Source organism: Ictalurus punctatus, chromosome 12, assembly GCF_001660625.3.
Source record: "Ictalurus punctatus breed USDA103 chromosome 12, Coco_2.0, whole genome shotgun sequence".
In the NCBI taxonomy this organism is placed as follows: Eukaryota; Metazoa; Chordata; class Actinopteri; order Siluriformes; family Ictaluridae; genus Ictalurus; species Ictalurus punctatus.
Window position 1 is genome coordinate 7597543 of NC_030427.2, and position 123797 is coordinate 7721339.

The 123797-nt window shown below is 41.4% G+C and overlaps 4 protein-coding genes and 1 long non-coding RNA gene across 19 annotated transcripts; 2 read left to right on the top strand and 3 right to left on the bottom strand.

Annotated features, from left to right (window-relative positions):
- The first annotated feature begins 2718 nt into the window (after positions 1 to 2718).
- On the top strand, positions 2719 to 63171 carry lrrfip1b (leucine rich repeat (in FLII) interacting protein 1b). 12 transcript variants are annotated; one of them, XM_047159016.2, is made up of 19 exons: positions 2743 to 3381; positions 34317 to 34403; positions 39085 to 39102; positions 39430 to 39477; positions 39919 to 39963; positions 40298 to 40348; positions 45346 to 45423; positions 45782 to 45811; positions 45930 to 46055; positions 46458 to 46628; positions 48864 to 48956; positions 50118 to 50210; positions 50607 to 50699; positions 50788 to 50914; positions 56281 to 56330; positions 56422 to 56539; positions 57866 to 57945; positions 58073 to 58177; positions 59499 to 63171. In XM_047159016.2, the coding sequence occupies exons 1-19, from the start codon at positions 3292 to 3294 to the stop codon at positions 59607 to 59609; spliced, it is 1614 nt and encodes a 537-aa protein (XP_047014972.1). In that variant the 5' UTR covers positions 2743 to 3291; the 3' UTR covers positions 59610 to 63171. The 12 variants fall into 12 exon arrangements, with proteins under 12 accessions (XP_047014961.1, XP_047014962.1, XP_047014965.1 ...); XM_047159017.2 differs by lacking the exons at positions 50118 to 50210; positions 50607 to 50699 and having other exon boundaries at positions 2744 to 3381; XM_047159005.2 differs by lacking the exons at positions 56281 to 56330; positions 56422 to 56539; positions 57866 to 57945; positions 58073 to 58177; positions 59499 to 63171 and adding an exon at positions 51392 to 56272 and having other exon boundaries at positions 2719 to 3381.
- A 10712-nt stretch (positions 63172 to 73883) lies between these two features.
- On the top strand, positions 73884 to 89732 carry st6gal2b (ST6 beta-galactosamide alpha-2,6-sialyltranferase 2b). Of its 4 annotated transcripts, XM_017482512.3 has the most exons (7): positions 73885 to 74102; positions 76249 to 76366; positions 81287 to 81925; positions 85057 to 85154; positions 85299 to 85400; positions 85714 to 85888; positions 87684 to 89732. In XM_017482512.3, the coding sequence occupies exons 3-7, from the start codon at positions 81325 to 81327 to the stop codon at positions 87938 to 87940; spliced, it is 1233 nt and encodes a 410-aa protein (XP_017338001.1). In that variant the 5' UTR covers positions 73885 to 74102; positions 76249 to 76366; positions 81287 to 81324; the 3' UTR covers positions 87941 to 89732. The 4 variants fall into 4 exon arrangements, with proteins under 4 accessions (XP_017338004.1, XP_017338001.1, XP_053540266.1 ...); XM_017482515.3 differs by lacking the exon at positions 76249 to 76366 and having other exon boundaries at positions 73884 to 74102; XM_053684291.1 differs by lacking the exon at positions 73885 to 74102 and having other exon boundaries at positions 76242 to 76366.
- LOC128634105 (uncharacterized) lies at positions 75171 to 77920 on the bottom strand. Its single transcript, XR_008397309.1, has 2 exons — positions 77388 to 77920; positions 75171 to 76801 (listed from the first exon to the last, which is right to left on the bottom strand). It is a non-coding gene; the product is annotated as an uncharacterized LOC128634105 (long non-coding RNA).
- A 325-nt stretch (positions 89733 to 90057) lies between the features above and the next one.
- On the bottom strand, positions 90058 to 94668 carry ecrg4b (ECRG4 augurin precursor b). The gene is made up of 4 exons (XM_017482516.3): positions 94440 to 94668; positions 93349 to 93396; positions 91971 to 92128; positions 90058 to 90427 (listed from the first exon to the last, which is right to left on the bottom strand). The coding sequence occupies exons 1-4, from the start codon at positions 94519 to 94521 to the stop codon at positions 90278 to 90280; spliced, it is 438 nt and encodes a 145-aa protein (XP_017338005.1). The 5' UTR covers positions 94522 to 94668; the 3' UTR covers positions 90058 to 90277.
- Positions 94669 to 95668: 1000 nt separating this feature from the next.
- On the bottom strand, positions 95669 to 119997 carry otos2 (otospiralin 2). Its single transcript, XM_017480832.3, has 5 exons — positions 119748 to 119997; positions 97934 to 98210; positions 97585 to 97647; positions 96906 to 96923; positions 95669 to 96099 (listed from the first exon to the last, which is right to left on the bottom strand). Exons 3-5 carry the CDS (start codon positions 97640 to 97642, stop codon positions 95915 to 95917), a joined length of 261 nt encoding a protein of 86 aa, XP_017336321.1. The 5' UTR covers positions 97643 to 97647; positions 97934 to 98210; positions 119748 to 119997; the 3' UTR covers positions 95669 to 95914.
- Between the last annotated feature and the right edge of the window lie 3800 nt (positions 119998 to 123797).

The following is a 123797-nucleotide window of genomic DNA, read 5'->3' on the forward strand; positions in this document are numbered from 1 at the left end:
ATCACTTTAGTACCATTTGGTGAGAAGGTTCATGTATCAGGCAGTCATGGGGACCCCCTTGTGATGTGAAAAGAATAGATACCACAATTTATGTTACAAAATTGGGTAAGTAACGCCAGTCGAAGTGGTGAGTATGAAGTGATCTATCCAAAACAATGAATCAATTAATACAAACTAATTACATTTAATCAGTTTGTCTGCTATTTTGTTTTTGTTTGTTGATGTGATTGACACGGAAAAATGTAGTGGCTAAATATTTATGTAAGAAGCATTAGGCTAACACACCTTAAGTTAGCACACTAATGGTGTAGTGGCCATTTGTCAGGTAATATAAGGAAATATTCTAGAGCATGTAAATATGCATGTATGTATGTATGTATGTATGTATGTATGCATGTTTGTATGTACAGTATGTATATACGTATGTATATATGTATGTACAGTGTGTATGTATGTTTGTATATACAGTATGTATGTATGTATGTACAGTATGTATGTACGTATGTACAGTATGTATATATGTATGTATGTACAGTATGTATGTATGTATGTATGTATATACATACCGTATGTATGTACAGTATGTATGTATGTTTGTATGTACGTATGTACAGTATGTATGTACAGTATGTATATATGTATGTATGTAAGCACAGTATGTATGTATGTTTGTATGTACGTATGTACAGTATGTATGCATGTATGTATGTATGTATGTACAGTATGTATGTATGTATGTATGTATGTATGTATGTATGTACAGTATGTTTGTACAGTATGTATGTATGTATGTACAGTATGTATGTATATTTGTATGTACGTATGTATATATGTATGTATGTATGTATGTATGTATGTATGTACATATGTATGTATGTTTGTATGTATATACATACTGTATGTATGTACAGTATGTATGTATGTATGTACGTATGTACAGTATGTATGTATGTATGTTTGTATGTATATACATACCGTATGTATGTACAGTATGTATGTATGTTTGTATGTACGTATGTACAGTATGTATGAACAGTATGTATATATGTATGTATATTTGTATGTACGTATGTACAGTATGTATGTACAGTATGTATATATGTATGTATGTACGCACAGTATGTATGTATGTTTGTATGTACGTATGTACAGTATGTATATATGTATGTATGTATGTACAGTATGTATGTATGTTTGTATGTAAGTATGTATATATGTATGTATGTATGTACATATGTACAGTATGTATGTACAGTATGTATATATGTATGTATTTATGTACGCACAGTATGTATGTATGTTTGTATGTACGTATGTACAGTATGTATGTATGTTTGTATGTACGTATGTACAGTATGTAAGTACAGTATGAATGTACAGTATGTATATATGTATGTATGTACGCACAGTATGTATGTTTGTATGTACGTATGTACAGTATTTATGTACATTATGTATATATGTATGTATGTACGCACAGTATGTATGTATGTATGTATGTATGTACATATGTACAGTATGTATGTATGTATGTTTGTATGTATATACATACCGTATGTATGTACAGTATGTATATGTTTGTATGTACGTATGTACAGTATGTATGTTTGTATGTATGTACAGTATGAATGTACAGTATGTATATATGTATGTATGTACGCACAGTATGTATGTTTGTCTGTACGTATGTACAGTATTTTTGTACAGTATGTATGTATGTATATATGTATGTATGTACAGTATGTTTGTACAGTAAGTATGTATGTATGTACAGTATGTATGTATGTATGTATATATGTAAGTATGTACAGTATGTTTGTACAGTATGTATGTATGTACGTATGTACAGTATGTATGTATGTATGTATGTATGCATGTACGTTTGTATGTACGTATGTACAATGTGTATGTATGCATATATGTATGTATGTATGTATGTACAGTATGTATGTATGTATGTATTCAATATAATTTACTTCTTTAAATTCCTTGGGCACAAAAAATATCTTAAAATATCTTGAATATAGGCAAATAATATTTCTCTTCATCTGATTTTATTAAATGATTTTTTATTCGATCCGGTCATACCGAATTTTAGAAAATATTAGTTATGAATTTGGAAAACATTGAAGATTTTCCTATACCCTGTAATTTTTTTTTTTATTGCTGTAAGAAATTCATCATGGAATGTTACTCGGGCCAACATTTTAACATAGTCAATTTAGTCGACTCTGTTTCCAAACTCTGCTATTAAAATGTCATTAATTCAAAATGAATTCATTCTTCACTGCCTATTAATTAATTCCTTCTTGACTGCCAGTCCTTTTCTTTGACTGCCTATTAAAGTGTTTTCCATCATCCAAGATAATTCAGCACTAATTCTCTTCATTGTCAATTTGTGGCTTAGGAAATGGTCCTGGGAGCAGGTTTGGGCCTCTATAGTGAAGGGAAATGGTAAAGCTATCACATCTAAAAACATCTTTGACAGTTGAGTGCTTTGTGGTGACAGTTTGGGGGGGAATGCCTACATATTGAGGTGTGATGGTCAGGTGTCCGAAAACTTTTGGCCATATAGTGTGACGTTTAACTGCACTGTCATATTCAACAGCAGTGTAATCATGGTTTCTGGATCAGTAAGTTATCCGGAGGAAAGGCAGTGGCTGGGTTCTTTATAGCTCCGCCCACATCCAGCAGTACTAACTGAAACGCCATTGGTTCAGTAAAAATCCAGCCGCTGTGCCTGAAACGCGATTGGTTCCGAATCCCGGAACGAACGGATCCTCATCATCGTCTCGCTTGTCCTTCGGGTTTTTGGCGTGCCGTAAAAATAAATGAAAACTTTTTTTGTTTGTTTGTTTGTTTTTCACGTGTCCTTATTTCTCTGCATCTGGACGCCACCGAGAGGTTTACAGCAGGACTACATTTACATGAAAGTTCCGGTTCTGTTTGGAGCAGTGTCAGAAGCGTGTTGTTATTGCAGTGGATTAGCGAGGTGTCATTATCCTGTGTGATTTCTCTGACACAACCGAGCGGTGTTTGGAGGAGCAACAAGCTCCTGTAGGACTGATAGACTCGCTGTGCGGCGGCGATGTGGAATCAGCTAGAAGATCCAGCATCACACTGCTTTGTTCTCGCTACATGGAAATGGATACAATGTATCCGGACACTTCTGTTTAAATAGCTACAGGAGATTACATTTGCGGGGTTTTTTATTTATATATATCTAGTATTTTCTGGACTGTATTCCGTTTTTAGTTTAGCTGGGGATAATATTGTAGTTTAGAATAAAACATGGGAACTCAGGTGACGGGGAGGAAAAGAATCCCGAACCGGGAGAAAGTGTCGGCGGAGGATGATGCTCTGAGCCAAATAGCTCGAGAGGTAAGTGTTGATCATGTTTAGAAATGACACGTAGGCTGCTCTGGTGATGTGATGTGATGTGATGTTGGCCAGCGTCATACTGCGCAAAATCTCCGAACCAGGCCGAGCTTTTTCGGTACACACAGCTCTACTGAACACATTGCTGATGACTTGCTGTTGCCTTAGAAACCCGCAAGCCTCCACAGCGCACGTTAAACCCAGCTCAGTGGCGAGGGAGAGACGAATGCTCTGACGCGAACGCGCTTTTTTCTTTTCTTTTCTTTTCTTTTAATAGTCCTCTAAGGACGATGAGTGAGCATGGCGATAAAACACACTGCTATTCGCAATTTGAATCAAAGGGCGCTGTTGTTGTTGGCGTGACCCACGTGACGTGTGCGCGCGCGCGCGTTTCAGGGAGATTTCCCTTATTAAATCCGATGAAACGGTTGAGTTTGTCGGTCTCCTCGAGGAAACGACACGCGGCACATCGTAAAGTTCCTGTCGTGTTCACGAGGCTCGCTGAAAACGTCTATATGGAAAACAATCCAGCAAAAATCGAAGAGAAACTGCGAGACCGCTGACCTCAGACGCCTGTGCGTCACACCCGGTCTGTGACGTCATCGGCTCGCTACCGTATAAAAGGCGCGTTTGTGTCGGCTTATTAGGCCTGGTATGTGTCTGTGCAGGTCGGACGTACGGGCGTGGCAATAGTTACGGGCTTTAGGACACGTAAAAGCGTAACAAAACTACGAGTGGGGTTTTTTACTGATGTATTTTATGTTGTAGAATAAAATGTGAGAATATCTTGAGCTTGTGTTCACCACAGACCTTATTTCAGACCCATTAGAAACCCATTTGTAAGCTTGCTAACAAGTCACTTATTGTTTTGAAGGTGTGGGTGGCACGAAATGTCTGATCTCTTCTAGAATAAGGAGAGCTTCTCTCATTTAATGACCTTTTTACTCTGAAGGGTGCTACGTTTTTTTTTTTTTGGTTTTTTTTTTTTTTTTTTTTAAAAAGAGACCGCAATAAGGTGATTAAAAGTATCCCTCCTAGCCTAAAATCTTTAATTAGTGCGCACCTTTAGTGGTTAGCACGTTCGCCTCACACCTCCAGGGTCGGGCGTTCGATTCCCACCGTGGCCCTGTGTGTGCGGAGTTCGCATGTTCTCCCCGTGCTGCGGGGGTTTCCTCCGGGTACTCCGGTTTCCTCCCCCAGTCCAAATACATGCACGGTAGTCTGATTGGCGTGTCCAAAGTGTCCGTAGTGTATGAATGGGTGTGTGAGTGTGTGTGTGATTGTGCCCTGCGATGGACTGGCACCCTGTCCAGGGTGTACCCCGCCTTGTGCCCCATGCTCCCTGGGATAGGCTCCAGGTTCCCCGTGACCCTGAAGGAAGGATAAGCGGTATAGAAGATGGATGGATGGATAGAGCGCACCTAAGTTATGCTAGCTTGTCTAATCACATTCCTATACTTTCAATTAATGGTACTCCTATTCTAAACAAGAAAAGTAATCAATTTTTAGGTAGAAATGCTCTCGTCTCAGATCGAGTAATTCTCTCTAAAGCGTGCTCAAAATGGAGTACTTATTACCCAAACTGTAATCTGAGTAATTTAAGGATTTCTCCTTCTTATCCCAAAATAAAATTAGAGAACTTCATTTCAAAATTACTTATAAATATTACCCTTGCAGTAAGCTTTTAAACAGTTAAAAAAAAAAAGCAAAGTTCTCCTTTTGTAAAATAGAAGAAGAATCAGTTTTACATTTGTTTTATCAGTGTCCTTTCCCTGAATCCTTTTGGACAGAAATGACCTTGTTATTATTTTTGTTTTAACACATTGGTGTAGATTACAGAAACTATGACTTTTCTTTCAGATATTCATTCTGCTGATGCTAAAGTTGACTATACTCTATTGTTACTTTGTCTTCTAGGTAAATCTCATCAAAGCCAGAGCAATACAATCTAAACCATAATTTTAGAATGTTTTCTGCTGATGAAAAATCCCTTTTTTGCCTCCTTTAATATGTCTAAACCACTGAATACCAAGGCATCCAGAACATCTCACGTTCTTAAGGCTATCACATTGAAAATGTAATTCTTTTGCTGTGATATTTTATGTGTAGCTTTTGTTTGTAACTGTCCCTTTGTTGCAAATGTCCCCATTGTTGTCATTTGTTGTATGTATGTGATGCAATAATAAAAAAAAAACACACACACACAAGTGGTTACGTGGTACTGCAGAGGTTGTCAGGGATATTAAACATCATCACACCAAACAGGAAAACTCATCTACTACAGCCTCGTTGTGTTTCTACTCACACTCTTGCAAACTATTCCAACTCAAACTTTCCAACTTGTAGATTTATCAGTTAATAGTATTTTCCAAGTCTAGTGTTGTTGTTTTTTTCTTTTCTCTTTCTTTCAAATTGTAGTGCTGTAAATGCTGTCGGAAGCATAGCGGTGATGACGTTGAAGTCATGCGACCGTGGTTTAGTTCGTTTATAGCCTACGTTTAGCTTTTTTACTTCTGGCAATTGTATTTAGACATCAACATTCATAAAAGTTGTGTTCATAAACTTTAGTTGGTGACGGAGCATATTTTCTCAAGAATCCAAAATCCAATGGAAAAAAATTCTATCGTCTTTTCGTCGAGGGAGCCAGGGTGACGCTAACTTTCGGGTTGGCCTACAGAAATATGTCATCCATGCAGCACTGCAGTTTCTCTACTATGTCTCTACTAGGCTACAGTGTACAAGTTCTACTGTGTATTGTTGTGGAAATGAAAAATAATTCGTTGTAATGGATGTTACACAGATAAAGACAGACTTCTAAAATATTAATATCTCACTTGAAACTTTGGGTCCTATCCGCCAAATTTTCATTGTTTTTTTTTGTTTTTTTTTGGACTAAAGCAGTGGTCACCAGCCATTTTCCTTGGGATCTACTTTCCTGCAGGTTTCACTTCCAACCAAAATCTAACACGCCTGTTTTAGTTGATCAAGAACTTGGCAATTATTAGATGGTCAGGTGGACACAATTGTGGTTGGAGCTAAAGTCTTCAGGAAGGTAGATGTCCAGGAACAGGGTTGGTGACCACTGGACTAAAGTATGTGCCCAGTAGTTACTTCCTAGAACTTTCTTACTTCTTTCTGTGGTACTGTGATAATATATTAGAGTTTATATATCACAGCTCTAGGATCCACCGGTCAGAACGTGAGTGAATTGCTTTCCGTGTGTCTGTGAGTTCCACATGTTCCCCCGTATCTGTCGAGTCTCAGGAGTTCCATGCAATATTCAACTTTACAGTTTCGGTGAGCCTGTGCCCATTGTAGCCTCAGATTCGTCTTCTTGGCTGACATGAGTGAAACCTGATGTGGTCCGCTATTGCGCTGTTATAGCCCATCTGTCTCAAGGTTCAACATGTTGTGCATTCTGAGATGGTTTTTTTTTTCTTGCTGAATGGTCATTTGAGTTACCGTAGCCTTCCTGTCAGCTCGAAGCACTGTGGCCATTCTCCTCTGACCTCTCTCATCGACAAGGCGTTTCCGCCTGCAACGCTGCTGCTGAATGTTTTGTGCTTTTCGCACAAGGTGAAAATCCCAGGAGATCAGCAGTTTCTGAAATATTCAAACAAGCCTGTTTGGCAAAAACAACCATGCCATGGTCAATGTCGATGAGATCCCATTTATTCCCCATTCCGATATTTGATGTGAACATTAAATAAATCTCTAGAGGAGTATCTACATGATATTATCCATTGCACTGCTGCCACATGATTGGCTGATTTTGATAACTGCATGAATGAGTAGGGTACAGTTGGCTGGTGAGTGTAAATAAAATCACTAGTGACTATGGGATGCAACAGTCTGGCCTCTCCTAAAGTTTTAACGTCTCTGTTTTTACAGAACACATCAAACGAAAATACTACCATGCAAGTAAATGGTATGAACGAAAGTATTCTTTTGATTATTGGCTTCTTTCATGTATGGTATCTAACATCAGATAGCTTTCTCTAACATGGGAACATGCTGATGCTGCCCATGAGTCTTCTGTCATGCTGTGACCTTTAAAGTTAATGGACTACATCTGGAAATCATTTCCTCGGTGCCAAACCCACACAGGGATTTTTTTTTTTGCCTTAGACAACACTGTCCTGCAACTTGTCGACTATATTCTGTCTTAGTTGACATTCACGTATCTTTAACAGTGTAGCTAACTATGGGTCCTCTTACAGTGTCAATGGAAAAACTTCAGCATAGAAGAAAATACAAGAACACTATAAAAAGACAGAATTTACAGTGGCTTGAGGGTCTCTGGTGTTGTGTGTCCTCATAAAACTTTAGATCTCAGTCTCCGCTCCTCGTGACCATTCCCAGAGGAAAAGTTAGGATGAAGAATGCCTTAAGGTATTCCGCGAAGCTGCGCAAAAATCAGTGTTACTCCCTCCATGATACTTAGTGTACAGAATTATAAGTGCTGAGCTGTACTACAGGTTCCAATATGAACTTTTGGAAATGGAGTCCATGACCGATTAGCAGAGAGGCGTTTTTTGTTTCGATGAAACATGTTAACAATGGTAATAACTGGTATAACTGGTATCATGACAACAATAGTAATATGTTTATTTCAAGAGTGTATCAGAATTAATTTTGTTTGTGCTCACTGTGGGGATTCCCAAATGTTTACACACCCTTCTTTGAATTACGCTACATTACTTTGAATTCCTTTATTACCTACAATTCCTTTCAACTACCCGCTGATAGTGGTGCTCATGGGAGTTAGCTGTTCATCTCTACTTCATTAGTCCTTTATTTTGTCTAGCTCTCTGACTCTCACACTTTGCTCAAACAGTCCTTAAGCGTTAACTTTCATGTTAAAACCACCGTCGACACCATATACCATATTCATCATCTCGTAGATCACTAACTAGCCAAGACGATTCTCAGCGGTAATTCAGCACGACTGCGTCGTATAGCTGCATTACAGTCTGGAATTCTGAGTCCAACGTTTGCTGTCTGCACATTGAATTTCTCATTACTATGATGTTGAACGTCACTGGTGCAAAAAAAAAAGAAAAAAGAAGAAGCTCTTGCTCTTTTTAGGAGATAACCGTGAAAAAAGGTGAACCTTACTGCTTATGTGTTTCAGGGTGAAGTATTTCTTTAGTTAATGACACACCAACTTTAGTAGTTTAGGAGCAGGGTCAGTGTGCTGTAATCTATAACCAGAAACAAACCGTGACTCTGTAGCTGAATGCTGTAGCATTATTGCGGGGTGAACAATCTTTGAGAGTCTCATCTTTCCTTTGAAGTCTTTCCCAGTCTCCCAAAGATTTAAGTCAGAATTGTAGTAGAAAGTTGGAAAGAGTTTCACATCTGGATGTATGTACTATATGTACTATGTACATGACGTATCTTTTAACTTAATTATTTATATAAAAATGATAGACTACTGTATATGAATATGTGGATATGTATTTCTGGAAAGATTTTGGTGACATAGACATTGTTAGATCCAGTGCAAAATGAAAGAAGCAGTCCGCACAGGATTATGCGGAGCTTTATTGTGAGGGACTACGTTTACATGGACAGCAGTAATGTAATTATTGAGCTTACTCTGAGAAAGATAATAATGTGATTAAGGTGTGTACATGAGTCGCTTTTAGAATACTCCCGTCATGTACCTGTTTTACATGTTATAGAACATGATTAGATTAACAGCACACGTCATTACGTCATCGCGCCACGCCGTCCGACGTCCCTCCAGAATTTCACGTATCAACATACAGTTGGTCTTCGTTATGGTACCGTATACAGTTTCGGGTGTTTTTATTTGAAAAACGTTTACGAACGCTTTAAGTGCGGTTAATTATTAGTCGTACTGTACGTGCTAATAGACGACTGCTTGAAGCCGTGGGTGTGTCCCAAACCGCGTACTTACCGTCTATATAGTAGCCGAGATACATGTATTTTTCCCCACTACAGGCCTATAGTAGGCAAGTACACGGTTTGGGACGCAGCCGAACTCTCTTTTTCGCTGTAAAATGTTGCGCACTGCCGTGTGTGATCGTGTCCTGTCGCAAAATGCGGTGAAAACTCTCACACGGCGTTAACAGTGTGATTAAGGTGTCTACATGTCTGTAATACACGTCCATAATACGACTAAAACAGGAATACTGCACACGTCTTAATTCAATTTGTGTTTACTTCGAGTATGACTTTAATCGGATTAATAGTGGATTATCGTTGTCCACGTAAACGCACTGACTGTTGCGGCCAAAAATGCTTGATTTGTGATGCAGCTTGCAGAGTTTTTGTGGGGGTTTTTTTGCGGAAAACTACTCGAATTGCATGGAATTGTTTTGCCCTTTCTTTTGCAGTTATGTTTGTTTGGTAAACGAGACCTTTCAGCTGTACTCGTGTACAACGCACGTGAAAATCTGCGCTAATTTTGGAAAAAATTTCAAGCCCGTCTGAATATTGCAGAGTTGGCTTGATTTCGCGTTCATTTCTGTGATCACGAAATCGCGTAATCCTGGAGGGACTGAAGAAGGAAATAGACGTCAAACATGACTTTGGCATTTGAGACAATTGGATAATTTTTTAAAATGTACTTTTATTTTATTATTTTTTTTCTCAAAATTATTGCTTACCCACTGAGATTCACATGAAAGCTTTAAATTGCTATAACATGTCCAAATCAATTCTACAACAACATTCTTTTTATAATGTTGGGGGACCATTAAGTCTTTATTTATTTGATTTGATTCATGCTTTCAGATGTGTTGTACTTTGTATTTAAAGGTTAGTACAGGTGAGTGGTGGGTGCAGGAGACATGGAGTGGACAGTTATTAAGATGGAACGGTAGACAAGACAAGACAGTAGATGCGATTGGGTAATGGTACTTATCAAAGCGATGGGTTGTGGGGGTATGCGACGAAAGTATGAGAAGGGTGAGCAAAGAGTAATATTGGAAATGTCGGTTGAGTTAATTAATATGTTAAACACCGACTTTGGATTCTGTGAATGTCGCATGTGTGTGTGAGCATCCTGTTTGAGATATGTGGTATGGCTTTGATTATGTGGTTGGTCTTTTGAAGCTGTATTGTTGGCTATTTCCAGATGATTCCCTGGTGTATGTAGGTGATCAGTGGTGTCCAAATAGAGTCAGAAGTAATTATAAATGGATAAATAGTACCACTTTGTAATCGTTGGGAAATCGCTGTGGAATAAGAGGAATAAAACACTTCAGGGTGGACTGTTTTAGGTGTGATGCAACCGGACACTAATCAAACTGTTAAGTAACCTCAAATTGTAATATTTAATCATGAAGTAGGAAAGGAACTGAAATGGGTTTGTTAGGCTAAAGCAGGGGAAATACTAAACACTTCATTGGTGTAGCTGGTGTCCTTGAGCCACATCTGGTTTCCTTTTTGTCATCTTCAGTTATTTCATTACCCCAACTATGTAAAGCTGATATATTTCAATTTCAATTGAAAGGATTCCCGTATGTTCCTGCTAGGCGTGCGTCTTGGTTAGGATCTTGCAGCCACCGGGATTTGCAGTGATTGAAGTTATAACACACACTAATTATATTTCTCTCTTTCACCCTGTTCTGTCTTTAACCCAGTCTGGTCATTAAGAAATGGTCTGAAGTGTAAACAAGAGAGACTTTCACTCTACTGTGTTTATACTGAACTTGGCGTCTTGGCTTATGCAGCAGATTCAAAAACATGGCTGGAGGTAGTAGGAACTTTTCAGTAGTTTATAACCCCCTTCAGCCATGTTTACTGCATTGCAGATGGATGAGACCAGCTGCAGGATCTCTTCCAAATGTTTGTGATTAGTTTGAAGAGAGAAGCAATGCATGTGGAAACAGTTTACAAGCGACCAAATATTTAAACCCCCCCCCCCCCCCCATCCCCCCCCCATAGTTACAGAGTTATAGTTATTGATTTATAGCCTGGTAATCGTTATGCATTTTGCTTCAGAACGTTACATATTAACATGTAAGTACACAGCTACATATCATTCAAAAATACACAAAATGAGCAGTCTTCTTTTATCCCCAACAAAGATGAGCCTATCGATATGTGAATGTGGAATGAGTGACAATCGCGCAGGTATTGTGAACTCTTAAGATATTAACTGATACCCTGGTTCCAAGTCCCACCCCCTTCCCTTCATCAGGAATCTCGCGTTTCTCGGTTTTACTGTCAAGGTAAATGGAGACTGTTCTTTAATGGGAAATAAAATCTATCAGTGTATGCTTGATGTAACTAACACTAGAAGAGTATGTCATGAATTGTATTTATTAGGGATGCCAGATTTTGTACAATTCATATGATTTGATTTGCAATTTCCGGCCTGATTTCGCGGTCACAATCACACAAATCGCATATCGTAAAAAGTTCCTTTGGTGACAAGTTAAAATCAGTGGTTTTAGAACGTTCTGGCAGTGTCAACGAGTTTTGAGTAAAATCATGGTGTGATCTCTGCTACAACACTAATGTAAAAGTCACCCATAGGACTATGTTGGGGATCCTATACACAGGATTATGTGAAATGCATGGGACAGAAAAATATACAGTAGTGGCAATGGCAAACGGAAACATTCCATCCATCCATCCATCCATTTTCTGCACCACTTTTCCTGCACAGCGTCGCAGGGAGCCTGGAGCCTATCCCAGGGGACTCGGGGCACAAGGCGGGGGCACACATCAAGGCCTAAGCCATCACAGGGCACAATCACACCAACACTCACACACCCATTCACACACCACGGACAATTTGGAAATGCTAGTCAGCCTACAACACATGTCTTCGGACTGAGGGAGGAAACCGGAGTACCCGGAGGAAACCCCCTGAAGCACGGGGAGAACATGCAAACGAGGCGGGAGGCGGGAATCAAACCCCCGACCCTGGAGGTGTGAGGCGAACGTGCTAACCACTAAGCCTGCTGAAATTACACAGTCAAAAATGTGCTTCATGCACCCTGTTTTCATTTTGACATATTACTTACAGTAGTTGCATATAAGGCTAGAGAAGTAATAGCTTTTTGAAACTACTCTCCTTATATTAATGTTGAGGCTCCTGAAATCAGGGTCAGCATTATTATTATCCATTTTGTTTATATTTTAATCCATATAAACCACTTATTACCTTTGCTTGAATTTATTTTCCAGTCTCTCTTTCTCCCTTAAACAGGCTGTTGTTTATATCATTGTGCTTATGCCTGTATGACTGATCTGTGTAAATGACCTCTGCTTGTTCTCTTTACATGTAAAATGAGACACACGAAGCCCCTGTCTGGCGTATGTGTAGAATGGTAAAGAGTAATACCGATGCAAAAAGAGCAAGATGAGCAGTACAGTACAGTCCAAATTGATGGGACTTTAGCTGCAAATGGGTTCAGAACTCTAACATTTCAGTATTTGCCTGAGCTTTTAACCCATTACACCACAAAACATGATCTCCACTTCTCTAATTCAGGTCGCTTAACTGTCTCTCAGGCTCTGTATGACTTATGCTCCAAATCTGTGGAACTCACTACCATCTGATCAGTCTTTTAGTGTATTTAAATCTTCTCGTAAAATGTATTTCTTTAGGATTGCTTTCATTTGATGACTGTGGGTTTTTTTGTGTGTGGTTATTTTACTATTATTATCGCCATTATTGTTATTAATAATTGAAACTGTATTTTATTAGGAATTTTTTTTTTTTTTTTTTTTTTTTTTTTTTTTTTTACACACATGCCTATGTACTCTTATGTAAAGCCCCTTGAGAGGCCTTTTTAAAGGTGCTATTTAAAATAAAGATAATGATGATGATTATTATTATTATTATTATTCCAGCCATGTTCATTTGATTCTCCTTGGTTCCTACAGTGATAGTCATTATTAAATTAAAGACCTCCTACTTGGAAGTCCCCAGATTCTCTCCTTCTGTTTAGTGGAGATACATACTTGTGCGTCTAGAATTGTATAGAAAGCTAGAAATAATGGCATCTGCTGAGCTGTAGTAGAACCACACTTCACGTGCTTCGTGTCCATTGAAAATCAGAGAGCTGTTGATCAGTCTGATAATTGAATGTTTAGTGGAATGGTTTTTTGGGCTGGAAAAAAAAGTACAGAGAAACTGCGTAAGTAAGTGTTTTAGGTACTGTGTCAAAATCATACTTCATTTAAAGTAGAATTATGGAGCCCTATATCTATATGAGCGTAAGGCAAAAAAGTATCAACATTTAAACATGCTTAAAGTATTCAAGAGTAAAAGTAAATAAAAGTAAACCTTTCATGAATTAATATTTCAGCAGGGAATGAACGTTAAAGTGGCTATAACAACCAAATAAAACTAGCTCAGTAAAGTTACCAAACTTAAAGATAACTTCCCTCAACATGCTTCTTTCGATTTGATGGCACAAATTCTCAAAGTCAAATTCGTGCAGTTGCATTTGGCATGGACGTGAATTTGATTTTAAACAGATTTCAAAAAGTGATCGCAGCTGGGCAACAGAAAAATAGATTTTGAGATTTGTAGCAAGCAGTTTCAGGTCAAAGTAGGTGAAAAATGAAAATGTAAGGAGTAAAAAAGTATGTTTTTTTTACTCGAGTAAGAGTACGAGTATTGATCTTTAATAATACTTGAGTAAAATACAAATCTTCCAGAATAGTACTCAAGTACAGTAATGAAGTGCATTTACGCTAGCATTTTTCATTCCTGCTAAAAAAATAAATAAATATTCGGTTATGCTAACTACATCTGAGCATGGCCTCTATGTGACACTGAGTCTGTGTAACTTGTCAGGGTTTCTACTCACCATGAAGATCCTGTGTGAACTAATTTAACCATTTCGGTTTGGGAATTATAAGTGAAGTGTATGAGAGTGTACGTTTTCAAACAAGCTGGTCATGTGAATTGCAGCTTTGCAGTTGTGGGGACATAATGTGGTTTTACAAAAACAGAAGTAGGAGTGTGTCATTTTCTAAATTTAACATTTGTCGTATTCACACATGTTGAGCTCAGTGGAACATCTGACCAAATTCACATTCATCACTTGTTCCGCCTCTTGGCTCTCTCATTTTCTGACTTGTGACCAAAAGTGGTGTGTTTCTGATCGAGCAAGGCATTATGGGGTATATATATATTTTTTTCCTTTAAATAGGGAGAGACTCAGGGGAGAGACTCGGGCTCGAGACAGAGGAATAGGCGTGGTGGCTTTGGCTGGCAAATGGGAAGAGGTCAGGCAGGTCTGCATTGGGCAGAGAATAAATGCCAGAGGGAGAGGAGGAAAATGCACATAAGCCTGGCCCCACTGCAGCAGAAATAGTTTGCCAAGTCTCTACCCACTGACCTGGATCATTAAGCCTCTGGACAGCGTTAACATCCTGTTCTGACTGCCAGTCCAGTAAACACTTCATGTCCAGGGTACAGCATTAATCTGACACATTATATGCTCCTAATGTATTTCTCTATTAGACTGTCACAGAGTTTTCTTATTAGTATTAGAAGGTCGTGTATCCATCTGTATGGTCACATAGAGTAATTTCGTGGTCCTTGTGTGGGTGTGTGTGTGTGTGTGTGTATAAATGGGGGTTGGTCGGATAAGCTTTAAGCCGCTGCTTAGTACTTGGTAAATGGGTGCGGAAAAAAGGAAGTGATGCATTATGGGACCTTACAGCATTTTAAGAGTGGATTACACTGGATCTCTCGTGTGGGTGGGGTTTGGGATGTGTGTGTGCCTCAGTGTGTGTGATCTCCTAGTCTTCTCCCCACCAAGCAGAAACTTTTCGCAGCCTTAGTGTATGCTACATTTGTTCTGACCTAATTATCACACACACTCAGTTTATTATTTACAGCTAGCTACATTCATTGCCCTAGTTATTATATATACTTACCATTCAGGTCACTTTGTAGATATACAATTACTGTTTGTAGGCAAAACTTGCATATAATGCGGATGACGTAAGAAGGGATTAAAAGGGAAGTTATGTGTAGAATGTGTCCGAGGCCCTCTATTGGCTGGCTGTAGTACAGTTTTAAACACAGCCCCTTCCCATCCTGGAAAATGGACAATTTTACAATATGAGCAAAATGTAACACAAATTATTTTTGCCAGTAGCGTTCTGTTTGTTGTTTGTAAATGCAGTTGACCTTTTCTATCTCCCCTAATATTATCCTGTATGATAAATGCATTTAATATGAGTTATGTGATGATTCTTTGAAGGCTGTGGCATTTCTGGGGTTGAGCTGAAATGACCGTCTAGTCTCATGAATGCACCCACACTTTCCGACATGCACCTCAAGCTCTTACCGAGACCGTAGCTTCATTTGAAAGGTTTTTCATTTCAAACGTTGTACCAAAGTTACAGTGCTGACAACTTTGACAGTTCAGTTGCAAAGCCAGGTCTTGTTCTGTTGTAGACTGTTCTAACAGACCCTCAGAAGATGGGAAAAATTTCTTCACTAGCTAGATTCGGTTTGGATGATAAAAGTGTCCAGGTCATGTCATATTGAAATAAATGATGGAAACATCCTGTTGATGTAGGTAGCTAGGTTAGCCAGTGACTCCTTTTTAAACCTACTTCACCAACTTAACGAGCACAGCATAAAGGAGCGCACTTCGATACTGTTCAGACGCAGGTGTCGGAGCTAGATGAAAATCAGAAAAGTCAGGGATTTATTATACTTGTATGTTGTGTCGACTATAAATGTTGTTTGCTGTTTCCCACTATATTTTCAGTTATATTAGTTACTTAAACAGTCATGGGAAAGTGAGAAGGACTGCTTATAGATGGAGAGCCTTCAAGACAGTTGCTAATCTTCCCAAGAGTGGGTGTTCTTGTAAATTCAGTCCAAGGTCAGACCGTTTAATGCTCAGAGATGTGATGGAAAAACCCAAGAGCTGCCTCATGTGACCTACATGCCTGTGTAGGTCCAAGGCCCTTCTCTCCAAGAAAGGAAAATATGTCAGCATGACTTGCATTTGAAATTCCCCAAAGTTCTGGAACAATATGCTTTGGACTGATGAGACCAAAGTGGAGATGTTTGGTCATTATGTACAGTGCAATGCTGTGGCAAAAAACAAACACAGTGTATCACCACAAACACCCCAGACCAACTATCAAGCATGGTGGTGGCTGATGATTTGAGGTCATGGGTCATGCAACAAGACAGTAATCCCAAGCACACCAGCAAATCAACATCTGAAAATCTAGACCTCAACCCCATTGAGATGTTGTGGCAGGATCTTAAGAGAGCTGTGCACAAACAAAGGCCCTCAAACATCAATGAACTTTAGCAATGTTGTAAAGAAGAGTAGGCCAGAATTTCTCCAAAATTATATGAGACTGATAAACTCCTACAGAAAATGTTTACTTCTTGCTAAAGGTGGTTCTACAGTGCTGTGAAGAAAGTAATATGATTTATTCTGTTTTTGTGTATATCTCATACTAAATAGTTTCAGAAATTAAAAAAAAAAATCTAACATAAAACAAAGGCAATGTGAGTAAACACAAAATACGTTTTGTAAATGCTAATGTTATTTATTGAAGCAAAAAAGTTATCCAATACCAACTGGGCCTGTGTGAAAATGTATTTGCCCCTGTTGTTACTAATACATTCATGATGGGGTTCAGCTAGACGAGACACAACCAGGCCTGATTACTGCAAACCCTGTTCAATCACATCAACACTTAAATAGAACTTTTTCAACAGCATGAAGTTGGTTAAAAGGTCTTACCCAGTAACACACTATGACAAAGCTGAAAGAAATTCCAGAAATGATGAGGAAGAAGGTGATTGAAACGCATCAGTCTGGGAAGGGTTACAAAGCTATTTCAAAGGCTCTGGGACTCTAAAGGACGACAGCGAGAGCCGTTATCTCCAAATGGAAAAGCTCGGAACAGTAGTGAACCTTCCCAGAAGTGGCCGACCTTCCAAAAGTCCTCCAAGAGCACAGCAAGGACACATTCAGCAAGTCACAAAAGAGCCAAGGACAACATCAAAGGAACTACAGGCCTGTCTTGCATCAATAAAGGTCAATGTTCATGTGTCCACTATCAGAAAGACACTGGGGGAAAATGGCGTCCATGGAAGAGTAGCGAGGTGAAAACCACTGCTAACCCAGAAGAACATTAAGACTCGTCTGAATTTTTCCAAAACACACCTTGATGATCCTCAAAACTTTTGGGAGAATGTTCTGTGGCTTGAGGAGTTGAAAGTGGAACTGTATGGAGGACAGGTGTCTCATTACATCTAGCGTAAACCAAACACAGAATTCAACAAAAAGAACATCACACCTACAGTAAAGCATGGTGGAGGCAGTGTGATGGTGTGGGGATGATTTGCTGCTTCTGGGCCTGGGCAACTTGCAGTAATTGAGGGAAACATGAATTCTCTCTACCAGAAAATCCTAAAGGAGAATGTCTGGTCTTCAGTCCGTAAGTTGAAACTCAAGGGCAACTGGATTATGCAGCAAGACAACGATCCAAAGCGTAGGAGCAAATCCACCTCTGAATCGCTCAGAAAATGTCAAATTAAAGTTTTCACTCACACCTGCACCCACACCTGCACGCTGCACTCTCACCTCTCTCTGCGTCTGCTCTGTTCAGTGAGGGTCCGAGAGCAGGAGATTTAACACCGTCGTGGATAACGAGACGCGCCCTTCCTCCCAATCTACATCACACAATTTTATGCGAATGTTTTTAGAATGCAACACGAATACAATGCAACATGTTAAATAGTACATGTTATTACAGCCTAGTTCTCTTGTTCAAAGTATCTATCTATCTATCTATCAAAACTGAATATAGATTAGGTTATATATAAATAGATTTTATATAGAATAGATAATCATTATACCTGGTCTCCTCCAATATGGGGGGGGGGGGGGGGGGGGGGGGGGGGCACATGATAGGGGAGGCTTGGGGGGGGGCTTTAGTTACAAAAGATTGAGAACCTCTGTTATATAGTACTGAACTAATACTATGAACAAAATGACTCCATCTTTGATGTTCCATGATCAGTACATATAGTTATGTACTATTTGAAATACTGCTACAGAAATCATATTACTCTGGTAGTATGTATTTTTGAATATTGCCAAACAAGCAAGACTGGATGACATTTTTACTCCACTGATGATAAATGAATACTAGTCTGCTGTGAATCTGGAATGATTTTTTTCTGATGTGCTTTTCCATTTTGTTGCACACGTGTAGCTAGCTACAGCTGCTGAAAAGAATTCGTATGAATAAATAATAAGCATATGAGCAGAAGTTAAAAATTAGCTGGGGAGGGGTGCATTGCCGCCTCATAGCTCCAGGTTCGGCTGTTTGATCCTGAGCTGGGGTTACTGTCTGTGCAGAGTTTCACATGTTTTTGCTTCCATGTGTTTTTCTTCTGGGTTCTCTGGTTTCTTTCCTCCTCTCAAAAACATGCTGGTATGTGGACTGGCTATACTAAATTGCCCCTAGGTGTGAATGAGTGTGTGAATGTGGTGTCCAATACCGGGTATGTTCCTGCCTCACGGCAAATGTTCCCTGGATAGGCTCTGGATCCATCTGACGAGCATTAAGCAGTTACTGAAGATGAATGAATAAATGAATGAATGAAAATTAGGTACCCTGTTTGTATCTAGTGTACTGGAATAGTGCATTGGGACTGTGACAGCAAAAAAGTTGGATGTTGGATGTGTCATAGTTGCTGTGGTTTAAATATTTTTTTTATATTTTGGGAAAACCAACTAAACCACATACCACCACTAATATATCGCTGGCAGGCACATATATAATAACTGTGAGAGCAAAAATAATAACTGTGAGAGCTGGTGGAATTGGTCGAACGTTCTGTGGAAGAGGGCAGGATTTGGTCAGAATTCCTTCAAGAGCAGGTGGGAATGGGGAAAAAAAAAGTCCTAGTGTGTACCCTCTTAATAGTGTCATTTTTATGCTTGGTTCACTTTGGTTTCTCTTCTGCTAGGCCGAATCACACTTTATCGAATGTTCTGATAGCTGGGTTCCATTATATGAACCCTTAAAAATATCCAGATTGTATTTGAGTGCATATGAGGGTTCATCACCGTTGGAAGAGCGAAATGGATTTTGTTTCCAGCACTATGCTAATGTCAACAGGCCTCACTATCTTTGAGATAATTTACTGCAGTTTGAAAGGCAATTTGTGTCAGGAAAGGATGAAAACAATGATCAAGTTTGCCAAAAATTGCGATGAACTCAAAGTTTCCGTGGTATAAACTGTATTCTGCAGGCTAGTTCTTCCTGGATAAACATTAGCTCACCAACATCAACATGGTGAAGTGGTCGCTGTATGTGAACTAGAGTCACAAAGATGTTTGGTGTCTCTGGAGAGTGACAGAGCTCGTTATTTATATGGTTGATCATTGTACTAACGCTTTAGTGAAATGGTTTGGAGAGCAGGACACTGAGAAGGCTGTCATACTCTGATGATCTCTTTGTTGCGTGTTATTATATAGTATGTAGTGTGCGGAGTGTAACATAGCCAACACAATAACTAGCTACCATTTTTACTCCAATGTAACCTGGGTGGTGCAGCAGGTACCATTGAGGCCTCACAGCTACAGGGTTCCTGGTTCAATCCCGAGTTTGTCTTGAGTAGGTCATCCAGATTCTCCAGTTTCCTCCCAGCTCCCAAAATATGATTGTAGGTGGATTGGGTATGCTAAATTGTCCCTGAATGGTGCCCTTCGATGGACTAGTGATCCATGGTATATATCCCATCTCATGTCCAGTGTTCTCCACAGGTGATCACTTTAAGACTACACTGGAAGCCTGGCTTCCACTAAAATTTAATTAAAATGCAGCAATGCAATGTTTATCAAAGAGTCTATATTATGTAATCTACCGATTATATATAATTGGTGGAATTCAATGTTTTGGTGAATCAAGTGATCAAATATCTCACTGGAATATTGCGCTGTTCACTTATTTAAGTCAAACTGTTTTGGTGAACAGCACAGCCTGGGTGAAAATCTTCTTTGAAGCCTCCGACAGAGAAAGAATAGACATTCAGAGAAGCTGTGAGCCCATTAGTGTCTATTGGGCGTTTGTAGACTCACTTTTTTAATGGGACGAAAGATTAACGCTCATTGGACAACAGGCTTTTAACGCATCATTTTGAGGTTCACTCGGCCGCATGGCTTCACTGGGAGTGAACGGCGTGTGGGCGTTTTGCACAGAAAATTGGACAGTGTGCTCTGTGTTTGTCCCGCCTGGTCGCACGGCTTCTCCTTATGATGACTGGTTCTGTTTGATTGTTCGCATTCATTTCTGAAAGGTGTTGTTTATGTCTAGATAGCTAGCTGTCACTTCCTTTTTCAGCTAGCAGCTTAGCCACTTTTTGGCATGAAATGGCACATACTACTACTACTGCTACTGCTACTCCTCCTACTACTACTACTACTCCTACTACTCCTCCTACTACTACTGCTACTGCTACTCCTCCTACTACTACTACTACTCCTACTACTCCTCCTACTACTACTGCTACTGCTACTCCTCCTACTACTGCTACTACTCCTACTACTACTACTACTGCTACTGCTACTCCTACTACTACTACTACTACTACTACTCCTACTACTACTCCTCCTACTACTACTACTACTACTACTACTACTACTACTGCTACTCCTCCTACTATTACTCCTCCTCCTCCTCCTCCTACTACTACTACTACTACTACTACTACTCCTACTATTCCTGCTACTACTACTCCTACTACTACCACTGCTGCTACTACTACTACTATTACTCCTCCTACTACTGCTACTCCTACTACTACTACTACTCCTACTACTCCTCCTACTACTACTGCTACTGCTACTCCTCCTCCTACTACTACTACTCCTACTACTACTGCTACTGCTACTGCTACTCCTACTACTACTACTACTACTGCTACTGCTACTCCTCCTCCTACTACTACTACTACTACTACTACTCCTACTACTCCTCCTACTACTACTGCTACTGCTACTCCTCCTCCTACTACTACTACTCCTACTACTACTGCTACTGCTACTACTACTACTACTACTACTACTACTACTACTGCTACTGCTACTCCTCCTACTACTACTGCTACTGCTACTCCTCCTACTACTGCTACTACTCCTACTACTACTACTACTGCTACTGCTACTCCTCCTACTACTGCTACTACTCCTACTACTACTACTACTGCTACTGCTACTCCTACTACTACTACTACTACTCCTACTACTCCTCCTACTACTACTGCTACTGCTACTCCTACTACTACTACTACTACTCCTACTACTACTACTACTGCTACTCCTCCTACTACTACTACTACTCCTACTCCTCCTCCTCCTCCTCCTCCTACTACTACTACTACTCCTACTATTCCTGCTACTACTACTCCTACTACTACTACTGCTACTACTACTACTATTACTCCTCCTCCTACTACTACTACTGCTACTCCTACTACTACTACTACTACTACTACTCCTACTACTACTACTGCTACTACTCCTACTACTACTCCTCCTACTACTACTCCTCCTACTACTACTCCTCCTACTACTACTACTCCTACTACTATTACTGCTACTACTACTACTATTACTCCTCCTACTACTACTACTACTACTACTGCTACTACTACTACTACTGCTGCTACTCCTCCTACTATTACTCCTCCTCCTCCTCCTCCTACTACTACTACTACTGCTACTACTACTACTATTAGTCCTCCTCCTCCTCCTACTACTACTACTGCTACTACTCCTACTACTACTACTACTACTACTCCTACTATTCCTGCTACTACTACTGCTACTCCTCCTAGTACTACTACTACTACTCCTACTATACCTGCTACTACTACTGCTACTACTACTACTATTACTCCTCCTACTACTACTACTGCTACTCCTACTACTACTCCTACTACTACTATTACTCCTCCTCCTCCTCCTACTACTACTACTGCTACTCCTACTACTACTATTACTCCTCCTACTACTACTACTGCTACTCCTACTACTACTCCTACTACTACTATTACTCCTCCTCCTCCTACTACTACTACTGCTACTCCTACTACTACTACTACTGCTACTACTACTACTATTACTCCTCCTCCTCCTCCTACTACTACTATTACTCCTCCTACTACTACTACTGCTACTACTCCTACTACTACTACTACTACTACTCCTACTATTCCTGCTACTACTACTGCTACTCCTCCTAGTACTACTACTACTACTCCTACTATACCTGCTACTACTACTGCTACTACTACTACTATTACTCCTCCTACTACTACTACTGCTACTCCTACTACTACTCCTACTACTACTATTACTCCTCCTCCTCCTACTACTACTACTACTACTACCACTACTACTACTGCTACTACTACTGCTACTCCTCCTAGTACTACTACTACTACTCCTACTATTCCTGCTACTGCTACTACTACTGCTATTACTCCTCCTCCTCCTACTACTGCTACTCCTACTACTACTACTACTATTACTACTACTCCTCCTACTACTACTACTACTGCTACTACTACTCCTACTATTCCTGCTACTACTACTGCTACTCCTCCTAGTACTACTACTACTACTCCTACTATTCCTGCTACTACTACTACTACTACTACTATTACTCCTCCTACTACTACTACTACTACTACTACTGCTACTCCTACTACTACTACTACTATCACTACTACTCCTCCTACTCCTACTACTACTCCTACTACTATTACTCCTACTATTCCTGCTACTACTACTGCTACTCCTCCTAGTACTACTACTACTACTCCTACTATTCCTACTACTCCTACTACTGCTCCTAGTACTACTACTGCTACTACAACTACTACTAATGTTCACCTGAGTTCTGATGAATCAAATCTTTTGATGCTCATACTTAAGAGGAGAGACCTTTGGGCAAGATTTCAATTCAAAAGTTGAGCAGCACCTTTTAGCGTTCTTGGTACAGTAAATTGATTGACTGTTTACTATTAGTCTTAAGCTGTTTCTCAAATTAAAAGGACGCAAAGAACGGACTTGTGTTCTCGTGAAGACCGGGTCTTGCCAGGCAAACCTGGAAGGACAGGAGGACATAGAACGCATCTTTGTGAGAATTGAGATGTGCTGCGATGTTCCTGTTGCGCACTAACCCATCCCAGCACATTTCTAATAGAAGGACAGGGCCCTCATCCCTCATACAGTGCATCCTAAGTAATATGTTTCAGCTGGTTAATAGATTTACTGTTAACTGGCTGATTAACCAAAGTTAATTAAGCACGTTTAAATGTAGTAAGCTCTCTGTTTGCAACTGCGACCTCATGGTAACTAAAAACTAAGCTCACAAGTTTACCGTTACCTCAGGATGGAAACTAACCTAGTTTATTAAAATACTCATGATAAATTCGGGTTTTCACCAACCTCATATATATCTCAATCTGCATATTTCGATTTATTTAGATTACTGTCATTAAAAAGATGTTAAAACTACGAATGTATGGGTCAGGCTTCAGTCCTCTACTATTGTTTTGCCTCAGTGAATTCTGGGACTTCAAGCGGGTTCGGTGCACCCAGTCTTCAATATCAAGAACACATCCGCGTAATTGAACTACGGCGGATGATGATGATGACGCAGAACGAGTTCACAAGGATGCAAGATCGCATAAAAACGCATATTGAGAAACGGCTTTATATCCCAAATTCAACAAACGTGTTCGAATGAGCACATTAATATAAACATGTATACATTAAATATAGCCACCACCCGTGTACTCGGGAACGGCGGTGGATCCACTATCACCCTGAACAGGAGGAAATGGTTACTGAAGATGAATTTGTTTGAGCAGCTTAGCAAAAGTTAAAAAAGGAGACTCTTAAGCACTTTGCTTGCTTGCTTTGCTAACTTTTCTCCTGCACAGCTAATCAGAGAGCTTTCTCTAATTTAGCATGCTTATACTGATGAGTGATAATGAGGACCAACTAGTGCCACACTGTTTAAAAAAAAAAAAAAAAGGTTATGCTCAACCGCAGACACTCAGTGATTGGCCAACACTTGGCTGGATGTGCTTCAAAACTGGTCAAAGAGAAAGAGATTTTATTGTTTAATCCAGACAGTATGTTTGTCCATTTACCCATCAGTGCAGTTCTGCTACGCTAGCATTTAAGAGTGGATGTTCCCAGCTACACTGTGAGTGTTTGCTTTACCACTCTGATTGTGTGTTTTACTTTGTGAGGCTGGAATAACAATCAGCTCCCAGTGCATGGCTAAAAATAGTTCACTATCATTTACAAACTGCTATCGGTGGGCTTACCATGCTCAACCATTAGCTGCTATCAGGCTATGCTTTTTTTTTTTGCTTTTTTTTTTTTTTAGGTAAGCTGTACAGTATAAAACAAGCAAAACTGGATCCGACTACAACTACAGACTTGTTTCCTTTGGAATGTTTCAGTGCTCTAAGTCTGAGCTGAGAGTTTCCATAACCAGCCTGAGCACAGAGAGCTGCTAGAAAACAAGCGTGTGCTGGGCTCACTCTGCTTTGTACCTTAATTTGTCCCTGTGGAACATGGAGCGTGGATCTTATTAAGAATTTCCATGGTAAAAAAAAAATTCCTTCACGGAGATGTTATCTAGGCTATTTGAAGGTAGAGATGTGGCCTCATTACTGAATTTCCTAATTAGGAGGAGTGTATTTTGAGCTATGGCAAACGCTTAAGAAGGACAGAGGGAAGGAAAGAGAATACATACGTTGCTCTTATGCTTCCCAAAGAGTTCGTTTTGTTTCAGAATTTGCTGAGCTTTCGATTAGTCTAACCACCTGAACCACCTAGACTTCTGCTAATGTTGGAAACACTTTGATACATGCACAGTATTATCACTACCAGACATTAGATTAAAATTTATTATGTATTGCTGTCTAATTATGAGTTCACATCCCATGTCAACATTTAAAGGGACGGTTCACCCAAAAATGAAAATTCTGTCATCAATTCCTCACCCTCATGTCGTTCCAAACCCGTAAGACTTTCGTTCATCTTCGGAACACAAATGAAGATATTTTGAATGAAACCTGGGAGATTTCTGTCCCTCCGTTTACAGTCCATGTAACCAAAACTTTCAAGCTCCAAAAAGTCCATAAAGGCACCGTAATAGTAATCCATATGACTCTAGTGGTTTAATCCCAATTATATGAAGCGATACGAATGCTTTGTGTGCGCAAAAAAACTAAAATGAAGTGTTTATTCACTGAATATCTTCCGATATTCCGATACGTTCACGAGAGAACCACAACACGTGCGTGTCGTGTTGATGCAAGAATTGACATAAAAATGCCCAAGAGGGCAGACAAAAAAAAAGCAAGTCCTTTTCTGTGAAAGTCGAAATCTGCAGACATCTTTGTTACAAAGATTGTTCTACAGTATGCGACTCAGTTCGTGTACAGCGTCCCTCTTCCTCTGCTGTAAACAGTGCAGTGCTTCCAGGTCCCGTTGTATCGCGAGCGCGGATGATATTTTGTGAATAAAGACTTAATTTTTGGGGTTTTTTCACGCACACAAAGCATTCATATCACTTCATATAATTGGGATTAAACCACTGGAGTCACGTGGAATACTTTTACAATACCTTTATGAACTTTTTGGAGCTTGAAAGTTTTGGTTACATGGACTGTAAACGGAGGGACAGAAATCTCCCAGGTTTCATTCAAAATATCTTCATTTGTGTTCCGAAGATGAACGAAAGCCTTACGGGTTTGGAACGACACGAGAGTGAGGAATTGATGACAGAATTTTCATTTTCGGGTGAACCGTCCCTTTAAATACAGGTTTTCATTAACATGTTCCTTATGAATGGAACATGCTCTTTTACATCTATATTGTATTAACACACCCTTTAATCTGTGTTATACTGGCTGTGCCATTCTGCATATGTAGCTAGTTTCAGTTTGACTCTTTTGGGAGTTAGGAGATATCTGAATTTGCCTATTAAGAACAAATAGCACATGCAAAAAACTATTTATGTATCGGTTTCTCTCCTGTCTTTGCATACGATGTCATTCATGTAACTACTCCACCGCACAAACCTTGCACACAAAAATTAGTGTCTGTTACTTTAGTACGTCATTGCCAAAGTGTTCAAAGCATGGCTTAATCAGTGTATAGATTAACGACATTGTTAAATATATATAGACTGCACATCATTAAATGTTCCTTGTATCTTGTATGTGAATGATCTTGCAGTTCTGACATTTTCTACTTGTAGCACTAATACGTTCCTGTAGTTCTTGAATTGGACTTGCAATACCAAAACTGTTTTGGATACCAAGCTCATAAATGCCCATCCTTAATAAACCACATGACACCTTTCAGATACTCTGAGAGGTCCCCAGTCCCTGTGACCACAATGAGTGCCAGCCTGTAATTAGAGCAGTTCTTTTAGAAAACAATGCACATAAATGACTGTATCTCTGAACAGAAAAAAGTGATCCTTGACAGCTTAAAGCATCTGCGTGGTCTGGATACCATTACAAGTATGGACATAAAAAATATGTCAGTATAATTTGTGGCAGTTCTTTTTTTGTGGTATTGTTAAGTGTACTGGGAAGGAGCCTAAGCAGTAACTATCAAAGTACACATATAGTTGCCTATAATGTTAAACAGACACACACACACACTCTTGTAATGCTATGTATACATCCATGCTAACTAATTTTAGCGTTAGCAACTTAAAAATTTTGTCTCTCTTAGGATTTAAAAAAAAAAAAGAAAGGTCTAGTTTCTGTAAATTAAAAAAAAAGGCCTTTTGTCCCTACAAAGATATAAAAACATGCCTCCCAAACACACACACACACACACACACACACACACACACACACACACACAGTTCTTGTAGTTTTGCTCCGGACTCTCGGAGAACTGCACACTCATGTGGTTGTGTTTATGCTGAAAAAGGGCTTCACTACATGGAGACTCGTGCAATTATCACATATTTTCTGACCCTGTGATTATGCTCTGACCTCATTTAACCTTTTGGTTCCGTTATTTGTAATCATCTTGTAAAGTCTTCTAAGATTTTTAACACTTCCACGTGAGCATGCTCAGTTTCAAAAATGAGTTTCAAGTCTATGCTGAAACAGTGGGCTCATTTGAGCCAAAAGGCGTGTAAGGCCTTCCGTGGAAAAACAAGGGCTCAAGCATTTAAACCATAAATAGGCCATCCTGGCGTTCACATGCTTTTGTCTTATGATTTATAGTCTGCTTTCCTACTCTTGTGCTTGTGTTTTTTCTGCCTTAGACAAGCACAGAGTTCTTGCTGCATGAGGGACTGCCATTGCTACAGTGCCTAGTGGGGGGGGGGGGAGAAGCAGGCCTACCTTGACGTGCTCTTGACAGGATGATCAGCAGATGTGACTGAAAGAAGATTCTGCATGCCAATACACTTATAAAACTTCTCTTCCCATTTCCCTTTGACAGAAACTCCATCACCATTGTAGGGAGATTACAATGCTTTACTTGCTGCCAGTGTTGGGCCCTTGAGCAAGGCCCTTAACCCTCAACTGCTCAGATGTATAAATGAGATAAATGTAAGTTGCTCTGAATAAGGGCGTCTGCCAAATGCCATCGATGTAAACGTTATTTTCAGAAACACAGCTCATTAGGTCATGTAGGCCTGTTGGGTTAACATGGACGTGCATTCGGAGACAGACCTTTCCCAGAATTGCATGCGTTGCATTTTGATTCAGTTTTCCTTTTCACATCAGAGAAACCATTAATAAAACTGTTTGCACATCTGAACAGAACCAGACAATACTTTTTTTTGTAAATGTCGGGTTACATATGTAATCGTGGTTCTAGGACTAAATGGAAGCTTTCCCTTCAGAAGAGTATTCCCATTTGCACGTTTCCTAATAGCAAAGTCATCATTTCATGACTGTGACCTCACATGTGCAGCCTATAAAAGGCCCCTGCTATGGCCATTCTCGTCAACCCAAATGACCAAGGTGGCCTTGGCAGACCTCCACTCAGTGGTAGAACTTCCTTTTCATCCGGACCACCAGGGCGATTTCCTTCTGGGTTTTTTTTTTTTTTTTTTTTTTCTGGACCTTTTGTATATCAAAGGTCACAAGGGATTGTAATACATCCTGATGCCGCACCTCACCAGACAATAACAGACAGCACTCGTATACAAATACTATATTTTATTGCGACATTCAGTCTGTAATATCTAACCGTGAACTCCATGTCACTTCCTCAAAAATCTCAACATAGACACTCGTCTAAGTGGCACGCAGAAATTAGCCATAGTCCGCATCGAATGGTATTTAATTGAAGAAGGCACCTTTTGACCAATAGATTAATCTGTCTTTAGACAGTGGAACCCCCTTATGCTGTTTGCCAAAGCACATAAACAGTTTGTAAGCGACCCACCGGCAGGCAATTATTTCCACATAATGCGTGAGAGCCCTCACTGGACCGACTAAGGCACGTTCTGACCTCCAAGAGCTGATTGATTGATACTTTTATTGACATAGTGCAGCATCATCATCTTTGAATGCTGGATTTGGCTACAGTGTAACATTTTTGAAATCCCAATGCAGATCCATGCAAAGTGAAAGCTTCTGGTAAGTTGCACAATCTGCTTCGGACCAATTCCATGTCCCATCGTGGAATCACTGTTTTGCGTGAGGATGAGAGACCTTTCAAAGCGTTTCGACTAGTTTAGCCAATGCTGACGTACACTTTTAGGGAAGGCCAGAAAGAGATTCTTCTAGTTTCATTGTTTTTCAGACCCTTTGTGTATATCCCGGTATGCTGTGGTTATATTCAGGGGCCATCATTTCAAGGTGTGTGGTCTGTTGTGCAACATGACCCTGTTCCTCTGGGACAGTAGGTCTGGTCTGATGGGTAGCAGGTATTGAGGGCCGGTCAGTAACATCGATGGCAGGTGGATCCATGATCTGTCCAGACAGAATGGGGCTATCAGAATCACTGGTTGCATATAGTGTCAGTGATAGCATTGGGAAGGCATACAGCCATCGATTTATCCTAGTCATGCAGCAGTACATCCTGCCCCAAAGCTTCTGTCTCTACTCAGTGCATAAACCAAATTGGGCTGTCTAAAACTGGGCTGTCTCCAACAGAGATGTCTCTTTGTTTGCACACAGATCAATTTCTGTTTTGGTATACATGTTGGAAATGAACAGAACCACTTTTCCATCCATCCATCCATCTTCTATACCGCTTATCCTTTCCGGGGTCACGGCGAACCTGGAGCCTAAACCCAGGGAACATCGGGCACAAGGCGGGGTACACCCTGGACAGCGTGCCAATCCATCACAGGGCACAATCACATACACACTCACACACCCATTCATACACTACGGACACTTTGGACCAGAACCACTTTTTTTGTGGATTTTCCAACCCCCATGTACTGTATAGGCCTGCTGCAAAGCAGTCATCCATGAAGTAGGCATCCGTTAAATCTATAGTACAAAACAATCATGTTGGTTTATCAGATTTAATCGAATTGATTGCCAGGCAAAAGAATGTTTAAGTTATGATCTCTGACGTATAAATAAAAATGTAAGGAATGTCTGGATTGCTGCAAGTTTTCATTCCAAGCATGCAAAAGCCACGCCTGACCCTACGAGTGTAATTTTTGTCTTCGGTGTGGGTAGGTGTCGTTCAAATTTGGATGTAATGAACACCTGTGTGGCTGGCATGGTGCTGCAGCAGGTAGAGTTGCTGCCTCATAGCGACGGGGTACTACGTTTGATCCTCATCTCGGGCAACTCTGTGTGTGAAGTTTCATGTTTTTTCCATGTTTGTATGGGTTTCCTCTAGGTTCTCCGGTTTCCTTCCATCTCCCAAAAACATTCTGGTAGGTGGATTGTCTATTCTGCATTGCCCCTGGTTGTGAATGTTCGTGCGCACGGTATACACAGTTCTCCAGGAACCTGACCAAGACAGCACGTTTATTGAAGAATGAATAAAAAACCTTTGTGAGAAAGATGGAGAACCTACTGTCTTCGATAGTAAGTCTGATCACTTAAATTATCGCAGATTGTGCTTCGAGAAAAAGATAAAGCAACCCTAATCTGAAACAGAATCACTGTTAGGATCTTTTAGAGCAGTGTTGTTTTTGGTTGTTGTCGATAGACTGCATGGATGTTTAAGGAAAACACACATCTGTAATTTGTCCAGTTTGCATAAACTGTTATTTAAGCTCAAGCTGTATTTTACATACATCATCGATCATTTCCCTGCTCGAAAATATGAGTGAGTTCATCAGTTATTTACCTTGTTTAATAAGCTCATTTAAAGTCCAAGATAACAGGGAACGCAAATTGATGGACCATGGTTCTCCAAGACTGGAGTTAGGGCTCTTTGTTGTAGTCCCAGTACAGTCCTCTAGGGTGCCCTCATTTGAAGAAATTTAGCTTGTTGATTTTTCGAGCACAGCTTTATTGAAATTAAATGTTAGTTGTATAAGCAATTGATGCAGTTACGATGGTTTCTGGTTTGTGATCATTGCAGCTCAAAGACACCAGTAACCACCTAGCTAGTTGTGTAGCTAGTTAACTAGCAGTGTTGATGATGAACATGAACAAGATCGAACATGCTAATCGCATCCTTTCTTCATCAGGGAAAGAACTGGATACTGTGGACTAAAAAGATTATTCGTTTTAATTGTGGATTTTTCAGTTGCGTTTGATAAAGCAGGTCTGTCCCGATGACAACAGAATATGTAGTCACTACCTATCACTAACTGTACTTCCTGCTGCTTCTCCTCCACTCAAATCAAACATTCAGTGCGTGAGCATGAGGCAGCGTGATTCATGCCCCAATGGGCCTCTATTAGCACTTTCTGCAGTTCTCATGTTTGACCACTAGGCACAATAATAACTCTACTGAGCTAAATAGTGTGCCGAACGTGCTTCCCTATGAGTGCACAACATCCCGAATAATGAACATGCCTGTGCAATATGTTTTTTGTTTTTCTTTTCAAATGTTGATCACTTGAAAGATGTAATTAGTATTTTTAAAGAATTTAAAATGTATAGAGTTGTAAATATATGACTTGTAGTACTTTAGGTCTCTCCGGCCATTGTAGTTTCTAAACATTTGCCTCATTGTATTCTGAGGTTACATAAGCGCTGTTAAATTAGGACTCTGGTCCAGTATTGTTCAGGAGGTTGTTGACTTCCCAATAAAAGTTCTCTCAATCGTGTATTTAACAAGAATGTGGAAAAATCACACCAACACTGTTACAAAACAAAAACCTGAAGTAACATTAAAATATAATATACAAGATGAAAGAGCTATAGTGGCCAACAGGCGTTGGACGTTTCACTGTACAACTGTATAGTAAGTTTAATGGTCAAAATGCCTCTCTCCGGTGTTACCCCGAAGAGGGGAGTTTCCATGTTGAGACTGGTTTCTCGACAGGTTTTTCATCATTCCATCTCAGTGACTTTTTGTTTGCTACTGTCGCCTCTGGCTTGCTAATTTGGGCAGAGTCTGTGTAAAGCTGTTTCCTCAAGGTTGTGTTGTATTCCTTATATACTATGCTATTATAGGGCTCTGGCTATCATCTGAATAGAACCTGATTATAACAGATTTCCTCTAAGAAACAAGCCAACTTTCTGTAAGCTTCTGTTGCCAAGTAGCCATATCTACATCTGCATCTGGATGTCTACAAAGCTGCCCTGTGACCGTGTCTGTTGTTCAAAGCGCTATATAATTACCATTTAATCAAAGTGCTTTAAGATGACATAAAACACCTAAGTGGATCAGAATGCATGGCACATCTGATCTGATCTGACACCAGTCCAATGGAAATAGAAAAGGTGGTGAGGTAGTATTCGTGCGGCATAATCACCTATCCATTAGGACTGTCGAGCTAATTGTTATCGACTTATCGTACAATATATGGACATGAACTCGATATCGCCCTTTAAGCTGCGTGAGCTGAATGAATGAACGAACGCCGGTAAACTGAAGCGCTTTACTAGCGGGTGAATTAACTCATCAAGACACATACTATACGATCAGATATATATACACAACATAAACGCAGTATTACAACTTGCTTCTGCACAACGTGACGCGAACGCACAAGTGAACGTAAGTAAGGCGCTAAGTAGAATGGTAGTAGAACATTGTGAATACGCTCTTTCCGTAACTATGAGCTAAAACACCGAGTAAAGCATGAAGAAGTTATAATATTGTATTACGGTATTGTACTCACTGTAATGTTGTTGTTATTATTATCTCAGTAGATCAGGTTTTCACAAGGGCAGTTTTCAGTGTTCACAGTGTTTGGATAATTCGTTTAACTTCTGTAGTTTCTCACCAACTAAAATGCAGTTGGCTAATATTCAGTGCCGTTTTAGTCAGAGTAAAATTGACTACAGTTTTAAAATATGACATGAAATACTGACTGAAAGGATATTTTCAGAAGACAAAAGCAGTGACGGAAATCTGTGTGGAAATTAACACCGGAACTGGCTTGAGAGCCTAGGTTAAATCTTTTAGATTTTGATCATTTTATGCACTTTAGTTTAAAAATATACACACTTTGTTTACAGTCAGGTTTGTTCTATGCAGTTAACAATGTAACACAGTGCTGTTTGGTTTGTATTTATTCTTTGCGCCCTCTTGTGGACTGTTGAGGTAGTATTTTCCCCCTCACTGGAACGATGTATTTAAAATTCAAAACCAATTCGAATATAATTAAAATTATTCTAATATAATTAGAATTTTGGAAATATTTCCGTGAAAAATATCATTATAATCAGTGGCATGAAATGGTCTGAAATTGACAAAAATATTGTATATCTCAATTATTCCTGGAACAATAGATCGTCCAACAAAAGTAGTTATCGTGATAGGCGTATTGTCGGAATGACGTAGAAAATTCAAATAAAATTATATATGGGGAATGTAAAAATGACCTTCATTCTTCCGTTAAATAATTTTCAGTAAGCACTTTATCCGTATCTGGGTGGTTGTGGATCCGGGACTATCCTGAAACTGGGTGTGATGTGGGAAAACACCCTGGATGGGACACAAATGACATTGTTGTTCTAACTCTGTTCATTAAATCAGTTCATAACCTGACAATCTATCTGTAATATTAATATATTGTATTTCTGTTACCCAGTAATGGTTTTACTCTGATTTCTGTATGCGATAAAGTGTGTTAAGGGCTTTACCAGTTTGTTTCATCTATCAGACTGGTATTCATGCAGCACAGTGAGCACCTTGATGAGATTAAGGAAATGTTTAATCACTGAAAACCTGTGAATGGTCTGGGCAACGGATTGGATTAAAGTATATAAAAAAACAGCATCTTCTAAACGCAAGCTCACAAGTTACTTTTCTTTGCTGTCACAAATCAGACCTGCTTCTGAACTAGCTGTATATTCGCCTGCTGCTTTGTGTTTCTCATCTACAATGGTACAAATCTGGTTGATTCATCTTGATGCATATGATTTAATTGCTACGAACTATTTAGTAGCTAGTGAAAATAAGTGGAAATGGTATGCGGTTAGAAGAGTCAGGATTGTACGTAGAGATTCACTGGCTATTGTTTTTTCTTTCTATTTTTATATATGATTTATTTGTTTAATGTACATTTCTCTTATTCCTCTCTTCTTAATTGTTGAGGGTTATAATGTTGATGGTCTGTTAATGTGAGCAACTTCATAGTCAAATTCCTCAAAAGTGAATCATGCTTAGGCAATAAAACGGATTCTGGTATTGATTTATTTATTTATTTATTTATTTATTCTGCTTTAGTTGTTAATTCGCTGAGGATTACTTGGGTACATTTTGTTTTTTAGGGTAGGATTTTCAACTGGTCCTGATTCCGCATGCAATTTATTTCTATTTCTTTGCTAGGCGGAGGCAAGACTGGCGGCCAAGCGGGCGGCCCGGGCGGAAGCTCGAGAGATCCGCTTAAAGGAACTGGAGAGGCAGCAGAAAGAGGTGAGACTGTTGTGGTCAATCATACTAAAATAAAAATGCTATTACAGTTACTACTACTACTATTCCTACTACTACTGCTACTACTACTGCTACTCCTCCTACTCCTCCTCCTCCTCCTCCTCCTCCTACTACTCCTACTACTCCTACTACTACTACTACTACTACTACTACTACTACTACTACTACTACTACTCCTACTTCTACTACTACTACTCCTACTGCTACTACTACTGCTATTACTACTACTACTATTACTACTACTACTCCTACTACTACTACTACTACTGCTACTATTACTGCTACTACTACTCCTACTACTACTACTACTGCTACTACTACTACTCCTACTACTCCTACTGCTCCTACTGCTACTACTACTCCTACTGCTACTACTACTCCGACTACTACTGCTACTACTACTCCTACTGCTACTACTACTCCTGCTACTACTACTACTACTACTACTGCTACTACTGCTCCTACTACTCCGACTACTACTACTACTACTATTACTCCTCCTCCTCCTCCTCCTACTACTACTACTACTACTCCTACTGCTACTACTACTCCTACTGCTACTACTACTCCTACTGCTACTACTACTCCTACTACTACTACTCCTACTCCTCCTACTGCTCCTACTACTCCTACTGCTACTACTACTCCGACTACTACTCCTACTACTCCTACTCCTACTACTACTACTCCTACTACTACTACTAATACTACTACTACTACTACTACTACTGTTCCTACTACTACTACTCCTACTCCTACTACTACTACTACTACTACTACTACTACTCCTCCTACTACTACTGTTCCTACTACTACTACTCCTACTCCTACTACTACTACTACTACTACTCCTACTACTACTACTACTACTACTACTCCTACTCCTACTACTCCTACTACTACTACTACTCCTACTCCTACTACTACTACTGCTACTACTACTCCTACTCCTACTACTCCTACTCCTACTCCTACTACTCCTACTCCTACTACTCCTACTACTACTACTCCTACTGCTACTACTACTCCGACTACTACTACTACTACTACTACTACTACTCCTACTACTACTACTCCTACTCCTACTACTACTCCGACTACTACTACTACTACTACTACTACTCCTACTACTACTACTACTACTACTACTACTCCTGCTACTACTACTCCTACTCCTACTACTCCTACTCCTACTACTCCTACTACTCCTACTACTACTACTACTACTCCTACTGCTACTACTACTCCTACTGCTGCTACTACTACTACTACTCCTCCTACTACTACTCCGACTACTACTACTACTACTCCTACTACTATTACTCCTACTACTACTACTACTACTACTACTCCTACTGCTACTACTACTCCGACTACTGCTACTACTACTACTGTTCCTACTATTACTCCTACTACTACTAGTCCTCCTACTACTACTGATACTACTCCTACTGCTGCTACTGATAGTACTAGTAGTACTACTACTACTACTACTACTATTATTGTTATTATTATTATTATTAGTAGTAGTAGTAGTAGTATTTATTAGTTATTTGTATTTTTTATATTGTGTTATATTTTTTGTACATTTTTTTTTTTCTGCACTGGAAGCTACTGTCGCCAAGACAAATTCCTTGTGTGTGTAAACATACTTGGCAATAAAGCTCATTCTGAATAATAATAATAATAAGAAGAAGAAGAAGAAGAAGAAGAAGAGGAAGAAGAAGAATTTATATAGCTGTTTTTCAGTGAAGTCCAATGAAGTGTCACAAGGAAAGGTTACAAATAATACAAGCAACTAGAACCATATATATTACAACACTAAGAAACAAACCAATGGTTAGTTTCCAGTGAAGAATTTACATCTAGATTAACCTCATTCCTGCTGAGATTCTTAGACAAAAGAGTTCCTCAAGAGTTCCTGGCATCCTGAAGGGTTCTGTCTGAAACCTTCACTGATCTTCACACAACACTTATTTGTATGATTTCACATGATTAGAAGTTTTAAGCATTTCCCCAGACGGACAAACTGAAGATATTTTTCCTCTTATGGAGCATGCGCTGTGTAAAGTAGAACATACAACTATAAGACGTGCGCAACCCTGTTATATTCTTTACAAACAGCCTCAAGATTACAGGAACATTCTCTGAGCTGAAGTACCATGAACCATGTACAGTCATGTCTGGTTTAAAGCCCATTAAAAGGTCCCAAAGTAGATTAGTAGGTCGTGGTGCTTGGGAGTGCGAGTGTGAACTTTCGCCGGTTAGCATTACAGACTTGTGAATAAGGGGCTCTGTGTTTGCAGTCGTTTTTTCAGGGTTTCAGGTTTTTGTCCAAGGGGTAGATTTCGTCAGTGGGATCAGTATATGTGCAGCACCTGGTGTGATTTTTCTCAGGTAAGTAAAATAATGACTCAGCACTGTACTATATATCTCCTCTGTAGGTCTGTTGGAAGAAAACGATCACTCAAAATCATTACGATGTTACTTTGGTTTAATTTCTTGGAAAATTTAGAGTTAAGGAAGTCTGATCTTACTTAAGTCTGGCACAGTTAGACATATAGTTGGTACTGATATTAGATGAGCGGCTAATATGTATTACCTATCGGCAGCTTGACAATGAATCTAACAGGGATTCCTCTTATTAATGCATTATATCACAAGCTCTGATCAATGGCATACTAAGAATGACGTGGGACAAAAACTATTACGTACATGCTTGCAATTAAAGGCAGATAGACAGCTGCATTCATGGTTCCTTTGAAATTTTAAAGCGTTTCAAGTTTGTTCTACTGGCTCAAGCCATGTTTACTGTGAATAACAAACACGATAAACAGATTGGTTGTAACCCTTTCGTTCAAACTAACAAAACAAAGGTTCAACTTACGGTCCTGACATCTGTCCTTGTAGGGTTGTCACTCTACCATAAACATATCTCACGATACCATTCCCACTGACGTATCACGATACCATGCAATATTGTATTCGTTCGTAATTCAAATCTAGAAAATGAGCCAAATTTACAGAAATATATAGCTATAAATGAAAACAATCAATCCAAATTCTCCTCTGAATACTTTATTAATGACAATGAATAACTGGAAATCTTTAAAGATATTAAGGTAAAGAATTTAGGTTAAATGAAGTGTCACTAACCTTTGTGTATTCTGCAGTGAGATGTGTCGTTTTAGAGAAAACAGTATTAGCTGCCGCACATACAACGTTACTTACGGTTCTACTGTACTGACGATACTACAGTTTAAAATTACAGTGGAATCTGCGGTATTTTAAAGCTTTAGTATCGCAATACTACTATATTACCAGTATACCGTGCATACCTAATGTCATGTGTAAAAATAAGTACACCCCATGGAAATTGTTGGCTTTTTTTTTTATATATTTGGACGAGCAGACATTTGGTCGTCTTTGAAACAGTGCCCGATAAGGAAGATGATACACTTGAACAAAACCACAAGGAAAATTTTCGATCATTTATTCAACAGGCATATCAATAGATGTGATATTCTTCCGTGGGAAAAGTAAGTACACCCTTTGCCTCAGAAGCTAGTATTCCCCCCTTTAGCAGAAATAAATTATTGTAGGCGTTTTCCATAATCGTCCGCCAGTCTCTGACATCTTTGACTTGAATTTGTGACCACTCTTTCATGCAATATTCTTTCAGTTGCAAGATGTTTGAGGGTTTTCGTGCATGTACTGCCCGTTTCAAATCCCCCCCACAACATTTAATTGGGATTCAAGTCCAGGCTTTGACTAGGCCATTCCATAACCATTCATTTCTTGTTTTTGACCCATTCCTTGGTGGATTTTTATTAGTGTGCTTAGGAGCGTTATCCTGTTGAAAGGTCCACTTTCGGTTCAATTGCAACTTTCGGACAAATAGCCTCACATTATCTTCAAGCACTCTTTGACATGATACAGAATTTATACTGGAATGAATGAATGCGAGCTGTCCAGTTCCTGAGGCAGTGAAGCAACCCCAAACCATAACATTTCCACCACTGTGCTTCACAGTTGGTATGAGGTGCTTCTCCTGAAAAGCTGTTGTCGGTCTGCACCAAACTGGTCTGCTGTTACTTTGGCCAAACAACTCTATATTTGATTCGTCTGTCCAGAGCACGTTATTCCAAAAGGTCCGGTCTTTGCCTATATGCTCATTGGCAAACTGTAGTCTTGCAAAGTCTTTTTCCTGGCACGCCTCTAATGCAAAAATCTGCCTTCTGTTAACAACAAATAATCTGATATGAATGTCAAAAGTGAACTATATTGATGTCACTTTATTTTATTTTATATTTAAAAGACAGGAAAGGCTTAACCCTGCTGGCTCATTTATACCAGCTGCCCCTACATACAGTACACATGAGGCACATAGTTTAGCTGTAAATTAGCTGTTTGTTCCAGCTGAGAGACTTCCTTTCCAAGCTTTAAAACGGACAAAAGCTAATAGGTTTACAGCAGGAACAAAACCCTGCCAATGGCTTGTTCTTAAGGGCTAAACATAATACAATTACGCAGCTTTTTTTTTTTTCTTTTTTTTTTTTCCACTGACTCCTATGTTGTTTTTGGACATATACTAACACACATCACCTTCTTTTTTTCTCTCTGCATAACCGTTTCTGCTTCTGCATCCTGGTTTTCCTTTTAGATTTATCAAGCTCAAAGGGTAAGTTCTGTTCTCCAGCTCACTTTCTCCTCCTTTCCTCTTACACATGTTTACCAGTTAATCCAATATCAGTGATTGTGCTTGATGCTTGAAATATCATGGGTTGGAAAGGTATGATTTTGAGGATGCAAAAAGAAACGAAAGAAAGCCAGCTCGTGCAATTTTGCATACGTGATGAATACATACAGGAAAACGCATTAAACATGATGTTTCACTTTCACAAGCTGGATTTGTTTGTATGATAATTCCACACCCATGATGCTTCATCTTTCACCATCTTCTCCTGTGTTCTCTTCCGATTTCTCCTCTCTTCCTGTGTGCAAACAGAAATATTATGGGCTGGACAGCAAATGGGGCCATATTGAGCAGTGGATGGTATGGCATGTAAAAAAGTGTCATGCAACATCGACATTAGTTGTAGCAGAGATGTTAAATAATAAACACGGAATGAAATGTACTCTGCAATAGATATATAAACGACATTGCATGTACATGATTACAATATAATTTGATGTATTTGACTAATGCTGCATGTGTTTAATATCTAAAGGAAGAAGTAGGAAACAATATCTTATCACGCTTAACTGAGATGTCATTAACAAGCAGCAGTCACATGACTCCGTATAAAACGTTTATAGCTATTGTAGTTCTTAACATGCTCTAAACCTTGTGTATGACAGATTAAGCGCTTAAGGCATGCCCAGTATAGTCATCGTGTGCCGTGATTCTATTTTTTATCTGAAAGTTCTTTCATCTTTGCCCTTTGACCTGCAACTTTGCTGCTGCCTTTATCTCTTTTCCTGCTGCATTTGTCAGGAGGACAGCGAGCGCTACTCCCGCCACTCAAGGAGACACACGTCGGTCTGTACCATTTCCCTTTGCTTTGCTTTGCTTTGCTTTCATCTTCCAATTCAAGAGCAAATGCAGTAACTTGTGGTTTATCTTCTGACAAAGTGACCATGTTCTAACTTAAGGTGTATAAATGTACTCGAAACTCCTTTTACAGACGTTAGGTCAGGAATTAAACATGACGGGGCATGCTGTTATAGGAAAATAAGCAGGGTGGTAAGCTCAGTCTGGCTCCACGCTCCAAAGACTTGAAGCTGTTCAGTGCTGCTTGTTCATGAAGCCAAAGGTCTACATGTTGTATACTAGCAAAGCATTACAAATTTGTGTTGTTCTCTCCCTTGCTTAGATCTCAGATGACGAGGAGCGGATGTCTGTTGGAAGTCGGGGCAGTTTGAGGGTTAGTATCAGTGAAAACCTCTGCTATCGCTCAGCATGACAGATTTCTCGTCATGATTATAGCATATGCTTTTGTTTAGAGCTGCAACAACTAATCTATAAAATGGATAATGATCGATTATGAAAATCGTTGTCATTGAATCTCATTATCGAGTATCGGGGTACATTTACTCATCGCGTTACCTCTGTTCCGAAAGCAATCATCGGAGAGTACAGGCCAAAGTTGATGTACTGTACACTTACACTATGCACTATGTACTCTACCATCTAGTGTATGAATTTTAGAAGTGTAGTATTGTATCAATTGTTGTTGTGGTTTTTTTTTTTTTTTACTAAACAGAAGTATAAGCCATTTCCCAGTCGAAGGCACACGACGTCATATGCATGCAAAGTACCGCTGCTAGCTTTAGCAGATACCCATAGTCAACGACAATGACTTTCTTCAGTTTACTGTTTGTCAACGTTACCTTTATATTAATGAAATTGTGCACAACACATGAGCTACAAAGTAAGCTGGAGGTATCCATTACCTTCCCTCTGCCTTTTCTGTACCCAAAATCATTTAGATATGACAGTAATCGAGCCATTATTAATTACAAAAAAAACAAATTTTGATTGAAATACAATAAATGACAATATATCATGCGGCCTAAAGTATAGTAGCTTTACAGAGTAGATATTCATTGACTTAATAAATAAATAAAAATGTTCATACCATTTATTTAAATCCTATCCTGCATATCTCAAATTGACAACACACATGTGCAGCAGTGTCACTTCACCGATTAACTACTAGATGGCGCATCACAGGTGTCAGTTCAAGAGGTTTTTACGGACCTGCTGGCTGTTTAGATATCAATGCCACTAAAATACGTGTAATCAATTTTATACACACAGAGATTTAGGCTTAACCTCCGCCTGAACTGGACACTTTCTTCTGATGTACTTCTAGTTCATCGTGTGTAAGAAGGATGTCCTGGATCAAGTGCTAGTAGACAAGTTGCTAATTCTGAATATGGCCCAGTAAGAGGAAGAGGTCACTGTTTCTTAATAGTAATTATTTCACTTTTTTTTTTTTTTTTTTTTTTTTTGCATGCGCACGTATGCTTTTGTCTTTACGTTTCCTCCTTATCACCAATGATAAAGATCTTAAAAATCATAAAGATCATATGATCATAAACCTCATTCATCTAATCTGCTTCTGTCTCACAGAATAACTTGCACTCATAATCTTCCTCTCTCTCGCACGGGGACACGGATTTCTTATTCCAGTAAAACAGCAGATATTCATTTAACGAAACGCTCCAATAATAGGCAAAGGTTCAGCTCGTAATTTCTTATTCGAGCTAAAGCATGAACTCCAAAATGGACTTACAGTGTGAAAGTAAAAATACTGGTACTACTGAACCTAACCAGTGACAGGTAATCTCTTAAACGTTAGCTAGCATAATAAAAATGCTGTTGATACAAACTAGCTTGCTAATGCTAATACTTAACTGGTGAGAAGCAGTAGGTATTATGGCACTTTATTTATTTATTTATTTTTAGAAACGTTAATGATTATGTTAATCCGTACATTCGTGTAAGACGCTGTACTTGTGTGTAGGTGGACAAACAGCAAATCAAACCTAAAATGTAGAAAACATGGACATATTTGCATATGTTGGACTCTGTTGAGAGACTATTCGATTCAGTTCAATTTTATTGGCATAGAACTTTTAACAATGGACAGTTTTAATAATGGACAAAGCAACTTTATGAAAATATAGAAATTCAGTATATACATTTTTAAATGTATCTCACATGAGCAAGCCTGAGGTGACGGTGGCAAGGGGAAAACTCCCCGAGACGATGTAAGGAAGAAACCTTGAGAGGAACCAGATTCAAAAGGGAACCCGTCCTCATCTGGGTGATGAACGGACTTCATTATAGTTTTCACCAGAAGTCTATTTTGTTGACGTTATCACCCGCTCACTGGTGGAAAACTTGAGTGCTAAACTGTTCGTGGCAATTGTAGTCCTAAGCCATCATAGCATTTACTAGATTATACAATTATATAATGATGTGTTCTGATATAGTATGTAAAAGTAAAAAAAAGAGATCTTAATCGAAAGAAAAACTTCCTACCTTGGCATGTTTATATCTATACAAGAGGGTTTTTTTTTTTTACTTTATTTTCTGTGCTTTCATGTTTTTCATTTGAATATCTTCTCCCACTTGCTTGCCATAGAGAACTTGCCTTCATCCAGACTTCAGAATGGCCGGATCTGTGTCTGTCGTTGCCTTTTCTGTTCCTTTTGCCACATGCACATCTGTCTTACACACTCCATACTTGTTGGTTCCTCCTTTCTTTTCTGCACACAGCATGTGTTTTCTCACTCATTCTGTAATTCCATTTCATTCTGCTTCCCCCTCTTCTCCAAGTCGTTTTCACTTCGGTTCAGTATATCAGAGGACAAGCAAATACTACATATATCTTTAATACTACATTCTGGGATTCTGCATTATCATACACTGAAATCTTGAACGTACCTTTCTTATTAGTTTCACTGTAGGTATTGAAAATTAATAGAAGTTACTGAATAATGTGCCTTAAGACAGTCTGTACAGGATTTCACCGAGTTTTTTTTATTTTTTTTATTTTATGAGTGTTGCGGCCAAAACTGTTTGATATTGCTGCGGATTTTTTCGAAATTTGTGATGCAATTTGCAGATTTTTATTTATTTATTTATTTGTTTGTTTTGAAGAAAAATCCTTAAAATAGTGAAATTGCAGTTGCACCAAATTGTTTTGCGTGGGCTTTCACAGTGATGCTTGTCAGTAAATGAGACCTTTTTGGCTGTATTTGTGTCGTTGCACATGAATCAAAGAGGGCTTTAACTAAATGCGCATTGTGATGATGTCATATGACGCATCTTGATGTAATGAGGGACTCCTTAAGATAAGTGGTGGTTTAGCGGTTAAGGCTTTGGGTAACTGATCGGAAGGTCGGGGGTTCAAGCCCCAGCACTGCCAAGCTGCCACTGTTGGGCCCTTGAGCAAGGCCCTTAACCCTCTGTGCTCCAGGGGGCGCTGTATCATGGCTGACCCTGCACTCTGACCCTAGCTTCCTGACATGCTGGGGTATGTGAAGAAAAGAATTTCACTGTGCTTCTACTGTATATGTGACCAATAAAGACTCATATATAATCAGAGCCATGATACAGCGCCCATGGAGCAGAGAGGGTTAAGGGCCTTGCTCAAGGTCCCAATAGTGGCAGCTTGGCAGCGCCGGGGCTTAAACCCCCAACCTCACGATCAGTAACCCAGAGCCTTAACCGCCAAGCCAAATTAAATCTTCTGCAACAGTCAAGATGAAATGGGATGTATTGTCCTCTTCTGGTTGTTGAACAAAACAAACAAACACACACAAAAAAAACCTAATAGCCCTGACACAAAATCTGCTTGTCCTGCTTACCTGGGCTTTTGATTTGTCCACCCCTGTACTATAAGTTATTTATCCATGTCCCTTTTAGTTTATCTCTCTGTATCCGCTTTAAGCCACTCTGACCCATATCCTAGACAGATCATCACAGTATACAGTCTGATCTTGTTTTTGGATTAGCGTGATTACACATGGCCACCAGATACTTCACTGAAAATACTGCTGCTTAGTACCCCTGGCCACCTAAGCATTTATTTTATAATCCTTGCTTTTTATCCTTGCCTAAGAGTAACACGGTTGACACAAATAGCATTATATGGGTGAATTGGAAGATGATCTTGGCTTAACACATTTGCAAATTAAATTTGCAAAGATCCTCGGATGCTGGTGTTATTGCTTCCAGACGCATCATGACAACCGCCTACATTGCATTAGTCTCCATTGAAATAGAGTGTAACGGCTAGCAATTGCATGTGTATGTGTGGCTATGGTTTTGAAGTGGATAACATTATACCACATCTTTTCTTTTAAATCTTCTCATTCAGTCACTTCCTCTTGGGGATGTCCACTAATCTAGACAGCTAACTTCCTGATATGTATTACCCACGTTTTATTCAGGATTTGTTGTGAACTAGGTTCTGTCACTCCTTTCCTTCTGCTACACTGAGTTGCCTGTTTATCAGTTATGCCTACCTTATACCATAAAGAGATGTGTTGCAAGCAGTGGCAGCTTGTCTATAGGGCAGAACTCAACCATATACTGTATATATCACTTGTTCAACAAATGTTTCACAGATACAAATCAGTGTTCTGTTCACTTGCTCCCCTTTCTAGATATTGCACCAGGGTAGTGAGGTGCAATGGGGCAGTCGCAAAGTTTTTTGCATTTGGTTTGTAAGATACGTATACTGTATTGGGAGAGGGGAAATCCTGGTATGCAGTGGATAATGTCCGTCCATCAGAAATGCATGCGCAACATGGTGACCGTGTCTCCCATGCAAAGGCTGAGAAGATGAAATGTGTGTCTCCCTCTTCTGGGATTTTGTGGCTAGGTTTTCGAGATGTACCTGGAATGGAAACGTTGATGAAACTAGCAACCAATCAAAATGAGCTGCTAGACTGTATGCTGGAGGATTGCATGTTGTCTACTCTGATAATTCATTAGATAGTATACTATAGCATAAGGCAAGTGTGGCAGCCTCTCAGCTTAATATAGTTTGAGGCGATGTCATTTATGTCGTCCTGCCCCACAGAAATCTAGTGTCATGTGCTGCTGCTGGTTGTAGGTTGTTAAATGTTGCAACATGGCTACTGAGTGTAAGCAGAAGGTAGGTGGGACTAATAAACTGGTGACCCAGTGTATCCCTGTTATGTTATACACATTCTATATAATAATAAATTCTTTTTCAATAATCTCAGTTCTAACTTCCTTTCTCATAATATCTGTATATCTAGACGTATATCCATATGCTAATAGAATCATTCTTCCTTTCTGAGGTCTTCTGTTACCGTTTGGTAACATCTGCTTTTCTGTCCCTCTTCTTTATCTGCTTTCTCTTTTCTGGCTGTCCAGCCTACGGACTATGGGGGGTTTTTGGGCTCCAGTTCCAGAACCTCTTCACGGGCCAGTTCAGCTCGGGCCAGCCCAGTGGTGAGCATCCATCTGCAGTCACTTTCCTTAAAGTTGGCTATAGTCCCAGTCTCTCTTTTTATCCAAATAACCTGGCTGTTTTTCAGTTACATTTGTTCATTAGTCAGACACTTTTATCCATGTGACTAAGCTTGCACAAGATGGCGGCAAGAAGAGCAAGAGTGGCAAATGGACATAAAGCTTGGAAGCTACAAAAAAAACTATTCACAAAATATCAAGGAATTTGGCAGCGCTTGGAGACCTTCTACAACTTCAGACACCATTTTGCTACAGTCCCACATGTACATGTGGAGCTGAAACTGGGTTTCTGTTTTTAATCTTTAAAGCTAATGATCTTCCACTCTGACTTTCCCTTTAGGTGGAAGAGAGGTCGGACTTCCTGGAAAAGGTTAGTCGACTTTATAAGCTACTTTCAGGCAGTGTAAGAGTAAATGCTTCTCACTCTAATGTATTGTTTCTTTTTTGTTACATTTTACCTGATTTGTATCCGTGTATATCTTTTGTAGGGATCAAGGACGGCATCTACTCTCTCTGCTGCCACTTTGGCCTCACTAGGTGGGGGCTTTTCTCGGAGAGGTAGCTGTGATACCTCCATATCGGTTGACACAGAGGCCTCCATACGAGATATAAAGGTAATTTTCAAGATTACTCTTCAAATAAGTGGCATTATTTGTTGCGAGTTTTTGTACACGGGAACATTTTGTCTTGTTTCCACTGTCCGCAGAGTTTTGAGTCCATTTCCTGACTCTAGACACTCTTTTGGGGACATTTTGTCCTTTGCACATGTCCCTGAAAGTTTGGACTCTGTTTGCATGGCTGATGAATATATCTGTGCTAACGAAGAAAAAAAAAAATTGTGTGCGCACTGTATTATGTCTGTCTATGTCTGTCTGTTTCTTGCTTTTAACACTTTGTGGACATTTTGTCCATTACATGCACACTACCTCTTAATAATGTTGAGCTGATCCACAACGTGTCTGAATGTGTGTCCAAAAGTAAACAAAGCCAACAATCTTTGGATGGTGAACTTACAGGACTCTTTGGTTGAGGCTGAGGAGAAGTATCGAAAGGCCATGGTGTCCAACGCTCAGCTGGATAATGAAAAGTCCAACCTGATGTACCAGGTGGACACACTGCGAGACACACTAATGGAGCTGGAGGAGCTGCTTTATGAGACACGCAGGGAGTGTGAAGTGAAAACAAAGGTATGCCACATCGAGCGGGATTTTTCAAAATAATACAATGAATTTGGACTCTGCATGTATTATTTATTTATTTATTTATTTATTTGTTTTTTTATTTTGCATGAAGAGTTTCACAGCCAGTGATTCCCAGTCAGAGTTCTGGAGTCATTTTTGGTGTTTTTCCGAAGTACTACAGAGGCAGGGAAATCATTAAATTCATTAACCCCACCAGGAAAGTCAAAGCACCAATGTGCTGCCCAGTGCCATGCTTTTGTGCCATGTTTGGAAACCTAATTCACTAGGCTACAAAATGGCAGCTAACATTTAGAAAGTATGGCGAGCTAGTTAGCTAGTTAAGTGCATTAATACAGACACAGACAATGTTATCATTTCGAGTGTAGGTGCCATGTCTTGGCTATGAGCTTTGGTATCCTGTGCTCGCATTGCACGTAAAAGATATTATTATTTGTGCATGGCTTGTACTTTTATTCATTCTCAACATAAATTTAACTTTTAGTTTAAGCTCTGTGATGAATATTCTTCCTGCATATCTTTTGAATGAGGATTTTGAAACTGTCAGTCCAGTTGTGACAACCATTTATGAATGGTTTCCCGGAGTTGTACCAGCCAGCCTCAAACATGCAATTATGCAGCCTTTGCTTAAAAAACCTTATCTTAATCCAACTCTACACAACAACTATAAGCCTATTTCCAAATTGCCTGTTATCTCAAAGTTGCTGGAAAAAGTTTTTTTTTTTTTTATGCACAGTTATATTCTCATTTGAATTTTTCACATTTTTTAGTTCCAGTCAGGTTTTAGATCTTTACACAGCATTAACCCTAGGTTACTAATGATATTTTAATGTCACTTGACTCTGGCACTTGTGCTGTGTTGGTCTTATTGGATCTTAGCGCTGCCTTTGATACTATTGACCGCAGTATTCTTTTAAATCGCTTAGAGTCTGTGGTTGGTATCAAGGGTCTGGCTCTGCAGTGGTTTGCGTCTTATCTGAAAGATAGGACTTTCGCAGTAAACATAAGGAATTTCTCTTTTTCATCAGCCCTCTTATCATGTGGTGTTCCTCAGGGCTCCATATTGGGTCCTCTGTTGCTTTCCCTTTATATAAGCATATAAACCCCTGGGTTATATTTTTCGGGAATGTGATATCACCTTTCACTGCTATACCGATGATACCCAATTATATTTGCCAGTTAGGGCAAATGACATCAGTCATTTTGGGTCCCTTTTTAAATAGACATTAAATGTTGGATGGCTAACAATTGTCTACAGTTAAATGAAAGCAAAACTGAAGTCATTATTTTGGGCTCCCTTACTGTTTCTTCTGCTCTTGAGGTTATTGTTATTTTTGACTCAAACTTGCACTTTGATAAACAAATCAGTGCTGTCGTTAAGGGGAGCTTCTTTCATTGAAGAGCTATTGCAAAGGTAAAACAGTTTCCAACTAGAAAAAAACTTCATGCTCTTGTTACGTCACAGTTGGACTACTGTAATTCGTTGTAGGTTGGCATTCCTCAATCCGCCTTATCTCGTCTGCAGCTTGTGCAAAACGCAACAGCTAGATTTTTAACAGGGACCAAAAAGAGGGACCATATTCCTCCTATTCTGGCATCTCTTCCTGTCAAGTTTAGAATTGATTTTAAAATAACAATTTATGTATGCAAAGCTCTTCCTGGTTCTGACCTTCTTTGCCTTTACTCTTCTACTAGAGCATTGAGATCATGTAATAAACTTCTTTTGTCTATCACCCTAAGACAAAGGGTATTCGAACCTTGTCTGTGGTCGGTCCCAAACTTTGGAACAGTCTCCCTTTTCACGTAAGGTCCGCCCGAATCCTTAGCTATTTTTAAATCTTCTCTTAAAACTTGTTTTTATTCTTTGTGTTATAATGTTATTTAATGTGATGAATTTTAATGTTTTGTACAGCACTTTGGATCAACTTCTGTTGTCGTTAAATTTGACTTGACTTGATTTATGCTGCACTTTATCTTGCTCAGCTTTGTCAGTGTTTTCATATACAGTACCCGCATGTTCCTGATTCTAGAAAGATCAGCGAGATCTTGGGAAAACATTTGTTATCTTGAGATCACAACAACAACAACAACAACAACAAAAAACCTCATAGCTTTTATGGACTTACTGGGCTACTGATTTTGTCCTTTTCTGAAGTGGCTCCCTTAAGCCAGGGTCCACTGTTAACATTTAACATTCAGGTTTGGACTTCTCTTTTGTGTTAGGAGTGTGATCGAGAGCGGCATGCTCACAATGTCCTGCAGTTCCAGTTCGATGAGATGAAGGAGGTGTTAAAACAGAACGAGGAATTACTAAAGGTAATCCTTTCATTTCAGTCATTCTCTCTGAAAGCAAAGGCGACTATTTTGAATTGTATGTGGGAAATTGGGGGGGGGGGGGGGGGGGGACTCAAGTTATTGTCTTCTCAAAGTTCTTAGACTTTGATTGGACCAATATGCCATGAAAAAGTATTTGCTGTAATTCAGCCACATTGTAGGGCTTGTTGAGGCCACTCCAAAACCTTAATTGTGTTTCTTTTAAGCCACTCAGAGGTGGGCTTACGGTTGTGCATCGGATAGTTGACTTGCTGCATAACCCAATTGGACTCGAGCTTTAGATAACGGTCTGATGACCAGACTACTCTTTTTCTGGTAGAATTCATGGTTCCATTAATTTTGGTAAGTCGCATAGGCCGTGAACCAGCAAAGCATCTCCACACTATCACATCACCACCACCATGTTTGACTGTTGGTGTAATGTTGTATTTTTTATTATTATTATTATTGTGGGACACTGTGTTAAATATACATCAGATATAACAGGGCCCATCTCTCCAAAAAGTTTCACTTCCATCTCATCAGTCCACAGAACATCTTTCAACAGAGCATATCCCAAAAGGCTACGCTGGTCATTGAGGTGTTCTCTGGAAAATGTGAGATGAGCCTTCATGTTCTTTTTGGTTAGCAGTGGTTTTCACCTTGCAACTCTCCCATGGGTAATGTTGGAATTACGAAAGCTATCTTTATCTGAGGTGAGCAAGGCCTCTGGTTCCTTAGATGTTTGTCTGGGATCTTTTGCAGCTTCCTGAATTAGTCAGTGGTGCACTCCGGAGAGATTATTGGTAGGTCGGCCAATTCTAGGAAGACTCACCACCGTTCAAGTTTTATTCCTTTTGGAGATAATGCTTCTCACTGTGGTTCCATAGATGTGACAAATATGCACAAATAGAAGAAATCAGGAATAGGGGGACAAATACTTTTTCACAGCATTGCAGAACAACTGACGATGTCAATTTGAGCCACACCATGCGTAGGGTCTTTCTTCTTTAAAACTTAACCGTTCCAATATCCGTGTTTGTAGCTCTGGCCTGTAGTCATTATTTTCCTCTTCTGCACTCGTTGTTTTGCTTTTCCTCGTTTGTCCCTTTTTCTTAATCTCACTTTTTCTTTTTTGCACCTCTTTTCCTGGCTGCTGTTCAGGATACACAACAGTTGCGCTCAAAGCAAGTGAGCTATGTTAGCGAGATCTCTGATCTACAGGAAACTCTGGAATGGAAGGAGAAAAAAATCGGGGTACTCTCGACTTTTCTGACTGATCTTTACCACTGACTGTTACAAAGCTCTGACTCTTGAGACTCCTGTTAAAAATGCTACATGAAATTCTCCTCACAGAACATTTTAACGATAGATACACAATTTCACGTATTTTTAAAATATGCTTCTCACACACAATTTGCCTGTGTAAGTTGCAGCTGGAACTTCTGTCTGGGTCATGCTGTTAGACATTAATATTTAATGTTATTATTTAGCAACACCTTCTGACCAATCGGAATTCTGTGTGTCTTGTTCTCCTTTATAGACTTTAACCTCTGCGTGAATTCTGTTCTCTCAGTATTTCTTCTTCCTACTCCACCTTACTTTCTTTTCATCTTCTCTTCCTGCTCACTTCCCGCTGCTGGAATTGCATAGGCCTTAGAGAGGCAGAAGGAATATTCGGACATAATCCGAGATGAACGTGATGCACTGAGGGATGAGGTTTTCCGGCTCAGGGATGCTCTAAAGGTAGAGCAATTCTGAATATGGGAACAGCTGTTAGGCCTGCGGCCGTGTGACGAATTGGGAAAATAAACAAATCTGTCGACTTTCACAGAAACACGGCATATCTCTTGGATCTGAGGTGACAACAAATGGCGAGACAGGGAGCAACATGACTAATGGACCTGAACGCGTAGAATCAGCTCAGGATACACCAGCTGTGAGTTCTGACAGTGTTTTAGGTAAGTCCGTGTTATTTCAGTTATTGATTTTGTGCAATATTAAATAAAATGAAACTAACTGCTTTGCAATGACCCAAACCATTCAAATGGTTAAAATGCTTAACGCTTAATTTCTATTTAGGGCTCAGTGTATTGCAGAATTAAATGTGATTTGATGTGTTTCAGTCAACTGATTTTTGTCTACAGAGTAAGAATCCTGCAATGAGTTGAATCAGTTCCTTCATGTTTGCTCCACGGTGTTGATTAACCAGTCAAATTAGTGTCTCTTTTAGCTTTTCTTACTGTATTTAATCTGAAATGTTTTCTAAATTCCTCCAAAATGATTCATTTACTTGAAGAAAGCTGGCATCTCTACTTTTCCTTTTTACTGACCTCAGCCCGGTGATTGTCTTCACTCTTTGTCCACACCAATCAGTCCTTCCCGTTTAAAACCTAGAGTTCTGTGCACTCCTTCATATTTTGCTAATGATGTTCCAGAGAGATCTCCAGAGGATCGAGTGCCTGAAATGGACAGCACTTCATGCACGGAAGAAGAATCCAAGATAGAAAGAGATGAAGATACAGCTTCTGGTGCAAGGGCATCATGCAGTGTACAGCTTCAAGAGGACTGCAGAGTTCCTGAAGCAAATGAACTTAAAAGGGGTCATTCAGTTTGTGTTGAAAATGTATCGGACGAAACAGTTCAAGAAAGTGTGGTAGCACAAAATGAAGGCATGATCAAAGTGGGAAAACATGTGAAGAAACAAAACAAGCAAGTGGAAGAACCTTGGATAGAGCAGGACACAAGAGCCACGGAAGTCCCGGAAAGTCCTTTGATTCAAGATGTAAATGAAACACTTGCACCATCCCGATTTATTAAAACTAACAATCAGCTCGATCCTACAACTAGTCATACAAACCAAGCAGATGAAGAAACGTTGGAGAAAATGGAGCTACCTGGAACCACCAAAAGCTATCAAGATCTCAGAAAACCCATTCCCCGCACGGATGTCGAGATGACCAGCACCAGAAGAGGGGATCGTTCTTCCAGTAGTGGGCAGGACTCTGAAACAGAGCTGGAACTTGAATCAGGGGATGTTCACAGTGGTTTGTTTACCATCCCTGTGGAGGAGAAAGGCATTGCTTCATTTTTAGACAGTTGCCAAGAAGCTTTGGCACTGGACTTTGAAGTCATACGGCTAAATAAAGCAGATAAGGCCAGAATTGTGCATCAGGAAGAGACAAGCCCTACTTCAGATGACACGAAACACAACAGGATGAGGCTTAGTAACAAGAGAGGACAGGAGTGTAATGTGTCCTAAATTTACTTTTATACAACCAAGCAAATAAAAAATAGTGTTCAAAACAAAAATAGTACACCACCAATAAGTTTGGGATTAATTAATCATTAAGTGTCAGTTTCTCAGATCTAATAGTACTCTATCTGACATATATCGACTTAAACCACTAAACCATGCAGTATTAACGTGTATTAACTTGTATGTAATCAATAGTACCTAATTATGCCTTTCCCATATATTTACAGACTCCTCCTAAAGTATTAGAACAACAAGGCCAATCAAAGTATGTATAGGAGATGATGGATATAGATATTTACATCTAAATGTGTTAACTAACTTGGAACATGGCACCTTTTTTTAACCCACTCATTTTCTAAGTGATAAAAATACTGGAACACGTGACTGACGGATGTTACTTGTTGCCCAACTGTGCCCTGTTAGATTGTTTAAGCAATTAATAGCTCGGAATGTTTGCTCTTGGTTTGAGCCCTGGGTTTCACCTGCGAAGACTGCATTTGTCGTTAAAAAGTATAAACCAACTTTGGTTTAGAGCTGTCTAAGGGAGAAAACCAAGCCATTTTGAAGCTGAAAAAATCAGTCAATGCATAAGCATCGGGCATAGCCAGTACAACCAGTTGGAATGTCCTGAAAAAGAAGTAAACCATTAGTGTATTAACAACCATACATTGAACAAGTCGGCCAAGGGAAACAACAGCAATTGATGAGAGAAACATTGTGAGAGTCGTGAAGAAAAACTCAACAACACTCAGTGACATCACCAGCAACCTCCACAGGGCAGGAGTGAAGGTATCACAATCTACTGTTTGAAGAAGACTTTAAGAGCAGAAATATAGAGGACACACCACAAGATGCAAACCATTCAAGAATCAGAAAGCCAGATTGGATTCATAAAGAAATACAGAGATGAGCCACAAAAGTTCTGGAACCAAGATTCACCTCTACAAAAGTGAAGGAAAGTCCAAAGTGTGGAGAAAGAAACGATCTTCTCATAATCCCAAACATAACAAGCTCATTGGTCAAGCACGGTGGAGATATTGTCACGGCTTTGGCTTGAATGGCTGGTTAAAGGCTCAGTAATCTTTACTGATGATGTAACTCATGATGGCAGCAGCAGAATGAATTCAGAAGTTTACAGGACCATTCTGTCTTCCAATTTACAGAGAAATGCATCCACATTAATTGGGAGGTACTTTGTCATGCAGCAAGACAATGACCCAAAACACTCTGCCAACTCAACAAGGGACTTCATCAAGGGGGAAAATGGAAGCATGCACTGAGCAGCATTTCACCTACTGAAGAACAAACAGTTGAAAGAAGCTGTGGTAAAATCCTGAAAAAGCATCACAAAAGAAGAATGTTTGGTGATGTCAGTGGGCCGTCGGCTGGATGCCGTTAGTGCAAGCAAAGGATATGCAACCAAATATTGTTTGCAACCAAGTGTCGTTTACTTTAAATTACTTTAAGACTGTCTGTACCTATACTGTTACTCACTTAAAAATTGGGCCGTCTGCCACCAAAGGCGCCATGTTCTAAGTTGCTTAACACATGTACATGTAAATATCAGGAAATAAAGCTGAAATTCTAATTTATCGTCTCATATTCATCTTTTCATCTCACACCCACATCTTCCTTGTACGGCGAAAAAATTTTTTTGCTGTTCCAGTACTTTTGGAGGGGACTGTATAAATGACTTATACTAAAATAATTTCTCAGTTCATTTATACTGCGCCTTTTTCTAACTTTGATTTTCTAGAGCATGTAAAATTAGCCCATTTCTTTCAATAAAAATATGAAAATATCGTCTATTTAAAAACCTGACTGGCAGCGTATGTTATTTTTAATACTGTATGTTATATCTTTAGAAAACGTTAATTCATAGTAGGCTGTCTGATACTGAATTAACGTTTCGAAAGTAAATCAGTCTAATGACTTTCAATAACGATTTTTAAAGTCCAATTTGGATCGTTTTACTATGAATAGCTCGAGTGTCAGTATCAGTGTTTTCACGAACAAAAACAGCAGCTCCACACTGGAAAGGATATTGGAACAAACAAAAATTAAGTGTTTCCCTAAGATTATATTTGTATATATACAGTATCTCACAAAAGTGAGTACACTTCCAGTGACCAGTATGAGGGAGTGTGAGAGCGATGACACAGAATTTAACACACCTGCTCCCCATTCACACCTGAGACCTTGTAACACTAACAAGTCACATGACACCGCGGAGGGAAAATGGCTAAGTCGGCCCAATTTGGACATTTTCACTTAGGGGTGTACTCACTTTTGTTGCCAGCGGTTTAGACATTAATGTCTGTGTGTTGAGTTATTTTGAGGGGACGGCAAATTTACACTGTTACACAAGCTGTACACTCACTACTTTACACTGTAGCACAGTGTCATTTCTTCAGTGCTGTCACATGAAAAGATATAATCACATATTTACAACAATGTGAGGGGCGTACTCACTTTTGTGAGATACTGTATTATGTCATGCAAGAAAACCTTTAAAAATGTCCTAAGGTGTTAACCTGGTTCAGTCTGGCTGACAATTAATGGTACCCCATGAGCAAACATTAAATATCCACTAGTTCAGAAGGAAACAATGACACTGAAAGAAAAGGATGTAACCAATATCCAAACAAAGATTTCAGAAGTATTTTTGTAATGTTATGTATTGAGGTTTGCTGACAAATAAAATCTTCCCTTTATTTATATCCTTGTTTTTCACCTTACTCTGCAAGGCTTCCATACTAAGGCTGCTGAATCTTTTGGGCATAAACTTGATTTTATTTTATTTATTTATTTTTTTTTTAGGTTATAGATGCACCCTCAGTCGAGGCTCAAATGAGTGAATACAAAAAAAAAAAAGAAAGAAAAATTGCACTAAACACACATTTCCAGGGAAATTACTGAGAATTATTAAATTATTTCCCTACAGTGGTTCTCTGCGTTGTAGTGCGCTGCTGATGTAGCATACCAGTTTATTTTTTACAAAACAGCTATTAACTGGAGCCTATAACAAAGATATGAAGTGAATGGGCATCATGTATAAAAGCATAAGTTATAATTGGATCATACTGAATATTTCCTGAAAATATTTTATCCTGAGAATTTGCATGCAATGGCATGAAACTTGATATTCTTGGTATTTAAAAGACTTTTTTTAAATGATAAAATCAATGTAAGTATTTTCTCGTACAAAATTCTCATAGCCTATTCTATACCTTCTTGTGTGTGTGTGTGTGTGTGTGTGTGTGTGTGTGTGGTTAAAATTGTCTACACTCACCATACACTTTATTAGGAACATCTACCCAGTATTAATACTTGGTAGGACCCTCCTTTGCTTAGAACAGCCTGAATCCTTCATGACATGGATTCCACAAGGTGTTGGAAACATTGCTTTGAGATTCTGGATTGTGTTGACGTTATTGCATCACATCATTGCTACAGATTTGTTGAGCTGCACATTCATGCTGTGACGCTCTTGTTCGACCAATGCTCTATAAAGGGAAGCCCATAGTCAGCAACAACACTCAGATAGGCTGTGGAATTCGTACCCTGCACGACTGGTATTAAGCGGCCCAGTGTGCGCCAAAAAAACATTCCCCACACTGTTATACCACCACCACCAGCCTGAACTGTGAACTGACACAACATAGCTTGGATCCATAGATTCATGCTGTTGACAGTTCTGACCCTACCATCTACATGTTGCAGCAGAAAATACCCCCCCCATTCTAATGTTTGCTGTGAACATTAACTGAAGCTCTGAATTTTATGCATTGCGCTGCTGCAATATGATTGGCTGATTAGACTGCATGATTGCTCAGGTGTTCTTAATAAAGCAGACAGTGAGTGTGTCGTGTTTTTCTGCGTTATTCCTACTTGGCTATACAATTTAACATTTCTCTCTACTGCTATCGATGTACTGTATATTCTCTAAAGGAGTATATGTAATACGTTGATGGAGGTGACTGCTTTGAATGAGAATTTAGCTTTTACACACAAATATCCATCGTGCATCATGGTTCAGATCGTCATTTGTATGTTTCATTTTTTTAGAGATCAGACTGAGGAAGCTGGTTGATGAGAGGGAGAGTTTGCTTGAACAGGTAAGTTGCATCTCTACCCACACATACAGGGTCATGTTGTGGTCATTTAGCTAATACTGGTGTGTGTGTGTGTGTGTGTGTGTGTGTGTAGGTAAGGAAGCTGAAAGCAGTCGTGGAACAAAAGCAGAGGAATGGCACAAATGAAGCAGTAAGTCCACATGAAGAAGACCTCCAGAACAGCCTAGACTCACATATCATCGACTTGCAGAGTAAGATACATGTTTATTATCCCTGCTTTCATTTTTTTTTTTTTTTTAACTAGCCTTTTATTCTTTGCTTGCTCTACATACATCCAGTGAATCTATGTTTTTGTACGTTACATGGAATATTAAACAGACTCTACTGTCACACACATCGCATATGAGAATGCACCGCCAGCTTTTGAAATATAAATCACTTCAAACTGATTTACCTTCAGTGTAGATTAAACAGCATGATATGAGCAAATAACTTTCTCTCTGAAGTGTAAGATTCTCTGTATTGGCTGAAGGGCAGTAGGGAGATATTTGTCACTTGAGCATAGGAAGCTGATCAAATAATCTTTTCTGAGGGTCCGGCTACAAGGATCCGGATAAGCAACTAACATGACTGAATGAGGAGAGCAGTGAACTTAGAATGCTTAACCATTAGTTCATGGCTGTAAATAAGACTGTAAATTCATGGCTGTGGCATTTTACATTACAATCCTTGACTGATGCCATTGACCATGAACAGATGAAATGTCTGTTTTGAAATTGAATTGAAGAATAAACGCATATTGCCATATCATCACTTCACTTAATCAGACCGTAGAGGGTAAATTAAATGTTTAAAATAGACATACTGTATGAAATTCTGTGAAAACTCTTTCCTTTCTCAGTACGCTTCCTTTATTTCCATTTTATGATCTTCACAAATTTGACTCCAGTATTGTTTGAGTGCTTAGTTTGACCTCCTGAATACTTTGCTAACTCCTGCATTAAGACCATGGGTATGGGTTGATGACCATGCTATAGCAGAAATGTAACAGAAGTGTTTCCGCCATTCTTTTCTCCCTAAACATAAACATTAATAAATATGGACCCAGTTTTTGGTCATTCTCAGTATTTATTTTTTTTAATAATAAATACAATTGGGCACAAAAAATTAACAAGGGTATAACTGCAAATTTGTATTGTATATCCAAAGTATACCAAGATGACATCCATGTTCCTCGAAGGATCTTTTCATCATCAGCTATAATCATTGGAGACATTTGGACATAAAAAAACAAATGAATCACTGTACTCGACCACTGTACCGAAAAGATACAGTATGAGTGGTTCTCTTGGGGGAGGTGTGGTTATTTCACGTGTACATCACCCCTAAATGAGCAAATGTTGGAGTATAGATTTGTCACTATAGAGGTGTCTCATATTCACTAAAAGACCAGAGTACATTGTAGAAAAACCTTAAGGCTAGAACAAGAGCTTGTACTGAATATTCAGTTATGCTGTTTTTGTGTCATGTTTCATTTGGCGTTCATGAAATATTATTGTCTTCCTTCATCGATGCAGGAGATGCTAACAGGCAAATCAGCGACTTGAAATTTAAGCTGGTGAAGTCCGAGCAGGAGGTTGCAGCTCTTGAACAAAATGTGGGTAGCAGAAATGAGTAGATGAGAACCTCAGCAATCAGAGATTGCTGAATTATTCATTGTGGCAGATGCCGCAAATAGAATTTTACAGTCGTTTCATGATTTATTTATTTATCTTTCTCCTCAGATCATTCGACTGGAGGGGCAGGTGACACGCTACAAAACAGCCTCCGAAGCAGCTGAGAAAGTGGAGGACGAGCTGAAAGTGGAGAAACGTAAATTGCAGAGAGAGGTACTGTGTGGAAAAAGAGCACACTGACCATCAATAAACCCATTACTAATTTGTCAGCATAGCACTTTAGTCATGCGTCGACAGTTCACGATAATGTGTACAGTTAGGTGGCTCAGTCAGTCATGTGTAAAGGACAGAAGACATATTTTCCCACTGGGAATTCTGTGAACTCAATATTACGCATCAAAGCCAGCATGACCATAAGCATAAAAGCTAGGAGATCTTAGCTGGGTTTGTCAGAGATGTGAGTTACAGAATCTTATGAGTGTAAGTTGTTCTACGCTTATCTGGATTGTCTTAAAAATGTATTCAAAAGCATGTATGTATAAATGTAGTCCTGTTGTTGCTGGCTGGAAGCACGTGTTAGCCTTCATGAGGGTGAAGCGTGTGGGTAGCTGTCGTGTGATAGGGTAGACCTAACTGAAGGGTGGGATTGGCCAAGACTAAATTAGGGAGAAAATTAGCGGGTTGTCTTGAAGGAAGCACATTACTCTTTCCCCTCCCTGGTTGTTAGCGGTCATTGTGTACACAATACACAATATCAACACCAGACAGGGATGATACCTCATAATTGACTGCTCTGTGCTCACTACAGAGCTCTACTTTACCGCGCAAACTTTAGAGTACTTGGTTGTTATATCAAGTATAAAACAGACGATGGTACCAAAACTGTCACATGTAATTGATACACTATTGATACATTTATGGCATTTGTCCGACACCCTTATCCAGAGCAATTTACATATTTATACACCTGAGCAGTTGTGGGTTAAGGGCCCTGCTTAACCCACAGTGACGGTCACGAGTTCAAGTTCCAGCACTGCCAACGTACCACTGCTGGGATTTGAACTCATGACCTTTCAATCAGAAGTCCAAGGTCATAACCGTTGAGCTACCACTATTCCACGTCCCCACTACCCTGATACCAGGCATCATGTGTGCTGATATGCAAATGTGTCAGTTTCCTGAGTATTTCTCAGACAGTTGCGAATATGGATAACACTTTTCTTAATGTATACATTTCCAGACACAGTAGTTATTATGAGGAAGCAAGTACTAAATAAATCACTAAAGCACTAAATAAATCACTAATACATTTTAGGTTTGTCTGAAATATACAGAAATCTACAGCATTTCCGGTATATATGTGTGTATGTGTTTGTTTGTGTGTGTGTGTGTGTGTGTGTGTTTATTCATCCAGCTGACAAAGGAAAATTGGATTAGTGGTCAAATGTCTTAAAGATTAAACTATCGGTTGCAGACTCAATAATAGTTAGATGTCAGACTGATTTGTTTTTGCATGTTGTCTTCCCATTTCCAGCTGAGATCTGCTCTGGACCGTATCGATGAATTAGAGGCCAGCAATTGCCACCTGTCCAAAAGAGTGGAGAAGATGAAGGCCAACCGTAATGCGATGCTTTCCCAGCAGTGATGTCGGCGCAAGCTTCAATGGCCGACCTGGAAACCACTTTCATTGGCATCAGTAGCATCTGCGCCTGTTATCCTCATTTCAGATTACAGATCAACCCGATTTTGTCCACACTACGTCACACACGATGCTGAATAACCCAATCTACGAGCCATACAAATTCACTCCGATAAGGGAAAATGATGGCCTACAGATCTTCTGACTACAGTATATGAATAGAAATTCAGGAAAGGATCCAAATTAATACTGACATTCTAATGAACAGAAAAGGAATTTTCACGTGAAATCCTGATGTGCATTGGACATTTAAAAAAAAAAAAAAAAAAATCTTACCGGGGTGTAAGAGACTTTTGGCTGTGTTGTAGTGTCCCCAGTGTTGACCAGAGTGGAGTGATCATAATGCGCATTTACAGGTGGTCAGCATATCAGTTTTTGGCTCCACCTATCGGAATATGCACTTTATCACAGATGGTGCCATCTAGTGGTGTCAAGAATCCATTGCGAGGCAAGGAGGATTGAAACAGGTCCACAGACATTTGCGTTCTCAGTGATTAACCCTCATGTTCTGTTCACTATATACTAAGTAAAATATGCTGATAGGATTTTTTTTCCATGGTTAAATGCTCTAACAATCTAAAGACACAGTAACTTTTCTGAAAGGGAAACCGCCTGTTGTAGAACCTCTAAGGGTTCCCCAAAGGGACAAACCAACCAACTGATTTTTTTTTTTTTTTTTCACTGATTGTGGTGATGGTCTGCACTTATATAGTGCTTTTTTTTTAAATCTTGGCAGTTCTACAAAGCGCTTTACACTGTTTCTCATTCAACCATTCACACACACACACACACACACACACACACACACCAAGGATTAACCCTCTTTTGAATTTAAGGAAATATATTTGTAAAATATGATTTACAAAACCTGATATACACTTTATTAGGAACACCTGCTCATTCATGCTATTATCGATTCAGCCAACCATGTGCCAGCAGAGCATTTACATTTAGCGGCATATTGTTAGGACGCTCTTATCCAGGGCGACTTGCATTCATCTTATTTATACGTTCTCTACATTTGAGCAGTTGTGGATTAAGGGCCTCGTTCAAGGGTCCAGCAGTGGCAGCTTAGAAGTGCTGGGATTTGAACTCATGACCTTCCATTCCGAAGTCCAATGTCTTAAGCATCGAGTTACCACTGCCCATAGCAATGCATCAAATCACAGAAACGTGACAGTTGAAGACTGGAAAAAGACCACGTGACATTTTTCCAGTCTTCAACTGCCCGGTTTCATTAAGACTGTGCCCACTGTAGCCTCAGTTTCCTGTTCCTGGCTGACAGGAATGGAACGCTGTGTTCTTCTGCTGTTGTAGCTCATCCACTTCAATGTGTGAATTCGTGAATCTGCTATCCATGGTTGAAAAGAGTGGTTATTTGTGTTCCTGTAGGCTCGAATCAGTCTCGACATTGTTCTCTGATCTCATCAACAAGGTGTTTCCACCTGCAGAACTGCCTCTCGCTGGATGTTTTTTTGTTTTTCGCACCATAGTGTGTAAGCTCTAGAGACTGTTGTGTGTGAGAATCCCAGGAGATCCGCCGTTTCTGAAATACTCAAACCAACCCATCTACCACCAACAGCCATGCCATGGTCAGAGTCACTGAAATCACATTTTTCCTAATTCTGATATTTAATGTGAACATTAAACTAAAGCTCTTGACCTGCATGATTTCCTGCATTACGCTGCTGCCACATGATTGGCTGATTGGGTAAATGCCTGAATGTGTAGGTATACAAGTTCATTTCAGTTAATAGTCGTATTTAAAATATGTGTGTAAATAAACACACAAAAACCCCATCACGGGCCGGGAGATCCTCCTGAATTAGAGATGGAAGAATTTAAGAAGTGATTTTTACTCATTTCTTATTTACTTTTTTTTGCTGCATTTATTTATTTTATTTTTTAATTTTTTCTTAAAAATAAGTGTTCAGTTATTGTAACAAATTTCAGCCAAGCACAAAGTTTTTCATCAAACAGAACATTAGGGTTAATCATAGGCTGTTCCATGGAACTTGCTGTTGGATTCAGAGACATTGAGCTTCCTCTAAGTAAGGAGGAGACACTGAGCACTATACTGATCATCACCAACATCTCCTCTCAGGAGGTGCAGGAATTTACAGCATATCACCTTCAGTGTTTGGGTGAATGTTGAAGCCAGATCGATTGGGTGTATGTACGTGTTTTGGTCTACGTGGCTTTAAGGTCTGTGTCTTTATATATGATGCACAAGTGGGTTATACTTTTTGTTTGTTTGTTTGTTTGTTTGTTTACAACACAGTGCACATTACCTATGATTCACTTACTGGCGTGCAAATGATAAATAATGTCTGGTTGAAAAAGGCTGAGTCCACTACCAAGAATTTTTTTTTTTTTTTTTTTTTTTTAATCAGTTACAGTGTAATTCTATTAAGCAATAATTCTCAAATATTTTCGGGAATATTATGGGAATATGGACTGGCATCCCACCCTTTGATAATGCTGTGGACAAAACTAACATTGCAGTTCATTCATTCATCTTCAGTAACTACTTTGCTGGTCAGAGTTACAGTGGCTCCAGACCGCTGGGTGTGAGGCGGGAATGCACCCTGCACTGGACTAGATTGCAGTCGACTTGCAATATATTAAAGCACGTAAGCAAAACCTGTGATGTGGAATGATGTATCGCGTCATGTTAATACCATGATGCCATGACCAAGCAATGGGTGCTTATTGACATGTAGTAGGTCTCTCTGGTATTGGTATTTCGCAGTACAATACTGCAATAATAATCAACAAATTGTACATTGTGCACTTCTACTTAACAGTGTGTGTGTGTATGTTTTAAAATATAAAACAAATAGTTCCAAACAGGATATTTAGATATAGAACACATTTATACCTGAATGCCTGTTTGTTTGTTTTTAAAAAATGATGATAAGACGAAAACTGCTCTTCCTAGTGGACTCAGACTTTTGATCCAACTGCACGCCGGTTACTATAAGACGCAGATAATATTTCTAGCTATACTGTAACTTACTTCCTTAAGAGTATTTCTGAAATGTTTTTCTGCCTTTGCCTTTGTGTTTCCACATATACTTCATGACATTCCATTATCCCGTGAGTTCCTGCTAGTGACTTGTAATTTGCTTTGAATTAAATAAACCTAAACAGAACGAAATCCATTCATTTCCATAATGAAATCCAAGAGGGATGACGTGTATTTTACCAAATTCTGACGAACACTTTTATAAACATCATATATGTAAAACACGCCAATGTTTCGGCCACTTGAACTGAGAGTTTTTGTTCATACGTTTTCTTTAATATTGCTAAGTGTGTTAAATGACAGAAAAGCAATTAGACCTGTTCCATGGGAAGAAGGCCTGCCTCGACAAGATGTAGACGGGCACAGAACTTTCACTTGTATATCACCAGCTTATAACTATATATCAGTGGAATTTCGAAAGGATGCCATTGGTTTTTTTTTTTTTTTTTTTTTTAAGTGATTAAAAACATTGCAATAATGCTTAGAATTCCCGAATTCAACTTCTTGTTGTATTAAGTAACATCTTCTGTGAAGCCCGTGTTCATAAAGCTTAGTTTATACCTATAATTCTTTGGAATTTGTTGATGAGAAAGGAATAAGGAAAGACTCAAGTACAGGTGAAGTAGTGTGTTACATTCGCACTGCTAAGTTGACTATTTTCCAATATCACCGCATCCCAAATTGATTTATTCCTTTTACCTGTTTGTGTGGAGTGATCACCATGCAAGTCCCTGTGTAAACTGTTTCTATACCAGAAAGGCAGGAACCGATGAGAGTAAAACGACATCTATGTAATTTTGTATTTATAACCCTTACACATGTTTTCTCAGCTGCTCTATCATGTTGTTGTTTTTTTCAGAATTTGCTCAACATATTCCCATTGGTTCCTGACTTTTCAGACATCCTGTAGAAAAACATATTAGAACCGACTGCATTTATTTAAATAAACCCCCGCAACCGGAACCACTGTCCGAGCTGCTGTTAACCACAGTAACCGGTGAGTTATAAACATGTTGTAACAAGTGGCACTGTTCATCCTAATGCCATATAGCATACTCTACCACTGTTATGACTGGCGGCTGCTTGTGCGTAATAGCTTTTAATACTAATTAGGAATGATAGAAGTCTATTTTGAAGTAATCAAATGCAAATGTTCTTGCTTAAGTATTTCAGGAAGAGTGACACTTCTCTTACATGTTTATAAATAATCAGTGGAAGAATTATGAAGCATTTTTAGCAGATTGCAAAGATTTATAACCACAGTCACGAAGCTTTATGTATACAGGCTTTGTAGAAAGTGTGTCCGGTTCTTCAGATATGCTGCGACTGTCACTTTATAGACAGGCATTTTTGTTCATCAGAAAACCGAACGTTGTGCTTAACTTACATATGTCTGTACAGGACCTCGGTGCTTTTTACTTGATTTACATAATGGCTGCTCAGAATGATGAAGTGTAATTAAACACATTTAGCCAACCATTTAGATCTTTAAGTTGTCTTATATTTATGCTCCATTACCGAAGTTGTAAATTACAAACATCCTCCAAGCTACAAACATCCTTCAAGCTACATACAGTCTAACAGTTGATTTCCCTTTTTGATGAAGCCATTTTACAAATCCCTAGTCCTAATGTAGAGACTCGGGTAGTGCACGTATATATATCCTGTGTATATATATATAATATAGCACGTTTGCCCCACACCTCCAGGGTCGGGGGTTCGATTCCCACCGTGGCCCTGTGTGTGTGGAGTTTGCATGTTCTCCCCGTGCTGCGGGGGTTTCCTCCGGGTACTCCGGTTTCCTCCCCCAGTCCAAAGACATGCATGGTAGTCTGATTGGTGTGTCTAAAGTGTCCGTAGTGTATGAATGGGTGTGTGAGTGTGTATGTGTGATTGTGCCCTGCGATGTATTGGCACCCTGTCCAGGGTGTACCCCGCCTTGTGCCCGATGCTCCCTGGGATAGGCTCCAGGTTCCCCCGTGACCCTGACGAGGATAAGTGGTATAGAAGATGCATGGAAATTTACTTCCTGGCTCATCTGCCATTTTATTTTTTATTTTTTAAATTCTTTTTATTCCACATCTTTTTATTAGATGCTCTGCAGACATGAAAGGTGTTATAACCATTGCAAAATGAGACAGTGTGTAGGTGAAACAAGTCCACACAAAAACCCATAACCCCTCCCCTCACTTCAGGCCACAAGAAGAACCCTTAATAATATGAATTAAAATTAATTAATTAATTAAAGCAGAAATATAGTTATATAAGAATCTCTGCCTCCCCCCATAGAACTCCATTCAGGAGGTCCTGGCACCACAGTAAGGCCCTCAATAGTAGCCAGTAAGGGGCGCATGTCTTGTGAAAGAACCTCAGCGATCCTTTTAGAGAGTGTCAATTTTTCAAGTTGGATGCATTGTAATACTTCTCGTAACCAACCATTGTGTGATGGAGGAGAGGCATGCTTCCATTTCAGGAGGATGGCATGCCTGGCCCGCAAAGTGGTAAAGGCAGCGTTTCAGTGCACTGTGGTTGGTGTAATCAGGGTTGGAAGAAGGCCAAACAGGGTAGTCACATGATAAAGGGCAATGCTGGTATTGAAGGCCTGTGAGAGAGTTCTAAAAATGTCTGACCAGTAGTCCGTTAGCATCGGGCATGCCCAGAACATCAGCTGCAGATTGTTTGCACAAATAGATGAAGAATGAACTAGGCCAAGCATGTCTTTCCAGGTCATTGGTCAGAAACGTCAATACCCAAATCTTGCTTTCCGTATAGTTTGAGGGAGTCAGTCGGTGATGGCGTTAGGGAACTTATTCTGTCGTAAATTGAAGATATTAGCCATCTTTGACCAGAGTCAAGGGTAAGAAGTAGATCAAGTTCTGATTCTGGGGGCAATTGGGGGAAAGGCGAAACAGCCTTTGAATAAAATGCCTCACTTGAAAAAATGGAAAAGATAAAGAAAAGGGAAAGAGGAGAAGTCTTCATTTTCATACAAGTCATTCAGAGTAGAAAGACCCTTAGCTGCCCAAATATCGAAGATGTGGTCTGAGGGAGATGGTAGAAATAAGGGATTATTTGAGATCGGCATATGAATGGAGACTTTGTGTAAACTGAATTGTTTCATGAATTGAAGCCAAATCGTAACATTATTGGTGACTATTGGATTGCTGGAAATTTTGTGTACCTCAAGAGGGAGCTGGGAACAGATCTTAGAAAGTAAAGAACGAGAGGAGGAAGATGTGTACCCAAGGCAGGCCAGAGGCACAGCCTTTAAGGCCAATCCAGTAAAGTGATTTATTAATGTTAAATGCCCAAAGGTCTTGCTGAAAATTGGGAAGTGCTAAAACCTTTTCAGATTTGGGAAGCTGATTTCCTGATGCGAGACGGCTTGACATTTCAAAGGAACCCTTTCAATAAATGCTGATCCAACCTAGTGAAAAAGGATTTATTAATGCAGATTGGAACATGCTGAAAAAGATACAAGAATTTCGGCAAAATAGCCATTTTAATAAGATTCACACGGCCTATTACAGAGAGAGGAAGGGAACCCCACCTAGCGATGTCTAATTTGCATTTGTCCAAAAGTGGTATAATATTCTTAAGAAACAAATTTTTGAACAAGCTGGGGATATATATATATATCCCCAAGTATTTGAACCGATCCAAGGCTAGCTTAACGGGAAATGCAGAATGAGGAAAAGATTTAGCCAATTGGTTTACGAAAAATAGCTCGCTTTTTTGAAGATTTAACTTGTCCCCTCATAGGCAGCCGAACTGGTCCAGGATAGATAGTATAGGGGGGAGAGAAGATGTGGGATCAGAGACATATAATAACAGATCGTCTGCATAAAGAGAAAGTTTATGGACCCGACCATGACAGGCGATGCCTTTGAACCCATCACGGTTTTATAGCCAGATGGCTAATGGCTCAATAGCTATGTTAAATAACAAGGGCAAGAGCGGGCAACCCTGATGTGTCTCCCGTTGAAGCAGAAAGGGTGACGAACGAGTACCGTTGGTATGTACTAATGCAGATGAGAAAGCATGCAACAGTCAGATCCAGGAAATGAATTTGGGGTCAAATCCAAATAGTCCTAATGCAAACAACAGATATTTTCACTTCACCGTTTCGAAAGCTTTCTCTGCATCCAATGAAACTATAACTCTGGGGGTATTGGGTGAGGGTGAGAAAACAATGTTAAATAATCTTCGAGTGTTAAAAAGAGAATACCTGTCCAACGTAAAACCTGTTTGATCTGACGAAATGATGGATGGAATTACATCTTGAAGGTGGAGAGAAGATTTTAGCTAGTATCTTATTGTCTAGGTTTAACAGGGAAATTGGTCTATAGTTACCACAGGAAGTGGGATCCTTATCTGTCCTTAAAAGCAATGAAATGGAAACCATATACAAAGTCCATGGTAGTCAGCCGTCTCGAAAGGAATCGCTGTACATCCTCACTATAATTGGAATGAATAAAGTAGAATATGCCTTGTAGAACACAACAGTAAAACTGTCGGGGCCTGGCGATTTCCCATTTTGTGTTAATCTAATTGCTTCTTGGGAAGAAATGAAAGTACCCAATTTCTTTGCTGTACCATCGTCAATTCTAGAGTGTATTGATGAATTTAAAGGGGTTGGGAGTCGTTGCCAGAGTCGAGGAGTACTCTGAGGTATAAAGGTTAATGTAGAAATTTGAGAAAACTCTGTTGGTCTCAGCCGGGTCCGCAGTAGAACTGCCATTAGGGGAAGTAATTCTGTAAATGAGTCAATAGCCGCACAGGTCTGTTGGGGTTGGAGGCTACCCACCTTATCACCATGTTCAAAGAAGCTTTGTTAGATTGTTGCAGCTGACTCACTACAGCGTGCATCATTAGACAGTCGTATTCTGATTGTAATAGAAATCATTTTATGTAAAGGGCGGGAGAGGGGGACATGGCATATGTTTCGTCAAGTTTACGGATGTCATCCAAAATGTCCAGCCTTTTAGCCTTTATGCAAGTGTGCCAGTGTGAAGTAAAAGAGATAATCTGACCACGAACAAAGGCTTTAAGAGCTCCCTATAAAATTCCGCCATTAACTTCGGGGGTATCATCGAATTCAATATAGTTACTAATTTGTGTGGCAAAAAAAAGTCTTTAAACTCAAAATCCGCTAATAGATGGGAACTAACTTTCCATAGCGAAGGGGTGGTAACACTGGAAGGTAAATTAATATCAAGCGAGGTGGTAGCATGATCTGAAATAACTACAGGCTTTATAGACACTTAAGGTAAACAGATGCGATTTATTGTCGATCAAAAATAAGTCAATCCGGGAAAAGGTTTGGTGTGGTTGAGAAAAGAAGGAAAAAAACCTCCAGGGGTTCCTAAATGAGACGAGTAGTTCAGCACTGCTTTAGCGGAATTAGATAAATTGCTTTGCTTAGAGGATGACCTATCAAGGTTCGTGTCTTGGGCCAGATTGCAGTCCCCACCTATAAATATGTGATGGTTATTGCTAATTGGAATTTTAGCTAAGAGGTTAATGAAGAATTGCTCATCGTCCCAGTTGGAAGCATAGGTAGAGACTAGCACTATTGGAAGGTTTTGTAACATGCCCGATATTATGACGCATCTTGGATAATGTTTGCTGGCTCAAACAATATATTCTTACTAATAATAATAGCAGCCCCTCTAGCTTTAGCAACTGAGTCATCACCTTACCAACCTTAACAGCCTTATTCATTCGTTTAGTATTCCATGAAATCAAGCACACCCTTTTACATATCTTTGAAGTATCATTAGCCATCTAGGATGATGCACCATTCTGAAATAGCTTGAAACCACATGGCATCCTGTATCAGGAAGAGAAAGAGGAGACAAAAGACATGAGAGAAGGAAGAAGAAAAAAGGGGACATTTTCCCCAATATCACACTTAGTTGTGGCTCTTTCAAAAACACCCCCTGAAATACAAACATTTTCTGAGCAATTCCCTACACATAAAGCACCTTTCTTGCAATGTAAATATCAAGTGAACAAGGAATAATGAAGCATAGTCTGGCCCAGTCCTAAGGGAGAAATTTATTATTTTTTAATAATAATAATATAAATAATAATTTTTAAAAAAAGATTAAATTAAAAATAGAAAAACACACCTCTTCAAAATTGCAGACCTTACAGAAAGGTAAGCCACTAAGCTCAACACTGTTCAAAAGAACATATCTGGGCATGATTGAAAAAGTCAGGCACAGTGGCAGAAAATGACCAAAAGTGGAACCAATGAGGACAAAAATGATAACAAATCATGCCTGCGATTCATGGGATACACCAAATGAGTGGAACCCAAATAAGTATAGTAACCATAAGCTCCGTCAATCATGACAGAGGAAAAAATAAATTAATTAAATATTCTTTAATTTCTTTAAATTCTTTGCCTCTGGTAGAATAGACATCTTTAGTTGTTATATCAACCGAAACTACGTAACAGATGTTCTGTTTTTATTTGTGACTTTGTTAAAGTTGACATTTATCATTCTTTATCAATATTTCTGTGTGTGTATATATGCACAGTATCTCACAAAAGTGAGTACACCCCTCACATTTTTGTAAATATTTGATTATATCCTTTCATGTGACGACACTGAAGAAATGACACTTTGCTACAATGTAAAGTAGTGAGTGTACAGCTTGTGTAACAGTGTAAATTTGCTAACAAGCAAAATAACTCAACACACAGCCATTAATGTCTAAACCGCTGGCAACAAAAGTGAGTACACCCCTAATTGAAAATGTCCAAATTATCCATTTTCCCTCCCCGGTGTCATGTGACTTGTTAGTGTTACAAGGTCTCAGGTGTGAATGGGGAGCATGTTAAATTTGGTGTCATCGCTCTCACACTCCCTCATACTGGTCACTGGAAGTTCAACATGGCTCCTCATGGCAAAGAACTCTCTGAGGATCTGAAAAAAAGAATTGTTGCTCTACATAAAGATGGCCTAGGCTATAAGAAGATTGCCAAGACCCTGACACTGAGCTGCAGCACGGTGGCCAAGACCATACAGCGGTTTAACAGGACAGGTTCCACTCAGAACAGGCCTCGCCATGGTCGACCAAAGAAGTCGTGTGCACGTGCTCAGCGTCATATCCAGAGGTTGTGTTTGGGAAATAGACGTATGAGTGCTGCCAGCATTGCTGCAGAGGTTGAAGGGGTGGGGGGTCAGCCTGTCAGTGCTCAGACCATACACCGCACGCATCAAGTATTTGATCCCCTGCTGATTTTGTACGTTTGCCCACTGACAAAGAAATGATCGTTCTATAATTTTAATGGTAGATTTTTTGAACAGTGAGAGACAGAATAACAACAAGAATATCCAGAAAAACGCATGTCAAAAATGTTATAAATTGACTGCATTTTAATGAGGGAAATAAGTATTTGACCAGTCAATCAGAAAGATTTCTGGCTCCCAGGTGTCTTTTATACAGGTAACGAGCTGAGATTAGGAGCACACTCTTAAAGGGAGTGTTCCTAATCTCAGCTCATTACCTGTATAAAAGACACCTGTCCACAGAAGCAATCAATCAATCAGATTCCAAACTCTCCACCATGGCCAAGACCAAAGAGCTCTCCAAGGATGTCAGGGACAAGATTGTAGACCTACACACATCTGGAATGGGCTACAAGGCTATTGCCAAGCAGCAACAGTTGGTGCGATTATTCGCAAATGGAAGAACCACAAAAGAACTGTCGATCTCCCTCGGCCTGGGGCTCCACGCAAGATCTCACCTCGTGGAGTTGCAACGATCATGAGAACAGTGAGGAATCAGCCCAGAACTACATGGGAGGATCTTGTCAACGATCTCAAGGCAGCTGGGACCATAGTCACCAAGAAAACAATTGGTAACGCACTACGCCGTGAAGGACTGAAATCCTGCAGCGCCCGCAAGGTCCCCCTGCTCAAGAAAGCACATATACATGCCCGTCTGAAGTTTGCCAATGAACATCTGAATGATTCAGAGGACATCTGGGTGAAAGTGTTGTGGTCAGATGAGACCAAAATGGAGCTCTTTGGCATCAACTCAAGTCGCCGTGTTTGGAGGAGGAGGAATGCTGCCTATGACCCCAAGAACATCATCCTCACCGTCAAACATGGAGGTGGAAACATTATGCTTTGGGGGTGTTTTTCTGCTAAGGGGACAGGACAACTTCACCGCATCAAAGGGACGATGGACGGGGCCATGTACCGTCAAATCTTGGGTGAGAACCTCCTTCCCTCTGCCAGGGCATTGAAAATGGGTCGTGGATGGGTATTCCAGCGTGACAATGACCCAAATCACACGGCCAAGGCAACAAAGGAGTGGCTCAAGAAGAAGCACATTAAGGTCCTGGAGTGGCCTAGCCAGTCTCCAGACCTTAATCCCATAGAAACTCTGTGGAGGGAGCTGAAGGTTCGAGTTGCCAAACGTCAGCCTCGAAACCTTAATGACTTGGAGAAGATCTGCAAAGAGGAGTCAAAGGAGGGACAAAATCCCTCCTGAGATGTGTGCAAACTTGGTGGCCAACTACAAGAAACGTCTGACCTCTGTGATTGCCAACAAGGGTTTTTAAACCAAGTACTAAGTCATGTTTTGCATAGGGGTCAAATACTTATTTCCCTCATTAAAATGCAAATCAATTTATAACATTTCTGACATGCGTTTTTCTGGATTTTCTTGTTGTTATTCTGTCTCTCACTGTTCAAATAAATCTACCATTAAAATTATAGACTGATCATTTCTTTGTCAGTGGGCAAACGTACAAAATCAGCAGGGGATCAAATACTTTTTTCCCCTCACTGTACTGTGTGTGTGTGTGTGTGTGTGTGTGTGTGTGTGTGTGCGTATTATATATACTACGCTTTCTGTATCATTAAACTAAGAAGTTTTCACTGAACGATGGTGTTGGTATGACTTCTTCCTGGTATAAGACGAGAGGAATTCAGCCAGGGCAAGGATCAAATTCTGGTTCTGTGACTGGTATCGGACAAGATCTTAACACACATCTTATCATATTTAATTCCAATTTACCTGGTCTGAACTACAACTACAGCTTATACAGGGTAATAATAAAAAAATTACTTACATTTCACAACACGTGCCTATTAAAACAAATCATCGAGGCTACCCCCACTAGGCCTCGAACCTGGTAGATTCACCTGGACAGAGAATGTGTAACTGAGTTACTCGACATGCTTTAATTTTGGTCTGGCCTATGAAGACTGCCTACAAACAGACAAGGTTTACTCCAGTCTTGCCAATGAAACCAATTAAACTTTACAAATCAAAGGGAGGTGGATAACTAATAACACTACTATAGACATATAAATTCTTTAAGAGCAACCCCTCACTAGCATATGGCCTTTGAGTAGTAATATAGCTCCTATAGGAAATATGTTTCCTATTTCCAGCTGTCACCTGGTTCACAATAGCAGGAAGAACAAGAGAACACTTTGGTACATCTGTCTACTGGCTGGATAAAACCTGAGAAGGTCCAGCTGTTGCCAGGCTGCTAGTGGCAAGAAGAATAAGAGCCAAAGAAAGGGCCAAGGGCTTGGCTGCTGCCCTCTGGGGGAAGATCCAGGTAGAAGGATGCATCAAATGTGCCTCACTCAGAATGCATTTACTGGTCACTTTTGTAGATACCAGTGATGATGATGATGATGATGATGATGATGATTCCTACCTACCTACCTACATACATACATATAGTGGTGTTCAAATGTCTAAGAACAGTAGTGAAAATGCTTCTATTTTGCATTATTTTCTAATGCAACACAACAATTTTCATTACAAATGAAATCGACAACAGCTTGAGTAAAAAGTATAATCTTTGAAATATTTACATGAACTTCAGAGTTTCTTAATATATGGTATGTCCCAGTTTTGCTTTAATGACAGTGTGTATGCAAATTGACAACAACAACAACAACAACAACAACAACAACAGAAACTGAAACTGTCCAGCTTCAGTGAGCCCGTGTCCACTGTTAGCCGCAGATTTCTCTTGGCCAAAAGGACTTGAACCCAATGTGGTCTTCTGCTGTTCTAGCCCATCTGCTTCGAGGTCCGATGTGAAGCACTGAGACGCTTTTCTGCTCATCATGGTTGTAAAGCGTGGTTACTGAGGTACCATACTCTAAGAGTTTGGCTATTCTCCTCAGACTTCTCTCAATATTGAGGCATTTTCCTCCTACATAACTGTAGCACAATAGATTATATAGACGGTTGTCTGGGAAAATCCAAGGAGCTCAGCAATTTGTGAACTAATCAAACCAGTCTGTCCGGAACCAACGATCACATCATGGTCAAATTCACCAGGATCCATTTTTCCCCTACTCTGATATTTGATGTGAACTTTATCTGCATGATTTAGGATATGATATTATACATTCCCATCTGATGGCATAAAGGCTGATTGGCTGATGAACAAACAGGTGTAAAGACGTAATAAAGTTTCTAATAAAGTGGTCAGTGAGTATTTATATTGTCTGATCAATCAATATATTTGATTATCATTTTGAGCTACAACTAAATAGGAGGGCTGCACTCACACTTGTACCAATTTGAGATTAAAACAAGGTGTGGGAGAGCTGCTTTGACATACAAAATTTTATGTAAAGCAACACCATGTGCCACACCTCCGCGTTAGTAAGGATCATACGGGCACAGTACAAATCGAAAACAAATGTAAATGCTGAGGAAGCTCTAAAAAGAGTACGAACACAGAACAAAATGGATGAAACTCTGCCAAATGCTGTCCTGCAAAGAAGCAGTGACGTCTTTCAGTCAGAAAATAAAAACTCTCATGTCAGTAAGATCAAGCATTTGCCTTTTGTAATTTCCTTGACATCTGTAAATGGAACTGTATAAACCATGAGGAACATGTACGTTTCATCATTCACTAATTTGAATCATGTTATATAATAACAGTATAATATCGTGCTTTATTGGCCATTGAGGATTCATAATCAATGTACATGTATAAATATTACTAAAAGCTGAAAAGACATCAACAACACTGCCATTATACACCTATTTGCCATGTGCAGAAGTGTATACTGTAGCAACTATAGTGTGATACACACTACTGGACCTTAAACACATTGCTTACAGTAACAGAGACATAAAGAAAGGAGAGATTAAGCATTCCATGTGCCTGATATTTTTACTGCATCTATTTTTCCCCACTTAATTATTCAGTGCCTACTGGCAATAGCAAACAGAAGAATGTTTGTCCGGGCAGGTAGCCAGAACTCAAGTTTAGCTGTGCTCTTACTTACATGTTTGTGCAGGACACGGTTACTGAATATGGTTCAGGTCACTGGAAGGCAAGTGTGTTTTTCCCTACCAGGAGTCCGATTCTCCAAAGGAAATTCACACTGGTTTTATTCGTGACAGTAAGTGGCAATTGCTCCCTTTCTTTTTATTTTCTCACCCGTCTAATTCTGTGAAATAGATAGGCTCATAAATAATAGAATAGATTCATGATGTAGTTTATGGCCTTTCAGAGCAAGTTAGAGTACAGATCATGTGACCTGGTCAAACCTGCCAGATGTTACTGTTAATTCTGAAAAACAGACCGAAAATGTGAAAAATTGGATCAAAATGTAAGCTATATTGCCAATAATACCTCAACATCTCTACATTAGGAAAACATAGTTCTATTTTACCAGAATGTTTTAATTTATTTTCGAATTTTGCGTAGCCTGTAAGGCTGTAACTATCGCTATGACACCAAGGTCGTCATAATGGTATGCTACACTACCAGATTTCTCTATATCGGACATAACTATGATATAAATGCTTGTGCTTATGCAACAGCATATAAATGTGAGTGGCAGTTGCAGTTTGTAAAATGCAAACTATTTGTTATGGCAAATAAGATTGCTAGAAGCAGTAACATTACCTGACTAGAGGTGTGACAGCCACAATAGCAGTGTGACTGTTTCTCTACTGGTATGTTTTTAACTTTTATTGTGCACATACACACAGTTTCACAAAATGTGTTTGAGACACACAAAAAATTCTCCAGCAAAGCAGACAGAACTTTGCTGAGGCATGGAAAAGTGCGAGATGACAAAAAAGGGTGCATGTAAAAATAAATAACAATTCGAAGTAAGTAAATAAATGACAGTTGTTCATTTTGCAGTAGGCTGATGTAGTCTTGTTATAAAGTGTAATTAATGTACAATTCAAATATGAAACATAAATATACCAACAAAAATTTATAATTTTGTGAGGAATTCACAAATATCAAATAAGGTCATTTTTTTTAACCATGTTACATATACAAGAGAGAGAGAAAAGAAAAAAAAAACAGGACAACCACACACACACAGAGAAAGTGAGAGATAACTGTAAACCAAAAACTTTTAACTCAATAACTTTAAACTGTCTAACCTGATTTGAAGCAGCGTATGGAAGAATGGAAGTATAACTGTAACGAAGGACACTCAGAAGGGTGGTTAGGATCCAAATACAAGAGGTTTAATGTCACAAATATCCAAAATCCAAAAACCATGAACATATCTAGGTCATACACAAAATAGGCTCAGCAAAAAACACTGTCAGATCCCAAATCATGATCAGTAAACACAGACAATGGCAGGAACACGGAAAATTAGAGCAAACTTGATCAGTGGGTAATCTAAGATGGTTATCTAATAAGGCTTTGTGTTAAGTATATGATTCGTGTACTTTATACTGTACATGTTCCAGGCAGGAAATGGAAAAGACCAATGAGGAACAGTTTTAAAATTCAGTAGAAAGCCAGACCATCGGTTCTGGATGTAGTGGAATCCTCCAGGATGGGTGGCTGATAAACACATCAAGCAATCACTAGAAGGGATGTGGGGCGGCTGTGGCTCAGGTGGTAGAGCGGGTTGTACACTAATCATAGGGTTGGCGGTTTGATCCCTGTCTCCTGGCCCCACATGCCACACTGAACCCCAAATTGCTCCCGATGGCAGGCTATTGCCTTGTATTGATGTGTGAGTGTGTGTGAATGGGTTAATAAGAATCAGTGTAAAGCACTTTGAAGAACTGCAATATAAGTGCAGACTATTTATCAAGGAATCAGAGGGTACAGTGCATACACTGCCCATGAAAGATAGCGACTCCAATTATGCCAGTTGTTTGTACAGTAGGCTCTAATTGCTCTAAAACATTTGGGGGAATTTGTTTGGCTGTGGGATTGTGGATAATAACCTGATAACTCATTGATATTAAAGATGAAAAGATAAAGATAAATTCCACTATCTCATAACGCCTCAGGAAGGCTGTAGTACTTGAACACCTCCTTAAATATTAACTCTTCGTAGGAACTGTAAAGGCACAATAATCAATCAAAAACAATAATCTAAATAAAATGTAATTGTAGAATGGGAACACCCACAGACACTGTAGATATAACAAGACAGCAAGATTTGAAGCTGCAATGGCACATTGTATTTTTTATATTGAATACACAAATCATTAAGGATAAAACACTTGTTGGTCAATACATTACATCAGTGGTCACCAATCCTTCCTTCCTTCCTGCAGGTTTCTTCTCCAACCAAAATCTACCACACTTGTTTTAGTTGATCAAGAACTTCCTAAGGCAATGATTGCACTACATGGAGTTGGACTGCATGACTGTCGCTCACCTTCTCACAACTAGGTCAGAAAACAACACTCACGACACATCTTAGAGAATCTTTTACAATTCAGAATGAAAACTAACGTCTGACAAATATTTTATTGGAAAATGATGGCATGTCTGAACAACAGCGAGTGACTGACCCACTTAAAGACACATTTAACAACAAAACTTCCTTTTAGGGGGCGCACTCATGCCTCCAGGGTCGGGGGTTCGATTCTCACCGTGGCCCTGTGTGTGTGGAGTTTGCATGTTCTCCCCGTGCTGCGGGGGTTTCCTCCGGGTACTCCGGTTTCCTCCCCCAGTCCAAAGACATGCACGGTAGGCTGATTGGCGTGGCCGTAGTGTATGAATGTGTATGTGATTGTGCCCAGCGATGGATTGGCACCCTGTCCAGGGTGTACCCCGCCTTGTGCCCAATGCTCCCTGGGATAGGCTCCAGGTTCCCCCATGACTCTGAAAAGGATAAAGCGGTATAGAATATGGACTTCATTTTAGGAGAGTCTGTGTGACTACCACCACTGGGCGAGGTAATTGTGCTCATAATTAAACACACAGAGGCATCTACTGTAGTGGCTTTTTACCAAAGAACAAGTGGTTTGACTGGTCATCATCTGGAAGACGTGCTATCGGTGTAATAATACACCTTGAAATTACCTGGGTGGAGCAATGCGTCACTCTGATGCTCAGTCTGTCGGTTTAAGATCCCCTTACCCCCCTCCCCCCTTCCTCCCCAACCGCACACTAATATAAGGTCGAAACTCACAAGTGAAACTGGAAGGAATAAAAGCAAACCCTTACAATGGCGAAAGGGAGAGCGACAACTACTGTACACCTGTTTTAAAAAAAATATATATATATATATATATACACACACACACATGCCATAAATCTCAAAACACGACGCCATTAAATACATATGCGACGGAGGAGTAACAGGTGAGTGTGACTTTTCATAAATACAGCGACGACTGCAGGATTATTCTGTTCAGTTTAAATGAGTATTTGTAATATTCCTTTTCTAAACCCTAACCTGCTTTACCTTTCGGTATGTCTTCATGGAAAGCGGGGTCGGTGCTTTGCTGAGGTTTAGCAGCACGCTAGCAGATTACCTCAAACACAAGGGTTATGTTACTTTAGTCATTACTGACCTTTACACCACCAGAGGTAAATAAACTTTAATAGAAAAAAAAGACACAGGTAAAACACCTCATAGTGCCTTACTAAATAGTTTAGCAAAATGAATCATCAAAAACTTGGCAAAACTGTCACTGGCTGTTTTTAAACTCAGAGAAAGATTATACTATAGATAGATAGATAGATAGATAGATATAAAAAGCTGTCCTGCTATTTTGTGTTGTTTGTTTCACTTTGCTTTGAGTTCTGCTTTGATAATCTGTAAACACAGCTAAAGATCTGTCTCACAATTTACAGTTACACTTACATTTATTCATTTAGCGGAGGCTTTTATCCAAAGCGACTTACAAATGAGAAAAATACAAGCAAAGCGACATATCAAGCAGAGAACAATACAAGTAGTGCTACTGTACAAGATCCGTTAATTGAGTTCCAGAAGAAGCAAAGTGTGCAGAGTAGAGCTGTATGTGCCAGAATAAATTTATATATATATATATATATATATATATATATATATATATATATATATATATATATATATATATTTGTATGGGTTGGTTAGGTGTTGACGGAAGAGGTGGGTCTTTAGCTGTTTCTTGAAGACGGTGAGAGATTCTGCGGTCCGGATTGAGGTTGGAAGTTCATTCCATCACTGAGGAATGGTTAGTTTGAAGGTTCCGGAAAGGGACCTCGAGCCACGCTGAGTAGGCTCTACTAAGCGTCGGTCGCTAATCGATCGCAGATTGCGTGAGGGGACGTAGGCCTTCAGGAGAGAGTTGAGGTAGGAGGGAGCTGTTCTAGACAAGGTCTTGTAGGTGAGCATCAAGGCGTTGAATTTGATGCGGGCGGCTAAAGGAAGCCAGTGGAGGGAGATGAAGAGGGGTGTGATATGGGTTCTCTTGGGCTGGTTGAAGACGAGGCGTGCTGCAGCATTCTGAATCATCTGAAGGGGTTTGATGGAGCTGGCTGTACAATACAATTAGTGTCTAATATTGCACACGTTTTGAATTAAATCCAGTAGCTGCTCTACTCTGTCGCGTATCATTAAAGATATGAACAGCACACAGCCGTAATGTTGTGATTACAGTTAAACACGACTTGCCCTATGACACCATGTATTCTTCAATGAACTACAGTTCTGTTCTTCAACTTTCCAATGAGTCTGATGTCCACTATGGCACTGTTAACAGAAACTAAAATACATTTCATGTTCTTATATCCTCTGATTTGATATTTCTGTAAAGCTGCTTTGAGACAATGTCTATTGTAAAAAGCGCTATACAAATAAAATTGAATTGAATTGAATTGATTACAGTGTGTAAGTGGCACGGGAAATGACACAATAATGTTTCAGAGACGGTACACTCTTCACTACAGAAAAGTTTACACCTGTTGCTGAGCAACATCACTCAATGCATCCTCTTAAAGTAGCGAGCGAGAACTTTTGTGTGTGTGTGTGTGTGTGTGTGTGTGTGTGTGTGTGTGTGTGTGTGTGTGTGAATAATGTTACCAAGCTACAACAGCACTTTTTTTTTTGTCAACTGTTAAGCATGGGAGTATATTTGCTTTGTGATTGTGTGACAGCCAGTGGCACAGGAATCATTGCACAGGTAGATGGAAGAATAGATTCCAGTAAATATCAGCAAATTCTGGAAGCAAATGTGATGCAGTCAGTCAAGAGACAGCAGGACAATGATCCAAAACATACCTCGAAATCCACCATGAACTACTTAAAGAAATGCAAGCTCAAGCGTTTGGAATTTCCCTCACGGTCCCCTAACTTGAACATCACTGAAGGTACATTGTAGGTACATCTTAAGCATGCTGTGCATGCAAGACGACACAAAAATATCTCAGAGCTAGAAGTGTTCTGCAAAGAAGAGTGGGTGAAAAGTCATTAAAGCAAGAATAGAACTACTTATACCTGGCTATAAAAAAGCATATCTGCAAGCTGTTATATCAGCCAAAGGGAGTGTCTTTACTGACCTTCACTGCGGGTGTGCTAAAAACAAACAAAAAAAAAAAGCACAAAGATCTGTGTCTAAAAGCATTTAGACAAATCAGAGCTCTTTTGGAATAATATAATTTGGTCAGATTTGGTTATTTGTCAGTAACTCAGTTTGTCATGTTGGGAGAAAGAAGGGCTGTGCATACCCACAGTGAACACCATACCCACGCCGAGGTGGGAGCATCATGATATGGGGCTGGTTTCTGCAAGCAGTGACCCTGGACATATTAATCTCATTAGCCAAGAAACGGAATCTGGGGAGAACATGGATGTTTCAACAAGACAACTACCCCAAAACAGCCAAGATTCAAAACTTGAATCCCACTGAAAATGTATGGAGTATTTTGAAACTGAGAGCCTATCAGTGGGATCTTGGTGAATTTAATACCATGATCCAAAACTGAACCACAATGCTGCAAAAAAAAAAAAAAACCTGATTACTTCTTACTGTAGACATCTCGAAGCTGTAACTGCCAACAACAGCTTTGCAACAAATAATAATAAACTTTATTTTATAGAGCGCCTTTAGAAGCAGCTTCTCAAAGCGCTCTACACAAAATAAGCAGTACACAGAATTTTTTTTTAATAAAAGTTAATAATAATAATAATAATAATAAAAGTAGACATCTGCAGTCAAATGCAAGTTTAAAAAGTTGAGCTTTACAAATCTCAAAGGTCTGAGCTTCCCTGAGTTCAGGAGGAAGAGCGTTCCAAATGGAAGGAGCGTAAACAGAAAAAGTCCCGTCACCCATAGATTTTAAGTGTGTTTGTGGAACAGTTAACAGATCACACTGTGTGGAGCGCAGTCTGCGATTTGGGGTGTACGGAATGAATAAACCAGATAAATAATAAGGAGCCAAGCCATGTAATGCCTTGTATGTCAGCAGCATAATTTTTAAATCGACACAGAACCTGACCTGACCAGGAGCCAGTGCAAGGACTGCTAATGTCGATTGTATTTCCTGGTTCCAGTCAGGATCCTGGCAGCAGAGTTTTGTACATATTGCAGTTTATTGATTGTGGATTTAGACACTCCGGCTAAAGCGTCGTTACGGTAATCTATACGAGTGACTACAAATGAGTTAATCGGCTTTTCAGCTACAGAGAGAGTTTAGCATAGGGCGCAGTCTTGGTATATTTCTGAGGTGAGAAAAGGATGCTTTAACAGTGCTCCGAACAAAAGAATCAAATGTATCGGAAATTACTCCCAAGGTTCGGAGCCACCAACAAATAGAGACAGTGGGAATTTAACAAAGTACTAATGTTGTTAATCTGTGGTGTGCGTTTAGTTTTCTTAAGCGTATATATATTCTTTATGATTTATGCTTATGAATACATACTTTTTTGTTCACATTGATAAGTACAAAGTTGAAAGACATTAGTGTGTAAATGTGAAGTGCATATGGAAACACTGGAAGCGTATTAAATAACCAAAACAAACGTGTCGGATTACTCATTTCCCTGCACTATATATTGTGACGCCACTAGCAAGCAGTCCAATGTCAGTGAAACACCGGATAGGCAATGTGGATAGGGTGTTACTGTAGATAGGCTAGATGTGGGACTTCAGACGTAGAAAAGGGGTTGTATGTTTTGTTTTTAATTTCTGCGTAGATTTGGGGTGCACATCCGGAAATACAAACATTACAAAACGGGGGGGTTCCATAAACAGTTTGGATGTCATTCATCCAAAACTTTAAAAGAGGCAAATCCTACTAAAGGAGATCTTGTACCTCTGTTTTCACACCTAGTCTACGGTCATATGCCAACACATACTCTCTTTTTCCCCATCACAGGATTGAGCTCTGAGACAAGTCTAGCTTTGCGGTAGAGGATGAAGAAGAAGAAACATCGGAAGCTGTTTATAGTGGGGGTAGTAACCTGGGTACTGCTCTCGTTCATTTTGTTCTGCCAGAACACAGACTCCAACTTGCTCGTCTTCTGCACTTTTGTACTCTCACCTTTCACCCGAGGCAGCATGAGGCTCATCGATGCCCCCCATGTGGAAAACAGTGCCGGCACTGAACAACTGAAAGAGGCTATCTTACCTACAGTAATGCAGCAGAATTTGCAATTAGAGGAGTCCTGGGCAGATAAAGTGATTAGAGGACTATGGGTGGGCTTGGCATCTTCTGACATGCTGAGTTCATATCTTCAGAAAGCCAAGAAGGACTATATTGCTATCAACCTATACAGGGTGACCTACACAGGACATTGGACAAAGCAGAAGGACAAAAAGAAGCTCCTGTGCCAGCTGAAGCAACAGAAACTACTCAAGACACTGACAGGGTCTGAGGAGCCCTTTGCGAGCCTGGGATGGCGGAAGCTGGTGCCTCAGCAACCTCTGGAGCAGGCAATTAGTGGTCGCTACAGAACATGTGCTGTAGTTTCCTCAGCTGGTGCCATTCTCAACTCATCCCTGGGTAGGGAGATTGGTGAGTGGCTGTGTTTAGATCTTAAACAAGTTTGACTGATTGCATAGATAACCACTTGACATTTTCGTTCAAATGAAGTCCTATTGCTTGAGATTTGTTTCCTGTATAGTTGAATGTCAACTAAAAACATACCAGACAGCCAAAATAATCATTTTATTTCCGTTACGAATAACTAATACTAATATGTATGCGATTGTATTTCACGCGCTTTATACATCATTTAAAACTCAAACAAACCTCATATGAAATTTAAAAATGTATTAATCCGCTTCATGTTCTCAAAATTTTGTGATGTATTTCATTTAAATGCCCACATGTATCATTCTTCCACAGATTTAATTTACATTAATATATTAATAATATATTATGAAAATGACTACGTATATCATTGTTTCTTATTGACCAACATCTGATATACTTAACAGAGTGGTCCTCTATTCGTTGTTCGGTATCATCACCACCAATATACACAGATCAGCCATAGCATTAAATCCACTGACAGGTGAAGTGAATGACATTGATTATCTGGTTACAGTGGCACCTGTCAAGGGGTGGGATATATTAGGCAGCAAGTGAACATTCAGTCCTTGAAAGTCATGTGTTGCAAGCAGGGAAAATGGGAAAGCGTAAGGATCTGAGCGACTTTGACAAGGGCCGAATCGTGATGGCTAGACGACCGGGTCAGAGCATCTCCAAAACGGCAGGTCCAGGTCTTTGGGTGTTCCTTGTATGCAGTGGTACCTACCAAAGTGGTCCCAGGAAGGATAAACGGCGAAACAGCAACAAGGTCATGGGTGCCCAAGGCTCAACGATGCACATCGGGGAGCGAAGGGAGCGAAGGCTAGACCACAGAGGAGCTATTGTAGCACAAATTGCTGAAAAAGTTAATGCTGGTTATGATAGAAAGCTGTCAGAACACACAGTGCATCGCAGTGCTTGCTGCGTAGTGCCCATGCTGACCCCTCGTCCACCGCCGAAAGCACCTACAATGGGCACGTGAGCATCAGAACTGGACAATGAAGCAATGAAAGAAGGTGGCCTGGTCTAATGAATCACATTTTCTTTTACATGATGTAGATAATGCATTCTGCCACATGCAACAATTGTTCGTTAATGGTTTGAGGAACAAGCCAAAGAGTTCAATGTGTGCGCCCAGGTTAACCTTAGGACCTACCTCGCAACTGAAAGGACTTAAAGGATCTGATGCTAATGTCTTGGTTCTAGATACCACAGCACACCTAGCATGCCTCGACGGGTGCAAGCTGTTTCGGTAGCACCAGGACCAACACAATATTAGGCAGGTGGTTTTAATGTTATGGCTGATCGGTGTATACAGGAAAAGGTGTATACAGTAAAATTAATGAAAACGTCTGCGATGTTCAGAATTAAATGAATGTGCAGCGATTTGTACAAATAGAGACATATTTGTGAATACAAATGTTCTATTTTGTATTAATGTATCATAATTTGTGCATGCAACAAGTAAGAGGTGTATTTGTGGATCAGGTAACACGTGTGCATTCAGTGATGTCTTTTCTGAGTCGACCCTGTTCGGTTTATCAGGATCTTGCCTTGCACAATCCACACATTACTATCTCCCGATCCACACACAGCTGTGCATAAGAAAAGCAGCTACCACTAGATGGCAGTCTCAGCTTTCCAGCTTTCCAGAACAAGTGCTACTGGACGTTTCTGGCATCCTCCCAAAGAACTTCAGACACTTCGATTAGAATGATAATACTAGATTTAACATTTATCAAGTTCATGGATAAATGTGAACGCGTTTGTGAATAATTGTGAGACTAATTTCCATCCCACACAATACTGGAAGTTCTTTAGTAGTGTTTGCTTGCTTAAATAGGACACTTGCTAATTTACTCTTTTCTTTTACACAGCCTGACCGTAAAGTTATCTACATGTGGTAGGTCCATTTTGTGGGAACTTTAAGTTACATTGAATTGCCAGTTTATTAGTTATATCGACCTATAGCAGCACCATGGATTCGATCTAATACTATCATCATCAGATGATCATTTTGATCTACTGTAAATTTACAATTTCAAGAACTCTGGTTATGTTTTCTGTATTCAGACGCTCTTCTTGCATGCTTCACGCCTGGAATGAGGTGATGCAGCATTTGCTGCCATCTATTAGTCACAGAAGGAATTGAGCAGCTTGGTGTAACCCAAAGTTCACTGAGCTGCCATCGCCCCATCGTCTATGGTTGTGTAGAATATAAACCTGACCCTTGATACTGTGTATGAATTTGACTAGTATCTTTGTCTAACAAAACTATATAAGTGTCAGTCAATTATATATTATATATTGTTCACCTCCCTGTGCTTCAGGGGTTTCCTCCAGGGGGTTCCTCCCCCAGTCCAAAGACATAGGTTGTAGGCTGATTGGCATTTCCAAATTGTCTGTAGTGTGTGACTGGGTGTGAGATTGTACCTTGTAATGGGTTGGCACCCCGTCCAGGGTGTCCCCCACTTTGTATCCCTAGTATAGGCTTCAGGCTTCCCTGTGTAGGATAAGCGATATAGAAAATGGATGGATGGATATTGTTTGCTAAAATTTTGGCAACTACCAAGTTTAAGGAGTCAAAAATTCTGGGAAGGGCACAGTCATACTGATGCATACTGTCATTTGTAAATAATAATGATGTCGCATTTTGTGAGAGCTTGTGGTTGCCAGATACCGAACAGCTGAAGCTACATATTATCTTCAGTATGTATCAAAAGCAACAGCAACAAGGAACAAGAATATGACTGGGGCTATTATAGAGTGGCAAACAAATAGAAACATTTTAGAGGAAAAAGGGGGTTGGGGTGTACAATAACCTGTCCATTGTAACAAAAATCTGCGATTTTAACAGGGGTGTGTAGACATTTTTTAATATCCACTGTATATGAATTTGATTTGATCATATTTTTTATTATGGAGGCACCAGTTTACTCCAGTTTTCCTGGTTTCCTCCAACCTCTGTGCCAGTAGGTGGATTAGTGACAGTAAAGGTGTGGAATGCAGTTCATCCATGTTGCATTCCCTAGTGTTCCCATGATAGGCTCCACATCCCTGTCCATAATAACTAGGTTACTAAAGATGAATGAATATTGTTACTGTGTCAATAGATTCTCATGATGCAGTGCTTCGGTTCAATGCTGCTCCAACGGAGGGCTATGAGAATGATGTGGGCAGCAAGACCACCATCCGCATCATCAACTCACAGGTAGACCTCTGTCCACTCCCATCTGTCTCTCTCACATACTCATGTACTTGCTCTCTATCAGAGAGGACAGATATGGAATGTTAATTAAATAATAATAATAATAATAATAATTTAAAAAAACATACTATCTCCATCTGTGAACAGATTATGGCTGATCCACAGCATAGGTTTGCTGACAGTCACCTTTATAAGAATGTTACACTTGTGGCATGGGACCCTGGTCCATATTCTGGCAACCTCGAAGCGGTGAGTAATAACCAAAAGTAACCAAAAATTCAATAGCTTTTTTGTCATGTACCTTCACTTGTAGTTCATTAGTGTACTCAAAATCACTAGCTGTAAACAGTTAACAGTGATCGTGTATTGAAATGTATTTGCGCATTTAAAAAAGGTGAATTTCACAATATGCTCATGAGAAGTGAGGAAATCGGAACAGACAGAGACAGCTGGTTCTCCCACCATACCCCACCCCCGACTTCCTCTTCCACTGAATGAAGAGTTTTATAGAAATATTAGCTTAAGATTCCGGCGCTTTCATGACTTCCCATGTCTTTCATAGTGGTACAAGAACCCAGATTATGACCTGTTCACGGCATATGTTGAACGCAGGAAGAGATCTCCATCACAGCCCTTCTACATCCTGCATCCAGACTTCCTTTGGAACCTGTGGGACATTCTTCAGAGCAATACAGAAGAGAACGTCCATCCAAATCCACCCTCGTCAGGGTTTATAGGTTAGACTCAAATCCAGAATTTTTTTTTAAAAAACCTCTGTTTGCATAGGTGATACAAAGCCTTTTAAAGCCATTTCGGAACTCTGTACTGTTGAGCACCTCAATGAACTTCTTGATGACCTCATCAGAATAAGCCGATAGCAATGTTGATGAGTCTGAAATAATGGTATACCACTGCTTTATCAACATTGATGTTACAATTGTGTAATGTGTAAAGGCAGCTTACTTCTAGAGGTATAAACCTCAGGCTTCCGTGCCTGACATGATTTTAGTTCTTAAGGCAGCGCTTCAATTTGACAGTAACACTGAATCTGCTGTTGTACAATATGAAAAAAAAAAAAAAAAGATTCCTAAGGCAACAATGTGATATTTGACGGTAACACGGAATGTGCTAAGATACAATTTGATTTACTAGCCTCTGATCGATATGTGACCCCAGAATCTAGGGTAGGCCATTCATGAATGATGGTGATATAGAGAAGGATTATTTTATGTATTGGAGTTACAAGGAAATCGGCTCGCTAGCCTATTCACGTATCAGTTTAAAAAGATGAATTATAGTTTATTGGTGGATTTGTCCCCAATCTGATTCAACAATAAGCCATTTATGAATTTTCCCTGATTTACTTCAACCGTTGCCTTTTAAATCGATGAATCAATGCAAATCGTCCAATTGTTACACCCCTAATTTCTTCATGGTATTACGGAAGCCCTAAGCGGCCATGCGTTATTACTTTTTTTTTTCCTGTTGTTTTCTCGTGATCACGACTTCATTTTCTCGTGATGACGACATAACAAAAGTCGTTTTTTCATGATCTCAACTTAACTTTCTTGTGCACTGGACAGCAATCATCCTGAAGTCAATTCGGTTTTTTAGTGTGTTTTTGGTTAAATGCCTGAAGTAAGGTCTGTGGTTAACACAAGCTCAATATATGTTCACGTTCTATACTATGCCATATAATACTCCACTCAGGATTTTTTTAAAAGCTTTTACATGTCTTGAAAACAGACAGTCGCTAACAAGTGGCTCAATGGGACTACAGAGGTTGGCGCGGACATTAAACGTCCTCACGCCGAACAGGAGAAACTCTTCTATTACAGCCTCGTTGTGTTTATACTCACGCTCTTGCAACTCAACTTGTAGATTTATCAATTTATAATATTTTCCAATTGTATTGTATTGTTTTTTTAAATAAAGACTGAAAGAGCTGTTGCAGGATTGACGACGTCCACGTTAGTGTCCAACAATTGAAAAGTGGGACACGCGCAACTCTCTCTTAATGCGGAGATAAAGTCCATCTCTACAGCGGGCAATTATTACATTCATGTTAGCGAAGATGCCAACGTGCATGTAACACCGGTCCGGTTCACAAAGTGCGAGATTTTCTCACAATAAAATTACATCGTGAGAAAACAACTTTTATGTCGCGATCACGAGAAAACAAAAAAGTAATAAAAAGTAATAATGCGTGGCCGCTTAGGGCTTCCGTACGATGCTAATCGCCACCATTTCATTTTTGGGAGCTGTCTACGATCAGCAACTGAACAAAAAGCTCAACTTGTCTAAAGCTATTTAAAATAAGTGGAATATTCCACTTCCATCTGTTATCTTGACTAAGCACATGCGCATGAGTGTATAAATCTGCAAGCAGATGGCAGTCACGATAAACAAAATGACAATTCCTCTTTCTTTGGATTTGTACCTGAAAATATGATGCTCCAAACAGCTCTGGAATTGTTCCTTGACATGTTGGCGACAAAATAATTCCAACTTTTTACATTTGTTTCGTTTCAGGCATCGTTCTGATGATGAGCATTTGCGAGAATCTTGATATCTATGAGTTCATCCCGTCCAAAAGACACACGACTCTGTGCCACTACTACGAGAAATACCATGACTTAGCGTGCACACTGGGAGCGTATCACCCGCTGTTTTATGAGAAGCTCTTCATCAGAAGAATGACCAAGGTCTCTTTGGACGAACTTATGACAAAGGGCAAGGTCACTCTTCCGGGGTTCAGTCAGATCACCTGCTCCGGACAACAAGTGTAATCAAGACGTCAGCATAAACTCAGATCTCATTTAAAGACCACCCAAACAGAAATTACCGAATTGAAATATGAAATGAATCAGAAGCCATAACAGTATATTAGTAATATAGAGAAACCGGGTGGAAAGTACTTGAGTATTATTTTAAATTGAATACTTGTACTCTTAATTACATTTCCAAGAAATTTTTTTTTTAAATTTAGATCTTCAAAGTGCGTATTACAAATCACGAAGGTTTCTTCTTCTCATCCAGGCAAAGACTGTACGCTCTGTATCAGTCGAGTGCGCTCGGTTTAGCATCCAATCATTTATTTCAGTTTAGAATCCAATCATTTATGTTTAGTGTCCAATCATATCAGTTTAGCATCCAATCATTTGGGGGGTGGGGTGGGGTGGGGGGGTCCAACGAACTCGGCGGGAGGATGTGCAAGTGAATGTAACGTTAATGGTCAAAAACTGGACCTGACGTTAGCCTAGCCTACTTCGTGGGTGTGCAAATATCACCAGTTAATTGACGTTCTTAAGAACAAACCAAGCCATGGTATGATGCCTTCTATACTAAGCTAAGGTCACCTACTATTTATGAATCTAGTTACTGACTGTCTGGAAAAAAGCTCGTATGTTCTGCTAAAACTTTTCTACGCTTGGCTGTTGTCTCCATTTCTTACAGACTGAGCTGCTCAAATAGATCAACCAACTTGCAGTGAGTATGGACGCAACCAAGTGTACAATTGGAGGGGGGCACACACCTATTTTCCTTACCAAACGGAAATATATTAAAAAGGAATAAACATAAATAAATAGAATAGATGAAGAAAAGACAGATCCGTTGGCAGGGTTTATTAAATGGGCACATATAGAAAATATTTTGTACTGTATATTGGGGGGACAGATTGGTATTTCCTCAACATTGGGGGACACACGACCCCCCCAAAGAATGCGTGGTTACACCCATGGCTATAACTATCCGTGCATCTGAATATGGATAAACTGCCAGACTTCAGTATGGAACTTGAGTATGAGCACTCCTGGCCCTACCTCAGTAAAATATTACAATATTCTGTTATAAACAAACATTCGTAAATATTAGACGTCTCCTTTGCCTCCCTAGAAGGCATGAACTGAATCTAATTTGAAAAAGCATGCTGAGGGGAATTTGGCTAATTTGCAAACATTATGTTAGCTTGTTTTCTGTGCTAATACCAGGTTTGGCAAGACATTTTGGCTGGATACATCCACTTTAGATTTGTGACACGTTCTCTATACTTTAATTTGCGTGTAATCTCTCAGTACTTTTCCATGACTGGAGATTGGAAGCTCAGCTAACAATGTCAGATAATTATAGTGGGGAACTGGAATCAGAAAATGTCCGCTACTACTTCCTTTCTAATAACACAAAACACAACATGCCAAACAGATCTGAAGAACATTTACATAAACAAAATTAGACAAAGCACTGAGACATGGTCCATCTATGACATGAGATTGTTGGGCAACATACTTACACTTATTTATACATGAAGTTTCCTCAATTACAGAATAGGTGTAGGATAAAAAGGGACCAAATTTTTTTTAGGGAAAAGGGTGACACATCTTTATCATCGTTAGGAGTGAACCACTATATGTGACTCATCACTTTATTTATATTGAGAACGCACATTTATTTATGGTACTGTAAGTTCAAAAGTGTATCCTTATTTCAAGGTAACGTACTCAGGATTGTATGTTTTTATGACTCATTATATTTGAACCACTATTGCCATTTAAATAAAGAAATAATGTAATTACATTAAAACGCATGTCAGAACTTATTTATTGCTCACCCGCTGATATATTCTTTAATTTCAGACTATTTAAGTTGTGTTTTAGAACGCATGTCTTGAAGTTCAACAAATGTTGGTTAAAACAGGGTGTTCACAAACATTTGTGCTAAATCTAAAGTTTATGTGTATGTGTGTCTCTTTTTCTGCTTTATGTTAATTGATAGCAATTAGCTCCCCATGTTGTGTTTTATAAAACCTTTTTTTACCCTTTAACAATGTGTTCAAATTGTGTTAAAAACGTCAGATTATCTTTTCACCTCTTTTTTTTTTTTTTTTTTTAAACACAAAGCACAAGTGTGGATGAAATTTCTCTCATATTGGCTTTATTAAATCATTCTGTAATGCTTTTTATTATTATTATTATTATTATGAAAAAAAAATTGATTAAAAAAGGCCCACTATCAAAATGGACTCCTCACTAGACATCGACCTATATAAGAATGTATAGATTTATATGAGAACTATAAAGAGCATCTTTTATTTCTCATATAAATCATTCAGTATTGGGAGGCTATGATTAATAATAATCATAGTTGACGTTGGCTCCGTGTCTGAAGGCGCTGGCATCCCGCGGTCCCATTGCAGCATTCTCATCATAATGATGCTGCCGACCCTGATCGTTAGCTTTGGCTTGGTCCATCCAGTACGCGAGATCTGTCTCAAGCCTCTGTAAGTGTGAATCACAATATATGAAATATGTTTCATTAATAATTCAAAGACCTTCATTAAATTTCTTAACTTAAAGAAAACAGGTTGGAAAATAACTTAGAAGAACAATAAAGTGCATATCTACGCTTTTCCTTTCACTAAGTAAGCAAGGAAGCATCAGTAAATACACCCCCTGTAGATGAGTCTGACGCGTGATAGGATAGATCAGTGGTTCCCAACCTGGGGTCCGAGGAAAAAACCACTGGGATAGATCATGTACTACTGTTTATGCATCTATCCATACAGCCAATCAACCTCATTAACATTCAATCTTATTTCATGTTATTGGAGTCTTTATGTAATTCATGAAGCTGTGTTCCCTCTACAGACAGCCTGTATGACACACTGCTGATACTTCTTAAACAGACATTAATTGCAAGTATTACACTGCCTGCGCATATCTACACCGCTCATAGTTATAGGCATTTATAAATGCGTACATGAAAGTTATGTAAGTATTATTACTTGTGTCGTCAACTCCTTAATCAAAATGTTCACAGTGTTCTTGTGAGTTCATACAGTGAATTGCCTGAGCTACGTTAAGGAAATGATTATACTATGTATGTGAGTTTTTTTGTTAAGAGTAAAAACACGAGGCTTCACCAGGAATGATCAAAAATTGAGTACAAGTAATTTAAGATAAGACACAGGTACAAAACCAAAAAGATGGCAGATGGTCATGATGTGTTGAGTGAAGTGATTTTAAAGTATGTGAGTTTTAGAGATGTTATTAAAAATGAGCAACAGCGGGGTGTTGTGTTGTGGCCACTCAGATTAGTTACCATTAGCGCCCCAAAGTTGATTATTTTCCAACACCATGGTTATTCCTCATATACCACAATTACCAACAATTACAGCTAAAATGAAATAAAATTCTTAAAGCAAGACGTTGTACTTTTTATCCATTTATAGTTTCATTTAATGTTATTGAACGTCCACGACATGTTACCAATTTACAGAGAAACCGCAAGTCCTTGGACTTTTCCGTGTCCAGAAAACAGAAAACTTCACCATATCACTGAGATATATACAACACTGAAGAAATGACACTTTGCTACAATGTAAAGTAGTGAGTGTACCGCTTGTGTAACAGTGTAAATTTGCTGTCCGCTCATTAGCCATTAATGGCTGTGTGTTGAGTTATTTTGCTTGTTAGCAAATTTACACTGTTACACAAGCTGTACACTCACTACTTTACATTGTAGCAAAGTGTCATTTCTTCAGTGTTGTCACATGACAAGATATAATCAAATATTTACAAAAATGTGAGGGGTGTACTCACTTTTGTGAGATTATATATATATATATATATATATATATATATATATATATATATAGAGAGAGAGAGAGAGAGAGAGAGAGAGAGAGAGAGAGAGATCTATATATATATATATATATATAGATTTTTTCTTTTATATATATGCAGTAGATTTGTAGCAGCTGAGTTTTAAATATAGTGAAGCTGAGTTAAAATTATTTGTTGCTGATTTAATTACACTCACAGCCTCGTCGTAACCCATGTGCATGAACTGCTGGATCCACTGTTGCACGTCTGGACGGCTGCGGTCCCACAGGTTTCTCCGAGGTCTCCGGGGAGCCAACAGGAATTCCTTAGCTTTTACTTGAGAGACCACGAGTCCGTCTGCAGTTCTGCTCAGGACTGTGAAATAGATGTTCAGTCATTGGGTCTGTTCGACAGGTTTTTTTTTTTTTAATAATTCTTTATCATTCTGATTTTTATATCAATTTAACAACATGGCTGGGAGAGAGCACGGTACAAATAATTACACGAGAGGAAAAATGGGTTTCGAAATCTATGCATAAAACTTAGTTCCAGTCTTTGGTTAGCAGAAACATGGCGATGGATATTTATCATCACTTTCTGAGGTTGACACAGCATAAAGGAGAAATCCACCCTAAATGACTATAATGATAATGAGTCTTTATTTATCACATATACATATGCACAGTGAAATTCTTTTCTTCGCATACCCCAGCATGTCAGGAAGCTGGGGTCAGAGCGTAGGGTCAGCCATGATACAGCGCCCCCTGGAGCAGAGAGGGTTAAGGGCCTTGCTCAAGGGCCCAACAGTGGTAGCTATGAAGTGCTGGGGCTTGAACCCCCGACCTTCTGATCAGTAACACAGAACCGTGGTTTTTAGAATTAATGTGATCTTTAATGACATCCCAGATATATTTCGTAATCAGATCCTGATTTGTCTTTTTAGCCTACTACATTACCCACAGTGCTCTTCGAGAACATGCTGATAGTGGTGTCAATGGAATTCAGCTTCATCTCTACCTAACTAGACAGATGCAGCAGCACTTTAGTCCTTTAGTCTGTCTGGCAGTCTCACCTCCTCGTCTATAAAAAGCTTCAACTTTCACGCTAACACCACTGTTAACCTTTTAGATTGCTAATTATCCAAAACTCTGTATAGCTGCATTGTATTCTGGAATTGGATTTCTCATTTATACGATGTTGAACGTTGCTGGAAAACGGTGAATGAGAAAAGAAACTCTTCCTCGGTTGTTCTTAAGAGTGAAACCTGACTGTTATCACTTATACACCATTATAACTGTGCTAGCAGTGTGAAGGTAGAGTGGCAAACAACCACAAATTTCTCACAGGAATAATAAAAAATACAGCACTAATCAATACAACAAATTATCAGCAGAATCACAAAGTACATCACACAAATTTAAATATACATTTAAGTTGAATGTGTTTCAGGGCGGAGATTTCCTTTCATTCAAGCCCCACGATATCCTTATTGCTCTGATATACATGTCAACAGTAAGGGACAGTTATAGTTTAGGCTACATATAAAATCATTATGCTTTGAGAGGCTGTACTGGATAAAACAGTGGACATATTACCATCCCTTTTCTTCAGTATCTTGCTCAGTGTACTTTCACCTGATCCACCTGGAACAGACAATCACAATGCTGAACAGACATGGCATTAAAACTCTTGTCGGATTACTCTTTTTAAAAAAAAAATTTACTATTAGCTATAGCTGCTTTTATCATTAGCTATGTCATTAGTTCAATGTCGTTATGCCATTATTATAGTCTATAGTTATTAGTTATCCTTCCTTGGTATAGCTCACATTCATAGGTCACTCTTTGCCAGATCAGTTAATTGTTTATAGAGAATGAAACGAGCTGTACATTTCAAATATCCTTGCTAATCCTATCTTATCTTGTATCCATCCATTTTCCATACTGTTTAGGGTTGTGGGGAGCCTGGAGCCTATCCCAGGGAGCTCAGGGCACCAGGCAGGGGACACCCTGAACAGGGTGGAAATAGCCTACAACAGATGTCTTTGAACAGGGGGAGGAAACCGGAGTACCCGGAGGAATTCTCTCTTGTAACAATGTACATTTCCTTAGTTTCACTTTAATTACTGGATATCTTTTAAGATGCAAAGCTGAATAAGCTGAGAGTTCAAAGGTAAGAATGAAATATTTTCGCTGTATTTTCATCATGATATTAGAGTTACTTGTAGGTCTACAATCATTTTTATAATTTGACGACTTGAAACTACTATACTAGTATGCATATGAGAGATACAAAGGCACAAAGTGAATAGATACTTCAGCACAGCAGAATATTTTGCTATGAGGTCTCTAGGGATTTTTCTTAGCAGTAAGCTACAGAAGATCAATCCAATTCCAACATCAGGAATCGGAGATACTGTACTTTCAGTGGTCAGTGGTGGTCCTGCTAAACCTGTGTTGACTAGTCTTGCTGGATTGTCTTTTATGTTCATCATAACACACTGCAACAAAAGTCAAGTTTTCAGTAGTCATTTAAATCCTAAATCACTCTCTCAGCATAACCCGGATTGTTTACACTGATCTGGTAAGAGGAACAAATGCAAAAGCCATTACATCTGAGTGGGGGGAAAATCCAGAAAAGAGGTAATTAAATGGAGCAAGAGAATATCGTCAAGGTATTAACATACCTGAGGTGTTGCAGAGGATGAGGAAGATGAAGAACAGCAAAGCTTTTAGGCAAATACTGTAGAGCTTCATGTCTGTGGTCATTTAGCTTAGCTGGGGCTGTGTGGTATGAACTAAAGTACACTATTGTAGGTACTTTAGGCTGAAGAATAACCCTCAGGACAAAGAGGCAAAAATTCCTGCTGGAAAGAAAAAAAACAAAAAAAAAAAACTTGCCACTGCTCGTAAAGGAATGCAGCCAAAAGCAGAGCAAAAGAAGCTAACGTTTGTGTAGCCCTCCAACTTGGGCCGTACACTCACTGTCAACTTTATTAGGAACACTTGTACACCTGCACATTCATGCAGTTATCTAATCAGCCAATCATGTATCAGCAGCGCTGATCAAGATGCAGATACAGGTCAAGAGCTTCGGTTAATATTCACATCGAACTTCAGAATGGGGAAAAAGTCTGATCTCTGTGACTTTAACCGTGGCACGGTTGTTGTTGTTTTTGTTAAAGTGAACAGGGTTAAAGTGGATGGTCAGTGTATAATCTTATAACACAGCGCTGTTGTTTCGGTGAGGAGATGTGTATTGAGAATTTTTGGAAGGAGTCTCCAGTTTCGTGTGGTTTTCTGACATCTTCAGGACAGACAAGCTGCGTTTCTTTTTTCTTATTAACTTAAATAGATAGATTGAGAGAGAGAGAGAGAGAGAGAGAGAGAGAGAGAGAGAGAATAGACTATCAAGGAACAACTAAGATGTATAATGTGTGTTGGATCTAAAATAGTTATACACCATACACCATAACGTCAGCTGGAGCACTTGATCTGAAATGTACCATAAGACAAAGCAGTTCAATTATATCAGTGTGGGTATGTGTTTACAAAATAACAATACTTCATAATTGCATAATTGGAACTCGAAGTTGGAGTAAACCCTCACCGTGAGCCAAATAGCTACAGTGCACGGCTCAGTGGCAGAAATGGATGGAGCTATGAACAGATAAACACGTGGATAGCCTGAGGCTGAAAGAGAGAAGTGTCTCCACAATGTCATCCTAGCCTTCAAGCTACATTCTTTACCACTCAACCTTTTCAACACTATACGGTTCACACACATTACCCATAGCTACAGCAGTTTCCATAAGGATGAATACATTAAAGCAATTTTGCTTAAACAGACCGAATGGAAGCATCAAAATCGTCCTACTGTTTACAATGTAAGAATTGCAGAGATTGAGACACGCAGCACATTTATCACATATTTATTGCATGCTTAACAATGCTGAATCTGTTTTTTATTTTTTTTAAACTCTAACGTTTAAACTTTGCCTCCTCTGTCTAGTGGTAGACATAGCGGCCGGACATGTGCTGTAATGTCAAAGACAGTTTGACAATCATTAATGGAACTTCAAAATAGGCAGGAATTTCTGAAAAGTGGTAGCAGTTTAGACCGCGTTAGTGTTGTTGCACAGAAAAAACATCACACACGTCATCATTCTTCAGGAGCCGGGGAATCGTAGCCCAGACGACTAGCCGAGGGAAAATGAGCCCAGAAGGTTTTTGCCAGCTCGTCGATTTTGTCATAGCCAGCATGACTGCGCAGCTCTTCGATCCAGCCGAAAAAGTCTGAGGAGGTCAGCGGCCAGTTTGGCATGTCCCGCTTTTCCCTGGACTCAGCTAAGAACCAATCAGACAGTTAGCCAATGAAAACCAATGAGTAATATTTAAAACAATGAGCCTAACTTCACTTATCGTATATATATGTAAAAAAAAAAAAATGTAGGGTGCTCAAATGACATTTTTATCATTTAATAATCTTCATAACCTTTATTTTCCATACCGCTTATCCTACACAGGGTTTCAGGGGAGCCCAGAACCCGAGCAGGAGACACCCTGGGTGGGATGCCAACCCATCACAGTGCACAATCACATACACACACGATGGACAATTTAGAGATGCCAGTCAACCTCCAGCACATGTGATTAGACTGCGGGAGGAAACTAGAGTAATCCATGCACACAGGGCTGAGGCGGGACTTTGAACCCCAACCCCAAATGTGTGAGGCAAACATGCTAACCACTAAGCCACTGTGTCCCCTCTAACCTTTAACCATTGTTTAAATAAGAAAATCACTAGTAAGTAGACTATTAAATGAAATCCAATCAGAAGTGGAAGAGGATAACATTTTGTAGTCAATCAATTAGCAATGTTATAACACAGAGTATGTGCTTAACATGCATTTCATCACCATTTCTGGGATTATATTTATGTAATAAACTAATTTATTTCATGTAGTACTACATGTTTACTACCCATTAGAGAAGTTGTTGGGTTTTGGTATTTAATCTGGACATATCTCTGTGCTTGTTGAATGATGGTATGAATCAATATAGCACTTTTTTGTTGCACTGTATAATCTATACAGAATTGAGCATATTATATATTGTTTAGAAGATTGATCATGTTTACAGTGAATGCTCACCTTGGCTCTCTTCAGCACCTGAAATGAACAGATTTAAACCTGAGTGAATAAAATGGCAGCTCGAGTCCGAGTCTTGTGTGCTAAATAAGAGCCAGGCTGGGATAAAGCACACAACAGTACTCAAAAGTAGATTAAGACATGATTTTGCAAAAACTAATATGTATGAAAAGATAATAATTAAAAAAAAAAAAAAAAAAAAAAGGTTAGCGTTAAAGCATGGGGTAGGTTATAGATCATGTAGAACAGCTTAACATGCAGATTGGGTTCGAAATGCCTTGTAATGATTTGCAGCAAGAATGAAGAAATCTATTGTATGGTTTTGATTAAAATGTCAATTTTAAATATATATATTTAATGTTTGAGATTTCCTTATTGACTTTTTCTCAACTCGGTTTTCTTGCACACCACGACGGTGCTGCTCTCTGCACCAAAATATCATCATGTGATTTTTTAACAAGCACACCTTAATCCATGATCAATCATTTATTCAGTCAGGTAATCATTTTTTATTTTAAAAAACAAACCATCATAATAAGATTAGCCCGAGGAGTGCAGTAAATGCAGATTAAACGTCTTTCCCAGTTGTTGCAGACGAATTGGCACCGAGTATGCTGTCAAACGGCAGGTATATCCTTTATTATTTAAATAATAATTATTTAAAAGTATCTAGGTTTCTTACCTGACAGGCAGATGAGTCCGAGCACAAGCACGCATAGGACAAGCGGGAAGCGAGGCATGGTCACTTTACAGAAAAGCAATGTCTTCTTAATTACAATTCCCTTTACTTCTGTTAAATTTCATCCCCACCAAGGAGGCGATTATAAAACACTGCTGTGCCCAAATACACCCCCCCCCCCATTACTAAATATCATGTCAATTTTCTTCAATACATCAATTCTAATATAACGCTTTGTATTGTAGAAAACCAACTAACCATAAATGAAACCTGGTGAGCTACGTAAAGAGTGATATCCTAATCAGCATAGAAACAAGGCAATATTAATAATTGCAGCTGTTTGTGAGATTACCTGCAGCAATTTATTCCACTCCTGTAGCTCTTGGTGTGTTCCTGGAGAATTTTCTGTTCTTTAACCCGGGACCCTGACAGAGAACACGCTGAGGGCTGGAATGCACTGTTTGCATTTCACATGTCCTCTCTATATGTAGTACCTCCATAACACCAGGGTACACTGCCTTGTTACTGTTTGTAGTGAGATCTCACACATCAGCATGCTGGCTGGCTAAAGGTTGTTTAGTGGAATGTGGTCAATATTCAAGAAACGAGGCCCTGGAAACCAGCCGATCCTGATTTAAAAGAAATACAATTTTTACACAGTAAAAAAAAAAAAAAACATTTAAAAGTGAAAATGGTCTAAACTAGTAGAGAGAGATGTTCAATATGATGCTCACTGTAACATTTGTTGAACTTTGAACTGCAGTGCTTTTGGGATACTCATTCCTGAACACTGCACGAAGCTCAAGTTTGAACAGCCAGCAATTTTATTTATTCTTATTATGCAAACAAAGATTGTGACACTGTTTACATGTGACCAATACAAAATAACCTTAATGACATTAAAAAAGCGAGGCATGCTGTACTGAACCAGCCAAAGGCGAGAAATCCAGGGCGAAAGAGTGCAGGAAGATGGCGGGAAGGTACAAGGCCAAGGCCCCAGTCCCCACACCACACCCACCCACACAACTAATCCCCTCTGCACCAGACAGGGACTGGGATGCCAGGGTCCCGAAGAAGGGAAGGAATTAATATTTATATGTATTTAATTAGGTTTAATATTAAATCAGTACTGCTACCTCTTCCTAATCCCCCTCCTCGCCCAATCATATGTGGATGTTGATTCATGAATGTTGGAAGGTAATGAGAGATGACCAAGAGGGGTGTAATTCTAGTGTAGTGTTTGGAATGGAAGTGGGCAGGTTTTCCATGGAGAGGTAATCTATTAGTAAGTTTTTCCAAGATGTATGGTGTTCCTTGATTTCCAGTTCGTGAGGATAGTTCTCATGGCGATAGTTAGAGCCACTAGGAGTAATTGACTGTTTGTGTTGTTTTGATTGATTATGATAATTTGATTATGGATAGCTCAGCTAATATACAGAGGGCGGAGGACATTGGGATGTGACATCCCATTAGGACAGATAGTGATTTAGTGATGTTTTCCCAGAATTATTGTCATTGGGGTGCAATCCCAAATGGTGTGAACATAGGTGTCTGGGTTATTTTGTGTACCGTGTGAGCAGGTTTCTGAAGTAACTCCCATTTTAAACAATTTTCGTCCAGTTAGGTGAAATCTATGAAATCGATATAGCTTATACTGTATGACTTGCATGTTGGCATTTTTTCCCATAAAGCAGATATTTTTGCAGATTTGTGTCCAAAAACGGCATCGGGAGTAACGGATAAGTCTGATTCCCTTTTAGCATGTGGCAATCTTAATGTATTATCGGAGTTTTTTTGAGGAGGATATATTAATTAGCTCTGAGATTGAAGGGGAAAGGTCTAGGTTAATGGTCAGAGTGTCAATTTTTGATTGGTTGGATGATTTGATTTGTAAGCATTCCAAAGAACATTTACTCCCGACGCCATGTTTCTGGACCAAGTGGGAAAATGGTGCCAGGTTATTATTATGAAGGATATGTTGAAGTTGTGTGATGCCCTTTTCTGCCCATGTGCATAAGTTGAGTGGCTTCTTGTTAACTATAAAATCTGGGTTATTCCAAATGGGGGTGGATTTATATGGTGCAAGAGGGGTGTTTGTGATTTGATTCAATTTCCTCCAGGCTGTCAGAGCTGCTGCTATTGTTGCTGTGTTAAAACAGAGGTGTATTTTGATTGTCTGACGGTAGAAGGGTAAGTCTAAAATGTGAATGTCCTTACAAATTGTTCAACATTGTCACGATTCCCCCTTGAAGCAGCGTGCTCTAAGCGCGAATGCGCGAGCACCTGCTTTTCCGTTGTTGACTGTAATGACATCTGGACACGTGTGTTTTGTTTCTGTTTCTGTCTCCTCCCTGTTCTGTCATTGGCTGGGATTTCACGTGGGTCTGAATTGCTCTCAGCTGCTAGCGGTTTAGACGCTGATCATGTCCGCATATATACCGCGCGCCTCCCAGCACACAAGGCGGAAGATTAAATGTTTAGAGTTAGTTTATTGCGTAATCATAGTCACGGTCCATGTTTAGAGTTAGTTCGCGCTGGATTATCCGCTTCCAGTCCCTCGTCATAGTTCGTTTCTTGTTTTGTTTATCGACCCTGTTTTCCGTGACCACGACCTAGATTCCTGCCTAGCCCCGTGTATGCCTGTTTGCCAATCGCCTGACCTCTTGCATGTTTATGGATTACGTTTTGGATCACGTTTTGGATTTATCTGCCTGTCTCTCTTTCAAATAAACAACTGTTCATCCTGCACTTGCATCCGTCCGATCTCTGCTCCGTCACGATTCGTGACAGAATCTTCCGCCTCAACATGGAGGCAGCACGAGGACGAGAGAGAAGTCACGCCACAGAAAGAAGGGAAGTGGTAGGACAATACCTCATACGGGAATGCTCGGATTACTGGCCGCATTTTTCATCCGTGCAATTTCCCCAAAGGTACGCCGTGGAATTGCCACCAGAGACAGCGGGATTGGGGAGCTACCCGCTGGAGTTCCTGTTCAGCTGCCAGGAGTATTTCTGCAGCTTGGCGTTTCCCAAGCCTACTAAGAGAGGGTGGATCGGGTTCCTGGTGTCCAGGTTTTGCGGTCCGGCCTGTGACTGGGTGGAGCACCTGGTGAGTGCTGGATCGCCAGCCCTCCATGATGTCACTCAGTTTGCAGAGCTTTTTATGGAGGAGTTTTCACAGCCTGGACAACTTTGTGGCCTTGATTTACTGGGGTGGAGAGTCAATGGACAGCCCCAGGTGGACCCACCATTCAACCTCTATTATGAGGAGATGGACAGGGCAGTAACCAGCGATCCACTTCAGTTTCCGGCCAACACGGGGGTGAAATCTCCAAGATGTATGGCTGAGGGCTGCGGGAGAGAGACTCAGCTTCAATGTCCCACCTGCAAGAAGCTGGGCCTCCAGGAAGCTTTCTTCTGCTCTCAGGAATGCTTCAAGAGCAGCTGGCGGGAGCATAAGAAACTCCACCGGAGAGCCCGTGCAGAGACCCAGCCCGGGATCAGCAGGGTGACCTCGGAGTGCCCGTCGGAGGTCATAGCACCAGAGCTCAACCCTGAGGTCCAAGTCCAGTCTCAAGTCCCTGAGGTCCAAGTCCAGTCTCAAGTCCAGTCTCAAGTCCCTGAGGTCCAAGTCCAGTCTCAAGTCCAGTCTCAAGTCCCTGAGGTCCAAGTCCAGTCTCAAGTCCAGTCTCAAGTCCCTGAGGTCCAAGTCCAGTCTCAAGTCCCTGAGGTCCAAGTCCAGTCTCAAGTCCAGTCTCAAGTCCCTGAGGTCCAAGTCCAGTCTCAAGTCCAGTCTCAAGTCCCTGAGGTCCAAGTCCAGTCTCAAGTCCAGTCTCAAGTCCCTGAGGTCCAAGTCCAGTCTCAAGTCCAGTCTCAAGTCCCTGAGGTCCAAGTCCAGTCTCAAGTCCAGTCTCAAGTCCCTGAGGTCCAAGTCCAGTCTCAAGTCCCTGAGGTCCAAGTCCAGTCTCAAGTCCCTGAGGTCCAAGTCCAGTCTCAAGTCCCTGAGGTCCAAGCCCAGTCTCAAGCCCAGTCTCAAGTCCCTGAGGTCCAAGTCCAGTCTCAAGTCCCTGAGGTCCAAGTCCAGTCTCAAGTCCCTGAGGTCCAAGTCCAGTCTCAAGTCCCTGAGGTCCAAGTCCAGTCTCAAGTCCAGTCTCAAGTCCCTGAGGTCCAAGTCCAGTCTCAAGTCCCTGAGGTCCAAGTCCAGTCTCAAGTCCAGTCTCAAGTCCAGTCTCAAGTCCAGTCTCAAGTCCAGTCTCAAGTCCAGTCTCAAGTCCCTGAGGTCCAAGCCCAGTCTCAAGTCCAGTCTCAAGTCCCTGAGGTCCAAGTCCAGTCTCAAGTCCCTGAGGTCCAAGTCCAGTCTCAAGTCCCTGAGGTCCAAGTCCAGTCTCAAGTCCCTGAGGTCCAAGTCCAGTCTCAAGTCCAGTCTCAAGTCCAGTCTCAAGTCCAGTCTCAAGTCCCTGAGGTCCAAGCCCAGTCTCAAGCCCAGTCTCAAGTCCCTGAGGTCCAAGTCCAGTCTCAAGTCCCTGAGGTCCAAGTCCAGTCTCAAGTCCAGTCTCAAGTCCAGTCTCAAGTCCCTGAGGTCCAAGCCCAGTCTCAAGTCCAGTCTCAAGTCCCTGAGGTCCAAGTCCAGTCTCAAGTCCCTGAGGTCCAAGTCCAGTCTCAAGTCCCTGAGGTCCAAGTCCAGTCTCAAGTCCCTGAGGTCCAAGTCCAGTCTCAAGTCCAGTCTCAAGTCCCTGAGGTCCAAGTCCAGTCTCAAGTCCCTGAGGTCCAAGTCCAGTCTCAAGTCCCTGAGGTCCAAGTCCAGTCTCAAGTCCAGTCTCAAGTCCCTGAGGTCCAAGTCCAGTCTCAAGTCCAGTCTCAAGTCCCTGAGGTCCAAGTCCAGTCTCAAGTCCAGTCTCAAGTCCCTGAGGTCCAAGTCCAGTCTCAAGTCCAGTCTCAAGTCCCTGAGGTCCAAGTCCAGTCTCAAGTCCCTGAGGTCCAAGTCCAGTCTCAAGTCCAGTCTCAAGTCCCTGAGGTCCAAGCCCAGTCTCAAGCCCAGTCTCAAGTCCCTGAGGTCCAAGTCCAGTCTCAAGCCCAGTCTCAAGTCCCTGAGGTCCAAGTCCAGTCTCAAGTCCCTGAGGTCCAAGTCCAGTCTCAAGTCCCTGAGGTCTCAAGTCCAGTCTCAAGTCCAGTCTCAAGTCCAGTCTCAAGTCCCTGAGGTCCAAGTCCAGTCTCAAGTCCAGTCTCAAGTCCCTGAGGTCCAAGTCCAGTCTCAAGTCCCTGAGGTCTCAAGTCCAGTCTCAAGTCCAGTCTCAAGTCCAGTCTCAAGTCCCTGAGGTCCAAGTCCAGTCTCAAGTCCAGTCTCAAGTCCCTGAGGTCCAAGCCCAGTCTCAAGCCCAGTCTCAAGTCCCTGAGGTCCAAGTCCAGTCTCAAGTCCCTGAGGTCCAAGTCCAGTCTCAAGTCCAGTCTCAAGTCCCTGAGGTCCAAGTCCAGTCTCAAGTCCCTGAGGTCTCAAGTCCAGTCTCAAGTCCCTGAGGTCTCAAGTCCAGTCTCAAGTCCAGTCTCAAGTCCAGTCTCAAGTCCAGTCTCAAGTCCCTGAGGTCCAAGTCCAGTCTCAAGTCCAGTCTCAAGTCCCTGAGGTCCAAGTCCAGTCTCAAGTCCCTGAGGTCTCAAGTCCAGTCTCAAGTCCAGTCTCAAGTCCAGTCTCAAGTCCCTGAGGTCCAAGTCCAGTCTCAAGTCCAGTCTCAAGTCCCTGAGGTCCAAGTCCAGTCTCAAGTCCAGTCTCAAGTCCCTGAGGTCCAAGTCCAGTCTCAAGTCCAGTCTCAAGTCCCTGAGGTCCAAGTCCAGTCTCAAGCCCAGTCTCAAGTCCCTGAGGTCCAAGCCCAGTCTCAAGCCCAGTCTCAAGTCCCTGAGGTCCAAGTCCAGTCTCAAGCCCAGTCTCAAGTCCCTGAGGTCCAAGTCCAGTCTCAAGTCCCTGAGGTCCAAGTCCAGTCTCAAGTCCCTGAGGTCTCAAGTCCAGTCTCAAGTCCAGTCTCAAGTCCAGTCTCAAGTCCAGTCTCAAGTCCAGTCTCAAGTCCAGTCTCAAGTCCAGTCTCAAGTCCCTGAGGTCCAAGTCCAGTCTCAAGTCCAGTCTCAAGTCCCTGAGGTCCAAGTCCAGTCTCAAGTCCAGTCTCAAGTCCCTGAGGTCCAAGTCCAGTCTCAAGTCCAGTCTCAAGTCCAGTCTCAAGTCCAGTCTCAAGTCCAGTCTCAAGTCCCTGAGGTCCAAGCCCAGTCTCAAGCCCCTGAGGTCCAAGCCCAGTCTCAAGCCCCTGAGGTCCAAGTCCAGTCTCAAGTCCCTGAGGTCCAAGTCCAGTCTCAAGTCCCTGAGGTCCAAGTCCAGTCTCAAGTCCCTGAGGTCCAAGTCCAGTCTCAAGTCCCTGAGGTCCAAGTCCAGTCTCAAGTCCCTGAGGTCCAAGTCCAGTCTCAAGTCCAGTCTCAAGCCCAGTCTCAAGTCCCTGAGGTCCAAGTCCAGTCTCAAGTCCCTGAGGTCTCAAGTCCAGTCTCAAGTCCAGTCTCAAGTCCAGTCTCAAGTCCAGTCTCAAGTCCAGTCTCAAGTCCCTGAGGTCCAAGTCCAGTCTCAAGTCCAGTCTCAAGTCCCTGAGGTCCAAGTCCAGTCTCAAGTCCCTGAGGTCTCAAGTCCAGTCTCAAGTCCAGTCTCAAGTCCAGTCTCAAGTCCAGTCTCAAGTCCCTGAGGTCCAAGTCCAGTCTCAAGTCCAGTCTCAAGTCCCTGAGGTCCAAGTCCAGTCTCAAGTCCAGTCTCAAGTCCAGTCTCAAGTCCCTGAGGTCTCAAGTCCCTGAGGTCTCAAGTCCCTGAGGTCTCAAGTCCCTGAGGTCTCAAGTCCCTGAGGTCTCAAGTCCAGTCTCAAGTCCCTGAGGTCTCAAGTCCCTGAGGTCCAAGTCCAGTCTCAAGTCCAGTCTCAAGTCCCTGAGGTCCAAGTCCAGTCTCAAGTCCAGTCTCAAGTCCCTGAGGTCCAAGTCCAGTCTCAAGTCCCTGAGGTCCAAGTCCAGTCTCAAGTCCAGTCTCAAGTCCCTGAGGTCCAAGTCCAGTCTCAAGTCCCTGAGGTCCAAGTCCAGTCTCAAGTCCAGTCTCAAGTCCAGTCTCAAGTCCCTGAGGTCTCAAGTCCCTGAGGTCTCAAGTCCCTGAGGTCCAAGTCCAGTCTCAAGTCCCTGAGGTCCAAGTCCAGTCTCAAGTCCAGTCTCAAGTCCAGTCTCAAGTCCCTGAGGTCCAAGTCCAGTCTCAAGTCCCTGAGGTCCAAGTCCAGTCTCAAGTCCAGTCTCAAGTCCAGTCTCAAGTCCCTGAGGTCTCAAGTCCCTGAGGTCTCAAGTCCCTGAGGTCTCAAGTCCCTGAGGTCCAAGTCCAGTCTCAAGTCCCTGAGGTCTCAAGTCCAGTCTCAAGTCCCTGAGGTCTCAAGTCCCTGAGGTCCAAGTCCAGTCTCAAGTCCCTGAGGTCTCAAGTCCCTGAGGTCTCAAGTCCCTGAGGTCCAAGTCCAGTCTCAAGTCCAGTCTCAAGTCCCTGAGGTCTCAAGTCCCTGAGGTCCAAGTCCAGTCTCAAGTCCAGTCTCAAGTCCCTGAGGTCCAAGTCCAGTCTCAAGTCCAGTCTCAAGTCCCTGAGGTCCAAGTCCAGTCTCAAGTCCAGTCTCAAGTCCCTGAGGTCCAAGTCCAGTCTCAAGTCCAGTCTCAAGTCCAGTCTCAAGTCCAGTCTCAAGTCCAGTCTCAAGTCCAGTCTCAAGTCCCTGAGGTCCAAGTCCAGTCTCAAGTCCAGTCTCAAGTCCCTGAGGTCCAAGTCCAGTCTCAAGTCCAGTCTCAAGTCCAGTCTCAAGTCCAGTCTCAAGTCCCTGAGGTCCAAGTCCAGTCTCAAGTCCAGTCTCAAGTCCCTGAGGTCTCAAGTCCCTGAGGTCTCAAGTCCAGTCTCAAGTCCAGTCTCAAGTCCCTGAGGTCTCAAGTCCCTGAGGTCCAAGTCCAGTCTCAAGTCCAGTCTCAAGTCCCTGAGGTCCAAGTCCAGTCTCAAGTCCAGTCTCAAGTCCCTGAGGTCCAAGTCCAGTCTCAAGTCCCTGAGGTCCAAGTCCAGTCTCAAGTCCAGTCTCAAGTCCAGTCTCAAGTCCCTGAGGTCCAAGTCCAGTCTCAAGTCCCTGAGGTCCAAGTCCAGTCTCAAGTCCCTGAGGTCCAAGTCCAGTCTCAAGTCCCTGAGGTCCAAGTCCAGTCTCAAGTCCCGTCTCAAGTCCAGTCTCAAGTCCCTGAGGTCTCAAGTCCCTGAGGTCTCAAGTCCCTGAGGTCTCAAGTCCCTGAGGTCTCAAGTCCCTGAGGTCCAAGTCCAGTCTCAAGTCCCTGAGGTCCAAGTCCAGTCTCAAGTCCCTGAGGTCCAAGTCCAGTCTCAAGTCCAGTCTCAAGTCCAGTCTCAAGTCCCTGAGGTCCAAGTCCAGTCTCAAGTCCCTGAGGTTCAAGTCCAGTCTCAAGTCCAGTCTCAAGTCCAGTCTCAAGTCCAGTCTCAAGTCCCTGAGGTCTCAAGTCCCTGAGGTCTCAAGTCCCTGAGGTCTCAAGTCCCTGAGGTCTCAAGTCCCTGAGGTCCAAGTCCAGTCTCAAGTCCCTGAGGTCTCAAGTCCAGTCTCAAGTCCCTGAGGTCTCAAGTCCCTGAGGTCTCAAGTCCCTGAGGTCTCAAGTCCAGTCTCAAGTCCCTGAGGTCTCAAGTCCCTGAGGTCTCAAGTCCCTGAGGTCTCAAGTCCCTGAGGTCCAAGTCCAGTCTCAAGTCCAGTCTCAAGTCCCTGAGGTCTCAAGTCCCTGAGGTCCAAGTCCAGTCTCAAGTCCAGTCTCAAGTCCCTGAGGTCCAAGTCCAGTCTCAAGTCCAGTCTCAAGTCCCTGAGGTCCAAGTCCAGTCTCAAGTCCCTGAGGTCCAAGTCCAGTCTCAAGTCCAGTCTCAAGTCCAGTCTCAAGTCCCTGAGGTCCAAGTCCAGTCTCAAGTCCCTGAGGTCCAAGTCCAGTCTCAAGTCCAGTCTCAAGTCCCTGAGGTCCAAGTCCAGTCTCAAGTCCCTGAGGTCTCAAGTCCCTGAGGTCTCAAGTCCCTGAGGTCTCAAGTCCCTGAGGTCTCAAGTCCCTGAGGTCTCAAGTCCCTGAGGTCCAAGTCCAGTCTCAAGTCCAGTCTCAAGTCCCTGAGGTCTCAAGTCCCTGAGGTCCAAGTCCAGTCTCAAGTCCAGTCTCAAGTCCCTGAGGTCCAAGTCCAGTCTCAAGTCCAGTCTCAAGTCCCTGAGGTCCAAGTCCAGTCTCAAGTCCAGTCTCAAGTCCCTGAGGTCCAAGTCCAGTCTCAAGTCCAGTCTCAAGTCCCTGAGGTCCAAGTCCAGTCTCAAGTCCAGTCTCAAGTCCAGTCTCAAGTCCAGTCTCAAGTCCCTGAGGTCCAAGTCCAGTCTCAAGTCCCTGAGGTCCAAGTCCAGTCTCAAGTCCAGTCTCAAGTCCCTGAGGTCCAAGTCCAGTCTCAAGTCCAGTCTCAAGTCCCTGAGGTCCAAGTCCAGTCTCAAGTCCCTGAGGTCCAAGTCCAGTCTCAAGTCCAGTCTCAAGTCCCTGAGGTCTCAAGTCCCTGAGGTCTCAAGTCCCTGAGGTCCAAGTCCAGTCTCAAGTCCCTGAGGTCTCAAGTCCCTGAGGTCCAAGTCCAGTCTCAAGTCCAGTCTCAAGTCCCTGAGGTCTCAAGTCCCTGAGGTCCAAGTCCAGTCTCAAGTCCCTGAGGTCCAAGTCCAGTCTCAAGTCCCTGAGGTCCAAGTCCAGTCTCAAGTCCAGTCTCAAGTCCCTGAGGTCCAAGTCCAGTCTCAAGTCCAGTCTCAAGTCCCTGAGGTCCAAGTCCAGTCTCAAGTCCCTGAGGTCCAAGTCCAGTCTCAAGTCCAGTCTCAAGTCCCTGAGGTCTCAAGTCCCTGAGGTCTCAAGTCCCTGAGGTCCAAGTCCAGTCTCAAGTCCCTGAGGTCTCAAGTCCCTGAGGTCCAAGTCCAGTCTCAAGTCCCTGAGGTCTCAAGTCCAGTCTCAAGTCCCTGAGGTCTCAAGTCCCTGAGGTCTCAAGTCCCTGAGGTCTCAAGTCCAGTCTCAAGTCCCTGAGGTCTCAAGTCCAGTCTCAAGTCCCTGAGGTCTCAAGTCCCTGAGGTCTCAAGTCCCTGAGGTCTCAAGTCCCTGAGGTCTCAAGTCCCAAGTCCCTGAGGTCTCAAGTCCCTGAGGTCTCAAGTCCCTGAGGTCTCAAGTCCCTGAGGTCTCAAGTCCCTGAGGTCCAAGTCCAGTCTCAAGTCCAGTCTCAAGTCCCTGAGGTCCAAGTCCAGTCTCAAGTCCAGTCTCAAGTCCCTGAGGTCCAAGTCCAGTCTCAAGTCCAGTCTCAAGTCCCTGAGGTCCAAGTCCAGTCTCAAGTCCAGTCTCAAGTCCCTGAGGTCCAAGTCCAGTCTCAAGTCCAGTCTCAAGTCCCTGAGGTCCAAGTCCAGTCTCAAGTCCAGTCTCAAGTCCCTGAGGTCCAAGTCCAGTCTCAAGTCCCTGAGGTCCAAGTCCAGTCTCAAGTCCCTGAGGTCTCAAGTCCCTGAGGTCTCAAGTCCAGTCTCAAGTCCCTGAGGTCTCAAGTCCAGTCTCAAGTCCCTGAGGTCTCAAGTCCCTGAGGTCCAAGTCCAGTCTCAAGTCCAGTCTCAAGTCCCTGAGGTCCAAGTCCAGTCTCAAGTCCAGTCTCAAGTCCCTGAGGTCCAAGTCCAGTCTCAAGTCCAGTCTCAAGTCCCTGAGGTCCAAGTCCAGTCTCAAGTCCAGTCTCAAGTCCCTGAGGTCCAAGTCCAGTCTCAAGTCCAGTCTCAAGTCCCTGAGGTCCAAGTCCAGTCTCAAGTCCAGTCTCAAGTCCAGTCTCAAGTCCAGTCTCAAGTCCAGTCTCAAGTCCCTGAGGTCCAAGTCCAGTCTCAAGTCCCTGAGGTCCAAGTCCAGTCTCAAGTCCAGTCTCAAGTCCCTGAGGTCTCAAGTCCCTGAGGTCTCAAGTCCCTGAGGTCCAAGTCCAGTCTCAAGTCCAGTCTCAAGTCCAGTCTCAAGTCCCTGAGGTCTCAAGTCCCTGAGGTCTCAAGTCCCTGAGGTCTCAAGTCCCTGAGGTCTCAAGTCCCTGAGGTCTCAAGTCCCTGAGGTCCAAGTCCAGTCTCAAGTCCCTGAGGTCTCAAGTCCAGTCTCAAGTCCCTGAGGTCTCAAGTCCCTGAGGTCTCAAGTCCCTGAGGTCTCAAGTCCCTGAGGTCTCAAGTCCCTGAGGTCTCAAGTCCCTGAGGTCTCAAGTCCAGTCTCAAGTCCCTGAGGTCTCAAATCCCTGAGGTCTCAAGTCCCTGAGGTCTCAAGTCCCTGAGGTCTGAAGTCCCTGAGGTCTGAAGTCCCTGAGGTCTGAAGTCCCTGAGGTCTCAAGTCCCTGAGGTCTCAAGTCCCTGAGGTCTCAAGTCCCTGAGGTCCAAGTCCAGTCTCAAGTCCAGTCTCAAGTCCCTGAGGTCTCAAGTCCCTGAGGTCTCAAGTCCCTGAGGTCTCAAGTCCAGTCTCAAGTCCCTGAGGTCTCAAGTCCCTGAGGTCTCAAGTCCCTGAGGTCTCAAGTCCCTGAGGTCCAAGTCCAGTCTCAAGTCCCTGAGGTCTCAAGTCCCTGAGGTCTCAAGTCCCTGAGGTCTCAAGTCCAGTCTCAAGTCCAGTCTCAAGTCCCTGAGGTCTCAAGTCCCTGAGGTCTCAAGTCCAGTCTCAAGTCCCTGAGGTCTCAAGTCCCTGAGGTCTCAAGTCCAGTCTCAAGTCCCTGAGGTCTCAAGTCCAGTCTCAAGTCCCTGAGGTCTCAAGTCCAGTCTCAAGTCCCTGAGGTCTCAAGTCCAGTCTCAAGTCCCTGAGGTCTCAAGTCCAGTCTCAAGTCCCTGAGGTCTGAAGTCCAGTCTCAAGTCCCTGAGGTCTCAAGTCCCTGAGGTCTCAAGTCCCTGAGGTCTCAAGTCCCTGAGGTCCAAGTCCAGTCTCAAGTCCCTGAGGTCTCAAGTCCAGTCTCAAGTCCCTGAGGTCTCAAGTCCAGTCTCAAGTCCCTGAGGTCTGAAGTCCAGTCTCAAGTCCCTGAGGTCTCAAGTCCCTGAGGTCTCAAGTCCCTGAGGTCTCAAGTCCCTGAGGTCTCAAGTCCCTGAGGTCCAAGTCCAGTCTCAAGTCCCTGAGGTCTCAAGTCCCTGAGGTCTCAAGTCCCTGAGGTCCAAGTCCAGTCTCAAGTCCCTGAGGTCTCAAGTCCCTGAGGTCTCAAGTCCCTGAGGTCTCAAGTCCCTGAGGTCTCAAGTCCCTGAGGTCTCAAGTCCAGTCTCAAGTCCCTGAGGTCTGAAGTCCAGTCTCAAGTCCCTGAGGTCTCAAGTCCCTGAGGTCTCAAGTCCCTGAGGTCTCAAGTCCCTGAGGTCCAAGTCCAGTCTCAAGTCCCTGAGGTCTCAAGTCCAGTCTCAAGTCCCTGAGGTCTCAAGTCCAGTCTCAAGTCCCTGAGGTCTGAAGTCCAGTCTCAAGTCCCTGAGGTCTCAAGTCCCTGAGGTCTCAAGTCCCTGAGGTCTCAAGTCCCTGAGGTCTCAAGTCCCTGAGGTCCAAGTCCAGTCTCAAGTCCCTGAGGTCTCAAGTCCCTGAGGTCTCAAGTCCCTGAGGTCCAAGTCCAGTCTCAAGTCCCTGAGGTCTCAAGTCCCTGAGGTCTCAAGTCCCTGAGGTCTCAAGTCCCTGAGGTCTCAAGTCCCTGAGGTCTCAAGTCCCTGAGGTCTCAAGTCCCTGAGGTCTAAGTCCAGTCTCAAGTCCCTGAGGTCTCAAGTCCCTGAGGTCTCAAGTCCCTGAGGTCCAAGTCCAGTCTCAAGTCCCTGAGGTCTCAAGTCCCTGAGGTCTCAAGTCCCTGAGGTCTCAAGTCCCTGAGGTCCAAGTCCGGTCTCAAGTCCCTGAGGTCTCAAGTCCCTGAGGTCTCAAGTCCCTGAGGTCCAAGTCCGGTCTCAAGTCCCTGAGGTCTCAAGTCCCTGAGGTCTCAAGTCCCTGAGGTCCAAGTCCAGTCTCAAGTCCCTGAGGTCTCAAGTCCCTGAGGTCTCAAGTCCCTGAGGTCCAAGTCCAGTCTCAAGTCCCTGAGGTCTCAAGTCCCTGAGGTCTCAAGTCCCTGAGGTCCAAGTCCAGTCTCAAGTCCCTGAGGTCTCAAGTCCCTGAGGTCTCAAGTCCCTGAGGTCTCAAGTCCCTGAGGTCCAAGTCCAGTCTCAAGTCCCTGAGGTCTCAAGTCCCTGAGGTCTCAAGTCCCTGAGGTCCAAGTCCAGTCTCAAGTCCCTGAGGTCTCAAGTCCCTGAGGTCTCAAGTCCCTGAGGTCCAAGTCCAGTCTCAAGTCCCTGAGGTCTCAAGTCCCTGAGGTCTCAAGTCCCTGAGGTCTCAAGTCCCTGAGGTCCAAGTCCAGTCTCAAGTCCAGTCTCAAGTCCCTGAGGTCCAAGTCCAGTCTCAAGTCCAGTCTCAAGTCCCTGAGGTCCAAGTCCAGTCTCAAGTCCAGTCTCAAGTCCCTGAGGTCCAAGTCCAGTCTCAAGTCCCTGAGGTCTCAAGTCCCTGAGGTCTCAAGTCCCTGAGGTCTCAAGTCCCTGAGGTCCAAGTCCAGTCTCAAGTCCCTGAGGTCTCAAGTCCCTGAGGTCTCAAGTCCCTGAGGTCTCAAGTCCCTGAGGTCCAAGTCCAGTCTCAAGTCCCTGAGGTCTCAAGTCCCTGAGGTCTCAAGTCCCTGAGGTCCAAGTCCAGTCTCAAGTCCCTGAGGTCTCAAGTCCCTGAGGTCTCAAGTCCCTGAGGTCTCAAGTCCCTGAGGTCCAAGTCCAGTCTCAAGTCCCTGAGGTCTCAAGTCCCTGAGGTCTCAAGTCCCTGAGGTCCAAGTCCAGTCTCAAGTCCCTGAGGTCTCAAGTCCCTGAGGTCTCAAGTCCCTGAGGTCTCAAGTCCCTGAGGTCTCAAGTCCCTGAGGTCCAAGTCCAGTCTCAAGTCCAGTCTCAAGTCCCTGAGGTCCAAGTCCAGTCTCAAGTCCAGTCTCAAGTCCCTGAGGTCCAAGTCCAGTCTCAAGTCCCTGAGGTCTCAAGTCCCTGAGGTCTCAAGTCCCTGAGGTCTCAAGTCCCTGAGGTCTCAAGTCCCTGAGGTCTCAAGTCCCTGAGGTCCAAGTCCAGTCTCAAGTCCCTGAGGTCTCAAGTCCCTGAGGTCTCAAGTCCCTGAGGTCCAAGTCCAGTCTCAAGTCCCTGAGGTCTCAAGTCCCTGAGGTCTCAAGTCCCTGAGGTCTCAAGTCCCTGAGGTCTCAAGTCCCTGAGGTCCAAGTCCAGTCTCAAGTCCCTGAGGTCTCAAGTCCCTGAGGTCTCAAGTCCCTGAGGTCCAAGTCCAGTCTCAAGTCCCTGAGGTCTCAAGTCCCTGAGGTCTCAAGTCCCTGAGGTCCAAGTCCAGTCTCAAGTCCCTGAGGTCTCAAGTCCCTGAGGTCTCAAGTCCCTGAGGTCTCAAGTCCCTGAGGTCCAAGTCCAGTCTCAAGTCCCTGAGGTCTCAAGTCCCTGAGGTCTCAAGTCCCTGAGGTCTCAAGTCCCTGAGGTCTCAAGTCCCTGAGGTCCAAGTCCAGTCTCAAGTCCCTGAGGTCTCAAGTCCCTGAGGTCTCAAGTCCCTGAGGTCTCAAGTCCCTGAGGTCTCAAGTCCCTGAGGTCCAAGTCCAGTCTCAAGTCCCTGAGGTCTCAAGTCCCTGAGGTCCAAGTCCAGTCTCAAGTCCCTGAGGTCTCAAGTCCCTGAGGTCTCAAGTCCCTGAGGTCCAAGTCCAGTCTCAAGTCCCTGAGGTCTCAAGTCCCTGAGGTCTCAAGTCCCTGAGGTCTCAAGTCCCTGAGGTCCAAGTCCAGTCTCAAGTCCCTGAGGTCTCAAGTCCCTGAGGTCTCAAGTCCCTGAGGTCTCAAGTCCCTGAGGTCTCAAGTCCCTGAGGTCCAAGTCCAGTCTCAAGTCCCTGAGGTCTCAAGTCCCTGAGGTCTCAAGTCCCTGAGGTCTCAAGTCCCTGAGGTCCAAGTCCAGTCTCAAGTCCAGTCTCAAGTCCCTGAGGTCCAAGTCCAGTCTCAAGTCCAGTCTCAAGTCCCTGAGGTCCAAGTCCAGTCTCAAGTCCAGTCTCAAGTCCCTGAGGTCCAAGTCCAGTCTCAAGTCCAGTCTCAAGTCCCTGAGGTCCAAGTCCAGTCTCAAGTCCAGTCTCAAGTCCCTGAGGTCCAAGTCCAGTCTCAAGTCCAGTCTCAAGTCCCTGAGGTCCAAGTCCAGTCTCAAGTCCAGTCTCAAGTCCCTGAGGTCCAAGTCCAGTCTCAAGTCCAGTCTCAAGTCCCTGAGGTCCAAGTCCAGTCTCAAGTCCAGTCTCAAGTCCCTGAGGTCCAAGTCCAGTCTCAAGTCCAGTCTCAAGTCCCTGAGGTCCAAGTCCAGTCTCAAGTCCAGTCTCAAGTCCAGTCTCAAGTCCAGTCTCAAGTCCAGTCTCAAGTCCCTGAGGTCCAAGTCCAGTCTCAAGTCCAGTCTCAAGTCCAGTCTCAAGTCCCTGAGGTCTCAAGTCCCTGAGGTCCAAGTCCAGTCTCAAGTCCCTGAGGTCTCAAGTCCCTGAGGTCTCAAGTCCCTGAGGTCCAAGTCCAGTCTCAAGTCCCTGAGGTCTCAAGTCCCTGAGGTCTCAAGTCCCTGAGGTCTCAAGTCCCTGAGGTCCAAGTCCAGTCTCAAGTCCCTGAGGTCTCAAGTCCCTGAGGTCTCAAGTCCCTGAGGTCTCAAGTCCCTGAGGTCTCAAGTCCCTGAGGTCCAAGTCCAGTCTCAAGTCCCTGAGGTCTCAAGTCCCTGAGGTCTCAAGTCCCTGAGGTCTCAAGTCCCTGAGGTCCAAGTCCAGTCTCAAGTCCAGTCTCAAGTCCCTGAGGTCCAAGTCCAGTCTCAAGTCCAGTCTCAAGTCCCTGAGGTCCAAGTCCAGTCTCAAGTCCAGTCTCAAGTCCCTGAGGTCCAAGTCCAGTCTCAAGTCCAGTCTCAAGTCCCTGAGGTCCAAGTCCAGTCTCAAGTCCAGTCTCAAGTCCCTGAGGTCCAAGTCCAGTCTCAAGTCCAGTCTCAAGTCCCTGAGGTCCAAGTCCAGTCTCAAGTCCAGTCTCAAGTCCCTGAGGTCCAAGTCCAGTCTCAAGTCCAGTCTCAAGTCCCTGAGGTCCAAGTCCAGTCTCAAGTCCAGTCTCAAGTCCCTGAGGTCCAAGTCCAGTCTCAAGTCCAGTCTCAAGTCCCTGAGGTCCAAGTCCAGTCTCAAGTCCAGTCTCAAGTCCCTGAGGTCCAAGTCCAGTCTCAAGTCCAGTCTCAAGTCCAGTCTCAAGTCCAGTCTCAAGTCCCTGAGGTCCAAGTCCAGTCTCAAGTCCAGTCTCAAGTCCAGTCTCAAGTCCCTGAGGTCCAAGTCCAGTCTCAAGTCCAGTCTCAAGTCCCTGAGGTCTCAAGTCCCTGAGGTCTCAAGTCCCTGAGGTCTCAAGTCCCTGAGGTCTCAAGTCCCTGAGGTCTCAAGTCCAGTCTCAAGTCCCTGAGGTCTCAAGTCCCTGAGGTCTCAAGTCCCGTCTCAAGTCCCTGAGGTCTCAAGTCCCTGAGGTCTCAAGTCCAGTCTCAAGTCCCTGAGGTCTCAAGTCCCTGAGGTCTCAAGTCCAGTCTCAAGTCCCTGAGGTCTCAAGTCCCTGAGGTCTCAAGTCCAGTCTCAAGTCCCTGAGGTCTCAAGTCCAGTCTCAAGTCCCTGAGGTCTCAAGTCCAGTCTCAAGTCCCTGAGGTCTCAAGTCCAGTCTCAAGTCCCTGAGGTCTCAAGTCCAGTCTCAAGTCCCTGAGGTCTCAAGTCCAGTCTCAAGTCCCTGAGGTCTCAAGTCCAGTCTCAAGTCCCTGAGGTCTCAAGTCCAGTCTCAAGTCCCTGAGGTCTCAAGTCCAGTCTCAAGTCCCTGAGGTCTCAAGTCCAGTCTCAAGTCCCTGAGGTCTCAAGTCCAGTCTCAAGTCCCTGAGGTCTCAAGTCCAGTCTCAAGTCCCTGAGGTCTCAAGTCCAGTCTCAAGTCCCTGAGGTCTCAAGTCCAGTCTCAAGTCCAGTCTCAAGTCCCTGAGGTCTCAAGTCCCTGAGGTCTCAAGTCCCGTCTCAGGTCCCTGAGCTCACGTTCAAGCCTGCTGATTCAGTCGACCAAGCTCTGCTCATATCTAAGCCTAATGACCAGGCTCTGCTCACGCCCCAGTCTGCTGACACGCCCAGCCAAGCTCTGCTCACGCCCCAGTCTGCTGACACGGCCACCCAAGCTCTGCCCATGCCCAAGGTTCACCTGGTGACTTCAGAGCCTCAGCCTCCCTATTCAGCCGAGGTCGTCGCTCCGCCTCCCTGTTCAGCCGAGGTTGTCGCCAAGAACACCGTGCAGTTTCCTGGCTCTGCTTGGGACATTCAGCCCAGGGGGCCGGGGCTGCCAATGAAGTGGGATGACTCATGGCACTCCGGGAGAAGTGCCTTTGGGGGGGGGGGTTCTGTCACGATTCCCCCTTGAAGCAGTGTGCTCTAAGCGCGAATGCGCGAGCACCTGCTTTTCCGTTGTTGACTGTAATGACATCTGGACATGTTTTGTTTGTTTGTCATGTCTCCTCCCTGTTCTGTCACTGGCTGGGATTTCACGTGGGTCTGAATTGCTCTCAGCTGCAAGCGGTTTAGACGCTGATCATGTCCGCATATATACCGCGTGCCTCCCAGCACACAAGGCGGAAGATTAAATGTTTAGTTAGTTTAGCGCGCATCATAGTCACGGTCCATGTTTAGAGTTAGTTCGCGCTGGATTATCCGCTTCCAGTCCCTCGTCATAGTTCGTTTCTTGTTTTGTTTATCGACCCTGTTTTCCGTGACCACGACCTAGATTCCTGCCTTGCCCCATGTATGCCTGTTTGCCAATCGCCTGACCTCTTGCATGTTTATGGATTTACGTTTTGGATTTGTCTGCCTGTCTCTCTTTCAAATAAACAACTGTTCATCCTGCACTTGCATCCGTCCTATCTCTGCTCCGTCACGATTCGTGATAAACATCTACCCATGTGTTTTCTGATGGTTTAGGATGAATCCATTTGTATATATTTTGAAGCTGACTGGCCAGAAAGTAGTGGTACAAATGTGGTGCTTCCAGTCCTTGGTTTCTGTAGGGTAGTTCATTTAATTCTTGGGGTCTTATTTTTCCAATAGAATTTGGTAGTGATCAAGTCTAGTGATTTAAAGCAGGTGAAGGTGGGTTGTGTTGGAATTATTGAGAATAAATAGTTTAGTTTAAAGAGTGTAGTAATTTTAATTCTGCCCTTAATGGACAGTGGTAAGTTCAACCAGCATTGAAGATCGTCGTTTTGAGTAATGGAGTAAAATTAAGTCCAAACAGCTCTGACAGAATGGGGGAAACATGAATGCCTATGTATGTGATGTGATTGATACATAGAGGGATAGGTCGTGTCTGGGATGTCACATCCAAGCTGTTGGAGTGTAATGAAAGAATAGAAGATTTACTCTGAGTTGACTGAGTATTCAGAAATATTTGAGAATGAATCAATGAGTTTAATCGTTTCTTGTGATGATGGGGTGTGTGTGTGTGTGTGTGTGTGTGTGTTGGGTCTTCTACATACAGTCATAAATCAGTGTAAAGGCTGATTTTGTGGTCCATGTTTAGTGTTTGAATTCCTTTAAAATAGCTGTTTTGATGAATGGCTGCTGCTAACGGTTCAATGAAAATGGTGAATCGTGACGGGGAGAGTGGGCATCCTTGTCTAGTCCCAAACCTCTCCAATGTGGAAAACAGGAATTTCCAGTTAACCTTATCAAAAGCTTTTTCTGCGTTGAGAGTAACTCTAATGGTTTTCGCTTTCTGAATTGATGAGCAATACATTAAGTTAAAAAGTCTGTGTGTTTGTGGATGCAAGTCTACCTTTAATGAAACCGGTTTGATCTGGATGGATTATAGATGGCATGACTTTCTATTCTATGGGCTAGTGTTTTGATGATTTTAATGTTTACATTAATTAGAGAAATGGGATGATAGCTTGACGGTAATGTTGGGTCTTTGCCTATCCCAGGGAGCATCGGGCACAAGGCAAGGTACACCCTGGACAGGGTGCCAATCCATCGCAGGGCACAATCATATACACACTCACACACTATGGACACTTTAGACATGCCAATCAGCCTGATTCAGGCTGATTGGACATGCCAATCAGCATGTCTTTGGACTGGGGAGGAACCCAGAGTACCCGGAGGAAACCCCCGCAGCACGGGGAGTTTCCGCACAACCTCCACACACACACAGGGCCACGGTGGGAATCGAACCCCCGACCCTGGAGGTGTGAGTCAAACATGCTAAAAATTAAGCCACCGTGCGCAAGTTCATATTGTGTTATGGGTAATTCCAGTTTACGTATTTGATGTTTACTGAGTTGTGGCAGATTGAATTGAAATTGACATGTTTCTGATTTGGGTCTTTTTCTGACGAGTATAATTTGCTGTCAAAATTTGGAAAGATTTGGTTTATTTTTTCCAGTGAGTTGGTGGGTTTCCCTACTGTGTCCGTAATAACTGGGATTGTAGTTTTTTTCCTTATTTTATTTGATTTGCCAAAAATGACCAGATTTATTACTGTAACGAAAGTCTTATCAGGAGTTGGGTATGTTTATTGATTAATTCACTTAGTTTAATTGATATTTTCTTAATTTCTGTTTCTCTTCTGTTGGGTTATTTATATTGATAAATATAAATAACTTCTAATTGTCTATCTTCTAGTTGTTTGGTGTGTGTGGGGTTTTTTTTTTTTTTTTTTTTTTTTTTTTTTTTTTTTTTTTTTTTTTTTTTTTTTTTTTTTTGGTTGTTCCAGTTCTGCTTCTTGTTCCTTTTTCTTTCTTTTTATTGTATACAGAGAATGAGATTATTTTTCTTCTTAGTACTGCTTTCCCTGCTTCCCACAGAAGAGATGGAGATGCTTCTGGAGTGTCATTTATTTCTAGAAATCATGCCCACTTTCCTTTAAAATAACTGTCAAATTCACTGTCAAAATCTGTTAAGGGGTTTACGTGGACTAGTTCTATTCCATTTTAATATTACTGGGCCATGGTCACTAATGACTACCGGATGGATCTTCGATTCAGAAATATATATGATAGAATTACTGGTGAGAAGCAATGAAGCCAAAATCAATGCGGGATTATGAGTGGACTGGTGAGATAAATTAACATTCTTTAGCATTTGGATGCTGTGGTCACCAACTATCACCAAGACCAAACTCGCTCATTAACTGTTTTATGGTTTCTGCAGATTGCCAAATGCATTTATTTCTCGAACTATGGGTCAAGAACTGTGCTGAAATCTCCTGCTATTATTGCTTCCTGCAGTGTCAAGAGATTACTAAGGCTTGTTTGTTCTATAATATTCCTCTTAGAAACTCATTTGTTACACAATTTTTAAAAATCTAATCATAGTCTGTAGACAAGATAGAAACATACTAAGCGAAAATAAATAAATTAGATATGTTTTAGGCGGGAAAACAGTATGAGTAATAACTGATGTGCACAAGACTTTATTCAGATTTAGTCATGGCTTTTGCCTGATGAACATGGTTTTGAATCAGTACAGCATACAGTCTCCATACCTGTACTACAGCAGCCATGATTCAAAACAGTGTGTAATCAGGCAAAAGTTGCAGCCATGTTAGCAAAACGAATCTTTATATCCCCCTTAGATAATACACAATAGATCTTACATAAAAACACACTGAAAATTGCTATTCAACTATTCCTCGCTTTAAGCGAACTAAAAATACACATCACATACAGTGTGTAAGACTGACCCCAGTACACACTGATTTGACTCTTAATCCTAATCCTTCACTATAAAATCTTCATTATTTGGGTCGCTCAACACAAAATACACAAAAAAAAGATCAGGATGTGATAGCAACGAAACCATTAACAGTCATAACAGACAAGTCTTGTTTTAAACGATGCTTCTAAAATAGCCTTCTTTCATCTCGGAAATATTTCTAAAATAAGAAACATATTGTCACTACATGATGCGGAAATACTAGTTCATGCATTCGTCACCTCTAGATTAGATTACTGTAATGCCTTACTGTCTGGATGTTCCAGTAGGAACATAAATAAGCTCCAGTTAGTCCAGAATGCAGCTGCTAGAGTCCTAACTAGAACTAGAAGATACGACCACATCACCCCGATCTTATCCACACTGCATTGGCTCCAAGTGAAATCTTGCACTGATTATAAAATACTTTTATTAACCTATAAAGCACTAAACGGTCTCGCGCCACAATATCTAAGCGACCTTTTGGTTTTCTATGATCCGCCACGCCTACTTAGATCAAAAGATGCAGGCTATCTGACGGTACCTCGAATAGTGAAGGCTACAGCAGGGGGAAGAGCTTTCTCTTATAGAGCCCCACAGTTATGGAACAGTCTTCCTATTAGTGTTCGGGACTCAGACACAGTCTCAGTGTTTAAGTCTAGGCTTAAAACGTATTTGTTTACTCAAGCCTACCCTGACTGACTAGATTCTGTTCTACTACTTCGCAGTCATAATTATCTTTTTTCTCCCTCTCTCCTTTCACAGAGTCCCACACGAATTTATGGAGATACTAGAGATCCGGATCCTTTCTGCCTCTGGATGGAGCTCAAATCTTCTCTAATTCCAGACTGCTGGGACTACGGCTGCTCTTAACACCATACAGACTTCATATAAATCCATAATGAACTTGTTCACAATATGTTGTTACCTAGATGAGGACGGGTTCCCTACTGAGTCGGGTTCCTCGCAAGGTTTCTTCCTCTTAAAACATCTTGGGGAGTTTTTCCTTGCCACCGTCGCCACTCAGTGGCTTGCTCAGTTGGGATAAATTCGCACCTTTAATATCTGTATACCATGTTGATATTTCTGTAAAGCTGCTTTGAGACAATGTCTATTGTAAAAAGTGCTATACAAATAAAATTGAATTGAATTAAAACACTGCTGTGTCCAAATACCACCCACCCCCCCCCCACCCCCCCCAATTACTAAATATCATGTCAATTTTCTTCAATACATCAATTCTAATATAACGCTTTGTATTGTAGAAAACCAACTAACCATAAATGAAACCTGGTGAGCTACGTAAAGAGTAATATCCTAATCAGCATAGAAACAAGGCAATATTAATAATTGCAGCTGTTTGTGAGATTACCTGCAGCAATTTATTCCACTCCTGTAGCTCTTGGTGTGTTCCTGGAGAATTTTCTGTTCTTTAACCCGGGACCCTGACAGAGAACACGCTGAGGGCTGGAATGCACTGTTTGCATTTCACATGTCCTCTCTATATGTAGTACCTCCATAACACCAGGGTACACTGCCTTGTTACTGTTTGTAGTGAGATCTCACACATCAGCATGCTGGCTGGCTAAAGGTTGTTTAGTGGAATGTGGTCAATATTCAAGAAACGAGGCCCTGGAAACCAGCCGATCCTGATTATTAATACGACGACTACTACTACTACTACTAATAACAATAAACATTCTTTATCACAGTAAAAACATTTAAAACTTTAAATGTTAGTGGATGTGGCAGTTCACTTCTATTATGCCCCAACACTCACAGGTTTTCACCGATCAGCCATAAAATTAAAACCACAGGTGAAATAAATAACATTGTTTACCTAGTGTCAGTGGCACCTGCCAAGGGGTGGGATATATTAAGCAGCAGTGAACAGTCAGTTCTCGAAGTTGATGTGTTGGAAGCAGGAAAAATGGGCAAGCGTAAGGATCTGAGCGACTTTGACAAGGGCCGAATTGTGATGGCTAGACGACTGGGTCAGAGCATTTCCCAAACGGCAGGTCTTGTGGGGTGTTCCCGGTATGCAGTGGTTAGTACCTACCAAAAGTGGTCCAAAGACGGACAACCGATCAACCGGCGACAAGGTCATGGGCGCCCAAGGCTCATTGATGCACGTGGGGAGCGAAGGCTATCTCGTCTGGTCCGATCCCACAGAGGAGCTACCGTAGCACAAATTGCAGAAAACATTAACGCTGGCTATGATAGAAAGATGTCAGAACACACAGTGCATCGCAGCTTGCTGCGTATGGGGCTACGTAGGCGCAGACCAGTCAGAGTGCCCATGCTGACCCCTGTCCATCGTCAAAAACGCTTACAATGGGCGCATGAGCATCAAAACTGGACCATGGAGCAGTGGAAGAAAGTGGCCTGGTCTAATGAATCAAATTTTCTTTTACATCATGTGGATGACCGGGTGCGTGTGCATCGCTTACCTGGGGAAGAGATGGCACCAGGACGCGCTATGGGAAGAAGGCAATCTGGCCGAGGCAGTGTGATGCTCTGGGCAATGTTCTGCTGGGAAACCTTGGGTCCTGGAATTCATGTGGATGTTACTTTGACACGCACCACCTACCTAAACATTGTTGCAGACCAAGTTCACCCCTTCATGGCAACGGTATTCCCTAATAGCAGTGGCCTCTTTCAGCAGGATAATGCGCACTGCCACACTGCAAAAATTGTTCAGGAATGGTTTGAGGAACATGACAAAGAGTTCAAGGTGTTAACTTGGCCTCCAAATTCCCCAGATCTCAATCCGATCGAGCAATTGTGGGATGTGTTGGAGAAACAGGTCCGATCCATGGAGACCCCACCTCGCAACTTACAGGACTTAAAGGATCTGCTGCTAACGTCTTGGTGCCAGATACCACAGCACACCTTCAGAGGTCTTGTGGAGTCCATGCCTCGACGAGTCAGAGCTGTTTTGGCGGCACAAGGCGGACCTACACACTATTAGGCAGGTGGTTTTAATGTCATAGCTGATTAGTGTATATTGATGTGCTTGTTAGAGTTTATTATTTGTAATGAATTCAGGACTGGGTGCACGGTGGCTTAGTGGTTAGCACATTTGCCTCACACCTCCAGGGTTGGGGCTTCATTTTCCACCTCCACCCTGTGTGTGCAGAGTTTGCATGTTCTCCAGGTGACTCGGGGATTTCATCCAGGTACTTTGGTTTCCTCCCCCAGTCCAAAGACATGCACTGTAGGCTGATTGGCATCTCTAAATTATCTGTAGTGTGAGAGTGTGTGTGCAATTGTGCCCTACGATGGGTTTGCAACCGGTCCAAGGTGTCCCCCGCCTTGTGCCCAGAGCTCCTTTGGATAGGCTTCAGGCTCCCAGCGACCCTGGGTAGGATAAGCGGTATGGAAAATGGATGGAATCCAGGACTTGCTTGGCAGATCCACAAACTCTGATTCTCAAACAGCTTAAAAATGTGTTGATATATTTATTTGAAAAAAATAGATTGAATTCTTATCTTGAAATTTGCTATAAGAAGGCATTTATTTATGGATGGAGTCTCCAGTGTCAACACTTGGCTAGATGGTTTCACAGTTTTTCTGTAACAAGCTGCATTATTTTTAGCTTATTAACCAGAGAGGGAGAGCGAGAGAGCGAGAGAGAGCGAATTTGTTTGTTCTTTTGCAAATTGCTATGCTAGAAGAGGAAAAAAAAAACACCTTGGAGCATGGTGCGATAGCAAAATAATCAACTTTGGTCTGTTAAAAGAATCATCACACTACCCAATCGTTAATTATTTTCCTAACCGCATGTCCCATCATGTTTTATTCTTTATTTGGTGCAGACAGCCATTGAAAAACAATAAACTGACAGTGTTATAATGACAACAGATCACAGTGTAAAACAGCATCAAAACTTGACATGTAGGATTTATGGCATTACAGTGCCCATCAAATCCATCTTCAGGTAAATGAAATAATTACGCAAATTGTACTTACTCTTAGATGCACGCACAACGGACGAAATGAAACAAACGTACTAAACTAAACTCATCTACAGACAGATACATCTCCAGCATGAGAACGGTTAATCGCGCATCCCGGTTTCACGCCATCTTTAACCGTCAGCAACAGCTCAGATAACCTTGGACCTGAATGGACATATCTTCACTTTAAGGAAACATTCATTTGTACTGACTAGAACTGCTTCCACATTTGGACTTCCTTGGTAAATTGATAACCATCTTGTGCAGATTACAAACCTTTTATACTTATAATAATACATGAAATAAATGGTAAATGGTCTGCAGTTATATAGCACTTTTTTTTTTTAACCTTAGTGGTTCCAAAACGCTTTCCACTGGTTCTCATTCACCCATTCACACACAACAAATAACAACAGGAATGTATGAAACATTTAGGGTGATTCCACGATTGCAGTGCCATTCAGGACTTTTAACTTATAGAAATGATTCTTTATTTCATTTTTCAACACTGACTCTAAGAAAGCTCAGGCAACAATACATCATTTTTTAAAATGGTTTTGTTGGTAACAGGCTGAATTCTATACTTGTACTTATCGTGTGAAAGCACCATGAAAAAGTGAAAATAGCCTAAATTAGTGGAGAGAGAGAGATGTTCAATATGATGCTCACTGTAACATTTGTTGAACTTTGAACTGTAGTGCTTCTGGGATACTCATTCCTGAACACTGCTGGATGGTCAAACTTGAGCTTTATGCAATTTCAAGAGATTACCAAGGCTTGTTTTGTCTGTTATATTCCTCTTACAAACTCATTTGTTAAACAATAAATAAAAAAAATCTATACTCTAATCATAGTCAGTAGACAAGAGAGAAACCCGGTAGAAAGAAAATAAATTAGAGAAAAAAAAAACATTAGTAATAGGTGATGTGATCAAGCATTCAGATTTAATCACAGCTTTTGCCTGATGAACAGTCTCCATACTTGTACTACAGCAGCTCTGATTCAAAACAGTGCAACTGTATTAGCAAAATGAATCTTAATATCCGTCTATCTACTACACCGCTTTATCCTTTTCAGGGTCACAGGGAAACCTGGAGCCTATCCCAGGGAGCATGGGGCACAAGGCGGGGTACACCCTGGATAGGGTGCCAGTCCATCACAGGGCACAATCACATACACACTCACACACCCATTCATACACTACGGACACTTTGGACACGCCAATCAGACTACCATGCATGTGTTTGGACTGGGGGAGGAAACCGGAGTACCCGGAGGAAACCCCCGCAGCACGGGGAGAACATGCAAACTCCACACACACAGGGACACGGTGGGAATCGAACCCCCGACGTGGTGTGAGGTCAAATCTTAATGTCCCCCTTAGATAATACACAAAATACATCTTACATAAAAACACACTGAAAATTGCTATGAACTGCTTTTCAACTATTCCTCACATTCAG

Coding starts and splice junctions, on each gene's coding strand:
- lrrfip1b (XM_047159005.2), top strand. CDS start 3,292: ATGGGAACTCAGGTGACGGGGAGGAAAAGAATCCCGAACCGGGAGAAA. Junction 3,382..34,316: donor TGAGCCAAATAGCTCGAGAG/GTAAGTGTTGAT, acceptor TTTCTTTGCTAG/GCGGAGGCAAGACTGGCGGC. Junction 50,915..51,391: donor GAGTTCTGACAGTGTTTTAG/GTAAGTCCGTGT, acceptor ATGATGTTCCAG/AGAGATCTCCAGAGGATCGA.
- st6gal2b (XM_017482515.3), top strand. CDS start 81,325: ATGAAGAAGAAGAAACATCGGAAGCTGTTTATAGTGGGGGTAGTAACC. Junction 81,926..85,056: donor ATCCCTGGGTAGGGAGATTG/GTGAGTGGCTGT, acceptor CTGTGTCAATAG/ATTCTCATGATGCAGTGCTT. Junction 85,155..85,298: donor TCCGCATCATCAACTCACAG/GTAGACCTCTGT, acceptor ATCTGTGAACAG/ATTATGGCTGATCCACAGCA.
- ecrg4b (XM_017482516.3), bottom strand. CDS start 94,521: ATGACCACAGACATGAAGCTCTACAGTATTTGCCTAAAAGCTTTGCTG. Junction 92,129..93,348: donor GATACTGAAGAAAAGGGATG/GTAATATGTCCA, acceptor TCTATTTCACAG/TCCTGAGCAGAACTGCAGAC. Junction 90,428..91,970: donor ACATGGGTTACGACGAGGCT/GTGAGTGTAATT, acceptor TCACACTTACAG/AGGCTTGAGACAGATCTCGC.
- otos2 (XM_017480832.3), bottom strand. CDS start 97,642: ATGCCTCGCTTCCCGCTTGTCCTATGCGTGCTTGTGCTCGGACTCATC.